At 42.5% G+C, this 144179-nt stretch overlaps 1 protein-coding gene and 2 pseudogenes across 15 annotated transcripts; 1 reads left to right on the forward strand and 2 right to left on the reverse strand.

The window, feature by feature from the left end:
• Positions 1-8707: 8707 nt before the first annotated feature.
• SPIN1 (spindlin 1) lies at positions 8708-98800 on the reverse strand. Of its 15 annotated transcripts, XM_054658220.1 has the most exons (9): positions 98412-98498; positions 74123-74263; positions 70473-70634; positions 68037-68210; positions 60402-60611; positions 38389-38437; positions 24645-24898; positions 18804-19037; positions 8708-12325 (listed from the first exon to the last, which is right to left on the reverse strand). In XM_054658220.1, the coding sequence occupies exons 5-9, from the start codon at positions 60451-60453 to the stop codon at positions 12126-12128; spliced, it is 789 nt and encodes a 262-aa protein (XP_054514195.1). In that variant the 5' UTR covers positions 60454-60611; positions 68037-68210; positions 70473-70634; positions 74123-74263; positions 98412-98498; the 3' UTR covers positions 8708-12125. The 15 variants fall into 15 exon arrangements, with proteins under 15 accessions (XP_054514195.1, XP_054514194.1, XP_054514196.1 ...); XM_054658219.2 differs by lacking the exon at positions 74123-74263 and having other exon boundaries at positions 98412-98512; XM_054658221.2 differs by lacking the exons at positions 74123-74263; positions 98412-98498 and adding an exon at positions 97836-97924.
• LOC101058239 (heterogeneous nuclear ribonucleoprotein A1-like) lies at positions 75458-76460 on the forward strand (annotated as a pseudogene).
• A 13547-nt stretch (positions 98801-112347) lies between the features above and the next one.
• On the reverse strand, positions 112348-112432 carry LOC112204506 (small nucleolar RNA U3; annotated as a pseudogene).
• Positions 112433-144179: the final 31747 nt, after the last annotated feature.

Raw genomic sequence — 144179 nt, forward strand, 5'->3', positions numbered from 1 at the left:
ACTGTAACTACAGCTATTTTTATAGAAAAAAAAATAAAAATGATCTTAGGAAATTTTATAGTATAAAGACATAGAAACTAGGAAAGTTTCTGGATATTTTTCTGTAGAATGGGAAGGAACTTGAAACTTAACCTTTCAATTCATGATAAAACTATAGAATACTGTGCACATAAAACATAAGAAGTAACAGATACAATGCCTGACCAGCCAAAGGTCTTGACTGTAGCTAAATGAATCACGCTGGAACAAAAATCCTGTGCATTTGTGTTGTTCTGGGGCAGATGCAGAAATAGCCTTGGTGGATTCCAAAGTATTAACATTCTGTCCGCTAATGCTCAGCTAGAATTATGACTGTAAACTGAGAACATACTTCAATTTGTATTTTACTTTTTATTTTCTCTTCCTGAAAGCTATAGCAAAATGGCAATCTTTAGACCTAAGCTCCTCCATGGATCATCACAGAAGCACACAAGAACAAATGACTTCATCAGCTTGACGTTTCTAGTCCAAAGCCCAGATGTCATCGTTAGTTTTAAGACATAAACAGTGGAAAGTACCTAAACTAAGTGAGCAGCCGCGTGCGATGGCTCACGCCTGTAATCCCAGCACTTTTGGGGGCTGAGACAGGTGTATCACTTGAGGTCAGTAGTTCGAGACCAGCCTGACCAACATGGTGAAACCCCGTCCCTACTAAAAATACAAAATTAGCCGGGCATGGGGGTGCATGCCTGTAATCCCAGCTACTCAGGAGGCTGAGAGTCAGGAGAATCGCTTAAACCTGGGAGGCGGAGACTGCAGTGAGCTGAGATTGCGCCACTGCACTCCAGTCTGGGCAACAAGAGTGAAACTCCGTCTCAAAAAAAAAACAAACCCCCAAAAAAACTGAGCAATGGAAAGCTTATGACTAGTCACACTTAGAATAGACACAAATGATTTATAGACAACATGTTAGTGGCTGGGCGCAGTGGCTCACACTTGTAATCCCAGCACTTTGGGAGGCCAAGGCGGGGCGGATCACTTGAGGTTGGGAGTTTGAGACCAGCCTGACCAACATGGAGAAACCCCGTCTCTAATAAAAATACAAAATTAGCCGGGCGTGGTGGTGCATGCCTGTAATCCCAGCTACTCGGGAGGCTGAGGCAGGAGAATCACTTGAACCCAGGACGCAGAGGTTGCAGTGAGCCATGATCCTGCTATTGCACTCCAGCCTGGGCAACAAGAGCGAAACTCTGTCTCAAAAAAAAGAAAAAAACATGTTAGTGATTCAAATTATGTTGCTAGTTTTATAGGCAATGTACTGTCACTGAATGTGACACTTCGCAAAACCAAATTAATCTTCCCAGAGTGTTTTAAAAAAATAGGAAACCATACTGTTATTCTAGATAAATCAGAAGTTCAAACATGTTAAGAAAATCATGCAAGAAAAGAAACTAAGGCACAGAGACATTTTAAAATAGAGAACAGAACAGACTCCAAAATCTCTGCCTAAGGCTGATTCTTACCAGAATCTAAGTCCAACTGCCACCTGGCACAGTACTCCCTAAATCCCCCAAATCATAACCACCATATAAGTTCATTTACAGGCTTTTTTTTTTTTTTTTTTTTGAGACAGCTTCTCACTCCGTTGCAATGGTGCCACCTCGGCTCACTGCAACTTCCACCTCCCAGGTTCAAGCGATTCTCCTGCCTCAGCCTCCTAAGTAGCTGGGATTACAGGCACCTGCCACCATGCCTGGCTAATTTTTTTTGTACCTATAGTAGACACAGGGTTTCACCATGTTGCCCAGGTTGGTCTCCAAGTCCTGACTTCAAGTGATCCACCCGCCTTGGACTCCCAAAGTGCTGGGATTACAGGCGTGAGCCGCCGTGCCTGGCCTGACAAATTTTTATAATGTAACAGTGACCACTAATTTTAGGGGCCATTTCTGCTAACTGCATCTCTGAGGATAGGTGGTGGAACACCATGTCAATTTACATTTATCTAGGAAGAAAGAATTCTTCAACATGACAGTTTAAAAATTTGTAATTATTCCTTTTGGCCCAAACCACCATCTTCCAGTAATTTGCCAAAATTATGAACAAAAGGAAAGAAGAGAGGCACCTGATATATTTCCTCTAAACCTTTTAGAAAACCTGGAGTTGTTCCTTTGCCCATATATATGCGTATCTGTAAAGAAAAGTGACATTGTAGACATTAAGGGAATGGGTACTGTTCAAGAAGGAATGCCCACAGATGTTACCATGGCAAAACTGGAGCAGTCTATAATGTTACCCAGCATGCTGTTGGTATTGTTGTAAACAAGGTAAGGGCAAGATTCTTAAGACAATTAATGTGTGTTATGTATAGAGTATACTGAGCACTCTTAAGAGCCAGGACAGCTTCCTGAAATTCGTGAAGGAAAATGATTGGAAAAAAGGAGGAAGCCAGAGAAAGGTGCCTGGGTTCCACTAAACGCCAGCCTGCTCTACCCAGAGAAGCGCACTTTGTGAGAACCAATGGAAAGGAGCCTGGGCTGCTGGAACCTAGTCCCTATGAATTTATGGAATAATAGATGTTAAAAAATGATAATTAGATGGCAAAGAACTTTCTAAGGACAAAATTATTTATATCCACTTTATCCCATAAAATATTTTAGGTGGGTTATGAAGTTATTTATATATACCCACATTTCAAAAATATACTAGAAGAAAATACATACTTTAGCTACTATCTAAATAGCATTGAAACCAATTTAAGTTGGAACTGACTTGCTTATAAGTTACAATAAAAACTTGAAGACCGAGTGTGGGTGTCTCAGGCCTCAAATCCCAGCACTTTGGGAGGCCGAGGTGGGAGGATGGCTCGAGGCCAGGAGTTCAAGACCAGCATGGGCAACATAGAGAGATCCTGTCTCTGAAAAATCAGCTGGCTGTGGCGGCACCTGTCTGTAGTCTAGCTACTTGGGAGGATCACTTGAGCCCAGGAGTTCAAGGTTACAGTAAGCTGTTAACTGTACCACTGCACTCCAGCCTGGGACAAAAAGAGATCCTACCTCTTAATAAAAGTTGATAGATAAAACGTGAAAATTCCAGTCTAAAGAAGTTTAATTAAACCTTCACCTGCAGTTACATTTTCTTTTTTTGTTTTATTTTTGAGACAGGGTCTCCCTCTGTTGCTCAGGCTGGAGTGCAGTGGCGTGATCTCGGCTCACTGCAACCTCTGCCTCCCCGGGTTCAAGCAATTCTTGTGCCTCCGCCTCCTGAGTAGCTGGGACTAAAGGTACGTGCCACCACACCGAGATAATTTTTGTATTTTTAGTAGAGACGGGGGTTTCACCATGTTGGCTAGGCTGGTTTCGAACTCTTGACCTCAGGTGATCTGCCCACCTCGGCCTCCCAAAGTGTGGGATTACAGGTGTCAGCCATGGCGCCCAGCCAACAGTTACATTTTCTAGACTAGAGGTCTAGAATGTCCCTTAAATTGCTAATCCTTTAGGAAGGCAGCCTACTACCTTCACTTTCTCAGGACCAAAATATGCAAGTTTTCTTGCCATACTATTGACACCACTCACACTCTCTGCTACGTCACAAAGCTCCACATGGAAGAACATAAAATGACCCACTTGCCTTTAGAAATCACTCCTGCAATCTTGATAGTTATTTCTTTTGAGCACACATTAAGAGAATGAGATTCTGTTGGAATTGATAAAGCAGCTAGCTTTACTTAGATTGTGAGGACCAATGTTATAAATCCATACCACAAACTGAATTAGTGATGCAATGTCAAAAAAATCTTTTTTTTTTTTTTTTTTTTTTTTTTTTGAGACAGAGCCTTGCTCTGTTGGCCAGGCTGGAGTGCAGTGGTGTGATCTCAGCTCACTGCAACCTCCATCTCCCGGGCTCAAGCAATTCTCCTGCCTCGGCCTCCCGAGTAGCTGGGATTACAGGTGTGTGCCACCACATCTGGCTATTTTTTTTGTATATTTAGTAGAGACGGGGTTTCACCATGTTGGCCAGGCTGGTCTCAAACTCCTGACCTCAGTAATCTGCCCGCCTGGGACTCCCAAAGTGCTGGGATTACAGGTGTGAGCCACCGCACCAGGCCGGAATGTCCAAAAATTCAAGGTGATTTTTAACATCTGCAAATTTCTCCCTTTAGAAACACAATCAACTTTTAAAACTTTTCCAAAGACCAACTATTTCAGATATTTGAAAGAAAAAGACTGATTAAATACATCACGCATCTAAGGCCTAAAGGTAGAAACAAATATAATGATAGTTACTTTTCTGTAGTATTCAACAGATAAACTTTACTGGGCACAACTGTCCGTTTTAAAAGAATGCAGCTTACCTCTCTGCAGGAATACATTCTGAAAGCAGACCTGCTGTTTAAGTCACTACTCATCTAGCCATGAGCTTAGACTGCAAACTCCAGCACCATGTTTCACAAATGAACTAAGACAATTTAGTGTTCATGAACACTAAGACAATGCAAAAGCAAACTTAAAACACAGATTTGTCCCTTTGAACTGGGCGCAGTGGCTCATGCCCACTGCACTTTGGGAGGCCAAGGCGGGTGGATCACCTGAGGTCAGGAATTTGAGACCAGCCTGGCCAACATGGTGAAACCCTGTTTCTATTAAAAATACAAAAATTCGCTGGGTGTGATGGCAAGCACTTGTAATCCCAGCTACTCGAGAGGCTGAAGCAGGAAAATAGCTTGAACCGAGGAGGTGGAGACTGCACTGAGCCGAGATCACACCACTGCACTCCAGCATGGGTGACAGAGCGAGACTCCATCTCAAGAAAAAACACACACACACAGATGTGTCACTTTATTCATAAAAGTTAGATGTATAGTCTTCTCAATCACAATAAAGTAGAAAATGTGAAACTTAACACTGCTTATTACAATTTTTATATACGCTGGAAGATGCTAGTGTTCTTAAAAAAATGTAACAACTAAAATCTTCCTAAAAACGAACATTATATAACAAGCAAAATCGACTGTGTGGAACTGAAAGCGTAATCTCAAACATCAAAAATAAAGCCAGCCGGGCGTGGTTACTCACACCTGTAATCCCAGCACTTTGGGAGGCTGAGGCGGGAGGAATACTTGAGTCCAGAAGTTTAGGATGAGTCTGAGCAACACAGTGAGACGCCTTCTATGGAAAAAAAAAAGAAAGAAAGAAAAAAACAAAGCAAAACATTGTAAGGCCTTAAGTGACACCCAATGATGACAGGCCGGCAGAACAGCGGCAAGCCCTGTGCCAGGCATAGGCCTGCACTGTGCTTACTTGTCTTTGACACAACTGCTCTCCCCTACAGGACTGCTCTGAAAATGACCAGTTTTGTCCTTAGTAGCATCCATCAGATTTAGATTAAATTAAAGAATCTAGTGGCTACTTTAATCTAGTGGTTAAAGCTACTTTACCATAGTATTACAGAAAAACTGGAAGTAACATTTTGTTAAAACCAGGTCCCCAATAAATAAAACAGAGAGTAAACACACTACAGGATAAAGACTGACTTTAGGAAAAAGAGCTACTGCTGATGTCATTTCTCTAACAGTCATCAGACTTTTCTATGAGAAGACCAGAGGCTTACACTTGTATACACAGTATGCAGGTGCAGGGAAGACCAAGGAAAGCAGCTATCCAATTTTTTACAAAGCCACAGAAAGACAAGTTCGAGGAAAAGGCTTTAGAGTTATTTTCACGATCTGTATCTGAAGACAATTCACAATGCTGCCACTCAACCCTGGGTTGTTAACAACTGTTACTTACGTTAACATCAAGGTTTTTTTTTGTTTGTTTGTTTTTGAGACAGAGTCTTGTACAGACTCTGTCGTCCAGGCTGGAGTGCAGTGGCACGATGTCGACTCATTGCAACCTCTGCCTCCGGGGTTCAAGCTATTCTTCTGCCTCAGCCTCCTGAGTAGCTGGGATTACAGGCGTGCGCCACCATATCCGGCTAATTTTTTTGTATTTTTAGTAGAGACGGGGGTTTCACAATATTGGCCAGGCTGGTCTCGAACTCCTGACCTTGTGATCCATCCACCTTGGCCTCCCAAAGTCCTGGGATTACAATAGGCATGAGCCACCGTGCCCAGCCCAACATAAAGGTTTTTAAAAGGCTTTCTGTCCTTTCACATTATAATCTGCTTCTATGTAATTCCAACATAGAAACAGACAATTTTAAAGTTATGTATAATCTGCTTACCCTATTAAGGATTTTAGGTAGTTTGTGTGGTACATAAAGCTCTTAACTTTCCCTCCAGAAAGCATACATTGAAAATAATGAGAAAGAGGATGGTAAAAGCAGAGCCAGGAGTAAGCCTCCTCACTCACTGAACAGTCAACGTAAAAAAACAAATGCACAGCAAGGCCCCGCACTTGTGTGTCACCTCAGAGCTGACAGGGGCCGACGCACCACTTGGTCCAGGGACCTCACTTGAAAATTAAGCAGAAAGAATGCCAATGTCATGTTTAGGCAAACTTATGTGCCATGACATTATTAAAAAACCGTCTGCTACTTGGTTTCCCAAAACTAATCATAAGGGCAGACGAAGACTCTAGGAATGGCTGGAGAAGTAACTTAAAGATTCAATGAATTCTCTCAACTCCGCATGCTGCCTAAAACTTACCAGTATATGACACAGAACAAACTCATTACTATAAAAATTAAACATAAGATTGTAGGTTATGAGCAAAAGAAATCTAGGCTTTTTAAGTCTCCTGTATGGTTAAAAAAATTAGGTTTATGAAGATATTACTTTCATGATATATTGAAAGTGTCTTTAAAATATAGTTACCTGGCTGGGTGCCGTGACTCACGCCTATAATCTCAGCACTTTGGGAGGCTGAGGAGGGTGGATGGCTTGAGCCCAGGAGTTCGAGACCAGCCTTGGCAACATGGTTGAAACCCTGTCTCTACCAAAAATACAAAAATTAGCCAGTCTCATAACCCAGTCTCAAAATAAATAAGCAAATGAATAGATTTAAAAATTAAAATAAAGTATCTATATTCTTGTGATGAAAAGTTATTAAAATTTCTTCAGCATACTTTCTCTCCAAAAAAGACATCATTATTTTTATTTTTTTAGTTATGGAAAAAAAATTTTTTTAAGTTCCGGGATACATGTGCAGAACGTGCAGGTTTGTTACATAAGTATATGCGTGCCATCGTGGAGACATCATTTATTTTTTAAGCACAAAAATAATTTTGGGTTATAATTCTTAGCATACAGAGACACAGATGCCTACATTCTAATGACTAATATAAAACCTTTTATTTGGCAATTTGGAAATAAACACTTTTTAGATATTAACTTATGAAATAAGGTTACAGAAAATTATTCACAGAAAATATTTACACTATAGATAGATTACTCAAATCACTCCAATGAAGTAATTTAATTGAGGTGTTCATAAAGCAGCTCAGAGTCTGGGCACAAAATAGAGATCTGAGTCTTCATTCCTCTATAATCCTGCGTGAGATACTCAATCTCTGCCTCTTCCTCAAAAGACCATTAAGAACTAAACAAAATAGTGTGGAAAGTGCTTGGCAAGGTACTTATTAAGCATTTATGAATGCTTTATTAGTACCAAATGCTTTTGTCATCACAGAGTTTAATTGTATCAAGAAAAAAAACAAAAATTCTCCAACAGAGTGATGACTGCTTTAAATAGGGGAGTTGATTCATTAGTTTACAACAAATACTAGTTATCAAGTTTCAAACTTCAGACTAAACTTGCTTTGTTATAGTTTTGGGGCAATATTTACAGAGCTGTACCCATGACAGATAACACAGACAACGAATAATCTACCTTCAGCAAGGAAGGTCAGAAAACCCAGACTCAAGAGGGGCACCTGTGCTTCCCAATGGCTCATTTCCTCCTTGAACTGCAGCCTTCTTCCACCAAAGCTGGAGTAGACCCTGCCTTCAGTCCACCTCAGTAACCTCCATGGACTTGGAGCACAGGCACTGCACTGACACAAACCTAGAAGCCCAGCGTCCCAAAGCCCAAGTTTGCATTCATCCCTCACCAAATACTCCCAAAGGCAGGTAAATATCCCAGACTTAAGCATGAGATCCTTAGGCCAAAATGAACTGGGAAACATTAAAAAAAAAAATCTTATTAAAGCATGCCATAAATTCCACTTTTTACCTCATTGATTAAAATAATCAAGAAAGATAAAACATACATAGGTGTTAATATTAGGTTGGTGCAAAAGTAATTGCATTTTTTGCCATAAAAGCAATGGCAAAACTGCTATTACTTTGCACCAGCCTATATTACTTTCATTTTTTTGTATCCTAGCATTGAGAAATAGTGATTTTTCACTATAGAATCCCATTGTTTATTATTTAAGTATGAGTAAAAGCATTATAAGAAATATTCAAAGCAAGAATACATGTGAAAAGTATAAAATACCCATTATTTAATTATATTTAAAAGAATTTTTTTAAGTTTAAGATCTTGTAAGTTAAACTTTCTCAATGTCAAATTGCAAACTTCAATATTTAATATATGTGTGATATTGATGACTGCCTCCTCTTCTTTCAGGTATTATTGAATGTTATCAATCAAATAAAAATTCTATTTCTTTCTATGCATATCTGACATTTACATGTGGTGAAAAGGTTACTTGGCCCAAAAAACTTTTCAGAATCAAGTTTAACACATCACATGTTGCTCATCAGCACAAACTTTACAGTCAGGAGTTGCACATAAAGGGTTTATTTTAAATGTTTTAAGGATAAGATAGAGTTACATCATAATTATAAAAATTACTTACAGAATTAACAGATTTATATTGTGTATACTTCTAAATGCAGAGAACAGGGAACTGTCTACACATTGTATAAAATAAAATTAAAATTAAAAATGAATTCAAGCTTGAAAGATGAGGTCATTTACCTAATTTTAAAATGTGAACACGAAGACCTCTGACCTATACACATTCATTCCAACTGCACTAATGATGGAAAAACACAAAGAGCGCAGCATTTCCAAGGAACCACAGACATTTCAACCATAATTATTTTGTTATAATAATTGTTCCTGTTTTGTCTTTGGAGAACTTTCATTTTGTTAAGACAATCAGCTTAAGAGTGTTTTCAGGCACTACAATTTGTGACAATCGGAACAGTCTTCTAATGGGTCTACAGTGTTCAGAGATTGAAGCCCAATGCACTTCGTGGTTTGGCACATAAAACAATAAAAGAAATGAAATCTGGTTTAGAAGTAACTGTGATTTTTTTTTAAGAAAACACAGTCCCTTCAAATGCTGCATGACATTTACAACTGGAAAATCACCTTCTGTTGGCACTACATTTGCTTCACCAGTGCATTTTTATCCTAAAACCACTAAAACGGCACAGTAAGCAAATATACAGGAAACTGAAAACAAATAAAAATAAAGAAAACAAAAAAACCTAAATATCTTTAACATGCAATTTTAGTCAGTTACATTGAACATTCTACTTAGAATAGAGCATGCAAAAAAGGATGGTCTGCTTTTAAGATTTTTCGCTGAAGTTTTACGTGGCAGCCTGACATCACACACGCACGCACACACAATACAATAATACTAGAGCAGGTAAATGAGAAAGGCCGATAAATTTTATACATAGATTCATGTCTTGTGTTGTCACAAGTCCCATGATACTTTTGGAAATTAATGTTGAATTCCTGGAACAAGGAACCAACATTCAGATACCAGAAAAATGCAAGCAATGCATGCAGATCTGACACATGAGCCTAAAATGAAGCCCAAGATACAAGGGCTTGGGAGCAGAATTAGTCATAGCGTCATTACATGTGGTGTAAGTCACCAAAAGAAAGACAGAATGGGGGAAAATGGGGAGAAAAAAAAACAAACCTTCCCTTTCCCTCAGCCCTAAAGGCAATAAATGAACAATGATTAAACTCATCGTCATCATCACCATCATCATGTTGCATTCATCTAGAAACTGGGAGACCATGTGGTATAAAAAAAGTCATTAAAGTTGCTTGCAGAAAAACCACAATGCAAGTCATTAATGCTAGAAATGTCTCAATTGACCCAACCCTCAAGATACTTCAAAATGTACTTTATTTTTCCACCCAAAGTTACCGAGCCAAGTTCTGCACAGTTGGTGCATGCTGGACACACTTGCAAACTCTTGCGCTGTAATGTCAGCCTGGACTCTGGGAGCCAGGCTCAGCTTTGAGATTTACATGCAGGGACTCTTAAGAGTCAACAGGAAAACACATAACAGATCTGCAGAATGACACCTGTTCACACACGAGAAGCACCTATGACTTGGGTATCACACTGCTTTCAGAAGCTTGTCCCTGGCTGCCCACAGTGAAGCACGAGGGACAGAGCGACTGCAGCTGTGGACAGAAAACTGAGGTACTGTGTTTACATGGTGAGTGGTCGTTACCATCCAACAGCACAAGGCACAAAAAATGGGCATCAAGCAAACCATGCATAACGAGGCCTGGAAACCATCAAGAACAGCCACGAAAGAGGTCACTCAGACCTCTGATTCAAACTTCTGGTGTTTGAGTGACAAGCATGCACGTTTAGGCTCTGCCCAAATATCAGGGAGGATTTCCAATCTCCACAAGAGACTGGTTTCACATATGGCCTTTCTCCTGGCTGTCAAACCACCAGGGTTCCTCCAAAACAAAATGAGAGCAGCTGTTTTGCTGATCAACCAATCACACTAGCAGTTCTATTTCAGTTTAAAACAACCTTGCAGGAATAAACCACATAAAGACTCCGTGGCTAAGGGCTGCTATTACTTACACCCACCAAGCGAACACAAACGGCTGGCTCTTCTATGGTAACACTTCACTGGCATGCAAACCCCAAGGGGCCACTGAATGGAATGAATCCACATGAACAGCATACCTGGAGCAGGAACATGCACCCCACAAGAGGTGTCAGGAGACTAAGCTGCTATTTGTCTAGACACTCTTTGTGAGGAAAAGCCAGGGGTAGGCAGGAAGGGGTGGGTTGAAAGTCTCTGACCATAATCATACATTAGCAATAATAGTAATAAAACTTTAAAAGTCCCAGAGAGCTTGTTAGAAGGCAACAATGCCACTCAAAACTTATACTTCCAATATAAAAGCATTGTATTCTTCCAGAAACTTACCAAAAACACACAAACCAGTGATGGATTGTTGCCTTTTAAATCCATGTACTGAAATCCAGATTACTGACTTGTACACAATGGACCATATGTGCTGTCCAAAATACACCTACATTACACTGTGTGGAACAAGAACCTGGGCTTTGCAAAAAAGAATTTATGATTAAAATGTAACCCCCCAAAAAAAAAAAACAAAACGAAGCTTAGAATTAAAGGTAGCCTTTTACCCAGATTGTTCACCAGATTATAAAATTCTAATATGGGTCATTAACTGTTCACAAATAATTCATATTTGGACTTATGGTTTAAGGACTCCAGATTGAAAAGGTGCTCTGAACTTCTGATTTTTTTTTTTAAAACAAGCTGAATGTTCCCATATGGTTCCTGTGCCCAAAGTTTACTTTTAAATAAAGAGCAGTGATATCATAACCATGACTGACTTGGGTAAAGCACTCCTGTTAAACTCAAGAAAATTATGTCACCCCCATCCTAATCCACAAAGACTGCCAGTGGGGTGTGTGTGGTGTGTGGTGTGTGTGTGTACACTTGTATCTGTGTGTATATATTATATATGTATACACACATATAGATATAGGTAGATACAGATACATATATCTCAAAAAAGGCAATAACGAAAACATCAAACTATGCTTGCATTGTGGCGGCAGAATAAGAGAGTTAGGGTGAGGGGGAAAATGGTTAAGATCTATTACAATTTTAAATGACTATGATACTAGCTTAACTTTTACCAAACTTGCCTGTAACTCCCCTCGAAATAGACAGACTTCTTTTAAAAGAAAGGGGTTCTCCTTACACAAAATGCTTTGTGTTCACATCAATCTGTACTATTCAGAACAAAACCAGTTCTGCTGGCAGAGATTGTGGGTTCGCAGGGACATTTAAGCTTTCATTAAACTGGAAAGCAATCAAGTCTTTATGTCTACAAATAATACATTTCATAGTTCCACAAATTTGGCAGAGTTTGTGATGACATCTAGGATGTTTTCACCAAATCGTAGACATAAATATGGAAATCATCATCAAACTTGATGAAATAGACGGAGGGCTTGGCTTCTACTTGATGAATGACCATGCCAGTCCTTTTCGAGCCATCTTCTTTGGCATATTCCACTTGTTTGCCTACCAGGCTGTCCACAACTTCTCCTGGTTCCCTTTCTGCTGGAGGTGAATCATCTATATTAAAAGAAAAAAAAAAAAGAGAGAGAGAGAGAGAAAATTTCTAAGTCAATTTTTAGATATAAATCAACTCACATATTTATTTTCATAACTTAAAAAAAACTTTAATAGCCTGAATTCATGATTATCTAGACCAGGAGTCAGCAAACGTTTTCGTAAAAGACAGTAAATATTTCAGGTTTAGGGGCATATGGTCTCTGTCCCAACTGCTGAACTCTGCCACTGTAGCACAAAAGCAGCCACTGATGATATGTATATAAACAGATGTGGCTGTGTTCCAATAATAAAACTTTTTTTCATAGTTTGCCGACCCCCATCTAGATATATGAACAATTTTGAAAATCATAACCAAAAATTTCTTTGGCCCATGTTTAATCTGTAGCTGTACTTAAATGAAAATAAGTTTGAGTGGCTTTGAAATATAATTTGAAAGCAGACAATTCCTACAGGGATTACTGAGAATATGGCACACATTTAAAATGCCTAAGTACCATTGGTTTTACTCTATGAATCCTTAAAGCTTCTTCCCCCTCAACTTCACTGCATTTCACATCATCTTCCTAACTCAGTTCCAAAATTTAAGCTTTCCATGCTTTAAAAATTGGTGCTGAATGAACTTCAGCCCAGGACAACTACAAGGGAATCTCTGAGGATGGCACAGGCATCTGTACTGTTTAAAAGGTCCCCAAGATTAATGTACTGCCTCTAGCCTCTAAGAAAACACACAGAAACAGCAAACCATCACCACCAACAACAAAAAAACAAAGTAAAAGAAAAAAAAGAGAGGGGGTTTGCTAGGCAATTATAATTCTATTTTAAGAAACTCTGCATGGGTTCTGAAAAACTCGAAGCTCTTTTCCTCGTAGTAGCAGGTGGCCTTCAGGTAGGGCAACCAGAGGATCCAGCTACATAAGACAGTCCATGTTATCCTAGCACAATTGGTAGTAATGTCATTTTACTCTCACAGGTATCCTGGTGTGGACCATATAATGTAAATGTATTAATAGTAGTCTGCCTCTTCGGTTACAATAAATTCTCTCACTGAATGACAATCCAAAAACTGCTACTGTGATCCCTGGTACTAAGAGTCACAAGAAATAAAAATAAAATATCTGAGCATAATCAATTCTTTTAAAAGAAATAAAGAAATATAAGCTGAACTCTTTTCTTTAAAAATTCTCTTCCCTTAAGCAGTATCATCATACTGCCATATTTTTGTGGCACGTTTACAAAGGAATTACAAATACACAATCGCACGTGAATTTTATAGTAACTCAGCTAACCAAGGGAGTCATGTAGAGGCCTGTTTTAGCATCAGAGCGGGTACGCGACCAGGACCCTTTCAGAAATCATTAGATCAGAGCATCACCACTGTTTCTAAAGGTAATAAGCTTCCATAGCGCGCGCGCACACACACACACACACACACAAATATAAGTTTGGAGAATTAAAGGAGAGGGAAGATCAAAAAATGGCTAGGAAAAGCGATGCAGAATTGCAGACGCCCTTGCATTTCCTATGATTAGGTTAACAGGACTTGCTCTATTTATCTATAAAAAAATGTTCAAGTCACCTCATACAGGTTGGAGAAATGCTTTTTAAAGAAATGTTCTCATGACAAATTCCTGAGTATGTAAGTTGCATTATCCCTTTATAACAAATGTACACAATTTTTTTTTTCTTTTTGAGACGGAGTCTTGCTCTTCTCGCCCAAGCTGGAGTGCAGTGGTGCGATCTCGACTCGCTGCAACTTCTGCCTCCTGGGTTCAAGCGATTCTTCTGCCTCAGCCTCCCGAGTAGCTGGGACTACAGGCGCCCTCCACCACACTTGGCTAATTTTTTTATTTTTAGTAGAGACGGGGTTTCACCATATTGACCAGGCTGACCTCGAACTCCTGACCTCAGGTGATCCGCCCGCCTCGGCCTCCCAAAGTGCTGGGATTACAGGTGTGAGCCACCATGCCCAGCCCAAAAATTTTAAAAATATGTATCGAAGAAGTAGAAATTCAAGGCCAGATGAGCAAATTAGTATGTTAACTAACTTATTCATAGGAAGAATTTTTTTAAAAAAAGAAATAGAGATCACTGACGCATGGCTAATGTATGGAGAGGGCCTACCAGTTACATCTGTCCAAGGCCAGAGATTCATGTGTTTGAAGAAAGGCCACTGAGTAGTTTTTAAAGGAACAAGCTTATCCAAAAGTGAAATTAAGAAAACAATTCAATTCATATGCACAATGGCATCAAAAAGAATAAAATCCTTAGAAGTAAATAAATTTAATAAAAGAAATGTGGAGCCGGGCGCTCCACTGTTCACGCCTTTAATCCCAGCACTTTGCGAGGCCAAGGCGAGAGAAACAAGGTCAGGAGATCGAGACCATCCTGGCCAACACAGTGAAACTCTCTCTACTAAAAATACAAAAATTAGATGGGCGTGGTGGCGTGTGCCTGTAATCCCAGCTACTCGGGAGGCTGAGGCAGGCGAATTGCCTGAACCTGGGAGTTGGAGGTTGTAGTGAGCCAAGATCGTGCCACTGCTCACCAGCCTGGCGACAGAGCAAGACTCCATCTCAAAAAATAAATAAATAAAAAGTGGCCAGGCGCGGCGGCTCACCTGAGGTCAGGAGATCGAGACCAGCCTGGTCAACATGGTGAAACCTCGTCTCTACTAAAAATACAAAAATGAGCTAGGCGAGGTGGCATGTGCCTGTAACCCCAGCTACCCGGGAGGCTGAGGCAGGAGAATCGCTGGAACCTGAGAGGCAGAGGCTGCAGTGAGCTGAGATCAAGCCATGGATTAGAAGACTTATAAAGTCTTGTTAACATTGTTAAGAGGGCAATACTCTTCAAAACTGATCTACAAATTCAACATAGTCCCTGTCAGAATCCCAGGTGACTTCTTTGTTCTGACAAGTTGATTCTAAAATTTATATGAAATTGCAAGGGACCCAGAATAGTCAAAACACTCCTGAAAAAGAAAGGAGGGGCCGGGGCGCAGTGGCTTACACCTGTAATCCCAGCACTTTGGGAGACTGAGGTGGGCAGATCACTTCACCCCAGGAGTTTGAGACCAGCCTGGCCAATATGGCAAAACCCCATCTCTACTAAAAATACGAAAGTTAGCCCAATGTGGTGGCGTATGCCTGTAATCCCAGTTCCTTGGGAGGCGGAGGTTGCAATGAGCCGAGATCGTGCCACTATACTCCAGCCTGAGCAAGAGTGCGACTGTCTCAAAAAAAGGAGGAAAAAAAAAAAAGCGGGACTCAAACTTCTTGATCTCAAAATTTACCACAAAGCAATGTAATCAAGACAATGCAGCACTGGCACAGCAACAGACATACAAACTAATGCAACAGAATTGAGAGTTCAGAAACACACCCACATATCTGTGGTCAACTGATTTTCTTTTTTTTTTTTTTTTTTGGGACGGAGTCTCGCTCTGTTGCCCAGGCTGGAGTGCAATGGTGTGGTCTCGGCTCACTGCAACCTCCGCTTCCCAGGTTCAAGCGATTCTCCTGCCTCAGCCTCCCGAGTAGCTGGGATTACAGGTGCCTGCCACCACGCCTGGCTAATTTTTAGTAGAGACAGGGTTTCCCCGTGCTGCCCAGGCTGGTCTCGAACTCCTGACCTCGTGATCCACCCGCCTTGGCCTCCCAAAGTACTGGGATTACAGGTGTGAGCCACCGTGCAACAAGGATGCCAAAACCATTCAATGGGGGAAAGAATAGTCTTTTCAAAATATGGTGCTTGGACAACTAGATAGGCAGTCACAAGCAAAAAAAAAAAATGAAGTTGGACCCTTAACTTGAACCACAAACAAAAATTAACTTGAAAATGCATCAAAGATCTCTAAGTAAGAGCTATAATTATAAAACTCTTAGAAGAAAACAAGGGTAAATCTTTATGACCTCAGATTTGGCAAAAGATTCTTAGGACACAAAAAGCATACTCAGCAAGAGAAAACATAACTCGGACTTCAGAGTTTAAAACTTTTGTGGAAAGATCATCATCAAGAAAGTAAATCAGCCCATGGAATAGGAGAAAACATTTGCAACATATATCTGATAAAGGTCTTGTATTTAAAAAATTGTCACAATGCAATAATGAAAGACAGATAATTCAATTTAAAAATAGGCAGGGGATATGAATAGACATTTCACCACAGATGATATTAAAAGGGCCAATAGGCCGGGCATGGTGGCTCACGTCTGTAATCCCGGCCCTTTGGGAGGCCAAGGCAGGTGGATCCTTTGAGGTCAGGAGTTCAAGAGGAGCCCGGCCAATATGGTGAAACCCCATCTCCACTAAAAATACAAAAATTAGCCGGCATGGTGGCACGCGCCTGTAGTCCCAGCTACTGGGGAGGTTGAGGCAGGAGAATGGCTTGAACCCAGTAGGCGGAGGCTGCAGTAAGCTGAGATCACGCCAGTGCACTCCAGCCTGGGCGACAGAGCAAGACTGTGTCTCAAAAAAAAAAGGGGGAGGCCAGTAAGCATATGAAAGATGCTTAACATCATTACTCATCAGGGAAATGCAAATCAAAGCCACAATGAGATACCACTTCACATCCACTAGGATGGCCAGAATCAAAGTAACAGTAACAGTTGGTGAGAATGTGGAGAAATCAGAAGTCTCATACACTGCTGTTGGAAATGTAAAGTGGTATTTCCGTTTTTAAAATTAGCCTGGCAGTTCCCCCAAACAATTAAACATAGAGTTACCATTATGACCCAGCAACTCCACTCCTAGGTATATACCCAAAGGAAATAAAACATGTCCACACAGAAACTTGTACACAAATGTTTACAGCAGCATTATTCATAATAACCAAGAGGTGGGGAAACAACTCAGATGTGCTTTACTGGATGAATGGCTAATCAAAATGTAGTATATCCATACAATGGAATCGTATTTGGCCATTAAAAGGAATGAAGTACTGATATATGCTACAGCGTGAATGAAATCTCAAAATATGCTAAGGGAAAGAAGCTAGCACAAAGGACCTCACACCATATAGTCCATTCATATGAACGTCCACAACAGGGAAATTTACACAGCAAGTATTACTGGTTGCTTAAGGCCAGGGGGTTCGAGGAATAAAGGACTGACAGCTAATAGATACAAAGTTTTCTTTTGAGGTGATGACAATGTTCTAAAATCGACTGTGGTGAGGACTGTACATATCTGTGCGTATATTAAAAAGTACAGAAATGCACATTTTAAATGGACTAACCATATGGACTAACATGGCCGTAATGGCTCACACCTGTAATCCTAACACTTGTGGGAGGCCAAGGCTGGTGGACTACCTGAGCTCAGGAGTTTGAGACCACCCTGGCCAACATGGTGAAACCCCATCTCTAAAATATAAAACAAAACAAACAAACAAACAAAAATTAGCCAGGCGTGGCGGTGGGTGCCTGCAGTCCCAGCCACTTGGGAGGCTGGGGCAGGAGACTCGCTTGAGCCTGGGAGGCGGAGGTTGCAGTGAGCCAAGACCACACCATTACACTCCAGCCCAGCCTGAGCAACAGAGCAAGACTCCGTCCAAAAACAAAAACCACAATAAAGCTTTTCTAGGCCTAATGAAATTAGCCCAGGTCACATCCTCTTCTACCTTACCTGTGTGAACAGACTAGTTGTGGAAATAGCTAAATCATCTGTCTAAACACTGACTCTGTACTCCACTTGCTACTGAAAAGTTAGCAGTCAACCGTTTTCTGAAATTGATGTTCTCTAAATCAGGAGTCCCAGACACCTGGGGCCATGCCGCACAGCAGGAGGTGAGCAGCAGCAAAGAGAGCACTGCCGTCTGAGCTCTGCCTCCTGTCAGATCAGCAGAGGCATCAGATTCTCACAGGAGCACAAACCTTATTGTGAACTACGCATGTGAAGAATCTAGGTTGTGTGTTCCTTATGGGAATCTAATGCCTCCAAAACCACCATATCCACACCCAACCCCCAATCCACAGAAAACTGTCTTCCATGAAACTGGTCCCCGGTGACAAAAAGGCTGAAGATCGCTGCTCTGAAGTTCAAGTATTTACAGATGAAATAATCAATGTCTTGGGATTAGATTCAAAATAATTGCACTGGGGGGACTAACAGATAAAACTAGACAGGCGATGAGATAACTGTTAAAGCTGAGCAGGGTACACGGGGACGTATTTTACTGATCCCTATTCCATCATGTTTTTAAATAAAAGCAAGAAGTAATATGTAGTAGTGTTAATAATTATAAAACAACTTGTATCTTATTACAGAAGCCAAGCAGAACTGATTATCAAATACTTTCTTATCTAACATTCCTAACAACTGGATGAAAAATTTCAAAGGCTGTGTTTGTGCATGACTAAAAGAATAATCATATATCCAAAAATAAAAATGTATCTGCAAAAGAGCCAATCAAATATCTTGTACTGAAGTCCAAATCCCTTCTAATTATCAAATATAAAAGTTGCCAATATATACTTACTGGAATCAGGCATAATGCGAAGGTCGCCTTCTTTGTAATCATCTAAGAGTTGGTACATGTACAAGACAGGGTCTTTCTCATAGGTAATGTAAAACCATGTGTTCATGACAGGTGCACGTGCTAAGACCATTCCCCTCCACTCATCTTTAGAACCATCCTCTGTCTCAAACATATGTTCCACTGCTTTGCCAATCATTGTGTCTGCCAAGTGTGCATCGCTGATTCGAGATGTTGCTGGGGATTAAAAAAAAAAAAAAAAGTTGACAAAGTGTTTCACTGATTACCGACTACGAAGACTGAATTTACTAAAGAAGGCTACACCTGAAATTTTGTCCATGCAACGTATTAGCAAGCATCAGAATCTGGGAAAGCTTTAAAAAGTACAAAAACCAAAGACAAACTACTGGGCCCCAGCTCAGAGATGGATTCAACAGAATAGAAGTATTTTGTCCCAAGTCAGTTAATTGAAAAAAATATGATTTTTTATTTTTCTGGACTCATCTGCTCTTGGTTCTGTACCCAAATCAAAAGTTTTAATTGCTCATTCAAGGTATAAAATATTGTTTGTTATTGTTTACTTAACAGTTAAATTTTGAGATAATTTCAGACTTACAGAAGAACTGGAAAAATAGTAGAGTTCCTGTATACGGTTCACTTTGCTTCTCCTGTATTAGCATCTTACATAACCACAGAATGTTTATTTAAAACTTAGAAAACCTATTCAAGGCACAGAGGGCTTTTTTTGTGTTTTTTTTTTTAAAGAAATTGGTGTTTGTTTTCCTTCAGTCTTATTTCCATTTTTTTATTAAGGCATAGGTTTTTACTCTCTTGCTCCTACAATCTTATTCTTCACTGCAACCAAAGTAATCGCTGTGTCACTGATACCACATTGTGTGATCTAAAATGTTCCCATGCCTTCCCTTTATAATTTGAAAAACAACCAAACTGCTCACCATGGCCCCCAAGCCCTAAGCCTTCACGCCTCTGCCCTCAGGTTTCCCATCTTCCTCCTTGTTGTTCATGCGTTCTCTATTCTGCTTTTCTTCCTCTCCCATTAGGACATACTCTCCTCTGCCTGATAAGCTCTTCCCCATACCTTCAGAAGGCCGGCTCCTTTTGGAGTTCTCCTGACCAACAAGGTAGCCCCACAAATCCCAGTCACATTACCCAATTTTACCTCTTAATAACATTCACCATGATCTAAAGTTATCCCACTTTATGTTATTTGTGTACTTGTTAGTTGCTTGTACATCCCCATGAAAGCAGAGACCTTCCCTTTCTTGTTTTATACCTAGATCATAGCAGGTCAGTATTTGTATGATTTAATCAGATACCCCATGTGGTTGGGAGCTCAGGTCTCTGAAATGATAGATTAACGGTCCTAGCCCTTAATATTTTTCAAAAGTGGTGAAAATTATCACCTTCATCTTTTTAATACTGGAAAAACTATGAAGGATCCCATTGGTTTTAAGACTTCTCCAGTCCACAATTTTAGATAACTGTCTTTATACCAAATTTAAACAATTATCTTTAAAAAACAAACAAACAAACAAACAATTAGAGACAAGCACGGTGGCTCACGCCTGTAATCCTAGCACTTTGGGAGTCCAAGGCGGGCGAATCACTTGAGCCCAGAAGTTTGAGGCCAGCCTGGGCAACATGACAAAACCCCATCTCTACTAAAAATACAAAAAATTAGCCAGGTGTGGCAGTGCAGGCCTGTAGTCCCAGCTACTGAGAAGGCTCAGGTGGTGAATCACCTAAACCCAGAGGTCGAGGCTGCAGTGAGACAAGATGGCGCCACTGCACTCCAGCCTGGGCTACAGGAGTGAGGCCCTGTCTTAACAACAAAAACAACAACAAACAATTAGCTCTCCTATTTTCCTCATTCAACAAACTTCTATTTCTGTTACATCAAAAGAAACAAAAAAGTTAGATTTTCTTGATAAATGTATTGCTATTTAATTTTATCAGCAAACCCTAAACATATATGGCTGGTTTTAAGTACGCAGTAATAATAAAAAATTACATAGAATTCCCCCCGTGTATGACAGTAAAAAAACCCCACTAGTTTCTTAAAGCCAGTAGATCTCAGACTTAGATCTCAGAACTCCATGTGCATTCTTAAAAATTACTGGCTGGGCACAGTGACTCACGTCTATAATCCTAGCACTTTGAGCCCCAGGCAGGAGGATTGCTTGAGGCCAGGAGTTTGAGACCAGCCTGGGCAACATAATGAGATCTCATCTCTACAAAAAGTTAAAAATTAGCAGGGTACTGTGGTGAGTGCCTGTAGTCCCAGCAACTCAGGAGACTGAGGCAGGAGGACTGTTTGAGCCCAACGTGTTGAGACAGCAGTGAGCCCTGATCACACCACTATACTCCAGCCTGGGTGACAAAGCGAGATCCTGTCTCTAAAAAAAAATTTAAAACATAAATGGAAATTACTACAGACCTAAAAAAGCATCTGTTTACATAGATAATGCCTACCAATATTTACTACTTCAGAAAATGAAAAACAAATCTAGAAACATTTATTTAAAAATACCTATATATCAATGTATTTTAAATTAAAAATAACTATTTCCTATCAAAATACATTAAGAGTGGCTTAATTTTACATTTTTGCAAATCTCCGAATGTCTAGGTTTTAAAAAGAACAAGTAGATTCTCATATCTGCTTCAGCACTCAATCTGTTATGATCTGCTCCTTCAGTTCAAGTATAAAATCCAGCCTCTCAAAGATATGATACTGAAAAGAATATTCTAATCGTCTTTCAGATAATTCTAGATATACTTATATGAAACCACAGAATTCAACAGTTAGCTCCTTAAAGGTTAGTTACAATGCAGAATCTGAAACCATTAATAAATCTGTCATACTGTTACATTAAAACTCATGTCTCCAGAACATATAAAGAACTCTCACAACTCAACAAAAATCAAAATAACCTAATTAGAAAATGGTCAAACGATGTGAGTAGATATTTCCCCAAAGATGATTTACAAGTGGCCAACAAGCACATAAAAAGATGCTCAATATCACTAATCATCAGAGAAATGCAAATCAAAACAAAATGAGGTATCGTATCACACCCATCAGGATGACCACTATGACAAAAACAGTAAATAGCAACTGCTGACTAAGGGATGGAGAACTGGAACCCTTGTATACTGTAGGTAGGACTGGAAAATGGTACAACTGCTGTGGAAAACAGTATGGTAGTTCTACCTAAGAAATTAGAATTACGATACTAAAATTAAAATTATAATTACCATATGATCCAGCAATCCCACTCCTGTGCCTATATCCAAAACAACTGAAAGCAGGATCTCAAAGAAATATCTGCATATCCATGTTTACAGGAGCGCTATTCACAATTTTACATGGTACAATTTTACATTCTACCAAGAGGTAGAAGCAATCCAAATGTCCATTAATGGGTGAACAGATAAACAAACTGTGGTATATAGATACAATGGAATGTTCTTTTCAGCCTTAAAGGAAATCCTGTCACACGTTACAACATGAACGAACTTTGAGGACATTATGCTAAGTGAAATAAGTTACTCACAAAACAAATACTGTGTGATTCCACTTCTATGAGATATCTAGAATAGTCAAATTCATAGAGACAGAGTGTAGAATGGTGGTTGCCAGGGGCTGGGAATGGGAGGAAAGGTAGGTTGTTTTGTTTAATAGGTAGAGAGTTTCAGATTTGTAAGATGAAGAAGTTCTGGAGATCTGTTTCAACAATGCGAATGTACTTAACACACTACTGAACTGTATGCTTAAAAATGGTTAGGACAGTAAATTTTATGCTATGTGTTTTTTTACAATTAAAAAAAAGTAGTTAGTCTTGCACTTTGAATAGCTCTTTCACCAATGCATGATGTGGTACCATGCACTGCTCATAAAGAAAATATTGTGTTCACTAAGTTATGCAAATCTTCCAAATAGATAGTGGGAAACTCCACTGTGTAATTGAGAAAAAAAGAGAGTGAAAAGCGCGAATTACAGCTTAACAAAATGAAAATATTTCTGACTTTGCAAATCTCCTAAATGGGCTTCAGAGAACCCAAGGGTCCCCAGGCCTTGCTTTGGGAACCACTGCTCTGTGACATCACATGCATTCTGGCTGACTGACTTTTTTCTCTAACTTTAGCTTAAGAAAAACATAATTTTAATTATACTCTAATGTACTGCCTGAAGCAATTGCTTCCAACGTAAAACGTAAGTGAAGAGCAAGTAATTTTTTAGACAAAAGTAGGTTGATGCCAAAGTAACTGCTGTTTTGGCCATTACTTTCAATTTCAATGTCAAAAACCGCAATTACTTTTGCACCAACCTAATACCACGAATACTGAAATTAATAACAACTATTAGCTGAATTGGCATATATATTGCTGATTTACAGAAAAGCTCTTGGGTTTCTTTTTATATTGCTTGAATGTTTACAAAATTACTATTGTTGGAAACAGAGATAATACCAAACTACAAACAACATGGAACCCTTAGTCCCATCACCAGAGATACTTGTACAGTTTCTATCCTTCGATGACAAAAGGACCAACAACCACAGGTCATGCAGCAATATGCAGGAACCTTCAAGTGAGCTAGCTGTCATCTCAGAAGGGGCAGAGACTAAAATTCTGCTGTTAAGATTTTTAATATGTTAAAGTTTCTTATATGGGAAATGGATTAATGCCATGATCAAGAAGAAATGTAGGATGTGCATCAAGAGGAAGAGCAGGTGATCAGTCACACTTAAGAATAGATGAGAATGTTGAAAATAACAAAGACTTAATATTACTTTTAGGAGTAATAATAAAGATTTAAATTTAAAGAAAGATTTCTTTGAAAACTGAACCATATTTATACAGATGAGCAAAGATTTAGCACTTGATATCTAAAGAGAAGAGTAAAACAAAATAACTTGCTACTAAGGCAGAATTAACTTCCTAAGGAAACTCGTTATATCCCAGGGACACAATGGCACAGTCTGAAGAAAAACAAAGCGAGGAGACTGAACTAATTTCTTCCTGTGACAATTTGATCCCAAAATTCCTACCTCCCAAGTCTAGATCTGCTGAAACTTTATTATTTAATGGTATAGACTTATAAAAACAATTCTAAAAGTATAAACCAATATTTTAAACAAGAGCAGCATCACTGTAATAAGAAAATATTTCAAAATAAATACTTCAAAAAAAGTAATATTAGTTTGGGTGTATCCCACCCTACTAATAAAATCAGTAATTATTATTTACCTTAGACCTTATGCCTTAAGGAACACTTGCAAGGCAAAACTGGCACTGTATGACATTTAAAAAGAGCCATTCATTTCCACAAACATTGTTCAATCAAGCTCTGTGTATAATAAAGACCACGTTTTGGTTGTTTAAATTTTGGCTCAAAGTACAATTATCATTTACGTTGTACACAAAGATACACTTTCACAAAAAGATTCTAAAGGCACAGCATTCTCTTATCTTTTGTATCTGATGAGATGAGATTAACACATAGGATATTTCAGCTACTGATAACCTTACCCATCAGAGTCCAGAAAACAGTGAGCAAAAATGTTAGAAATAACCGTATTATAAATTAGTACGTGGCAAACTTCTTGGGGGGAAAATACACATCTTTATATCCCTCACACAGTTCCTTGAACTGCTTAGGATCCATTTTTGTGGTTTTCGGTGATTTAATATAATGTTTATCAAGAAGGGTGCTTGTGTTCCAATAAAAGTGAAGTATTAATAATGTAAAATAAAAAAAGCATCCATTTCAATATCATTTTTAAAGTATATAATGCACAAATTATAAAAAGAACTTACCAACTCTATCAGGGAGGACTTCAAGCGCAGAAACTCTTTCATCTTTATTAAGTTCTAGTCCATAAACACAGTCAAATCCATCGTATTTTATAAGATACAAAGAAGGATTTACAGGCACCTGGTCCAGAACGGTTCCTTTCCACTGGGTAACAGGGCCATTCCCCTCTTTCCACCCATGCTGAATCCTGCAGCCTACGATGTTCCGCCGGGGCTGGGAAACAGGTTTGCTCGGACCCACACTGCTCCGATGTTTTCTGTATTCACACATACACACACATAAGGTATTATCTCAAAAGTATGCATGCCTAGATCTAACATAACCACTGGCTAGCATGATCTCATTACAGATGGTCCCAAAATATGTACAAACTCATGTTTGCCACATTCCTGCTTCAGGTGACTCAAAGTGGTTGTCCTCTACCCCTGTACCAGTGGTGGTGACTGTGTAACATGGTATGTTAGCAATAGGAGCTTGTTGTGCACCTCAACTGTGTATAGGCAGAAAAAACTACTCGTCAATAGCAACTTAAGCCCTACTATTAAGCATCAGGTTATCAGCTTTCTGAGTTTATTTTAATTCAATCAACTCAAAATTTTCCAAGTTAATTAAAGAAGGACTGATCCGGAATACATGTTATCAATAATCACACAGGTATATAGTTTTATATAATATCTACTTCAAGTTAAAAAGAAATGTGTAACTATTCAATTTCACCCATTCCCGTGCCCAAATAATTCTGCCTGTACAAGCCTAACTAATAAAAATAAACTAGACAATTTTCTCTTAAACTGAAGTCCAGACTAGCTTATATCAATGCACTATAGAAACATTACTTGTTTAGAAAACATATAATCTTAAAACTGAAGTTTATAACAATGTAATATTAAAAATTATTGAAACATCAAACTACTTTTTTTCTGGTTTATTATTAGCAATTGAAAAATCTACACAGAATGTTTATAAATAATACACCTGGCTCTTGATATCAGGAAAAAACCTTCATTTCACCTTAAAACCCTGGCTTCTTGGATGCAAGCTGAAGGCCAAAACCAAGATAACAGATGCTGATATACGCCAAGAACAAAAAGAGCTGAAAGGAATTCCCTTCCCACAGTTTTATGGGTATAAAGCTCTCATTTCGTACACCATGAATAAAAGTGATTAATATCTGACATATAACACAAATAAGTTTTAAAGAAACAATTTAGTGTAGGTTGTAACAGTTAAAACTAAAATTATGTATTTTCTAAATAGAAATAATTTACTCTAGACTGGTAACATATATTTAGCTAAGTCAGACGGGAACAGGCCATAAGAGACAACAAGGAGTACTCGCCGCAGAAGGGAAGCTTCTCCCCTGGGGGTGAAAAACTAAGCAAGGGGGTCTGAACCTAACCAAGGAGACTGGGAGGAGATTCACAGGGTTAAGTGCAAGACTGTAAGGCCAGAAAACCCAGGTCTGCCTAAGCCCCTTGGGACTGTGCAAAAACCCAGCAAACCTTCCTTCCAGAAAGACAAAGCCCTTCTGAGTACACAATCCTTACTGACCAGGACAGGACCACAGGGTGAGGAAAGCAGGATTCAGGCAGAAATGAGGGTGGCAGGTCTCAGAAAGTATGACAGAGGTGGCTACCCAGAGAGGTCTTAAGCTAGGAAAGCATTCTTGGAATCCTCTCATTTACATGGGTCTGGAAGCATCATGGTTGGACAACATACGAAAGTTATCTTGAGGAGGAAAAAGACTAACAATGTGACAGATGTTCTGACAGGCAGGAGCAGGCCTCAAAAACAGGCTCATTAAGTAGATGAAAACTACTATCTAACACTGAGCAAATGACAGAAGCCATGAAATAGAAACTGTGATGATTAATTTTATGTGTCAACTTAACTGTGCCACAGAGTGCCTAGATTAAACACTGTTCGTGGGTGTGTCTGTGCATCTGAATCAGCAGACTGAACAAAGAAGATGCCATCACCAATGTGGGTGGCCATAATCCATTCTGTCAAGGGCTTGAATAGAACAAAAGGTAGAGGAGGGAGGAATTTACCCCTTTTTCTTCCTGCTGGCCTGCCTGAGCTGGAACATCTGTCTTCTCCTGCCCTTGGACTGGAACTGACACCACTGGGTCCCCTGGTTCTAGACCTGCAGAATGAATTCCACTTCCAGCTTTCCCGAGGCTTGGCTTACAGACAGCACTCCACGGGACTTCTCAGTCTTCAAAATAGCATAAACCAATTTCCTCATAATAAATCTCCTTCATATTTTATCTATTTCCCAACGCTTCTATTTCCCTGGAGAACCCTAACGTAAGAACATATATCAGGAACAGAAAAGATGAGAAATGAGATCGCTAGACAAGAGAAGATGTGAGAACTACCAAACAAAGTAAAGAATCAATAATTTGAAATTTTTTTTCAGAAATTAAGACTAGAAGAACATGAGAAGAAACAGACACCACGGAAGCATGTGAGGAAAGTGGATGATGAAAAGGGGACAGACGGGGACAAAAGTAAAAAGAATTAAGAGATGGTAACAAATATTCCAACTTCTGTGTAACAGAAGAACCTAAAAACTAAAATCAAAGTTCACAGAAGAGAGTACTAAAAATCGTAATTGAAGAAAACGTTCCTGAAACAAAACACTTGAATGTACTAATGCACCCCACAGGAAAACCCAGAATGACTGGCGCTAAGGCATATCCAAGTCAAATAAACGAATTTTAAAGAAAATAACACCCTTTGGGCATTTACACAAAAGGACCAAATCATGTGTAAGGGATAGACTCAGAATTTGACAGCAACACTCTATGCCAGAAGGCAACAGAGTAATAAACTTAAGGTTCTCAAGGAAAAGAAAATGTGAGCCAAGGATTTGTTCATCAGCCAAGAAGGTACACTGACCTTCAAGTATAAAGGCCGCAAACAAAACTGTAACGAACATGTCAGAAGGCAGGGGATACTGTTCTTATAAAGTTACATGACAATGAGCTTCAGATAATCAAGGAACTCACAGAGAAGGTTCAGTACAGCACTGAGAGAAAGCAATGAATACATTTAACTGTAGAACAAATGGCAGCAAGGAGAGACAATAGTGTGTAACCGTTATCTGTTCTGATATTTCAGATTTCACACAACTCTCAAAAACAGGAGAAAAGAATATGCAAAGCAGAATAAGTATAGTGAGTGTCTTATAAACTTAGATCAAAAAAGAATTAAAATTAGGATTGTAGAGAGAAAGGAGATGACAAAGAGCTAAATTCAGTATTGTTCACAGTAAGGAACCAATATATATATAACATAAAAATAAACAAAAAGTCTGTAACTTTACTACTCAGAGGTAGAAGAAAGTTGACTTCTAGACATCTGCATAATCTCTAGGAATATACAGTAACATCCAATTGGCCTCTACGGGAAAACAGCTGGTGAAGGAGATTACATTTCCACTTTAGAATACAAGAATCCTTTGTAGCAGTACTTTTTTTCTTAAACTGACAACCAGTTACGTATCTTCTTTTGATTTCTAAGCCAAAGATCCAATGAGTTACTCCCCGTACAGGATCAGGCTTTCTTCATATTTAGTGCAAAGGCTAAGGTTAGTTCCCAAACCTCACTAAGGATAGAATTCAGTCATGTGTCCCATTTTGTAATTTACACAGACATTCCATGATTACTAACAAAATTATAAGCAAATACAGCATCTTCACCCATATGGTGGTTAACTTTGTGTGTCAATTTGGTTACACCACAGTAGTCAGATATGTGGTCAAACACTACTCTAGATGTCTCTGTGAAAGCATTTTTTAGCTGGAATGAACATTTGGATCGCAGACTATGAGCACAGCAGACTGCCCTCATAATGTTGGTGGACCTCATCCAAGAAAAAAACTGGCCTCCTCGGAGGAGGAAGGAATTCTGCCTCCAGACTGGCTGTTTGTGCTGCAGCTTCAACTCTTCCCTGGCTCTCTAGATGGCTGGCCTACCCTACAGATTTTGAACTTGTTCAGTCCCAACTGCATTAGCCAATTCCTTAATATAAATCTTCCCCGCTTCCCTCCCCATGTGTTTTTCTCTCTCTCTCTAGAGGCATGAAATTTTCTACCCTTGATTTTCAAGAAAACCAACATAAACGTGACCTATGACAGCAGAATTTTTCGTTGTCGCTGCTCTCTCCTACACCTGTTAGCAGCATTCCTCTGTAAATGGGAATTATCTGCAGTTGCTCCTGATAATGGCTAGAATCACATTTCAAAATAAGCAGTTTTCATACTAGACACCTCCAAGGAGCAAATAAGGTCTCCTCCCTCTTGAGCATTATACAAGGGGCTTGTATCTGGCCAAGAGTCCTCCTCAAACTGGACCCGGGGTCCTTTAATTCTGAGAATGCATATTCCTCCCTTTTGAACTGATTTTATTTCATCTTCTTCTTATTAAGAGTTAGCTTTTGCTGTGGTAAATGATACTATGAGTCTCATACTTAACATTTTGTTCTGTGTTGTCTGTCTTCTGTTTTCATTTCCTCACTTTCCTCTCTTCCTTCATCTGTGCCACTAGAATGAAGTTTCTTTTCACTAAATAAAGCTTCTAACGCAAATGATGTACCTTGCTTCTAGTCTTCCAACAATTATCTTTAACTTTCCATATATTATACCTAAACTTTCATTTTTCTATTAAAATCTGTGATTAATCAAAACCTATACTTTTCATCCCCCAGCCAAAGCAACACTAAAACCAAACAAGAAAAAATCCTTAGTAAAAGAAAAACTTAAAACCTTACCTGGCTAATTCTACTGCATTGCTGAAATGTAGACTTTTGTTACAAATTGGTATTTTCATTTTGCTACTATCTTAGTAACTTTTTAATTTAGAAACAAGAAAGGTTTTTTGGTTGCTTTTTGCGTAGTATTTTCACATTTTTTTCTCATGTATATTCTGTCTTTCTAGATACATCCTCTGGTAATTCTTTCAGGTAAACTTCAGGAATACAAACTTGCTAGATTTTTGCAAGCCTCAAATTATTATTTTGCCCTTATCCCTGAATTGCCTGAGTATACAAATCAGGTTCAAAGTCTTTTTCCCCTCAGTACTTTGAGAGAAAAAAAAAACTTTCATTTTACCATCTAAAATTACAGACAATAGAAGCCAATCTGATCCTTGTTCCTCTGAGGGGCAATTTTCTCTTCAAGGTGTTTTATTTTATTTATTATTATTTTTTGAGGGAGTCTCACTCAGTCACCCAGGCTGGAGTATAGTGGTGCGATCTCAGCTCACTGCAACCTCCACCTCCCAGGTTCACGTGATTCTCGTGCCTCAGCCTCCCTAGTAGCTGGGATTACAGGTGTGCACCACCACACCCAGCTAATTTTTCCATTTTTAGTAGAGACAGGGTTTCGCCATGTTGGTCAGGCTGGCTCAAACTCCTGGCCTCAAGTGATCCGCCCCACCTCAGTCTCCCAAAGTGCTGGGTCTTCAAGGTGTTTTAGAATTTTCTTTGTTCCTAGACTCTAAAATGTCACAAAGACTTGTGACATGTGTTTTTAATTATCCCTCATAAGAAGTTGGTCGACCTAGAGAGAGCAAAGCAAAATTATCACCCATTTGTAGTCTGGATTATTCTCCTCCTCCACCCGCTTTTGAAATGTCATCAGACAAATGCTAGCACTTCTAGATCAATTCTCCATGATTCAACTGCCCTGTCATACTTTTCATCTTGAAGAAATTTTTAGCTCAATTGTTAGTGAATTAAGTAAACTCTACTTTCAGCCTATTGAATATCTTGCATAATATTTTTAATGTCTTTGTCATATCTCGAATGGTTTTTCTTTTTAATGAACATGCTTTCTGATATCTGAAGATAAGTTTCATTTTTTCCTGATTCTTCTAGGAACTCTTTAGGATCAAGTCTCCTCTGTTTTCTACACATACGGTAATTCCTGGCTTATTCTTCTGTTTTGACTAGTGACTGTCTTTTATGCGTTTAGTGCTCTAAGATGCCTCATATTTGTAGATGCAAGTCAAGATGAAATGGCATTTGTAGATACAATGTATGTCTTCAGCTCAAGTCAGACTCTCTGGCCTCTGAGCAGCAAATGCAGGTTCTGATGACAGAAGCCACAACCCTGGTAGCTGCACAGAGGCTAAGAAGTGACAGGTATCTTTAAATCAAGAGGAGGTAAGCTAAGCATCTTCTGTTCCAATGCCAATTCTGTACAATCAATTTTCTTACCCTTCTAATATTTGGTAACTGTACTCAAGCCATTCTATTGTCCAGCCCTTACTATCTCTGATCCTGGCAGTATTCTAAATCTAGTTTATTTACTTGTTGGCACCAGAGTTCCTCAGTGGAGTCTTGATATAAACTTGTTCCTATCTGCTTGAGATCTAGAAATTTCTTAGTGTTCTGGTCTGCCAGCAGGATGACCTTTTTATATTAACAGTAACAAAAACTTAGAATTTTGATAATTTCATCATAATTTTAGTACAAATTATGATGAAGTACTATTTTCTATCTGTGTATAAAATGAATAAAACCTTTCTAGTGATTAGTTTGGCAATATCTGTCCAAAGCCTTACCATTTGGAGTTTCCATTGTTCTGTGAGTCCACATCTAGAAATTTATCAAAACAAAATAATAATGGATGTGCACAAAGATATTGCTAACACGGGAAACTAAACAAAATGTTTAACAATAGGCCCCATTAATTTAAAAGCTCAGAGCGTTATCTCTATGATGAACTATATACGTATTAAAAATCATGAAAAAGAATTTAAAGAACTGGGGTCTTGCTTTGTTGCCCAAATTGTCCTCAAACTCCTGGGCTCAAGCAATCCTCTTGCTTTATAGCCTCCCAAGTAGCTGGAACTACGTAGGGGTGCCTGCCACCATGCCCAGCTAATGTTTAATTTTTTTGTACAGACAGGGTCTCACTATGTTGCCCAGCCTGGTCTCAAACTCCTGGGCTCAAGCAATCCTCCCACTTTGGCCTCCCAAAGTGCTGGGATTAGAAGTATGAACCACTGTACCCAGTCTTAAAAACTTTTTATTTTAAAAACCCACAAGTGTAAAAAATATGACATGAAAAATTTTTATACACAATCCTTACAGGTACGTAGGAAAAAGTTTTTTAAAATATACATTAAATTATTAACAATCTCTGGGTGATGGCATTATAAATAAGTTTTCTTCCTCTCTGTCTACCTATGTTTTCAAAATTTTCTACAACTTAAGTATTTCACTTTTGCAGCCACATAAAACACAACTGTTTTTTCTGACATGGAGTTTCACTCTTGCTGCACAGGCTGAAGTGCAATGGCGTGATCTCAGCTCACCGTAACCTCTGTCTCCCGGGTTCAAGCGATTCTCCTGCCTCAGCCTCCCGAGTAGCTGGGATTACAGGCATGTGCCACCACGCCTGGCTAGTTTTGTATTTTTAGTAGAGATATCATGTTGATCAGGCTGGTCTCAAACTCCCGACCTCAGGTCATCTGCCAGCCTTGGCCTCCTGAAGTGTTGGGATTACAGGTGTGAGCCACTGCGCCCGGCAGAACACAATTTTTAATTACTGCTACATTAATGCAATGCGTATACTAATTCGGCAAGAAATTATATATAAAAACAGATTTGCATATTTTAAGGATGGCAATTCCTACATTTATTTCTATTGCCTTTTTGTGATTCAAGAGCAATTCTTCTTTCAGAATGTAATTTTATTGTTTCCAGAAGAAGGATTAAAGAATATCTGTTATAGATACTATTTCTGTCCAATTTCTTTAAAGGCAAAGGAAACAACGGTAATTTTCCCCTCAAGGCTGAAGGCAAAAAACGAGTAATTAGAATAATATACTAATTGTTAAAATCATGAGTCCAGCTTTCCAGTTGTGGGGCTTGAATGCACAAGCTGCTCAGCAGCCAAAGTTCATAAGGAAGAGTATTTAAACAAACCTAGACTGTGCTCACTACTAAGAGCACTGAAATATGGAAGCTGTTAATAAATTTCAGTTCTTCCAACTAGTACCTACTTAAGACAGGTTTAGATACACTAAAAATATCTGATGTTTGATATAGGTTATTGAAGCTAGGTGAAGAATGCCAAGATTTATGATACACTACTCTATATTTTTATGTATATTTAAAATTTCCCACAGTAAAAAGTTATTTATATATTGAACAAGTTCCTAAAAGAAATTTTAATTTCTAATCACCTATTTGGAGTTCTAAAAAATAAAATAAAAAAACACTATTAATAACAAAAGTTAAAGCTTACTTACATAAGTGGAAATAAGTGTATATAAAAGCAAACTATTAGGAATTACTAGAAAGGGAATAAAATGATCAAACACCCTTTGGTCATATCTGGATCATTCAGTCTAAGAATATCCCAAATAGAGAAAAGTGATTAGCAACTTAAATGTGATTTAAAATGAAGGTTCTTTGAATATAGTGATTTTTATTTAAATACTCTCTCGATATATGTATTCTTAAAAGCCCTTCAATCTCTTATATTTTCTTGGGAAAGAGTCTAAAATATTCTTACTCTCATTTACCAGTTAGTAACATCCCCTCACAGAGCAATACTGTAAAACAAATACCAAGATACTTCATTCAACCTAGGACATCTTGAAATGCAGCCAGAATTAAACATCTATAACCTCTTTTCTTGTTTCGTAACTCCAGAAGCTATTTCTTGAAACAATTCCAGAAAAAAAATAAAATAATCGAAAGGTATTTAGCATCATTAGGGATAAACCGGTATCTGTGTAATGGCTAAAAAAAACTTTTCTTGTAGTTTGAATTTGAGTATATGGTGAACAATTACACAGCACTGCCATGACCTTTCATTGCCATAATTTAGTGTACTAATTTCCAGCCACAATTTAACTTAGTTCTCCGATGTGCTTAAGATACCGCGGGCGCGGTGGCTCCCGCCTGTAATCCCCGGCACTTTGAGAGGCCAAGGCGGATGGATCACCTGAGGTCGGGAGTTTGAGACCAGCCTGACCAACATGGAGAAACCCCGTCTCTACCAAAAATACAAAATCAGTCGGGCGTGGTGGCGCATGCCTGCAATCCCAGCTACTCAGAAGGCTGAGGCGGGGAAAGAATCGCTTGAACCCAGGAGGCAGAGGTTGTGGTGAGCCGACTGCACTCCAGTCTGGGCAACAAGAGCAAAACTCCATCTCGAAAAAAAAAAAAAAAGATACCATTCCAACAATGATTTAAGGTCAGTGCTTCTCAAACTTCAGCATGCATGTGAATCCTCTGAAGATCCTCTAATGAGATTCCCCAGACCAGCCCCCAAATCCTCTTGGATTCAGCAGCATGAAGAGGAACAAAAGAATTCCTATAAGCTCCCAAGTGCCGAATTGATGCTGCAGCCAATCCACGAACCATACCTTGGGTGGCACTGATATAGAACAAACACTAAGTGTTCATGTTCCCAAAAAAGTAAACTGAGATTGTAGGAAACATTATGTACTCTTCTCAATACTTCAAAGAAGTTCTGAAAGTACCATCACTTTGTGCTGAAGTCATGTGTTGAAAAACCTTTTTAGGAGTGCAAAAGGCTTACTGGGAAAATAAAAAATTTAAAAAAAAGGAAAGGAAAGGGAAAGGGAAAGGAAAGGAAAGGAAAACGACCTTTCATCTTTTTACCTAGACTCCCTTAATGGCTTGAATTAACTCCTATTCCTAACCAGCATTTAAATATCTAATCTTGGTAGCCAACATTTACAGACATCATACATGTTAAATTTTCAACAATCACAATTCTACCACATACCAGTAAATGCCTGTCATACACTGTATACTAGGTTGTAAGGATTAATTACTGATACTCTTGGTCTATTTGGTATTGTAATAAAGCAATTCTCCTACTCTGGGCTACAGTAGATTTTAGAAGAAAAGACTGGTTAAATCAAAATAACTGTCTTTTTGCAAGATGCAAACCAGAAAGAGAGAAAAAAACCTGCTTTGCAGGTAATTGTTATTCAATAAAAGTTCCATGCCAAGTACTGTCACTTCCCAGATTAAAATGTCAACAATAAAACAAGATAGACCCTAAAAAAGTCAGTTCTCCATCCACATTAGCATGTTTCCTTTCACTACTTTGTCTACACACTGCGCACTTTGGGAATACCAGAGATGTCCACGGCAAACATTCAAACAGCTTTAGGGTCTCCAAGTGCTATTCTCATTGCTGGCATGAATGACTTACTGCAAGATGATTAAAAAGCATTCAATGTTCTGACCAACTTAAGACTGTATACACCATGGTGCACATAGATGCCCGCACCAAGAGTTACCCAGTCTTCATGTCCACGACTGAAATAACCAATTTCTGAGAAGAGAAAACAAAACCTGCAGTTCAGTAAATATGGGGTGGTACTTAATAACACGGGCTCTGGAATCAGACTGTCCTATTTGAGTCCTAGCTCAATCACCTACTAGCTGGATGACCTTGGACAAGTTACTTAATCCCTCCATGCATCAGTTTCCTCATCTGCAGTAAGGGGTCACAGTTCCTGCTTGACAGGGCTATCATGAAAACTACATGAGAACACACCAGGGACAAGGAGGAGTACAACGACACTTTTGTCAGTGACTAATATTTGTGTCTTATAAAATGGGAGGAAAGAAATCCCTGGAAATACCTCTATTTAGTGTTTAGTAGATTCTAGTCCACTTTCTAAGTTAGTGAAAAATATACCAAAACCCAATCACCCCTTTCAACAGTAGCAGGGAATGGAAATCTATTCCCTATTCAAATTGCAGGAGGGGGGAGGGAATTTACATTTGAAAACTGAAACGAAGAACCACTAGAAATAAATTTGTCTTAGACACTCCCCCAACTATATTTTCCCTCCAAGATGTACTTTTAGGCCGGGCACGGTGGCTCACGCCTATAATCCCAGCACTTTGGGAGGCTGAGGTAGGTGGATCACTTGAAGTCAGGAGTTCGAGACCAGCCTGGCCAACACAGTGAAACCCTGTCTATACTAAAAATACAAAAATTAGCTGGGCGTGCTGCGGCACGCCTGTGGTCTCAGCTACTTAGGAAGCTGAGGCAGGAGAACCAGTTGAACCCAGGAGGTGGAGGTTGCAGTGAACCAAGATTGCACCACTGCACTCCAACCTGAGCAACAGAGCAAGACTCCATTTCAAAAACAAACAAACAAACAAAAAAACAGACGTACTTTTAATGCAAATGTTTGTCCCAAATCATGGACAGCCCAGAAAGGTGTATCCACCAGTTTCACCCAAAACACCACAAGGTGCTCAGCCTATAGGAAAAAAACAGCTTGCTTCTATTTTCTTAAAAAACAAAAACCCAGCTATATAATGTTTCCTGTGTGGTCTCAGTACTTCACACCAGACTCCTTGAACCTTCCTAACACCTTCGGGGACAGGTGCTATTGCTCACTCAGTGCAGTTCTGTGACTTTTCCCTCAAGCAACCAGAGGTTCTTTCTCGGGCACCCCATACTGACTTGGGAAGAGACAGAAGGAGGGCCACCGTCATTGAGCCCCAGTGTCAAGCCAGGTGGCCCTTATTCCTTGCAACTCCGGTTGAGTCAGAAGTGGAAAAAGTGAAGGGGAGAGGGATGCTATAGTTCTGTTTTTTTTTTATATTTGGTTTCCATAAAAATTGCATTTTAGAAAGGAATCTATGCTAAAAAGCTGCAAACCTCATTGTTCTAGTCCAATACCTTGATTTTAGACAGGATTAAGCCAACCTTAGATACATTAAGGAACTTCCACAGGCCTAACAGCCAAGCTCCATCAGGCTTCCTAACTCCAAAACCAGCACCTGGGAGAGCCTGCCTCCCCACCAGGCAGCCTCTTCAAAGCTCCATGCAGCCATCCCTGCTCACTCCATGTGAAAAACATTAATAATCAACATTCGTGAATGTGGAAACTTCTGTTTCAGCCTTTCCTTCTACCCATCTTCAGATTCACATTGAGAATAGGAAAATGGGACTCACAACTTTTCCTTTCCATTTCTCCCTTTTGCTAGATAGTAATATGCTCAAGGCTTCCAGTCTTCAAGACAACTATGTATGCTTGTGAAAGCACTAAATTAAGGTCCCCAAATGTGGAACATATAGGATGAGAGATTTTTTCAGTTACTATGTATACGAACTTTAGGTGTTTCGTTTCTTATGCTTTAGGGAATCAAACCTATGAATTAATGAACAGTATGGCTTATTAGGATGAGGCAGATGGAATCTTATTGCACAAAACGCATAATAATAACATGCCCAAGAGCTCAAACCTATTAATATCTGAAATCCTAAGTAAATGAACTTTTAATCATAGATGATTAGAAAATACAGAAAAATGATTAGAACGCACATTAATATTCTATAAGCCTTTAACTTAACTTGCAAAATCTATTTTGAATGAACTGTTCTGGTCTTGCAAAGTTAAGGTTTAACTTGCCTTTGTCCCCACTGTATTTAAGTTTTTCATCATTACCTAATATTTATGGCTTACATTTGTTTTTATTGTTATGTTTTATTTGTGGCAAGACACAGCTTACCATTTACAGTAATGACATGATAATGAGCAGAAACTCACTGGGTATGGCAAAACCATGAAGATGATGAGCACATGGATAAAATTTGAGAAACTATTAAACCTCAGAGAAATAAGAACTTATGTAGCTTACCTTCACATTTTTACTTTCCAGGTAGTTTCTTAAGCTAAATATTACAAATATTTGTATTATGTATCACGTACACATTTTGGAGACTTTTGTTTCGCCCAATCACTAACAATTACTGAAGGGCATTCATCCAGCCCTTCCTTGAGAGCCAAGAGGCCTCACATCCTCTTCAGCTATTACAGTGTGGTGGCTAAGGGGCATACACTTTCAATATAAATATTTTGGGGGGAAAATGTTTTTTAAGAGTGCCTCACGATCGTCAAGGAGTGTCTTCTCCATATTTAATAATCTATGACTAAGAAGAGTCTCACAATCAGAACAGATTGTTCAAGTGACATTTCCAGTTTGAAGTGGCATAGTTATCAGTATAGGATAGATAGTTGTGAAATCTATTAGATATAATAAAGTAAAAGTGAATATTATAATTGAAAACAATAGAATCTTAATTTTCTTTTTTGGATGTAACTATGTCACACACAAAAAAAAATTAGGGAAAAAAGTGGCTTCTGTAAGCTGGTATCTACAGAATTTAGGATTGAGAACAAACTGTCGGTTTACGTACATGGCTATTGCATTATCTTTTAACATGGATATGCTTTCCCTAAATTCATAAGCTTTTCCTTCATTTAAAAATGCTATAAAACAGTGAGCATGTGACACCAAGCTAGGCAGGCCCTCCCAGCTTAAGACATGGCGTCTGCCCAAAAGGAGCTCCTTGTCAAACAGTGGACCAAGACCAGGAGAGGAAGCCTGCACGCAAGGCTCACACAGGCATTCCAAGGAGAGAAGAGGGAGAGGTTCACCATGCACCTGCCACACTTATCGTAACAGTTTTCCTTCCATTGGCCCAGTTCCCAAAGGCTTTTAAAGGCTGAAGGGTAGACCTGGCACACTTCAGTCAGGCCAAGGGGAAGGAAAGAGACAGAGAAGATGACTACGTACTATTCCTCATCACACACTACATCTCCTATGAGCTAGGAAGCCCTCGATCACAGGGGAGGAGGCCTTACCTAGGTGATCTTGTATGCTGCGTAACAAAAGGTCACAAAACACTATCTAGAACCAGTTTCAGAACTGCTTACTTGTGGGATGTCCTCTTCTTCATCATGTTGGCAGATACTCCAGCATGGCCTGTAAGAGAGATGAGTATATGGTCAATGAAAACCAGATAAAAGAATACCTCAGAATGCAGGAAATCTTAACTTCTGAAAAACTGCTATACAGAATATGAAAAGAAAATACACCACTACCAGCAAAAATGTTAAGAAAGCCATTTGTTTACTGAACTTTTAAAAAAGAGATACACACAAGAGATTCTTGAAAGACAAAGCAGCAGAGGCAACAGTTCTCTATCCCCTCAAATCAGCCGTAAAAGCACAAAACCAGAATTGCATGGACAAGAACTACAAGAAAAACTATGTGTCAGCCTGGTGTGGAGGCTCATCCCTGTAATCCCAGCACTCTGGGAGGCTAAGGCAGGAGGGTGGCTGAGGCCAGGAGTTCGAGACCAGCCTGGGTAACATAGCAAGACCTTTTCTCTACAAAAAAATAACAAGCCAGGTGTAGTGGTATGCACCTGTGGTCTCAGCCACTCAGGAGGCTGAGGTGGGGGGAGTGCTTGAGCCCAGGAAGTCGAGGTTGCAGTGAGCTGTGTTTGTGCCACTGCAGTCCAGTCTGGGTGACAGAGCAAGACCTTGTCTCAAAAAAACAAAAACAAACAAACAAAAAAACTTAACTGGGTACAGTGGCTCACGCCTGTAATCCCGATACTTTGGGAGGCCAAGTCGGGTGGATTCCTTGAAGTCAGGAGTTCGAGACCAGCCCGGCCAAGATGGTGAAACCCTGTCTCTCCTAAAAATACAAAAATTAGCCAGGCGTGGTGGCGTATGCCTGTAATCCCAGCTACTTGGGAGGCTGAGGTGGGAAGATCGCTTAAACCCAGGAGGTGGAGGTTGCAGTGAGCCAAGACTGCACTACTGCACTCCAGCCTGGGCAACAGAGTGAGACACTGTCTCAAAAAAAAAAAAAAAAAAAAAGACCAAAACAAGACTAAGTGACAATCCTAGCCATAAAATCCTAAAAGGTACAGAACTGTCTTACTGTCATAAACAACTGAAAAACAGGATGAAATATATGAAACACCTGGTTTCAGATGCTGGCTGATAGGCAGCACAGGTGTGTGGGACCTGGGAGCAGAAAACACACACGAGAACCCTGCATAGGCCCTGACCTCATTCCTGGAAGCAATTTTTGGGCAATGGTGTATGAAGGGGGAACCAAGAACACCACCCTTTTACCATGTTGTGACTCAGTGTGGCGTTGGGAAGGGTGGGCTGGCTGGAATTTGTGGACTACATGTACATGTGGGCAAGAAGGGATCTACTCAGAAGGGAAGCTTGAAAAGTCTGCATTTGGGGGAGGATGTCTTAAGTCTTTGGCTAACACAAATCTGCACATAATTCTGAGAAGTCACAAAGGGACAGCTGTTCAGATTCCATCGCCACCTCTTAACACTTGGAGCAATCAATAAAAATGGCAAAAGATGGCCCTAACTAGGAAATGTGAGGAAGCCTGGAACAAAAGCTCAGCACGTGCTTGCCAAAATAGACTCCAACAGTCTCGAAAGGGCATCAACAAAGTCCTAACACTCAACAACACAAGGTTTCAAATGTTCAACACCAACAAAAATTATTAGACACAAAAAAAAGTAGCAGATTGTAACTCCATAAGCAAGTAGACTATGAATGACATAAAGTATTTAGCAGGTAAGGACATTGATAACATTAATAAATATGTTAAAATATTTAAAGGAAAATAAAAATACTTAAAATACAAAATGGAAAATATAAAGAAAAATGAAATTAGTGAAAAATACATAATCTGAAATTAAAAATTCACTCAATGTGAGATACAAAGAGCAGTGACCTTGACACACAGCAATACAAACTACTCAAAATAGCACACAAAGAAAAACCTGGAAGAAAACAATGAGCACAACCTCAGTGACCTTTAGGACAATATCAACTGGCCTAACACGTAGGAAAGCGGAATCAAAGACAAAGAGCAGAGAGAGGAATGAGGGAAAATATAATGATACAAAGTTGTCCAGATGTGATAAAAAGCATATAACCACAGAGCTAACAAGCTCAACAAAGCCAAAGTAAGATCAAAAACAAAGGAAACCACACCAAGGCACTTCTTCATCAAATTTCTAAAAACCATTGATACAAATAAGTTTTTTTAAATAGCTAAAGAACAGAGGATACATTAAATATAGGAAAACAAAAATAAAACTGGCTCCAAAATTGATGTCAGAAACAACGTAAGCCTGAAGACAGTGGAATAAATCTTTAAGGTGCTAAAAAATAAGCAAGCCGGGCTGGCGCAGTGGCTCACGCCTGTAATCCCAGCACTTTGGGAGACGGAGGAGGGTGGATCACATGAGGTCAGGAGTTCAAGACCAGCCTGGCTAACATGGTGAAACCCTGTTTCTACTAAAAATACAAAAAATTAGCCAGGTGTGGTGGCGCACACCTGTAATCCCAGCTACTTGGGAGGCTGAGGCAGGAGAATCGCTTGAACCCAGGAGGCGGAGGCTGCAGTAAGCCGAGATTGTGTTACTACACTCCAGCTTGGGCAACAAGAGCAAACCTCCGTCAAAAAAAAAAAAAAACAGCAAACCAACTAACCTATGGACTTAAAATACTATATCCAGCAAAAAATACCTTCCACTTGCAACACATTGATAATTAAACTAAATAGAAACAGTCTAATTGTACCAATTAAGACTGTAAAGGGAAAAGCCAAACAAATTAGCTTCAAGACAAACAATATTACCACAAATCAAAGGACAATTCCAAATTCTAAAAGAGTGAATTAATTAAAAAGCTATAATAATCTTAAATGCATATGAACCCAATTACAGAGTAATGAAACACATGAAGCAAAACTGACAGAATTAAAGACAAAGACACATCCATAATTATACTTAATTATACAACTCTCTTCTCTCAGCAGTTGATATAACAAGTAGACAGGAAAATCAGAAAGATACATCATGAATATGCCAATCAAAATAATAGAAAAATTAAAAAAAGAAAATCAAAAGGAATACAGAAGACCCGAACAACCAACCTTACTTAGTTGACATTTAAAGAATACTAAAAGAATGCCAAAATAGTTTTCCAAGTTCACATGGAAATATTCACTCAGATACATATTTCTGAATTATACAGGTCTCAGGCGGAGCATGGTGGCTCACACCTGTAATCCCAGCACTTTGGGAGAGGCCAAGGCTGGGGGATGATTTGAGGTCAGGATTTTAAGACCAGCCTGGCCAACATGGCGAAACATTGTCTCTGCCAAAAATACGGGGGGGGGGGGGGGGGAAGCTGGGCATAGTGGTGGGCGTCTGTAATTCTGGCTAAGGCAAGAGAATCGCTTGAACCCAAGAGGCAGAGGTTGCAGTGAGCCAAGATCACGCCACTGCACTCCAGCCCAGAGCAAGACTCCATCTCAAAATAATAATAATAATAATAATAATAAAAGTCTCAATACATTTAAGACAATCTGAAATCAAACAAAAGCTTACTGTACTACCTTGGAGACTAAAACTGGGAGATAGGCCTGACTGCCAAGAACCACTCTACCCACTTCACCCAGCATGTTCATACGCACTGAGACGTGGACAGAGGCTTGATAATGGCTAATGGGTGAAGAATTAAGTATGTGATGGCCTCAAATAGTGAAGACAAGACACAGACAGGAAGCAGGAGCAAGTCTACCTGAAGCATCCCTGGAGCATGACTGGGCTTAGAGTAGACAAGGATGGAAGGAGGTGAGAAATGAAAAAAAAAAAAGAAAAGTAAAAAGTCTTTCAAGATCTACTGGAATTGCACCCTTGTCAAGAACCCTTTTCAATCCCCAACCTACACACAACCCCACAATGGATGTACTCAGTGCTGAGTTCCAGGAAAGGGTGCCTCAAATGCCAAACATCCCCCTATGTCCCCAGAGTCAACATTCCCATTTAGAAGAAACAGAATCTTGCTATTTATCACTCAAGAAAAGGGGCCGGGCACAGTGGCTCACGCCTGTAATCCCAGCACTTTGGGAGGCCGAGGCGGGCGGATCACGAGGTCAGGAGATCGAGACCATCCTGGCTAATAACACAGTGAAACCCCGTCTCTACTAAAAATACAAAAAAATTAGCCGGGCGTGGTGGTGGTCACCTGTAGTCCCAGCTACTCGGGAGGCTGAGGCAGGAGAATGGTGTGAATCCGGGAGGTGGAGCTTGCAGTGAGCCAAGATCATGCCACTGCACTCCAGCCTGGGCGACAGAGCAAGACTCCATCTCAAAAAAAAAAAAAAAAAGAAAAGAAAAGGTAAACCATTCATCATCAAAGAATTGAGAAAAATGAAAGTGACCACCACCACTATCCCTGAAATGATCTGAGATCTAAAATGATTATAAAGAATTGGCATCTCCAAGGAAACTGAAGATATTATAAAAACAGAATGGGGGCCGGGCGCGGTGGCTCACGCCTGTGATCCCAGCACTTTGGGAGGCTGAGGCGGGTGGATCACGGGGTCAGGAGATCGAGACTGTCCTGGCTAACAAGGTGAAACCTCGTCTCTACCAGAAAATACAAAAAAAATTAGCCGGGCGTGGTGGCGGGCGCCTGTAGTCCCAGCTACTTGGGAGGCTGAGGCAGGAGAATGGCATGAACCCGGGAGGCAGAGCTTGCAGTGAGCCGAGATCGCGCCACTGCACTCCAGCCTAAGCGACAGAGCGAGACTCCGTCTCAAAAAAAAAAAAAAACAATGGGAACAAGAGGCTATGAAAAGGGAAAGCAGCTCCTGAAAATTAAAAAATAAATGAAGAGAATCTGGTATTTAAAAAGCTTCCAAGTTAACTAATTTGTCCATAAAAAGCTAAACAAACTTAAAAAATCAACAACTTCTTAGACTAGTCAGAGAATTGAGGTCACAAGACAAACTGTCCCCAAAACTGGAGAGGCAGGCGGAGATAAAGAATCACAACTTACTAGATCAGAAACCTCTACACAGGAACCAGGGCCATGGTAAGAAAACCTACACTGCAACCGACATTGCTAGAGGATCAGCATGGGCAGGTCTGACAAAAACTCCAGGGATTGGGGGCTCTCTTAAGAGGACCCCTACACTTTCCTGAATTTTTCCTCTACAAGCTGGAGAAGTTGATCAAGCCATCCTGTCCCACAAGGGGTAGGGGTGGGGAAACTGAGAAGTACAAGCAAAGGTCACAACCCAGGGGTGCAAGCCTCATGAAAAGATTGACCGGCAATCATAGGACTACAGACTGCTTCCCCTCCCCAGCATACGTTACCACTACCTTGCTAAAGACCTATTACCACAGCTCCTGTTACCCAGACATCATCTGCACCTTTCAACAAGAAATCACAGGCTTATTGAAATGCAAAAAGCAGTATTAACAGAGAAAACAAGCATCAGAACCAGACTCAACTAGGCAGGGAATTACCAACTACATCTGTTAATTTCACCCAGACCAGGAATTTAAATGAACTATGATTAATATGCTAAATCTCTAAAGAGTAATACAGACAACATTAAAGAATAGATGGACAATATATACAAAGATGGAACTTCTAACAATCAAAAAAAGCTACAGATAAACACTTTAACAGAAGCAAAGAGTGCCTTTCAGAGACAGGCTTATTAGTAGACTGGACAGGACTAACCAAAGAACCTCTGAGTTTAATGGCATGTTAATAAAACTTCCAAAACTGAAAAGCAGAGAGAAAAACCCCGGAATACCCAAGAACTATGGGACAAGTACAAAAGGCATAACTTACACATTATGGAAATGCAAGTAGGTAAAGGAAGAAAGGAATAGAATCAATGTAAAGCAAAGACTGAGTTTTTTTTGTTTTTTGTGTTTTTTTTTGAGATGGAGTCTCGTTCTGTCACCCAGGCTGGAGGGCAGTGGTGCCATCTTGGCTCACTGCAACCTCTGCCTCCCAGGTTCAAGCGATTCACCTGCCTCAGCCTCCCAAGTAGCTGGGACGACAGGCGTGTGCCACCACGCCCAGCTAATTCTTGTATTTTTAGTAGAGACAGGGTTTCACCACGTTGGTCAGGCTGGTCTTGAACTCCTGACCTCGTGATTCGCCCGCCTCAGCCTCCCAAAGTGCTGGGATTACAGGCGTGCACCACCATACCCGGCCAAGACTGAGATTTCCCAGAAATTAATGCCAGACACCAAACCACAAATCCAGGAAGCTCAGAGAATGCCAAGCCAAATAAATGCCAGAAAAAAACTACACCAAAGAGTATCATATTCAAACTGTAGAAAATCAAAGGTAAAGAAAAAAAAATCTTCACCAGGCATGGTGGCTCACACCTGTAATCCCAGCACTCTGGGAGGCCGAGGTGGGTGGATCACTTGAGGTCAGGAGTTTGAGACCAACCTGGCCAACAAGGTGAAACCCCATCTCTACTAAAAATACAAAAATTAACCAGTAATCCCAGCTACTCGGGAGGCTGAGGCAGGAGAACTGCTTGAACCAGGGAGGCAGAGGTTGCAGTGAGCTGAAATCAGGCCACTGCATTCCAGCCAGGTGACAGAGCAAGACTGTCTTCAAAAAAAAAAAAAAAAGGAAAAAAAAAGAAAAACATCTTGAAAGAAACCACCTTACCACAGAGGAATAAAGAATTACATGAGGTTTCTCCTCAGAAACCATGCAAAAAAGGAAGATAGTAGAGGGAACTATTTAAAGTGTTGAGAGGAAAAAAACTACTAACTTACAGTTTTATATCCTGCAGAATTACTTCAAAGGGAAGGAGAAATAAAAGCCTTTCTCACACAAACAAAAAGTGATGAAATTTGTCACCAACAGACCTGCCTTGTAAGAAATGTTAAAAAGAAAATCTTCAGAAAGAAGGAAAATTTAGCTGGGTGTGGTGGCAAGCGCCTGTAATCCTAGCTACTTGGGAGACTGAGGCAGGAGAACTGCTTGAACCCAGGAGGCACAGGTTGCCGTGAGCCGACATCACATCACTGCACTCCAGGCTGGAAGACAGAGCAAAACTCCATCTCAAAAAAAAGGAAAATATAGGTCAGAAGCTGAGATCTATATAAAGGAAAAACATTAAAGAAGAAATAAGTGAAAATAATATAACAACATATAATATACAATTATAATAAATATATAACATATTTTTATTTTATATTATTTTATATTTTATAATACAAAAATATAATAAAAATATAATATAAAAACTTTTATTTATTTATTTATTTTTTAGACAGGGTCTCACTCTGTGGCCCAGGCTGGACTGCGGTGGTGCGATTATGGCTCACTGCAACCTCAACGTCCCAAGACTCAAGCGGTCCTCCCGCCTCAACCTCTGAAGTAGCTGGGACTACAGGAATGCACCATCATGCCTAGCCATTTTTATTTTTCATAGAGATGGGGTCTCACTACATTGCCCAGACTGGTCTCGAACTCCTGGGCTCAAGTGATCCTCCCACTTAGGCCTACCAAAATGCTGGGATGATAGGCATGAGCCACAGCATACTGGCCTGGCCTATTTTTCTTAATTGAGCAACAATGTATGTACACACACATGGGCGTGTGCACGCGTGCGCGCACACACACACACACACACACACACTAATGGCAGCAATGATGATACAACCAGACTGGAGAGAGAATCAGGAATACAGCCGTCCCTCCATATCTACGGGGGACTGGTTCCAGGACCCCCTTCAACACCAAACTCCATGGATGCCCAAGTCCCTTATATAAAATGGTGTAGTATTTGCATCTAACCTAGGCACATCCCGTCCCATATACTTTAAATCATCTCCAGATTACTAATAATGCCAAATACAAAAGTTATGTAAATCATTGTTATAATGCATCATTTAGAAAAAAATGACAATAATGTACATGTTTATAGTATAGGCACAATGATGTTTTTCTGGATATTTTCAATCTGTGTTTGGTTGAATCCACAGATGTAAAACCCACGGATACAGAGGGCCAACTAAATTTTATTGTCATAAAGTACGTGGCACTACCCCTAAAGCAATATATTATTATTTCGAAGTAGGCTTGGGGAGGGGGAGTTTTTTGTTTTTTGTAAGAACACACAAAGGGGAGGGGAGGGGAGGGAAAAGGGAAGAAAGAAAGAGGCCAGGCGCGGTGTCATGCCTGTAATCCCAGCACTTTGGGAGGCCAAGGCAGGTGGATCACCTGAGGTTGAGAGTCCAAGACCAGCCTGGCCAACATGGTGAAACCCCATCTCTACAAAAATACAAGAAATAGCTGGGCGTGGTGGCGTGCATCGTGTAGTCCCAGCTACTGGGGAGGCTGAGGTGGGAGAACTGCTTGAACCTGGGTGGCGGAGGTTGCAGTGCGCTGAGACCACACCACTGCACTCCAGCCTGGGCAACAGAGCGAGACTCCATCTCAGAGAAAAAAAAATAGGGTAGAAAGGAAGCGAGAGAGAGACAGAGAAAGAAAAGAAAGAAAGTAGACTTCGATTACTTGTAAATATATATCGCAAACTACAGGGCAATCACTAAAAAAGTTTAAAAACTTAACTGGCTGGGCACGGTGGCTCACGCCCGTAATCCCAGCACTTTGGGAGACTAAGGTGGACGGATTGCTTGAGCTCAGGAGTCCGAGACCAGCCTTTGTAACATGGTGAAACTCTGTCTCTATTTTTAAAAATTAAAAACAAAATTAAAAACAAAAAATATCCTTGATATGCTAAGGAAGGGAAAAAGGTGGAATCATATAAAATGCTCAATTAAAACCAGAGAAGGCAGAAAAGAGTGGAAAGCAAAAACTGGAAAAAAGAACAAGGGCAAAGAACAGATAATAGTAACATAAATATGACACGGTATTACTCCACCTACATAATCATTTTCTGTGTACTGATCTAAATATACCAATTAAGACAGACTCAGAGTGGATCAAAAACAACATGCAACTTCATGCTAGATACAAGAAATCCACTTTAACTATAAAGATACACAGATTTAAAGTAAATGGATGAAGAAAAGATACAGCTTGCTACCAATAATCAAAAGAAAGTGGGAAGCTATATGAATTTTAGAAAAAGCAGAGTTTGGAGGAAGAAAAGTTATCAAAGATAAAGGGGGGCATTACATAAAATAAAGGTGTCAACTCTCCAAGAAAACAAAACAATCCTTAATGTGTATGTGCCTAAAAATGGAGCATCAAAATATGTGAGGAAAAAAGCTGATGGAACTATAGGAAGAGACAGGTTAACTCCACCGAAGGTCGAGTATCTCTTATTCAAAATGCTTGGGACCAGAAGTCTTTCACATTTCAGAATATCTGCGTATAAAATGAGGTATCTTGGGAATGGGACCCAAGTTTAAACACAAAATTTATTTATGTTTCATATAAACCTTCTATATACCCCCTGAAAGTAATTTTATGTAATATTTTAAATAATTTTGTGCATGAAACAAAGTTTATACTCACTGAAGTATCAGAAAGCAAAGGTGTCACTAGCTCAACCCATGTGGACAATCTGTGTTTGTTATCATCATCATTCCTGACACTGAATTTATATGCTACCAACAGCAACCATTCTCTTACACGAATTCACACATAAGTTCTTAACAGTAAAAAATATAGCATACCATTAATACGCTGAAAAAATAATGTGTTCAGGATATCTAAGCAGCACAGTAGCAGCGCCAGAATATCTGTATCAGCTATTAACAGCAACAACAAACAACAGCTTGCCTTTACTCTCCACCTACAATTCTGTGTTTTGTGTGTTTTATTTTTTTAGGTGAGAAAAAAATATCAGAAGCAGTTGAGGGGCCAGGAAGTGGGTCCTTAGGAATGAGCAAGCATTCTACTGGATGGTTTTTTAAAGTGTTTCCTCTAGTCAACTGCCTCATGAACAAGTTTTTGTCTTAAAAGTCTCTCTTCGATCGTATAAATTGACATGGTTTCTTGTTGTGTTACAAATGCACCCTGCTCTGGTCCTCCAATAAGCCCATCACACATTTTCCCCATGTCATCAACAGGCACTTTTTCTTTAGTATTAATGTCATCTTCATCACCCAATTGTGGAATCACGTGAGTTACTCAAAAAGTTTCAGATGTTGAAGTATTTTGGATATTAGGTTTTTGGATTAGGGATGCTCAACCTATATTATGGTTATGGATTTCAACATCCTTCTAACAATAATGGACAGATCCAGAAGGCATAAAATCAGTAAGGATACAGATGAACTCAACAAGCACCATCAAATCTAGTTGACTATAGATCAAATCTAATCTATATATTTGATCTATAGTCAAATCTAAAGACTACTTCGCCCAACAGGAGCAGAATACAAACTTTTCTCAAGTTCACACGGAAAATACACCAAAACAGATGACATTATGAACTGTAAAACAGTTTCACAAATTTAAAAGAATACAAATCATACAGTGTATGCTGTCATACAACAACGTAATTAAACTAGAAATCGGTAACAGAGAGATGGCTGAAAAATCTCAAAATACATGGAGATTGAACAACATACTTCTAAGCACATGGGTCAAAGAAGAAACTGCAAGAGAAATTTAAATATATTTTGAACTAAGTGAAAATGAAAACATAACTTACCAACACTGAGCAAAAGCAGTGCTTACAGAGAAATTTACAGCAATTAATGAATTAATTTATAGCAATTAAAAATCTTTTTTTTTTTTGAGACAGGGTCTTGCTCTGTGGCCCAGGCTGGAGTGCAGCGGCATGATCTCGATGCACTGCAAATTCTGCCTCCCAGATTCAAGTGATTCTCCTTCCTCAGCCTCCCGAGTAGCTGGGATTACAGGCGCGCATCACCACGCCAGCTAATCTTTCTATTTTTAGTAGAGACAAAGTTTCACCATGTTGGCCAGGCTGGTCTTGAACTCCTGGCCTCTGCCCCCCTTCAGCCTCCCAAAGTGCTGGGATTGCAGGCTTGAGCCACCACGCCCAGACAAAGAAAGATCTAAAGTCAATAATCTAAGCTTCTGTCTTAGGAAACTAGAAAGAGAAGAGAATATTAAATCCAAGATGAGGAGAGGAAAATAAACTTCTAAAAATTACAGCAGAAATCACTACAATTGAAAATCAAAATCAATAGAGAAAAATCAATGAAACCAAAAGCTAGTTGCTTGTGGAAATGCAGAACGGTACAGCCGCTTTGGAAGACAGTTTGGCAATTTCTTGCAAAGTAAACATACGTTTAACCATAAACCAGGAGTTGTGCTCAATATTTATCCAAGAGTTGAAAATATCCCTGCACAAAAATCTGCACACAGATATATATAGCAGCTTCATTCATTTTGTTGTGTTGTTTCTTTCTTTCTTTCTTTTCTTGAGACAGGGTCTTACTCTGTTGCCCAGGCTGGAGTGTGGTAGCATGGTCAGTGCTCACTGAAGCTTCTCCCTCCTTGGCTCAAGCCATCCTCCCGCCTCAACCTCCCGAGTGGCTAGGACCACAGGTGTGAGCCACCACGCTCCACTACTTTTTGAATTTTTTGTAGAGATAGGGTTTTGCCATGTTGCCCAGGCTGATCTAGAATTCCCAGGCTCAAGAGATCGGCCTACCTTGACCTCCCAAAATACTGGGATTACAGGTGTGAGCCACCACCCCCGGCCTATAGCAGCTTTATTCAAAACTGCCAAAATTTGGAAGCAACCAAGATGTTTCTTCAATAGGTGACTGGATAAATAAACTGGTGCATCCAAACAGTAGATTATTTGGTGATAAAAAGAAATGAACTATCAAGCCATAAAAAGACACAGAGGAAATGTATGTGCATATTAATTACTAAGTGAACGAATCCAATCTGAAAAGACTCCACACTGTATGATTCCGACTTTATGACGTTATTCTGGAAAAGACAAAACTAGGGAGACAATAAAAAATCAGCACTTGCCAGGGGTTAAGGGTGAGAGAGAGAAGAACAATGGGAAAACAAGGGATTTTCAGGGTGGTGAAACATCAAGAATGAACCTTAATGTAAACTATGGACTTTGGGTGATAATGACATGTCAAAGAAGGTTCATCAACTTCCAGCAAATGTACCACACTGTGAGATGCTGGGACAGGAATGGGGCAGGGTGTGCTGCACATTTGTGAGGGAAAGGAATATATGGGAACTCTGTTATTTTCCACTCCATTTTCCTGAGTACCTAAAACTGCTCTAAAAAAATAGAGCCCGTTATCTCTTTGCAACTCTAAAACTGTAGAAAGATTGTAAGTTTAAAAACTGTTAGTCTAAAATTATTCTTCTGTCATCAACATTGAGCTAGAAAGTCAGGCGCTGTGGAGCACACCTGTAGTCCCAGCTACTCAGGTGGCTGAGGCAGGAGGATCACTTGAACCAAGGAGCTGAAGTCCAGCCTGGGCAACACAGTTAGACCCCATCTCTTTAAAACAAACAAAACTGGGCTAGAAAACAGTAAGACAAGAGAGTAATATTGTCAATATTGAAGCAAAATGATTTTGAACTCTGAACTTCGTACCTGGGTAAATTATTAACTGACAGTATATACATTTCCACACATATATGGGCTAAAATTTATATTTCATACACATCTTCTTTGGAAGTTACTGAAGGATACCCTTCAGGAAATAAGAAAAGCAACATAAACACATAGGATCTGAGAAACCATAGATATAACCTAGAAGAGCAGAAGGTTCCAAAGCAAGACTTATGTGATATAGGCTGACAGACCCATACAGGTGGGAGTGAGAGACCAGGGACTCAAGAAAGGCTGTTTCCAAGAAACTGACTCCACACAACAGAAGTGTAAGAAGGTAAATGACCCCTATCACAGATTAAAGGTTAATAACTCTGATGTAAAAAAACCTTATGCAAGTAATAGAGAAAAATAGATGTAATATCAGAGAAAGGAAGGCCAAGTAGGCCCTTACAAGCCAAGATCACAAATAAAACTGCACAGAAACACCATTTCTCACCCACAAGACAGACAAAACCACATATTTGACAACATATGTCACTGGCAAGACTGTGAGAAGAGAGAAACTCTTTACGTATTTTATTGCTGGTAAGAATGCAAAATGGGGCTGGCACCATGGCCCACAAAGCTCAGGAGTTCAAGAACAGCCTGGTCAACATGGTAAAACCCTAAAAAATTCAAAAATTAGCCGGGTGTGGTGGTGCATGCCTGTAGTCCCAGCGACTTGGAGGCTGAGGTAGGAGAATCGCTTGAGTCCAGGAGGTCGAGGCTGCAGTGAACCATGATTGTGCCACTGCTCTCCAGCCTGGGTGACGGAGTGAGATCCCATCTCCAAAAAAGAAAAAAGAAAAAAAAAAAAAAAAAAGAATGCAAAATAATACAGAGTTGATGGAGGGCAATCTGGTGAGATCTCACAAAACTATACATGAATTGAAGATCTGACTCAATTCTATTTCCAGAAATTTATCCAGTGACACAACAGCAAGACATACTGACAAAGATAAGCTTTTTTTTTTTTTTTGAGCTGGAGTCTCACACTTTCAGCCAGGCTGGGGTGCAGTGGTGCAATCTTGGCTCACTGCAACCTCCGCCTCCTGGGTTCAGATAATTCTCCCGCCTCAGCCTCCCAAGTAGTGGGGATTACAGGCACCCACCACCATGCCCAGCTAATTTTTGCATTTTCAGTAGATGTGAGGTTTCGCCATGTTGGCCAGGCTGGTCTCAAACTCCTCAAGTGACCCACCCGCTTCGGCCTCCCAGAGTGTTGGGATTACAGGCATGCGCAACCGCGCCCAGCTCATTGTAGCTATTATCTGTAAGAGCAGAAGAGTAGAAACAACTCACATGTCCAGTAATAATGGATACCAAATGAATATGGTAGAGCCACACAATGGAGTACTATTCATCTGTAAAAAAACAATGAGGAAGAGCTCTACATACTGCTAGAGCTCTATATACTGCTTAACACACATTGTTAAGCAGAAAAAGTAAAGAAAAGTTAATGGGTACACATTAACTGGATACTGTTATCAGTTTGTCACCAAATGGGGAGTTATATCACCCATCACTGACTTTCCAGTGGAAAACAGAAGTTTCTTTAATATATAGCTTTATTATATCTATTTGTTGAAGAAAACAGAACCGTAATCTATAAAATAAACTAATTTATAAAATGAATTTATAAAATAAACTATTTTATAAATTATAAAATAAACTATTTTATAAATTATAAAATAAACTATTTTATAAATTATAAAATAAACTATTTTATAAATTATAAAATAAACTATTTTATAATTTATAAAATAAACTATTTTATAATTTATAAAATAAACTATTTTATAAATTATAAAATAAACTATTCTATTTGACTCTAAAACAGTTAAACTATACTAAACCATAATATGCAAGAGAAACAAAATACAACCAAAACTGTCTCACAGAGGCTTACTCAGGCACATGTTCCAAAGTAAGACCAACTATTTTAAGTGAACTTTGTGTAGACTCAGATGCTCCAATGATAAAGACCAATGTCTGATCCAGCAGCTCATTTGGATTAGAAATTCTAAACCAATCCTCATCTACATCATACTTCCTGACTTCCAACCCTATGACTCACTCCTCCCCTTGAGTTCTCACTTAACTATCGATAGGTTCTTGGAAACTGAGACTTTACACAAAACAACGTAAAGGAGGTCCTCAAATGCTGTCAGTTCAAGGTTCAAAGTTGTTTCCTTATAACGTTGATGAGAAAAAAAAAAAAAAAAACTGGTTTTGTTTTCCTTGAAGTCACAGTTTCCAAGAACTTATGGATGACATTAAGTGAGGACTTTACCGTATCTTTCTTTCTTTGAAAATTTCACTGAGAGTCCACCAAGGTGATACTCTCCTTGTTGCTCTGCAGATTTTATAAGCTCAGCTTGGTATGACAGACAGTCGTGTCTGGGGATGCAGCAGGTAAGGAAATATGACTATGTAAACTTAAAAGAGAAATAAGAAAATATGAGAGATGAGTGATCATCATCTATGGAGGACACCTGACAATCCATCTCCAAAGAAAACATTTCACAGACTCCCCAATAAGGCAGGAGAAGTCCAGGCAACAAGAGCCATTTCCTCACAGACAGCTTGCCATCATCTTGATGTCTTCCTAGAGGATCATCCTAGGATCAAGAGACTCAAGGAAAGCCTCCAAATGAAACAGAGACTAATAGCAGAGACACAAAGAAACTCGTCAGCAACAAGGCTAACACTAGAAAGGCTGTTTAAAAAGCAATTTATAAGCAGGCACAGTGGTGCATGCCTGTAGTCCCAGCACTTAGGGAGACGAAGGCCAGTGCATCACTTGAGCTCATGAGTTCAAGACCAGCCTGGGCAACATGGCGAAACCCCATCTCTACAAAAAAATACAAAAATTAGCAGGGCGTGGTGGCACTCACGCCTGTAGTCCCAGCTACTCAGGAGGCTGAGGTGGGAGGATCTCTTGAGCCTGGGAGTTTGAGGCTGCAGTGAGCCAAGATCATGCTACTGTGCTCCAGACTGGGTGACACAGCGAGACCCTATCTCAAAACAAACAAAAAGTAATTTATATCCCCAGAAACATAAGCTACTTGTATCTATGAAATAAACAAGTATGAGAATAAAAAAGCTGGATGCAGTGGTACATGTGCCTGTATTCCCAGCTACCTGAAAGGCTGAGGTGGGAGGATCTCTTGAGCCCAACAGTTTGAAACCAGCCTGTGTAAAAGAAAATGGGGGAGGAAGAGGGAAGGCACTTAGACATTAAGTTGCTGACTGAAATTAAAAAAACAAAAAACAAAACAGAAAAGGTGGGAAAATATAAAGTCAATAAGCTCCCCCAGAGAATGGGAAAATGGGCCAGGCGCAGTGGCTCATGCCTGTAATCCCAACACTTTGGAAGGTCGAGGCAGGCGGATCACAAGATCAGGAGTTCGAGACCAGCCTGGACAACATGGTGAAACCCCATCTCTACTGAAAGAAAAAAGAAAAAATTAGCTGGGCATGGTGGCATGCGCCTGTAATCCCAGTTACTCCAGAGGCTGAGGCAGAACAGCTTAACAGGGGAAGCAGAGGTTACAGTGAGCCGAGATCGCGCCACTGCACTCCAGCCTGGGTGACAGAGCAAGACTCTGTCTCAAAGAAAAAAAAAAAAGGAGCCAGGGTGGTTCACACCTGTAATCCCAGCACTTTGGGAGGCAGAAGCGGATGGATCACCTGAGGTCAGGAGTTCGAGACCAGCCTGGGCAACATGGTGAAACCCTGTCTCTACTAAAAATACAAAAATTAGCCGGGGCAGTAGCGCATGCCTGTAATTCCACTACTTGGGAGGCTGAGACAGGACAATTGCTTGAGCCTGGGAGGTGGAGGTTGCAGTGAGCTGAGATCATGCCATTGCACTTAGCCTGGGCAACAGAGCAAGACTCTATCTCAAAAAAAAAAACTGGGGGTGGGGAGGCGGGGCGGGCGCAGGGGAGGGTGATGGAGATCAATCTAAGAGGCCAAATATCCAAGTAGCATGCATTTCAGAGAGAAGAAGAAAAACAGGAGACGGTTAAAGAAGAAACATAAAATTCCACACTGTTACAGAATAAATCTATTTTTTTTTTCTGGACAGTCTGTCACCCAGGCAGGAATGCAGTGACACAATCACAGCTCACAGCAGCAACACCTGAGCTCAAAGTGATCCTCCCACCTCAGCTTCCTGAGTAGCTAAAACTACAGGTACACACCATCACACCCAGCTAATTTTTTGTAGAGAAGGGGTCTCACCATGTTGCCCAGGCAGTCTCACACTCCTGGCCTCAAATGATCCTCCTACCTCAGCTTCCCAAAGCACTGGGATTATAGTTTATGAGCCACTGTACCTGACCTAAAGGATTAATCTGAAGATTGAAAGCCTAGAACAATAAATGAAAAAGATATACGCTAACAGGCATTATCATAAAAGTTTCAGAAGACATAAAAAGCCAATTCTAAAAGTTTCCAAAGAATGGGGAATAAAACCCACTGGACACACACAAAGAATGAGAAATAAAAATGCCATTCAAAGTTGGGCACAATGGCCTACTTCTGTAATCCCAGCACTCTGGGAGGCCGAGGCGGGTGGATCACCTGAGGTTGGGAGTTCAAGACCAGCCTGACCAACATGGAGAAACCCCGTCTCTACTAAAAATACAAAATTGGCCGGGCGTGGTGGCGGATGCCTGTAATCCCAGCTACTAGGGAGGCTAAGGCAGGAGAATCACTTGAACCCAGGAGGCGGAGGTTGCAATGAGCCGAGATCATGCCACTGCATTCCAGCCCAGGCCGACAGAGCTCTTGAGACTCCATCTCAAAAAAAAAAAAAAAAAAAAAGAGAGAGAGAGAAATATTTGTTAAATTTGAGTAGTAGGTACATGAGCATCTATGACTAACATTCCTTGTACCATCAATATGATTAAAATATATCATAAAAAGGGACAGGCATGGTGGCTCACGCCTATAATCCCAGCACTCTGGGAGGCCGAGGCGGGCAGATCACCTGAGGTCAGGAGTTCGAGATCAGCCTGACCAACATGGAAAAACCCCATCTCTACTAAAAATGCAAAAAAGTTAGCCGAGTGTGGTGGTGCATGCCTGTAATCCCAGCCACTTGGGAGGCTGAGGCAGCAGAATCACTTGAACCTGGGAGGCAGAGGTTGCAGTAAGCCAAGATCGTGCCACTGCACTCCAGTCTGGGCAACAAGAGCAAAACTCCATCTCAAAAAAAAAAAAAAAAAAAAGAAAAAATATATCATAAAAGGAAAATACTGCAACCTTTGCTAAAATACTAAAAATGGAGGCTAACACCAGGGGAGAATGTGAAAAAAAATTTACCATATACCCTAATAGTACTTGTTACCCAATGTCATTAGGCATAAACTGCTACTTGGCAACCAGTTAAATTTCAACATAATCACAGAAAAACGTAAGTTATTTTCAAAACAGAAATTCCTGATATGTGAATGAGATAAAGAAAATATAAAATTATTACTTTCAAATATTTCCTCAATCATTCACCCTCTATGTTAAAGACAGGTACTGGGGGTCATGGCAGATGTTGGAAGTTGTCTACCCAATGTATTTACCACTGTAGCAGTTTTAAAACATAGCCACAAATTCTTTGCTACTTCTCCCATCAAGTATAGTGTCTATGCTCCCTCCCTGGAAACTTGGTGAGCCTCTGTGACTGCCTCAATGAATAGAATGCAGTAGAAGTGAACCTGTATAAGTTCCAAGGCTAGATAAAGGCCACACAGCTGTGACAGTTTCTCTTAGGGATACTATCTGGAAGCCTCCATATAAAGGTCCCCATAAGAAAAGAGATGCCCCAGGAGGCCGGGTGGCTAAAGCTCCAGGCTATTTAAGTCCTATCAGCCCATGTGAGTGAAGAAGCCTTTGAGATGACATCTGCCTGAGGGCATAGCTGAACTACCTAACCAACTCTGAAATGCCTACCTGGGCTTCTTGCTGCCTGAGACAAAACCCTTTTTTGGTGATTTTTCTTTCATTTGCAAATAGACACATTGGTAACTGATACAGGGACTTAGAAGCAGCAGAGCATTTGTCTATGCTAACAGGAAGAATGATTAAGACTCTATTTTATAAACAATACTGATCCTGGGGTCAGCAATCTTTCCAAAATAGGGTATACTTCTGTAATACTGTGAAATATATATATTTGGCCTTCCTCCTCCTCTTGACTTACAGCTTCCAATACCCTTGGAAACTCTGGAGTGGTAAGTGTCTTCTGTATGCTAATGGGATAACCAGAGACAGCTTCAGGATGGGGACTGGTCTCCAGTAGGACCAAGGCATGACTAAAGGATCAGGACTTTCAACCACCCACTGTTACGGGACAGGGGCTGAAGGTTGAGCTGATCATCAATGGCCACTGATGTAATCAATCATGCCTACACAATGAAGCTTCCATAAAAACCACAAAAGACAGGGTTTAGAAGAGCTTCCAGATAGCGCAACACTATCTGAAGGTTCCTGGAGGTGGGTAGATGCGCCAATGCCCCTTCCTGCATGCCTTGCCCTATGCATCTCTCCTTCTTCCATCTGGCTGTTCATCTGTATCCTTTGTAATACCCTTTATAATAAACTGGTAAAAGTTAAGTGTTTCACTGAGTTTTGTGAGTTGCTCTAGCAAACTAATTGAGCCCAGGGACAGGGCTGTGGAAACTCCAATTTATGGCTGTTCAGACCAGAAGTTCCAGAGGCCCAGATATGCATCTGAACTGGCATCAGAAGCAAGCAGCGGTCTTGTGGGACTGAGCCCTCAACCTATGAGATTTGATGCTGTCTCCAGGTGGAGAGTATCAGAATTGGATTGAAGTGAAATGCTGTCTGCTGCAGAACTGCTTGATTGCTGGTGGGAAGCAACTCCTCCCCTTCCCACATTTGGGTGACCAGAGGTGCTGTGTTGTATTGAATTACATAAGAGAATAGGTGGAGGCCAGGCACACTGGCTCATTAAGTGTAATCCCAACACTATGGGAGGCTGAGGCAGGAGGACTGCTTGAGCTCAGGAGTTGAAGACCAGCCTGGGCAACACTGTGAAACCCTGTCTCTACAAAAAAATTAGCCAGGCTTGATGGCACACACCTGTGGTCCCAGCTAGTCGGAAGGCTGATGCAGAGACCACCTAAGCTCAGGAGTTCAAGGCTGCAGTGAACTATAATCATACTACCACACTCCAGCCTATGTGAGAGAGAGGAACTCTGTCTCTTTAAAAAAGAGAGAGAGAATAGGCAAGAAAAAACACTTTGGTTTGTTTTTCTTGTATCTTCTTACACAACATTAAAAAATAACCTCACGGACTCTTATGCTAAAATATCTAACACGCCAACTAGGATTTACACAGAACCTATTTTGTCTTTAAGCCTATGCCATATGCCATAAAAAAATCAAAGAATAAGAAAATGTAAGATCGAAGTACTTGCTAGGATTAACAATCTCACCCTTAAAAAAAATAAAATCTTTTGGTTTAGTTCCTTCAGTTACTTATACCATATTACACATCACTTTACTCAGCCTGCTAGGTTCCTCACAAGATGATTTCAAAATCGATAAAAAAAATAGCAATGTTCACAGCCATGAAAAAGAATGAAATCAAGTCCTTTGCAGCAACAAGGATGCAGCTAGAGGCCATTATCCTAAGTGAACTAATGCAGAAAGAGAAAACCAAATATTGCATATTCTCACTCATAAGTTGGAGCTAAATCTTGGGTTCATGTGGACATAAATATGGAAACTATCAACACCGGGGACTCCAAAGGGAAGGAGGGACGTAGCAAGGGCTGAAAAACTTCCTGCTGGAACTAGTATGTTCACTATCTGGGTGACAGCATCAATAGAAACCCAAACCTCAGCACCATACAATATACCCTTGTAACAAACCTGAACACGTACCTCTGAATCTAAAATAAAAATAGAAATTTAAAAGAAGAATGCATGTTGAATTTGGAATGCTGTATGCTGTACATATATGAACTTTAGAAAAGGAATTACTATTTCAAATGACAGAGACCTGGGAGGTTTCACCAGTCAATAAACACCTGGCAGCAATTTTTTCAATTAATGAGAAGAAATAAAAATATCTTATTCTAAACATTATGATCAATAATAACACTATTAAAAGTGCCAGGCAACTACCTAAACATTTGACTCACATCTCATTTAGTCCTTAACCCCAATAGGTATATTAATAGTCCCATTTTTTGGCCAGGCGCAGTGGCTCACACCTGTAATCCCAGCACTTTGGGAGGCTGACGCGGGAGGATCACTTGAGGTCAGGAGTTCAAGACCGGCCTGGCCAACATGGCAAAACCCCATCTCTACTAAAAATACAAAAAAACTGGCCGGGCATGGTGGCTCATGCCTGTAATCCCAGCTACTGGGGAGACCAAGGCAGGAGAATCGCTTGAACCCAGGAGGCAGAGGTTGCAGATCACCTGGAGCCAAGATCGCCTGGGTGACAGAGCGAGACTCCGTCTCAAAAAAAAAAAGAAAAAAGAAAAAAAGAGAGAAAAAGAAAAAAAAAGTCCCATTTTTTTAGATGAGAAAAACTAAGGCTCAAGAGGACTAAGAAATGTGCCCATCTTTATACAGCTAATAATGGCTAGGATTCTGAGTAAGCTCTCATATACCTTAAACTTCAGTCATCACCAACCCAAATTAATCTGACTGACAAATATTAAATATTTAAATGAATATTATCTTTATAAAAGAGAAGCTAAAATAAAGATAAAGGGTACTTAGAAATCTTAATTCTTGTGGTTTTTCTACAACGGAACTCCAAATACTACAGTAAATAAATAGAAGAAATTGTTCTAAATCACTTAAGTTTGTACTAATAATTTTTATAGAATAATTCTGATTCATTTGTCAAAGAACCCTAAAATGTTCTTTTTCAACATTCAAATATATGTCTGAAATGGAGAAGAATGCTTTTCAAGTCCCAAAGAAAGTATGACTTACCTATTTTATAGGGTATTCTATAAGATTTTGTTTATCTTTATTGGGGCAGGCACGCTAAAAATCAGGCAAAGACTAACTTCTATTCAAGTTATACTAGCTATGTGCCACAAAAATAAGAATGAATGTAATTTTTATTAAAATTTCCACACCAGTAAACTTCTTTCAAGTAAACACAAGAAATTCCAAGTTTATCTTTCTTCCTAAAAGCTGCTCTCAGTACACTAAATTTCACTAAATCCAACTCATGTCACCTCACTTTAACTCTTCTGAAAAAAACTCCTTTTACTATAATCCTATTAACAGATATTTACAATTCACTTGCTAAATTTACTAGACATTTCTAACCTGCTAAAGGATTATACAGAAATTTCATGTGACTACTTCCCTTTCAAGAAACTTAAATCTGCTTCTTAATATATGCATATGTGTATAACATACTAGAAATGACAAAGTTTTTCACTAGATATTATATGAAAGTACCCAATTTTACACTTGTTTGAAATGAATTATATTAAAGTATATATTTAAATATGTGTAGAACCGCAATGCCTACCTGCATCAGCTCTGGACCGCTGGCCAGGTGTCTTTCCGAATGGGGTCTTCATTCATCTGTATTTAAGTGAGCAGCGGAGCTGCTGGACTAGGGTGAAAATTCAATATTCTCCAATTTGAAACTTTTCAAAGAATGTTAGTGTTCTGGTTAATCCACCATCCAAGTGTCTCTTTTACGAGTTCAGCAAAAATACGTGAAATCACAAGCACTCTGTAAAATAGTGAAACAGTTCATTACTAGAGCATCAAGAGAGCAAAATTATGCCTAGTGAGCCATTAAACATAAAATTTTAAGCAAAAGTATTAGCTAAAGTGCATTTTGTCCCAAAGCAATTAACTTTATTTCCTAAGACCTGGGTTCTTAGGACATGACAAAGTAGAAAGGAGAAAAAGAGGTGATAGACTCTTTAAAAAACGAAGCCTGGGACATGTGCAAGACCCAAAAGTGAAGCTCTTCCAAGATCAACTGGAACACAATACAGCTGCTGTCTGGCATCCCCATTATTATCCTAAAGCATCCTGCTGCTAGAAACCAGAAAAGGGTGGATGCTGGGATTTCACAGAAGATTTAGACAGCATGGCCCATCTCTCTAATGGGACACAAAGAAACAGAGTATGGGGGTGGGAGACAGGGGTGTGAGGTTACTGGGGAGGCAGAGTGGAAGGACAGCACGGGGGCAGCACAGGAAATCATGTTCAAGACAGAGTAACAGCAAGGCTGAAGATCAGCAGGCCAGGGTCTTGGGCAAGAGAAAGAATTATAGCCAAACACGTCTCTGAGTTTCCCTTTCTGCTCACAAGCTTCCAGAAACTAAAGAAAAAGGTCGAGAAATTTCAGCGGAGCCTCAAAGAAAGTTCCTCACCCATGCAAATGCCAAAGTCATTTTATGGAAGCAGTGTATCTTTTTTTTTTTTTTTTTGAGACAGAGTCTCGCTGTGTCGCCAGACTGGAATGCAGTGGCGCAACCTTGGCTCACTGTAACCTCCGCCTCCCGGGTTCAAGCAATTCTGCCTCAGCCTCCGGAGTAGCTGGAACTACAGGTGTGCGCCACCATGCCCAGCTAATTTTTGTATTTTTAGTAAAGATGGGGTTTCACCATGTTGGTCAGGATGGTCTCAATCTCCTGACCTTGTGATCCACCTGCCTCGGCCTCCCAAAGTGCTGGGATTACAGACGTGAGCCACTGCACCCTGCCAGAAGCAGTGTCATCTTTTAAACCAAATTTAGTTCCTAGAGATATAGCAGGTCTGTTTCACCACTCAATGATGTAGAGAGACTAGGCCTAAGATGAAGGCTATCAGGACAACTGGTTGCTTACTCACCTTTCCCTGAGAGCCTATCCAGCTGCCACATCAAATCTCATATCCCTCTTTTCCCTCATTAAACTCTCTTCCCACTCAGACCTATCTAATGGGCCCCTATTACTCTCTTCCCCCAGCCTGCCCAAACCTCTCCAGAAGGTAGAGTCGTTCTTCAGCAAAGTGCAGTCTACTTTGACCACATGACCCTACCACCAATAGCTCCCCCAAAAAGATGGTTTGCATTTGTCACCACACACCCTGACACAATCTCTCCTACCCCAATCCTCACCCTAGAAGCACATGCCATAACACTAGTCGTAACAGCTATCCCTTTTTGTTACTTTTCTACCTGTGAATCTTCCGTCATCGGCACACGTTTGTTGAAGATTATGGTATCGGCTTTACTTCTTTTCCTCCATGATCCCATCAACATTCTTGACATCCTCAACATCCACACATATGATCCATTCAACCTCCCGCCTGGCTCTCAGACACCCTCCCTTCAAACCACTTACCCTACACTTCATCTATTCTCACAGTCTCAACACAGACCTTTTTATCAACAATAACTGCAATAATCCCAAAACCTTTATTTCAAGTATCTCATACTCAAAACCATCTCTGATCATTCTAGTTTTCTTACACTGACACTCCCATTCCAACAATTCTTTGATGCAACCAGTACCAATGTACAGCTTTATTGTTTTTCCAATATCTCATTATCTCCCTCAGGGACTAACTTCCCTTATCATTCTACTTAGATTTTCATGGATGGTCAATCACATCACGATGATTATTATTCCACTGCTTTTCTCAATTTTCTTCCCTTCTCTTCTTGTCACTGTTGTATGGCAAAACCCTAACCCAAATCCCTTCCTAGAGTGCTTACAACATAAAGTGGTTAAACATGGATGAAAAACATACAAAAATTTCACTTCAAAATTGTAATCTCATATCTCAAGTGTGCATTCAACAATACTACCCACAGCCTCAGCAGATAGGCTAGGAAAACAGAAGCAAAGAGAACTACTCAACTACTCATCACTTTACCACCAAATTGACTAACTGATCAGTACCCTTTGTCTCCATAATAAAAGATGCAATATCTCTGAGCCACATTCAACCCTGTCACTTGCCTAATCAATCCCATCCTTTTTCTCTGTATACATTTACCACTAGCATAGTCCCATCAGCATACAACACACGATGTAAAGGCCAGGCGCAGTGGTTCACACCTGCAAACCCCAACACCTTGGGAGGCCAAAGTAGGCAGATCACTTGAGCTCAAAAGTTCGAGACCAGCCTGGCCAACATGGCGAAACCATCTCTACAAAAAACACACAAAAAAATTAGCCGAACATGGTGGCGTATGCCCTTGGTCCCAGCTACTCGCGATGCTGAGGCAGGAGAATCACTTGAACCCAGGAGGCAGAGGTTGTAGTGAGCCAAGATCACACCACTGCACTCCAGCCTGGATGACAGAGTGAGACCCCATCTCAAAAAAGTACAATAAATAAAGAAGATCAAGAGCTTTTTATTTAAAAAAAAAAAAAATACATGATGTAGGCTGGGCACAGTGGTTCACACCTGTAATCCCAGCACTTTGGGGGACCGAGGTGGGCAGATCACCTGAGGCCAGGAGTTCGAGACCCGGTCTCTACTAAAAATACAAAAATTAGCCAGGTGTGGTGGTGCATACCTGTAATCCCAGCTACTTAGGAGGCTGAGGTAGGAGAACTGCTTGAACTCGGGAGGCAGAGGTTAGAGTGAGCCGAGATCGCACCACTGCACTACAGCCTGGGTGACAGAGCAAGACTGTCACAAAACAAACAAACAAACAAAAAACCCACAAACCATAATGTAGTATTTCCCAATTTTAAAAAACATCCCATGACTCCACTCCCTTTCTGTGCTCTTTACAGAATGACTTCAAAGATCAAGAAAAAAAATTCTGCCTGAGCCACTGCACCCAGCCAGATTAAAGAAATTTTAAAACTACATAAAATCAATTTATCCTAACAAATTCATTCAATGAAATGAAAATTTTAACTTACTGATATTCTGATGTACCCTCCTATCAGATTTAAGCTTATCTTAGCAGTATTTTCTGCTGTTTTCCACTTCATTAAAATTTTAAGTTGAACTTGTTAATAAACTAAAAATTTAAGACAGGAATAGAAGGAAGAGTCGCAGTGGGGGAAGGATACATGGTGGCTATTTGAATAATATTAGAACGCAAAACTCCAGTTAAGAGTCCTTCCCTCGGCTGGGTGTGGTGGCTCACGCCTGTAATCCCAGCATTTTGGGAGGCCGAGGTGGACGATCACCTGAGGTCAGGAGTTCAAGACCAGCCTGGCCAACATAGTGAAACTCGGTCTCCTCTAAAAATACAAAAATTAGCCAGGCATGGTGGTGGGCAGCTGTAATCCCAGCCACTCCGGAGGCTGAGGCAGGAGAATCACCTGAACCCAGGAGGCAGAGGTTGCAGTAAGCTGAGATAGTGCCACTGCACTCCAGCCTGGGCGACAAGAGCAAGACTTCATTTCAAAAAAAAAAGAAAAAAGAGTCCTTCCCTCATGTTGAGATGTAATCTAAAAAATAAAATAAAATTTTAGAGTCCTTTCTCTTTTTTGAGTTGCAAGTAATAAATAGTTCAACCACCTGATCTTATCCTAACTCCTGTTAAGACCAGAAAGAAATGCAGAGACAGATCAAAAGGAAAACACTAATGAGTGCTAACTAATGAAACCCTGGTTTTAACAGCTGCCACGTAAGGCTTTCAAAATTCAGATGAACTAGAGCTTTTCTAAAACAAATCCCACTCTTCTTTGACTGGAAAAGGCTAAACTTAATTTGCTCCGGTTTTTTTAAAGATATACCATCTTCACCTTAAGTTATTCTACTAAGTGATTAACTTTGTAAATGAAAACTGAAGGAAAAAACTGAAGGAAACAAAAAAATTTTAGATTCAGAGTTAGCATTATTTCTAGGTTAGCAGAACCTTCAAGTGTTACGGAAAATATTGTCAAATGGAGCTTAATTATAAGGCCATTAAGAAGAAGGTCCTGCATTCAGAGAGACCCATCAATAGTTGCTAAAACTATCAAGAGAAAGGTTGCTGGAGAACAATAATTGTATGGTATCTAAACAAGTAACTCCACAGGTTACTCATTAATTATAAAGGGGAAAATGTTACTGCTTTACAATGGAGCAATCTTGATCCTTCACTACAACGGAATTGAAAGATAAAACAATTTGGCATCATTAAAAGGGAATCAACCTTGCTTTATTCACTTCTTAATGTGATATGACGCAAAGCAGGCTATATCACTTATAAAATACTCGTCAAAAATGTTTTACCTCCAGGTGAAATGTGGCAATATAAAATATATTTTAAAAAAATCTAGTCAAGCTTTTAGATCGAATTTCTAGTTTACAGAAATACAGGTGATGCAGAAGCAACTTAGACAACACCATGAGGAAACAGACAAATTAGAAAGGTGGACTTTGTACATGAAAAGTGGGCCATACTCTTCAAAAAGTCAGTGTCAAAAAAGAAAAATGGTAGACATACTGCTCTAGACTAAAAGAGACTAAAGACTCAACAATAAGACACAATGAATAAACCCTAAACACACGGTTTGTTGGGGCGGGGGGAGGGGGCTGGCGAAAGCTACAAAAGACACTTAAGGCCAGGCACAATGGCTCATGCCTGTAATCCTAATCCTTTGGAAGGCTGAGGAGTGGATCACTTGAGCCCAGGAGTTCAAGTGATCAACACAGTAAGGATAGCTGTGGGTGGTGGTGCACATCTGTAGTACCAGCTACCAGCTACTCAGGAGGCTGAGGTAGGAGGATCACATGAGACCAGGAGGTTAAGACTGCAGTGAGCCATGATCGAGCCACTGCACTTCGGCTTGGGCAACTGAGTGAGACCCTGTATCAAAAGAAAAAACACACGGACACACACACACACACACACACACACACACACATTTAAGACAACTGGGAAAATTTAAATGCAGACTAAACATTAGATATTGTAAGATTATCATTAAATTTTAAAAGCACAACAAAGACATTGTGGTTATGCCTGAGAATATATTCTTTGGAAACATGTTGAAATGCTTAAAGAGGTAGACTCACAATTTCTGTAAGTTAACTTCAAATAATTCAGGGAAAGAAAACAATATATACATGAGGGTTAACATAAATATCAAAAGACAAAATTACAATAATGTGGTTTAAGGATCTTAAACAGCTTTATTTACGATTCTAGAATCAAGCAACACTTTGTTCCATAAAATAGAATGAGCATCCAATGAGCAGAGCAGAGGCTACGTGTACAGACAGAACAGGCCTGAAGAAAGCAGAAACAAAGAACTGTGAAAATAATTCAAAATCAAATCTGCTGGAAGTTTTTAAATTATTTTCAGCCTTAAAGAAATGTGATAATGGGATCTGAGTCACATGACAGGCAGCTTTAGTCCTCTGATAATGAATTAGCCTCTTTACCTACACTGTTTTGTAAAATGTTGGAAAAGACTAAAGGGCTCCAGAGAAGACCCCCATCCCTCTAAACTTAATCTTCATTGTAGATTAACTTCCTTCTTTTACACAAAGACCTCAAGACTACCACACTAAGATGGAATGTTAAATAAACTCTTTTAAATTGGAAAAGGAAAAGAACTGTAACTAATCAAATTGCTATAACTCATAAACCAACCTTGTATGGAAAATGTGGCAATCCTGTTAAATTTGTTTTCTGCCTACATAAGCAAGACCTTAAACTTTTCAGCTTCAGAGGACTGGCTGGCTCCATTCCTCTGGATTCTGCACTACCCAGTTGGCTACTCTCAGTTTTGCCCTTGAGTAAAACTCTTTTGTTTTTGTTTCTGTTTCGTTTAGTTGAGACGGAGTCTCGCTCTGTTGCTCAGGCTGGAAGTGCAATGGCGCAATCTCGGCTCACTGCAACCTCCGCCTCCCAGGTTCAAGTTATTCTCCTGCCTCAGCCTTCCGAGGAGCTGGGATTACAGGCATGCGCCACCACATCCAGATAATTTTGTAATTTTAGTAGAGACGAGGTTTCTCCATGTTGGTCAGGCTGGTCTCGAACTCCCAACCTCAGGTGATCCACCCGCCTCGGCCTCCCAAAGTGCTGGGATTACAGGCATGAGCCACCGCACCTGGCCTGAATAAAACTCTTTTAAACTTGACTGTGATCCTTTTGATTATTTCAGGATGGCAGAACAAAAAGCGGATTGGTCATTTCAAAGTTACTTTCCTTGTAAGGAAGGAAGGAAAAAACAGGACAATAGAGAAATCACTGATTGGGAACTGCATTATCATGCCAACTGGAACTGCCTGGTTTGAGAAATTAAGGCTATTCCTCTCTCCTGATTTCTGGAAAGGTCCGATAACACCTCAGTTTGGTAGTCTGGAACCTCAGCATGAGTGGCTCCATTTAGATTTTAGTCTGGTCTATCGTGGCCCAGTGCAGAAGATTAGCTCAAAACAATGGCACCACCTACAATTTCCATTCAACATGAACATGGCAAAATATTTTTTAACATAGGTGAAGAGAATATTAGTGTTCACTAATGTTATTCTTTGAACTTTTATTTCAGTTCAAATTTTTCATAAGAAATTAACAGAAAAAAAGATGCTGGATTTTCCTTTGCTAAGTCCATCTTTATTAAATATAGTTAAGTATTGTTATAAAGTTTCAGTGCCACAAAATAAATAGCACTCGAATACAAAATTTTCTTTTTCTTCTTCTCAGCAAGGCAATTTACTTCTATAGAAGGGTGTGCCCTCACAGATGGAGCAGTGGTGAGCACACTACCTGCACAAGGGAGAGCAAGGGATTCTTATTCCTGACGCATGTGGCCCCTGCTGCTTTGTCATTCCCCTACTGGCTAGGGTTAGACCGCACAGGCTAAACTATTTCCAATTGGCTAATTTAAAAAGAGTGACGGGGTGAGTGGTTTGTCGGGAAAAATGGTTATGACAGAACAGGAAATCAGAATGAGTCAGGGTGGAGAATGAGTCAGGGTGGAGCAGGTAATCAGAATGAGCCAGGGTGGAGCACGTAATAGGAATGAGGGTGGGAAAGGCTGCTTTAAGAGGAAGTTAATTTTAAAAGTAGAAGGCAAAGAAGTGAACATACTGACATACTGATTCTTTGAAGAGAAATTTAGAACTCTTATCTAACAGTATCCAGGCTTGCAATTTTACTAATCTTAAAAATGTGTCATGAACTTAAATTCTGAAACTCAAAATTCTCATTCTATTGCAATCTCAAAGGAGATCAAAAGATTCTCCAACTACTTACCAGAAAAATGACCGTTCACTGAGCACTCGCTATGTGTCATGCACTCCTCACAACCATGAGGAAGATATGCACTATAACTATTCCATCTTGGAAACTGAAAAACTGCAGCACAGACATTAAAATAACTTGGTCAGGGTCACACAGACTGCAACTAGCATTGTCGAGATAAACTTCCTATTTAAAAATAAACACATAGATTGTTTCAATAAAGGAATAGGGTATCACGAAATCAATGACAACGTATTGTCTCTAAAAAGGCTAAAACATGAATATTTCAACATTTCAGATATAAAAGCAGTAATTCTCAGGAAACAGAGTCATATCAAAGTATTTGTTGCCTGCTGCTACCACTGAACAGTGCTATTTATAAAAAGAAAATTGACTCCTAAAACTGTTTAAGCAAAAATACTAAGTTCCCATATCTTAACACCAGGACCACTAATGAAAAAGTATACAGGAGCACTAATAGTGAAACATGTCAAGTGTAAACTGAAGCTTGGGCTGTCAACAAGTTGTCTTAAAACTGTTACCTTGGTATGCAACAAGACCTAAACAAAAAAGAAAAAAAAATTGTTGTCACACAAGGTTAAACATGTGAAGAAATATATACTTTGTTCTTCCATTTCCTGGTACCCAAATTCCTAACACTCTAGGAATACCAGTGTCTTTTTTATGCTAATGAGATGAATGATGTCTGATGGCTTCTGGATAGCCTCAGGAAGTGGTTTGATTTCCAGGGGAACCCACCAGTGGTTAGAGGGTTGGAACTTTCAGCCCTACCCTGGGAAGGGAGGCGGGTAGAGGAGAGGGCTAAAAGCTAAGCTGATCACCAGTGGGCAATGACATAATCAATCATGCCAGCTTACTGAAGATCACAGAAAAACCCAAAAGGACAGCTGCAGAGAAACTTAAGGTTCGTGAACGCATGTAAGTACTGTAAGGGTGATGAGCCCAGAGTAGGCAGGGGAGTTCCACACTCCTTCTTTGCCTTATCCATCTCTCTTCCTGAGTTGTATTCTTTATTATAAAATGGTAATCTAGCAAATACACTGTTTCCCTGAGTTCTGTGAGTGATTCTAGCAAATTACAAAACCTCTTTGAAAGAGGAATCACAGGAGTCTCCAATTTATAGCTAGTGTGTCAGAAGCACATAACATAACCTGGACTTGGCTGGGGTGTGGTGGCTCATGCCTGTAATCCCAGCACTTTGCAGGCCAAAGCCAGCGGATCACTTGAGGTCAGGAGTTCGAGCCTAGCCTGGCCAACATGGTGAAACCCCATCTCTACTAAAAATACAAAAATTAGCTGGGCATGGTGGCACGCGCCTGTAGTCCCAGCTACAGGGGAGGCTGAGAAAGGAAAATTGCTTGAACACGAGAGGCGGAGGTTGCAGTGGGCGGAGATCACACCACTGCATTCCAGCCTGGGTGGCAGAGTGAGAACTCCATCTCACAAAAAATAAATAAGTAAATAAATAAAATAAATAACCTGGACTTGCAATTGGTATGAGAAATGGGGGCAGTCTTGTGGGATGTGATGCTATTTCCAGGTGGATACTCTGAGAAGTTAAACTGTAGGACAACCAACTGGAGTCATCAGAGAAAATGAGACACAGATAATGTAGGGAAAACCCACACACATTTGATCACAGAAGTGTTGTGCTGAGTATGAGCATAGAGAATAAGAATTTGTTTCTCCTTTATAACTTAGTGGGGATTACATAAATTATCACAGACATTTATACGAAAAAAACATATAGCTAAAATCTAAATACAGAGCATAGATATTAGATATGAAGGGCTAATTAGCTTTCTTAAATATGGCATGTAGTTACAAAGAATAACAACCTTACTTTAAGAAGTGTCATGATGTCTGCAATTTAATGCAACTTTCAAATGGTTCAATAATAAAAAACAGTAGAGCAAAACGTAAGCAAATTAAAATCTTGATATCAGGTAGACAGGTTAGGTCACTCTGCTATAGTTTCAACTCTTCTATGTGTAGAAAATTTCATTCAAGGCTGGGCGCGATGGCTCACGCCTGTAATCCCAGCACTTTGGGAGGCTGAGGTGGGCAGATCACCTGAAGTTGGGAGTTCGACACTAGCCTGACCAACATGGAAAAACCCCGTCTCTATTAAAAATACAAAATTAGCTAGGCGTGGTGGCACATGCCTGTAATCCCAGATACTCGGGAGGCTGAGGCAGGAGAATCGCTTGAACTCAGGAGGCGGAGGTTGCAGTGAGCCGAGATCATGCTACTACACTCCAGCCTGGGCAACAAGAGCGAAACTCCATCTTAAAAAATAAAGAAAGAAAAAGAAAATTTCATTTAAAAAGTTTAGGGAAAAAACAGCAGGGGAAAGGAGTAACTAAGTTTAGAACTAGCAGCAGCATCACAAGAGTTTACCAGTTAAGTTTGTAACTAAGACATTACTATTAAAAGTAGAGAAATGCCAGATGTGGTGGTATACATCTGTAGTTCCAGTTCAGGAGGCTGAGGTGGGAGGATCCCATGAGCCCAAGAATTTGATGCTGCAGAGAGCTATGATCAAGTCACACTGCACTCCAGCCTAGGTGACAGAATGAGACCCCATCTCTAAAAATAAACAAATAAAACAAAAATAGGGTAAGAAAGGATGGTTTAGCAGAAAAGAAATTTAAAAACAAAAAAGAGGAAAAGACAGCAAAATATCTGCAATTCCTGAATGTACATGTTGAGTACAGATATTAACTGCCTGTTTCAACTTTTCTATGTTAGAAATGTTTCACAACAAAAATTTAGGGTCAATGGTTTTAGGTTTTATAGTTCTGGAAAGAAAAAATACTCAGAGTACAACTCAAAACCTTCCTAGGTAACTACAAGAATTTATTAGACATTCTTGGGCCAGGCGCGGTGGCTCATGCCTGTAATGGCAGCACTTTGGAAGGCCAAGGCGGGCAGATCACGAGGTCAGGAGATCGAGACCATCCTGGCTAACACAGTGAAACCCGATCTCTACTAAAAATACAAAAAAAAAAAATTAGCCGAGCATGGTGGCGGGCGCCTGTAGTCCCAGGTACTCAGGAGGCTGAGACAGGAGACTGGCATGAACCCGGGAGGCAGAGCTTTCAGTGAGCCGAGGTTGCACCACTGCACTCCAGCCTGAGCGACAGAGCTAGACTCCATCTCAAAAAAAAAATTATTAGATATTCTTATTTAAAATGTTACAATGGGCAGGGTGGGGCTCACACCTGTAATCCCAACACTTTGGAAGACCAAGGTAGGAAGATCACTTGAGTCCAGGAGTTCCAGACCAGCCTGGGCTACACAGTAAGACCTCATTGCTATAAAAAAATAAAAAATAAAAATTAGCCAAGTGTGGTGGTGCATGCCTGTAGTCCCAGCTAACTGGGAGGCTGGGGTGGGAGGATCACTTAAGCCTGGGAAACAGAGGTTGCAGTGAGCCAGGATGGCATCACTGCACTGGGTGACAGAGCAAGACCTTTCTCAAAAAATAAATGTTACAATGAATGGAACTTAAGGACAATGTTCTAGGGGCCTCTGGTGTAGGCTCTGCCTTTAGCTAAAACTTCAAAGATTAAAATAAAGGGCTCAATCCTTATAAAGTATTGCTAATTACACAATGTTCAGCTACTTAAGGATCCTGGCAAAGCAGCTATCATATATACCAAGTAGATATCTGAAGGCCTTCAGAGCCCAAATTCTCTATCAATATAAAAATTATTAGGCCAGGCGCAGTGGCTCTCACACCTGTAATCCCAGCACTTTGGGAGGCTGAGGCGGGCGGATCACAAGGTCAGGAGATTGAGACCATCCTGGCTAACACGGTGAAACCCCATCTCTACTAAAAATACAAAAAATTAGCCAGGCGTGGTGGCATGCACCTTTAGTCTCAGCTACTCGGGAGGCTAAGGCAGGAAAACTGCTTGAACCCAGGAGGTGGAGGTTGCAGTGAGCCGAGATCATGCCACTGCACTCCACCATGGGTGACACAGCGAGACTCCATCTCAAAAAACAAAAAAAATTATTAAACACCCTAAACCACTAAATATCAAAACACCAAGTTTTAATACAAGTGTAATACCTGGTCAAAATTTATAAGGACCATGGATTTGGACAGGAGAAAAAATTTTATCTTCATCTTTCCTAACCTCTACCTGAAGTACAGCACTTCCTTCTATCATGAATGCATGCAACAAACCACAGTATTAGTAGTAGTACTTCCAACTTCTCAACAATAGAAATCACATATATTTCCATCCCATTGCATTTGTTGTAGCTCAAAATACCACTTAAACTCATCAACTGACACTTGACTAGATTTGCCACCAGGACAGAGCACATAGTCTTCTCATGCAGGCGCTCAGGCACAGCTCAGGTCAGCCACGTGGTATCACTAGGCCTGGTCCTTAGGCATCAAACTGAAAACAGAATTGCTGACTGTGGTATAACAAAGAGATTGGATGGCCTTTGTCCCAGCTCCAGTTGGTGCCCTTTAAATCCCTGAAATGTCCTGAGAGGGACAGGGCATCTCTGTGATTCACGGTGAGCACCTAGTTTATGTTAACAAGATCTCAGGATGTGGAGGTGGGGGGCTGGCCAAACCAGAAAGACCAACCATGGCATTAGAAGGTTGGGGCTCTGAGCCCCAGGATAACAGCCCAAAGTTCAGAGAGGGGAGCAAGAAATTGAATTCAAGCTCAAGGCCAATGATTCAATGGATCATGCTGATGTAATTAAGCACCAATAAAAACTCTGGACACAGAGGCTCACATGAGCTTTCCTGGTTAATACCCTGTCTCCACAGGAGGGCATGAACACTTCGTATCTGAGACCTTCCCAGACACTGCCCTATATGTCACTTCTTATGGTTGGTCCTAATTTGTATTTTTTTTTTTTTGCTATAATAAACTATAAGTACTGGACTTTCTTGAGTTTTGTGAGTCATCCTAACTGAATTATCAAACTTGAGTGTGATGGAAACCTCCACATTTGTACTTGGTCAGAAATAAAAGTAACATGGGAGCCCCCGAAGTTTGCAGCTGGTATCCAAAGTGAGGGCAGTCTTGTGAAAACCTATTAACTTTGATCTAAGTCGAACTGTATCGAAATCATACATCCACAATGCTCACTAAAATTCCCCATCAACAATTATTTGTTGATGAATATATAAAAGGAGGTAAGCCAAAGACCACCCCACAACTGATTTTTATTAAACATCAAAACCTTAATTTTGGCCCGGCACAGTGGCTCACACCTGTAGAGTGTGAGGCCTTGGGAGGCCAACACGTTAGGAAGCCAAGGCAGGCTGATTGCTTGAGGTCAGGAGTTTGAGACCAGCCTGGCCAAAATGGTGAAACCCTGTCTCTACTAAAAAAATTAGCCAGGTGTGGTGGTGCGCACCTGTAGTCCCAGCTACTCAGGAGGCTGAGGTAGAAGAATCACTTGAACCTGGGAGGCTGAGCGATTTTGCAGTAAGCCAAAATCGCACCACTGCACTCCAGCCTGGGCGATACAGGGAGACTGCCTTAAAAATAAAAATAATAAAAAAAAAAAAAAAACAGAAAAACACCTTGGCCAGGGAAGTGGCTCACACCTGTAATCCCAACACTTTAGGAGGCCAAGGCAGGCAGATCACCTGATGTCAGGAGTTTGAGACCAGCCTGGCCAACATAGTGAAATCCCATCTCTACAAAAATTAGCCAGATGTGGTGGCACGCACCTGTGGTGCGAGCTACTCAGGAGGCTGAGGCAGGAGAATCACTCGAACCTGGGAGGCAGAGGCTGCAGTGAGCCAAGATCGCACTACTGCACTCTAGCCTGAGCAACAGAGCAAAACTCCATCTCAAAAAAAAAAAAAAAAACTTAATTTTAATATCTTAAAAAACAAAATCTGAATTATCTATATACCAACAATATTGTCTTGTCACTTAAATTACTGACAAAGAGGCCAGGCGCGGTGGCTCACGCCTGTAATCCCAGCATTTTGGGAGGCCAAGGCGGGCGGATCACGAGGTTAGGAGTTCGAGACCAGCCTGGCCAACATAGTGAAACCCTGTCTCTACTAAAAATACAAAAATTACCCGGGTGTGGTGGCATGCGCCTGTAGTCCCAGCTACTAAGGAGGCTGAAGTGGGAGAATCACTTGAACCCGGGAGGTGGAAGTTGCAGTGAGCTGAGACCACGCCATCTGCACTCTAGCCTGGGTGACTGAGTGAGACTGTCTAAAAAAAAAAAAAAAAATTACTGACAAAGAAAGACACCATGGTCTTCTGTTTAACAGGGTAGTAATATTTGTATAACTTAAATATAATTGGTTTCTGTTGTGATCCTATGTATTTCATTCACTGTGTTCAGAAGATTCTGAAAAGGCATCCATAGGTTTCATAAAACTGGCAAACGGTCCATGGCACAACCCCCTCTGCCCAAAACTATGGACAACAAGCAGTCTCTCTGGGTCTTTGATGGGTTTCTGAAGGCCACCCGCAAGGATCAATATAAATGGCCAACTCTTGGGAACAATGGACTGGTAATTTAAACAATCCTCCCAACAGCTACAAAATTAAAGTAAAATTTACAAGGATATCCCTAGTAAAAACTATCAGAAACCAGAGTTTCTTAGAGAAATAACCAATTCCAGATAAGGAGAAGGATATTAGAGGAGCTTGGAATATCTTGTCATATCAGAAGCAAGGACGCTCTATCAACGACTACTGGAATTGTGTTAAGGAAACAAACGGTTTTTGTTTTTTTTTGAGATGCAGTCTCGCTCAGTCACCCAGGCTGGAGTGCAGTGGCATGATCTCGGCTCACTGCAAGCTCTGCCTCCTGGGTTCACGCCATTCTCCTGCCTCAGCCTCCTGAGTAGCTGGGACTACAGGTGCCCCCCACAAGGCCCAGCTATTTTTTTTTGTATTTTTAGTAGAGACGGGGTTTCACCGCATTAGCCAGGATGGTCTCAATCTCCTGACCTCGTGATCTGCCCGTCTCGGCCTCCCATAGTGCTGATTACAGGCGTGAGCCACCGCACCCGGCCTCAAACGGGGTTGTTCTGAACTATTTTCTTGACTTCTGTATATAACTGAAAACTACCATAAGAAAAAGTTGAAAATAGGCCAGGCACAGTGGTTCACGCCTGTAATCCCAGCACTTTGGAAGGCAAGGGAGGGAGGATTGCTTGAGCCCAGGCGTTCAAGACCAGCCTGAGCAACACAGGGTGATCTCATCTCTACTAAAAATTTAAAAAATTAGTCAGGCATGCCGATGCATACCTGTAGTCCCGGCTACTAGGGAGGCTGACACAGAAGGACAGCTTGAGCCCAGGAGGCCAAGGCTATAGTAAGCCAAGATCATGCCACTGCACTCTAGCCTGGGTGACAAAGTGAGATTCTGTCTCCAAAAAAAAAAGCTTTCTGCCCATGGATGACGCCGAAGCATCATTAAAGTCTCTCTTCTCCATGCCATCATGTCTAAGTCACAAGTCTCCTAAAGAGCCCGAACAGCTGAGGAAGCTCTTCATTGGAGGGTTGAGCTTTGAAACAACCGATGAGAGCCTGAGGAGCCATTTTGAGCAATGGGGGACACTCACGGACTGTGTGGTAATGAGAGATCCAAACACCAAGTGCTCCAGGGGCTTTGAGTTTGTCACATATGCCACTGTGGAGGTGGAGGATGCAGCCATGAATGCAAGGCCACAAAAGGTGAACAGAAGACTTGTGGAACCAAAGAGAGCTGTCTCAACAGAAGATTCTTAAAGACCAGGTGCCCACTTAACTGTGAAAAAGATATTTGTTGGTGGCATTAAAGAAGACACTAAAGAACATCACCTAAGAGATTATTTTAAACAGTTCTGAAAAACTGAAGTGATTGAAATCATGACTGACCGAGGCAGTGGCAAGAAAAGGGGCTTTGCCTTTGTAACCTTTGACGACCACGACTCCATGGATAAGACTGTCATTCAGAAATATCATACTGTGAATGGCGACAATTGTGAAGTTAGGAAAGCCCTGTCAAAGCAAGAGATGGCTAGTGCTTCATCCAGCCAAAGAAGCTAAGTGATTCTGGAAACGTGGTGGTCGTGGAGGTGGTTTCAGTGGGAATGACAACTCTGGTAGTGGAGGAAACTTCAGTGGTCATGGTGGCTTTGGTGGCAGTGGGGATGGCTATAATGGATTTGGTAATGGTGGAAGCAATTTTGGAGGTGGTGGAAGCTACAATGATTTTGGCAATTACAACAATCAGTCTTCAAATTTTGGACCCACGAAGGAAGGAAACTTTGGAGGCAGAAGCTCTGGCCCCTATGGTGGTGGAGGCCAATACTATGCCAAACCATGAAACCACAGTGGCTACTATGGTGGTTCCAGTAGCAGCAGTAGCTATGGCAGTAGCAGAAGATTTTAATTAGGTAACAAAGCTTAGCAGGAGAGGAGAACCAGAGAAGTGACAGGGAAGCTACAGGTTAAAACAGATTTGTGAATTCAGCCAAGCACAGTGGTGGCAGGGCCTAGATGCTACAAAGAAGACATGTTTTAGACAAATACTCATGTATATGGGCAAAAAACTCGAGGACTGTATTTGTGACTAATTGTATAACAGGTTATTTTAGTTTCTGTTCTTTTGTTTAAAGCATTCCAACAAAAGGTTTTAATGTAGATTTTTTTTGCACCCATGCTGTTGATTGCTAAATGTAATAGTCTGATCATGATGCTGAATAAATGTCTTTAAAAAAAAAAAAGTTGCACACACACACACACACACACAAAATATATGCATGAAAGCATCAAATAACTTGAAAGATAGTAAGGTATCAGAGAGACAGGATCTAAAGAGGGAAACCCTACATTTATAACCACTCTGGTCCCTGAGAGCAATTGCCAAGTGTTAAGGACCAGCTGAGAACTTGACAGCTTGGTAAGATTAGGAGAAAAGAACTAAAATTCGGAAAATACCAAAGGGGGTTACAGGGGGACTGGTAAACTCACCTCCCTTCGAGTTGGAATCCTGAATTGCTGAACTTAAGAAGCGAGGGAAAAGGGAAGCTGCCAGGCTCTAAGACATGTAGCTCAATTTCTTTTTTTTTTTTTTTTGAGATGCAGTCTCGCTCAGTCACCCAGGCTGGAGTGCAGTGGCATGATCTCGGCTCACTGCAAGCTCCGCCTCCTGGGTTCACACCATTCTCCTGCCTCAGCCTCCTGAGTAGCTGGGACTACAGGTGCCCGCCACCATGCCCAGCTAATTTTTTTTTGTATTTTAGTAGAGACAGGGTTTCACCATGTTAGCCAGGACAGTCTTCATCTCCTGACCTCGTGATCCGCCCGCCTCGGCCTCCCAAAGTGCTGGGATTACAGGAATGAGCCACCGCATCTGGCCGTCGTGTAGCTCAATTTCAACTCATCTTTATCCCTAAAACTGAACCAAGGTGATCCCAGACTGCCTATTCCCTAAGATGCCTGAGATAGAAACAAGCATAAATCCTCTCTGGATATATCATCCTAGACCCGAAATTATTCAAACGATGTTTATAATGTGATCTACTAGATGTGCACGTGTATATACACACACACACACACAGAGCCAACAAGGAGACAAAATGAATAAAAACCAGCAGAAAAAAAAACAAGAAAAAAGAAAAGCAGGCCGGGCGCAGTGGCTCATGCCTGTAATCCCAGCACTTTCGGAGGCCGAGGCGGGCAGATCACCTGAGGTCAGGAGTTCGAGACCAGCCTGATCAACATGCAAAAACCCCATCTCTACTAAAAATACAAAATTAGCCGGGCATGGTGGCGCATGCCTGTAATCCCAGCTACTCCCGAGGCTAAGTCAAGAGAATCTCTTGAACCCAGGAGGTGGAGGTTGCAGTGAGCTGAGATCATGCCACTGCACTCCAGCCTGGGCAACAAGAGCAAAAATTCATCTCAAACACACACACACACACACACACACACACACACACACACACACACAAAAGGGCCGGGCGCTGTGGCTCACGCCTGTAATCCCAACACTTTGGGAGGTCCAGGCGGGCGGATCACGAGGTCAAGATCGAGACCACCCTGGCCAACATGGTGAAACCCCGTCTCTACTAAAAATTAGCCAGGCATGGTGGCAGGCGCCTGTAATCCCAGCTACTTGGGAGGCTGAGGCAGGAGAATCGCTTGAACCCGGGAGGCAGAGGTTGCAGTGAGCCGAGATTGCGCCATTGCACTCCAGCCTGAGCAAAAAGAGTGAAACTCTGTCTCAAAAAAAAAAAAAAAAAAAAAGGGCCAGGCATGGTGGCTCACACCTGTAATCCCAGCCCCTTGGGAGGCCAAAGCGGGTGGATCACAAGGTCAGGAGTTCAAGACCAGCCTGCCCAACATGGTGAAACCCTGTCTCTCCTAAAAATACAAAAATGAATGAGGTCTGGCGGCGGGCACCTGTAGTCCCAGCTACTTGGCAGGTTGTGGCAGAGAACTGCTTAAACTCAGGAGGCGGAGGTTGCAGTTAGCCAAGATAGCACCACTGCACTGCAGCCTGGGTGACAGAGCAACACTCCGTCTCGAAAAAAAAGAAAAGAAACCAAACCAAAACAAAAATATCCAGGATGAAGCATGACAAGGGTAAGGGACTGAGAAGATCTGAAGTGCTTAAATGGGCTCTCAGAAGGTGGGGGGAGGGGGTAAAGGGGGAAGAGCAGAAATTGCCTGTCAACTTTTCGAAACTAATGAAAGACATCCCACCATGGGTTCAATAAAACCTAAGAATTCCAAGCAGGATGAATAAAGAAATATATAACCAAACACATCACAGTAAAACTGTTGAAAACTAAAGGCAGAAAAAAAAAACATAAAGCCTGCAGTACCAAGAGATTCCAGGCTGGGCACAGTGGCTTGCACCTGTAATCCCAGCACTTTGAGAGACTGAGACAGGCAGATCCCTTGAGCCCAGGAGTTCAAGACCAGCCTGGACAACATGGCGAAACCCTACCTGTCTGTACAAAAACTACAAAAAATAGCCAAGCATGGGGTGGCTCAGGCCTGTGGTCTCAGCTGCTCAAGAGGCTGAGGTAGGAGGATCATTTGAGCCTGGGAGGTGGAGGGTGCAGTGAGTCGAGATCGTACAACTGCACTCCAGCCTGGGTGACAGAGCAAGACTCTGGCTCAAAAAAAAAAAAAAGAGAGAGATTCCAGTCATAGGAGTGATTTTTAAAACTTGACAGTTTACTTCTTACAAAAAAAAAAAAAAATGAAAACTGAAGATACAATTCAATAGCATTTTTTTAATTTAAAAAAAAATTAGAGATGAGGTCTCACTATGTTGCCCAGGCTGGTCTCGAACTCTTGAGCTCAAGTAATCCTCTTGCCTTGGCCTCCCAAAGTGCTGGGATTACAGATGTGAGCCACTGCTCCTGACCACAATTCAATAGCTTATTTTAACACCTTAGAAGAAAACTGACAACTTAGAATTCTGTACACATCAGAAGTATCCTTCAAAAAGGAAGATGAGGCCGGTGGCTCACACCTGTAATCTCAGGACTTTGGGAGGCCGAGCAGATGGATCACTAGGGATCAGCAGTTCAAGACCAGCCTGGGCAATATGGCAAAACCCTGTCTCTACTGAAAATAACAAAAAAATTAGCCAAGCATGGTGGCGCACACCTGTATGTAGTCCCAGCTATTCGGGAGGCTGAGGCAGGAGAATGGCTTGAACTGGGAGGCAGAGGTTGCAGTGAGCCGAGATCACGCCACTGCACTCAAGCCTGGGCAACAGAGTGAGACTCCATCTTTTTTTTTTTTCTTTTTTTAAAAAGGAAGATCAATTTGAGGCATGTCTAGACTAACATAGGAAATTCACTACTAGAAGTTACACAAAAGGTGGGAAGCATAAAGGGTGTTCTTCGGGCAGAAGAAAATGTTACAAGATGGAGGATCTAGTTAGCAAATGAAAAGGATAAATTTTGTGGGTAAATCTAAATGGCTATTGAAAATACAAATTAATCCTGTCTTAAGATAAAATACAGACAGAATTAAAACAATGCAATAATGACAATGTGAATAAAAATGAGCTCAACAGAGTATCCAGGAGAGGAGGAAAGTATCAAATAATATTAGATTTTGATAGTAAAAGATTCATGTTTAAGTAACTTCCAAGTTAGAACGGCAGAACAAACATAAAAAATAAGCATCTAAAAGAAGGCAAGAAAGGACAGGAAAAGGTAAAAAACAGGTTTGATAGGCAGAAAGTACTTATTAACAGATTGAAACTAAACGTGTTACTTTGTCAAATGCCAATAGACAGATGCTCTAATCATAAGAAACACACAAGATTTTTTAAAATTCTAGTATATACTGGCTGGGCACAGTGGCTCAAGCCTGTAATCCCAGCACTTTGGGAGGCCGAGGTGGGTGGATTACAAGGTCAGAAGATGGAGACCATGCTGGCTAACACGGTGAAACCCTGTCTCTACTAAAAATACAAAAAAATTAGCTGAGCGTGGTGGCAGGCGCCTGTAGTCCCAGCTACTGGGGAGGCTGAGGCAGGAGAATGGTGTGAACCCGGGAGGCGGAGCTTGCAGTGAACCGAGTCTGCGCCACGGCAACTCAGCCTGGGTGACAGAGCGAGACTCCAACTCAAAAAAAAAAAATTCTAGTATATACTGTTGGCAAGAAAATCTTTCAAAACTTAAGTACAGTCATGCCCCACACAGAGACATTTCAGTCAATAATGGATCACATATACAATGGTAGTCCCATAATATTATAATAGAGCCAGACACAGTGGCTCACATCTGTAACCCCAGCACTCTGGGAGGCCAAGGTGGGCAGATTACTTGAGTCCAAGGGTTGGAGACCAGACTAGGCAAGCGGCAAAACCCTATCTCTACATGTACACACACACACACACACACACACACACACACACACACACGCCAGGCATGGTGGCATGCGCCTGTAGTCACAATTACTAGGGAGATTGTGTGAGGATCACTTGAACCCAGGAGGCAGAGGTTGCAGTGAGCCAAGATGGCACCACTGCACTCCAGCCTTGGCCAGAGCGAGACCCTGTCTCAAAAACAAACAAACAAAAATTATATTGGAGCTAAAAAATTCCTATTGTCTAGTGATTTCATAGCCGTCTTTGTGGTGATGCTGGTGTAAACAAACCCACTGCGCTGCAAACAAAACTACTGTGTTCAAAGTCATACAAAAGTATAGTACAGGCTGGGCAGTGGCTCACACTTGTAATCCCAGCTACTCAGGAGGCTGAAGCAGAAGAATCGCTTGAACCCGGGAGGTGGAGGCTGCAGTGAGATGAGGTCGCGCCACTGCACTCCAGCCTGGGTAACGAGAGCGAAACTCTGTCTCAGGGGAAAAAAAAAAGGATAGTACAGGCCAGGCACTGTGGCTTACGACTGTAATCCCAGCACTTTGGGAGGGCGAGGTGGACGGATCACAAGGTCAGGAGTACTGGACCAGCCTGACCAACATGGTGAAACCCCGTCTCTACTAAAAATACAAGAATTACCCGGGCATGGTGGCGCATGCCAGTAATCCCAGCTACTCGGGAGGCTGAGGCAGGAGAATCGCTTGAACCCGGGAGGTGGAGGTTGCAGTGAGCCGAGATCCTGCCACTGCACTCCAGCCTGGGAGACAGAGCGAAACCCTGTCTCAAAAAACAAACAAAAAAAAGTATAGTACAATTACGTACAGTACATTGTACTTGATAATAAACAACTATGTTACTGGTTTATGTATTAACTATATGTTTAATCATTATTTTAGTCTGTACTCGTACTCATTTATAAAAAAAGTTAACTGTAAAACAGCCTCAGGCAGGTCCTTCAGGAGGTACTCCAGAAGAAAGCACTGTTATCATAGATGACAACTCCATATGTGTTATTGCACCTGAACAAGATGCCGAGGTGGAAGACAGTGATACAGATGATCCTGAGTATCTTAGTTGTTTTTTTTTTTTTTTTTTGAGACGAAATCTCACTCTTGCCCCCAGGCTGGAGTGCAATGGCACGATCTCGGCTCACTGCAACCTCTGCCTCCGGGGTTCAAGCGATTCTCCTGCCTCAGCCTCCCGAGTAGCTGGGATTACAGGCGCCTGCCACTACGCCCGGCTACTTTTTGTATTTTTAGTAGAGACAGGGTTTCACCATGTTGGCCAGGATGGTCTTGAACTCCTGACCTCAGGTGATCTGCCTGCCTCGGCCTCTCAAAGTGCTGGGATTACAGGCATGAACCACTGCGCCTGGCCAAGTATCTTAGTTTTTAACAAAAAGTTTAAAAAGTAAAAACAAAAGTAATAAATTTTTAAAATAGAAAAGGCTTACAAAATAACAGGAAGAAAGTATTTCTATACATCTGTACAATGTGTTTGTGTTTTAAGCTAAGTACTATAAGAGTCAAGAAATTTAAAAATTATGAACTTCATAAAGTAAAAAAGCTATACGGTTTCTAATATAGATGCAAGAAAAAAGTGTCTTCGCTGTCTGACTGTAGCAGCCAAGACTGGATTGAAGAACTGGGGGTTAGGGGAGAGTAAGCTAAGGTTAAGTTATTATTGAAGAAAAATTTTTCTATAAATTTAGTGTAGCCTAACTGTACAGTGTTTATACACAGTCTACAATAGTGCACAATAATGTCCTAGGCCTTCACATTCACTCACCACTCACTCACCCAGAGCAACTTCCAATCCTGCAAGCTCCATTCATGGTAAGTGCCCTAATACAGGTGGACCATTTCTGTATCTTTTATACCAGGTTTTCACTGTACTTTCTCTGTGTTTACATACATAATTACTTACCATTGTGTTCCAACTGTCTACAGTATTCAGTTCAGTCACATACTATACAGGTTTGCAGCCTAGGAGCAAATAGGCTTACCATTTAGCCTAAGCGTGTCAAAGGCTACACCATCTAAGTTTTGTGCAAGTATGCTCTATAATGCTCACCTAACAACGCAGTTCTCAGAACATATTCTCATCATTAAGCAACACATGCTGGAAAAATAAGTAAGACTGAAATTAAAGGGTAAAAAAGGATATACCCTACACATACTAACCAAAGGAAAACACTGCAGCAACATTAATATCAAGCTAAATAAACTTTACCTCTAATAATACTGGCCCCTTAAAAAGAACACTTAGTAGTGGTTTTTTTTTTCCCCCGCTTTGAAGACAGGATCTTACTCTGTCACCCAGGCTAAGTGCAACGGTATGATCAGGGTTCCTGAGTGCAGCCTTCACCTCTCAGGCTCAGGTGATCCACCCACATCACCCTCCCGAGTAGCTGGGACTACAGGTGTGTGCCACCACACACAGCTAATTTTTTTTAATTTTCTGTAGAGATGGGGTCTTGCTATGTTGCCCAGGCTGGTCTCAAACTCTAGACTCAAGTGATCCTCCCACCTCAAGCCTCCCAAACTGCTGGGATTACAGTGATTTTAAAAGACCTGGTTGATACATAGCTCTAAATACCAATGCATCTAAGAACACACCCTCATAAGATAATGTATAAAGCAAAAAGTATTGGAACTAAGGAAAAACTGACAAATGCAAAATCAAAGTATTAATACATCTCTTTCAATAACCAACAGAACAAGCTGAAAAGTTTCTGCACAGCAAAGGAAACAAATGACAGAGTGAAGAGACAACCTGTTGAATGGGAAATGATGTGTGCAAACCATTCATGACAAAGGACTAAAATCCAGAATATGCAACAAGCTCAAATAACCAACAATTAAAAAATAATAATAATAATAATCCCACTAAAAAGTGGGCAAAGGACATCAAAAAACATACAAATGGCCAAATGATATATGAAAAAATGCTCACATCAGTAATCATCAGGTAAATACAAATCAAAACTACAATGAGATAGCACCTTACCACAGTTAGGATAACTATTATTAAAAACACAAACAACAGAAGATGGCAAGGATGCGGAGAAAAGGGAACTCTTATACACTGGGAATGGAAATTAGTAAAGCCATTATGAAAAACAGTACGGAGATTTCTCAAAACACTAAAAATAGAACTACTACATACTTCAGCAATCCCACTACTGGCTATTTATCCAAAGCAAAAGAATTCAGTATTATCAAAGGGATACATACACTCACCTGTTTACCACAGCACTATTTACAAAAGCAAAGATATAGAATCAACCTAAGTATCCATCAATGAGCAGAGAGATAAAGAAAACGTGGCATATATACACAATGGAATGCTATTCAGCCAGAAAGAAGAATAAAATGTTTGCAGCAACATGGATGAAGCTGGAGGTCATTATGTTAAGTGAAATAAGCCATGCCAGGCATAGAAGGACAAATAACACATGTTCTAACAAATACATGGGAGCTATAAAAAAAAAAAAAAAAAGTTGATCTCATGGAAATAGAAAATACAATGACAGGTATCAGAGGCTGGGAAGGGTGAGGAAGAGAGGTTGGTTAATGGGTACAAACATACAGTTAGAAAGTTCTAATGTTCTCTAGCAGAGTAGGGTCACCATAGTTAGCAAATATATACTGTATATCTCAAAGTAGCTAAAAGAGAAGGCTTGAAATGTTACCAGCACACAGCAATGACAAATACTCAACGAGGCGCAGTAGTTCACACCTGCAATCCCAGCACTTTGGGAGGCTGAGGCAGGCGGATCACCTGAGGTCAGGGGACCCAGACCAGAATGGCCAACATGGTGAAACCCTGTCTCTACTAAAATTACAAAAATTAGCCCAGCATGGTGGCGCACACCTGTAATCCCAGCTTACTCAGGAGGCTGAGGCGGGAGAATTGCTTGAACCCAGGAGGCAAGAGGTTCCAGCAAGCCAAGATCGCACCACCGCACTCCAGCCTGAGCAACAGAGCGAGACTCCATCTCAAAAACAAAAAGATAAAATACTCAAGGCGATGGATGCTCCAGGTACCCTGACTTGATCATTATACATTCTATGCATGTAACAAGTATTCATATGCATCCCATAAAGATGTAAAATATTATGTATTAATAAAAGGAAAAGATTGTTAGGAATTTAGCAAAGTATTTTTAGGCAAAGGCTTAAAACAGACACATAACATCTCAACATAAGCAAGAACATACAGTTCCACAACTTGCTTCTCTTATTAAATGTTACATTTTTTTGTGTAATACAGTTGGCCCTTGGCCTCTTATGCCTTCAGCTCCACATCTATGGATTCAACTAACCTCAGATTTTCAACATTTGGGGAAAAAATGATGGTTTCATCTGTACCAAACACATAAAGTTTTTTCCTTGTAGTTATTCCCTCAACAATACAGTATAACTATTTGTATAGCGTTTACACTGTATTACATACTAGGAGTAATTTAGAGATTAAAGTATACAGAAAGATATGCATAGATTATATGCAAATACTACGCCATTTTATATAAGAAACTTGAGCATCCATGGATTTTGGTATCCATGGGGTGGGGTGCAGGGGGGGAGGCAGGCGGAGTGTGGGTCCTGGAACCAATTCCCTGATATGGAGGGATGGCTGTATGAATTTTTTTTCCTATCAACCTCTTATTATTAACAGTGGCACAATATTCCAGTGTATGGGTATAATGGTCATTTACTCTACCTTAACTCCATTATTGGACAGTTGTTTCTAATTCTTCTCGATCACAAACACTGATATAATGAAAAACCTTAAACATAACGTACTTGTATACTGTCCATATTCATCTATACAATAAAATCCTAGCAGTGAAACTGCTGGATCAACAGAGCACATGCATTTTAAATTGTTTTAGTGCAGCCATCCTCCAAAAAGGTCCTAGCAAAGTACAGTTCCACCAACAATGCAAGTTATTTAAGGGCTATGCATTTAGGTGAACCTTTCCTTATGAACTAATATTTTATTAGAATCTCACTCTGTTGCCCAGGCTGGAGTGCAGTTGCACGATCATGGCTCACCGCAGCCTCGACTTCCCCAGCTCAACTGATCCTCCCACCTCAGCCTCCCGAGTAACTAAAACTACAGGCACAAGCCACCACACCCGGCTAATTTTTTTTTTTTTTTTTGAGGCGGAGTCTCGCTCTGTCACCCCAGCTAGAGTGCAGTGGCATGATCTTGGCTCACTGCAACCTCTGCCTCCTGGGCTCAAGCGATTCTCCTGCCTCAGTCTGCCGAGTAGCTGGGATTAAGGCATGGGCCATGATATCCGCTTAATTTTTGTATTTTTAGTAGAGATGAGGTATCGCCATGTTGGCCAGGCTGGTCTCAAACTCCTTACCTCAGGTGATCCTCCTGCCTTGGCCTCCCAAAGTGCTGGGATTACAGGTATTAGCCATCATGCCAGGCCAAATATAGACTCTCATAGAAGGTGAGTGAATGGTCAGTGGAGTTCCTTGTTAGGCCAGAAAAAATCTGAGGCATCAGGCCTTGTGGATGGGCCTCAGTCAATTAACCCAACTGTTAAGAGTCCTTTCTATCTCCTTGAACTATAACACTGAACCCAGAATCTCTGCTTAGTGAGCCCAGATCAATAAATTCTGCCTGATTCAACTTTATGTTCCTTCCACTGTTATACTATACCCCTAAGATCCATTGCCACAAATCAAATACTCCTCCAGGCTCCTGACTATACAGTGGCAAAACTATACAATCTTTTAGAGTGCAGCATACCTTTCTCATGGGTCACCTCACTCTCTAGGGCCTGCTGCAACTACAGTCCAGCCACAGATCTACAAGAAAGAAGGATTACAGGGCAGATTCTGAGGAAGACAGTACCGTGCTGGGCAACTACCCAAAGGGAGGCCAATTACAGGTTTTTCAGGCAAACGGAGATTAAGTTCCTCTGGGAAGGGTTGGAAAGGCTGCTTCTCCGGGAAAGGCAGCAGAGCAGCATTTAAGGATTTAAGGTCTCCAGCTTAAACAGAATCTGACCATATGCCTCCAATCCAATTTTCAGGATTCCATTCCTACCAATCAATGATCTCACCCACAAATTAGGAATTACATTTGCATTTTTAGAGCAGTCACAGAAACCTTCGGGTCCCTTACGTGTAACCTGAGCTAAAAATTTAAAAGCCTGAGCTGATCATTCTGCTTTGTATGGTTTGAACTTGGCTGAGCTGAACTACATTCCCCAGAATTTCCTTTCCTTTATGTTTCCAACTTGCATGGCTCACAAGAGATTCTTGTGCAGCAACCGAAGGGTGCAGAAGATAAAGCAACCACCCTGCAGCTTGCACACACTGTTGCTGCTCATCTTCTGACTCACCCCATTCGTGTGAGGCAGTGGTTGGCCTAGAATTGCAGCTGCATCCACTCCACCTTCCTCTGGGCTCTCCTTAAGCTTCTCTGCCTCCTGGGCTACATTTGCCAAGGATCCAACTCTTACAGGCCACCCACACAAGCAGGAACAAAGGCAACTAGAACTAGCATGGTTTCCATGTACCTTGCCTGTGGCTTCCTGTGTCCTCTTCTTCCCCACTTTACATCCATCTTCCTTTCTCAAATGACTGCCCTGTGGACTTCAAACTCCAGCATCAATCACAAAGACAACAGCCTGACACAAACTGCTTAACGGCTGGGCACGGTGGCTCACGCCTGTAATCCCAGTACTTTGGGAGGCCGAGGCGGGTGGATCACGAGGTCAGGAGTTCAAGACCAGCCTGGCCAACATGGTGAAACCCCATCTCCACTAAAAATACAAAAAAACTAGCCGGGCATGGTGGCGCACGCCTGTAGTCCCAGCTACTTGGGAGGCTGAGGCAGGAGAATCGCTTGAACCCAGGAGGCGGAGGTTGCAGTGAGCCAAGATTGTGCCACTGCACTCCAGCCTGGGCAAGAGAGGGAGACTCCGTCTCAAAAAAAAAAAAAAAAAAAAAAACTGCTTAAGCCAGCTCCTCCTACACTGTGTGAACTCAAATCACTGTAACAAATGCCTTAATACATACACACACATATCCCATATACGTTTTTCTTTATCCATCCTAGGGGTTTCATTTTTCTAAACCTTATGTGATCCTGAAAAAAATATTACAATTAAAAGTCAACAAGGCCGGGCACGGCGGCTCACGCCTGTAATCCCAGGGAGGCCAAGGCAGGCGGATGACCTGAGGTGGGGAGTTCGAGACCAGCCTGACCAACATGGAGAAACCCGTTTCTACTGAAAATACAAAATTAGCTGGGTGTGGTGGTGCATGCCTGTAATCCCAGCTACTCAGGAGGCTGAGGCAGGAAAATTGCTTGATCCCACGAGGCGGAGGTTGCGATGAGCCAACATCGTGCCATTGCACTCCAGCCTGGGCAACAAGAGCAAAACTCTGTCTCAAAATAAATAAATAAAAGTCAACAAATTGTTACTTAATAATCACTGTATGACAAACACCTGTGCAGACAAGACATTTAACCAACCGGACACCCTCAATTTCCTTATTATTTAATTCTCGCTACTGCACAGGGTAGCTTGAGCCCTCACAATTCAGACACCGAGCTAGATACCAGAAAAGTAATTACAGGCAAAAACAGGAATGGTTCTGCTTTCATGAAACTCAGCCTTTGTGGGAAAACTAAAATTAATTAAATCACATAAACTAATATAACACTGTAATTCTGATAAGCACCAAGAGGACTTGACTGCAGAAAAGTCAAAAAAATTCAAGAACTTCAGACAGCCGGGCACGGTGACTCATGCCTGTAGTGCAGTGGCACAGGTGGGAGGCTGAGGCAGCACTTTGGGAGGCTGAGGCAGGTAGACTGCTTGAGTTCAGGACCTCGAGACCAGCCTGGGCAACAAGGCAAAATCCCGTCTCTACTAAAAATACAAAAATAAACTAGCCAGGCATGGTGGCACATGCCTGTAGTCTCAGCTACGCGGGAGGCTGAGATGGGAAGATCACCTGAGTCCGGGAAGGTCGAGGCTGCAATGAGCCAAAACTGTGCCACTGCACTACAGCCTAGGCAACTGGAGTGAGACCTTGTCTCAAAAAAACAACTTCAGGCTGGGCACGGTGGCTCACACCTGTAATCTCAGCACTTTGGGAGGCAGAGGAGGGCAGATCACTTGAGGTCAGGAGATGGCGACCAGTCTGGCCAACAAGGTGAAACCCTGTCTCTACTAAAAATACAAAAAAATTAGCCAGGCATGGTGGCACGCACCTGTACTCCCAGCTACTTGGGAGACTGAGGAATGAGAATTGCTAGATCCTGGGAAGTGGAGACTGCAGTGAGCTGAGACCGCACCACTGCACTCCAGCCTGGGAGACAGAGCAAGACTGGGGGAAAAAAAACACTTCAGACAACTGATGCTTGTTGGAGTCGGTGATGAATATCAGTACAGTCCAATCTCTTTATCTTATGAAAATGTGCAAGCATGCACACAGAAAATTTCATTAAAAGTGATGCTTGAGCCAAACTCTAAAGACCAGGAATAACTGTTAACAAAGAAAGGCATTCCAGGCAGAGGAAAAGAACAAGTGCCAAGATTCCTGGTGGAGAAGATGGTGAGCACAGGAGAATGAAGGAGGCCCCACACAGCTGGAGCAAAGAAAGCAAGGGGAAAAACAGTACAAGATGAGGCTGAGGCCCAAAAGTAATTAGTCATGCACCACCTAATGACGTTTCTGTCAACACAACAGACCACACATACCACAGTGGATCCATATTATGAGGCTGTTTTAAGCTACGTGTTATTTAAAAAGACAGAAAGTTAAAAAAAAAAGTTAAAAAGCTTATTAAGTTAAAAAATTACAGTAAGCTGAAGTTAATTACTGAAGAAACTTTTTATGAATTTAGTGTAGCCTAACTGTAGTGTTTACATACAGTCTACGGTAGTGTACAGTAATGTTCTAGGCCTTCACATTCACTCACCACTCACTCACAGACTCAACCCAGAGCAACTTCCAGTCCTGACAGCTCCATTCATGGTTCAGTGCCCTACACAGGCATGCCATTTCTCTTTTATACCACATTTCTACTGTACTTTCTCTGTCCTTAGATATGTTTAGATACATAAATACCTACACAGCACTGTGTTCCAATAGTCTACAGTATTCAGTTCAGTCATATGCTGTACAGGTTTGTAGCCTAGGAGCATTAAGCCATATTACATAGCCTAGGTGCCTAGTAGGTTGTCCCATATAGGTTTGTGTAAGTATACTCTATGAGGTACACAACGAGGTTCTCTGAATGTATCCCATTGTTAAGGGATGTAAAGCTATATGTACACCAACTATATGTGTACCCTTGAGACTACGTTATAAACTTTTGTCCTTAAGGCACTGGAAAGCCATTTAGAGTTTTTCTGTTTTCTTTTCTGAGACGGAGTCTCACTCTGTTGCCCAGTCTGGAGTGCAGGGGTGTGATCTCGGCTCACTGCAGCCTCCGCCTCCCAGGTTCAAGCAATTCTCCTGCCTCAGCCTCCTGAGTAGCTGGGATTACAGGCATGCGCCACCACACCCGGCTAATTTTTGTATTTTTAGTAGAGACGGGGTTTCACCATGTTGGCCAGGCTGGCCTCAAACTCCTAGCTTCAGGTAATCCGCCCACCTCGGCCTCCCAAAGTGCTGGGAGTACAGTACAGGTGTGAGCCACCGCACCCACCTGGCCACCATTTAGAGTTTTAAGTAAAAAGCTGACATGGTCAGATCTGCCTTTTAAAAATGTAATTTTTTTTTTTTGAGATGGAGTCTCACTCTGTCACCCAGGCTGAAGTGCAATGGCGCGATCTCAGCTCACTGCAACCTCCACCTCCCAAGTTCAAGTGACTCTCATGAGGAGTAGCTGGGATTACAGGCGCAGGCCACCATGCCTGGCCAATTTTTGTATTCTTAGTAGAGACGGGTTTTTTTGTTGTTGTTGCTGTTGTTTTTGAGACGGAGTCTCCCTCTGTCACCCAGGCTGGAGTGCAGTGGCGCAATCTCAGCTCACTGCAGTCTCTGCCTCCCAGGTTCAAATGATTCTCTTGCCTCAGCCTCCCGAGTAGCTGGGATTACAGGCACGCGCCACCACGCCAGGCTAATTTTTGTATTTTTAGCAGAGATGGGGTTTCACCATGTTGGTCAGGCTGTTCTTGAACTCCTGACCTCGTGATCGGCCCACCTCAGCCTCCCAAAGTGCTGGGATTACAGGTGTGAGCCACCACACTCAGCCTGAAAATGTAATTTTTTTAGGCTGCATTGATGCCTGACGCCTGTAATCCCAAGTTTTTTGGGAAGCCCAGGTAAAAGAACTGCTTGGGGTCAGGAGTTCAAGATCATCCTGGGCAACACTGTGAGACCTCATCTCTACAAAAAATCAAAAAGTTTTAAAAAGAAAATGTAACATTTTGACACTAACAAAACTACAAATGTGTTTACCTTTCACCCCACATCTATCTTAAAGCTGTATCTGCACAAATAAAAAACAATATACCCACAAGGTTATTCATTGCCGCAATATTTATAACAGCCAAGAGAATATAAAAAACCCAAATGTTCATCATTAGATGAGTTGCAAGCATGCACTTCAATGAAGCGCTCTCCAGAATAAATTAAGTAAAAGGGAGCAGTGTGCATAGAACGGCAGAGCAGTGTGCATAGAACGCTGCCTATTGTGTAGGAAAGGGAAACAAAAATATACACATATGCTTACATTTGCAAAAATGAAATATCAGAAAAATAAAGCAGAAACAACTGGGGCAAGAGAGAAATTCGTGGAGGAACAGAATTAAAGTGAAGCTGTGAACATAACTTTTTAACACAGATCAGATTTTTTAACTACATAAATGTTCTACATGTTAAAAAATACATTAAATAGGCCAGGCGCAGTGGCTCACGCCTGTAATCCCAGCACTTTGGCAGGCCGAGGCGGACAGATCACGAGGTCAGGAGATCGAAACCATCCTGGCTAACATGGTGAAACCCCGTCTCTACTAAAAATACAAAAATTAGCCGGGCGTGGTGGCGGGCGCCTGTAGTCCCAGCTACTCAGGAGGCTGAGGCAGGAGAATGGCGTGAACCCGGGAGGCGGAGCTTGCAGTGAGCCGAGATCGCACCACTGGACTCCAGCCTGGGCGACAGAGCAAGACTCTGTCTCAAAAAAAAAAAAAAAAAAAAATACATTAAATAAAAAACTAAAGCAATTCTTAAAGTAAGAATTTCAGGCAAACAAACCAAATTAATTATCAAACATATAACATAATCAGAGAAAATCTTTTCAAATGGCCTTCCAAATTAGAATGTCAACTGTACATGCTTATGTGGATATATTTTAAGGAAAAAACCATAACCAAACATAAAGCTACAGTTGCTTATTAGTGTTATTTTCAAACTACATTTATACTGTAAGATAATGCAATTATATTAATGTTGCTAAGAATGTAAATTTTCAACGTTAGAGAAAAAAGGATAAGCTCATAGTAAAAACTCTGTGATGTTAAATTCGAACTGGAAATACCAATATAAAAATCAAAATCTGTATGCTTCCCATGGCTGTCCAATAAAAGCATGGGCATTCTAACAGTAAGAACATATAACACCCAGATTTCTGTATCTAAATTCTACTCCTCAATAAAGCAAGCTGAAAGACTCAGTTGATAGGTATTTGGCAAGAAAAGCACAAAGTGAACCTTAGACATCTTGTGTCAGAAAGCAAGAAAAGCTTCAGAGATTACGTGTCATGTCAAAGGAAAGAGAACCAGGTTGAAAGGACCTCAACATGTCCAAGTTGTGAAAAGCTAAGGAAAAACAGTGAGTATTTGATTAAAACACACTGGATAAAGCCACACATGGTGGCTCACACCTGTAATCCCAGCACTTTGGGAGGCTGAGGTAAGAGGATCACTTGAGCTCGGGAGTTTGAGACCAGCTGGACCAACAAGGTAAAACCCCATCTCTACTAAAAATACAAAAAATTTGCCAGGCATGGTGGTGCACGCCTGTAATCCCAGCTGCTTGGGAGGCTGAGCCAGGAGAATAGCTTGAACCCGGGAGGCGGAGGTTGTAGTAAGCCAAGGTCACACCACTGCACTCCAGCCTGGGTGACAGAGCAAGACTGTCTCAAAATTTAAAAAACCAAAAACACACATTGGATACATAAAAATCCATGGGTCTACAATGATGCTAAAGAGAGAAAGAAAAAAGTAATTCGAACCCCTCCCTCCAAAAAAAATCAGGTCTGGAGAGATGGCTGACGCCTGTAATCCCAACACTCTGGGAGGCCGAGGTGGGCAGATCACAATGTCAAGAGATCGAGACCATCCTGGCCAACATGATGAAACCCCCGTCTCTACTAAAAATACAAAAATTAGCTAGGTGTGGTGGCACATGCCTGTAGACCCAGCTATTCGGGAGGCTGAGGCAGGAGAATCGCTTGACTCCCGGGAGGTGGAGGGTGCAGTCAGCTGAGACTGCGCCACTGCACTCCAGCCTGGTGACAGAGGGAGACTCCGTCTCAAAAAAAAAAAAACAAACCCAAAAGCAAGAAAAAGGACATTCTTTTCTCTCCTTATTGCCTGTGTCAGGTTAAGTAACAGTAATTCAAATATATGATATGATTTGTTAAATCATTTGCAGACAGGCCCAAGCATAAACAACTACAAAGAAATATAACCTAGTTTTAAAAAAAAAAATTTGCCTATTTTGTTAACACACTACTATAACATCTCAAATGGTATAAAGATGCCTTACTAGTCTTTTCATGTATTCTCTCACCATTTGGATAAAATAATATTTACATTGAGTAAATTCTTCCTCCTCCCCTCCCTTCAGGAAAAAAAAAAAGCACATTTAACATAACATTAAATATTCTGAGTTCAGACCAATACCCCATGCTTTAAATGACTTCACCAGCTTCTCTAACAGGCTAGACTCTGGAGATTAAAGATCCTACATGGGCAGGTTCCTCCAACTCACCTTTCATACTGTTCTAAAACACAGGTCCAATCCTGCCCCTGCTTTCAATGGTTTCCCTCTACCTACAAATTCAACACCAACCACCTTAATGTTACATGCAGAATTTAAAAGGTGGCCCCCAAATTCATCCCTAGACAGATCAGCCATAGGAAAGAAACTACAGGTGGTGTAGGCAGTGGTGACATCATCATCAATATCAACTGGGCATTTACTGTATACCAGGAGCCTATGAATCATTTTACTTTATTTAAGCTCACCCCTGATGAGGTAGGTGTTCTCGTCCCCTGCTATACATAAACACACTCACAAAGGAGGATAGATAGAAGATAGTAGCTAGGTAGGTAGGTAGAAAAAGAGGGAGGGAGGGAGGGAGGGAGGAAGGAAGGGAGGGAGGGAGGGAGGAAGGAAGGAAGGAAGGAAGGAAGGAAGGAAGGAAGGAAGGAGGGAAGGAAGGAAGGAGGGAAGGAAGGAGAAGAGAGGAGAGGAGAGGAGACAGGTAACAAGGGGCTAACTTTTGGCTGGGATTGAAATCCCCGATGGCCTCTTTAACTCCTCTCATGCCTCTGTTCCTGCTTTCCCCTCCATCCAGATGTCTTTCTTCTCCCATTCTGATAATCTATAGAATCACCTTCTCTTCCCAGATACCCTTCAGCACAGAATTCCCTCATTATATGCATGTGTATCTCCTCTATCAGCCTATAAAGTCTGTAAGGATACATCTGTTTTTATATTTAGCCAAACACGACTTGTTCTATAAAGGGTTTACGGCAATTTTAAGGTCATGATCAGGCTCCCAGTAAAAACATAATTTAACATTAAATTGGACTGAATACTGATGCACAACTAAGCCAACTGTTTACCTCAACATTAAAAAAATGCTAATAACTACAGCTAAGTTCAAAAGTAGAAAGGAGAAGGAAATCAACATCTACTGGCGTCAGCTGCTGTATTTCAGGAACTGTACTGAGAACTCTATAAATCCATTTCATGTAATTCTCAGAACAGACTTACACCATAGGTTTTATCCCAGTTTATAGCTAAGGAATTCAAGGTTTTAAAAGGCTTTGTGGGTTGGCTCTTTCACCAATATTTGCTGGAGTTTGGGTTTTCAGGCTCTTTCTGGGTCATAGATTTCTTTCCAGGATACCTTGTAGCAATTTGAGAGCTGGCATCACTTTCCGCTGGGTCCCAAAGATGCAGGAAGAGCTTAGTACTGTTGACTAGACCGCGGATGGACCCACCACAAAAGTTTAACCCAACCTTGACCCCAGAATCTTCACAAATGCTCAGTGAAGAAAATCCCCAGGACGACTCGGGCCTCCCTTCTGCTCAGAGATGTCAATAAAGAACTTCAGTAGCATGACTTTCAATCCTAGTACCAAATTCCCTTCCCTTCTACCAGAAGATTCATCCCAACAACTGGATAGAAGAGAAACGACCTTCCAGGACATCAGAGATGGCTTGCCTCAGGAGTAGAAGAAAGAACGCTGCTACCTATGCAGAAAGGAAGTATGGCAAAATTGAGATACCTGTTACTCAACAGATGTTCTTGGCTTGAAAAACTAGTAGATACTGGGCCAAAGGGAGAGTTCAGAATGAATCAAGAAGGGAACCATTCAAATGTGGCTGCAGTTTCTGTTATCATAGCCTGAGAATGCTACAACAGGGAATCATGACACCAAGCCAATTCAACCATAAACTGTCATTCTTGTACTTTTTTTTTCTTGCTGGTAATTTTATGTATTAGGTTGAGAAAGCTAATCTATGTTAGAAGAGCCTGTATACCAATAATTTTAATAAACAGTTCTGTGATTTTTTGGGGTATATTTTCATTTCTACCATACCACCAATAATTTATCAGAGATCTATGTAGCTTGAATGTATTTGAGTAACTTCAACATACTTCAGCTCTCCTCCCTGATGTGACCCAAAGAGCCAGTAGGTCCTAAGTGTCCTATGTGTGTTAGAAGCCTGAAGTCAGTGAGATGAAGCCCAACCCAAGAATTCAAGTAAAGTAACTTGTGGGGCAAGAATATAAAGACAACAATGGGTAGTTTGGCAAGAGCATAATTATTAAATTTTCTGGTTTTCAAAAATGTGAACTCCAATAAGAGGACCTTCAATGTGCTGTTTTTGCAATTTTCAGTAACAAATGTGTGTATAGAGAAAATAAAACTGACATATTTGAGTAGCTTTAAAAAAAAACTTTTTTAAAAAAAAGGCTGCATGATGAATCAGTTATGTGGCTTTGGACCAGTAAGGAGTCAATTTCAACCCAGACTGTTCTGACTTGGAAGGCCATTGTGATTCCATGTCTAACTCCAGAATATTGTTTTCACAATACCATAATATCTTCTAAACTAAACAAAATACTTGCACGAAATAGTTGATTCTCTTCTTCCAATTTCTTTTCATTCATGGAAAGGGAAAGAAGACACATTGAATTAAGCATCCAACAAATATAAATACAGCATTAACATTTAAATGCTATCTCAGCAAATATTTTAAAGGATAAACCAAAAGAATGTATATCGAATATACTAGAAAAAAGATGTTAGCAATTAAGGAGTGCAACCAGTAACGTTGTAACTATGTGCAATCAGGTAAGTCACTGGAAGTGAAAACCACCTAAACCTCTGGCAGTTAAAACCAAATTAATAACTCTCATCAATATGATAGCCAAATTTGAGACACTACCCACGAAATGCAGAGGGGCACACATCAGGCACATCAATATTGTGACCCCTCAGTTCACAAGTAAGGGAGACACACAATTATCTGAGATACACTGTAAGGACACCAATGACCAACATATGGCATCGCAATGGCTGTTCCAGGGAACATCCATTTTCACTGTTTCCTGGATTTCAGGCATAGAAAGATGACTGAAGACATATACTGGCCCTTTTGCCTTGACCCAATTCATAACCATTGCAAAAGTAACCATTTCGCTACTCAAAAGATTATAAAGAAACTCTATTTTTCCTAAGAATCTAGGATCTACTACCTATAATTCTGGCATACACATTCTTTACAACCTTAATATATAATTATCAAATCTGATAACGAACGTTCTGTAAATTACCAGGTACTACAATATTTTGGTGTTTGCCTTTTAACTAAAGCTGAGGGGGGAGAGTGGGGAGGTTGGAAGAAGCCTCATTTCACCTGCCCTTTCCAAAATTTCACTTCAAAAGAGTGTTAAAAAAACTCAGTGTATCTAGGTATAAATCTCCAAGTTTAATTTTCACTGCTTAACAAAAGCGATGTAGAAAGCAATTACTGTACCCTCCATTAATCCTTTCGGATTGCATGGAATTCCTTCCAGAAAATTCCAACAGAAAAAAAGTTAAGACAGGTAATCGCGTTTTGGTACGTGTGTCGTCTCTGGCACAAGTCATGTAGAGTGAAATCCTTTAAGACATTTAAATGTTCCTGGTATTGTTTTGTGATTAACGTGATAAAATTGCCAAACAATCCATATTTACCATGAGTGAAAACACTTCCACCACGTACGGAAAATCTCTCCAAAACACAAAATCTGATTCAAAAATTATAAGTAAAAAGAGAATAAATGTAAAAACAATTGCGTAAACAAACTTTGAAATGCGTATACGATGACATTACTGAAGCCATTACTCAAAACGAACCTCTGTAAAATCGAGAACGCACAATCAATGCAATAAGATGCTCGAGAAAGCCAAACCCGAGGCGCTGCGCAGTTCCCGCATCGCACAATTCGTTTCAACACATTCCTTGACGAATACACCCAAGGTCACTCACGATGGAGAGGAAAAGTGCCTGTCTCTCTCCAGAGCACGCAACCCGTTCGCCGCGCCCCCACGGAGGGCGGCGAAGAGACGGCGCATCAGGAAAGGGGCTGCGCGGGCGCGAGGACTGGCCGGTGGGCGTTCCGGCGCCGCGAACCGCGGAGCCTGCAACTTACAAGGTCCGCGGCCATCCCCCGGGCCTGGGAGAGGTGGCCCCAGGGCAGGCCCGCGTCCCCGGGGTGACCCGACCCGCCGCGCCGGGGTCCCGCCCCTCCCCCCGCCCCGCCCCCGTCGCCAGCCCGGGATTATGCAACGTTCCCCCTCCCCGCCTGCATTCTGGCGCAGCGCCCCCTCCCCGCGCCCGACTGCGCAGCGCCGCCGCCCCCTGCCCGCCGGCCTCCCCGCCCGGCTCCAAACAAAGCGCGCGCTAAGGGGCCGGCGGCGGCCGGGGAACTGGGGACGGGAGGGTGGCGGCCATGTTGGCGGGGGGCGGCGGGGATGGGGGGACGGAGGAGTGGGGGCCGGCGAACAAAGGAGCGCGCGCCCGCCCCGAGGCCCAGGCCCGCCCAGCCCGGGTCCCCGCCGCGGCCCGGCCGGCAGGGGGCGCTATGCGGGCGCCGCCCGCTGGACAATGCTCCGCCGGGCCCCGCGCTGGCCGCGCTCACCTGCGCCCCCGGGCAGACCGCCGCACCGCTGGCCCGCCCGCAGCCCGCACCCCCTCACGACCCACGCCCGCCCTGCGCGAGCCTCACCTGGTGACCGCCGAGGCTGCAGTCCACAGGCCCACGGGTACCGCCGTCGCTCGTTCGCGCTCCCGCTGGCCCCAGCCTGAGCCAGACGGCGCCTCCCCGCCCCCGCTCCCTCGCCGCGGACGCCGCCCGCCCCCCAACAGTCAGAGCGCACGCGCACTGCGCCCGCCGAACTGCGACGGCCGCGCCGCCCCGGCGCCTGGCGCCGACGGCCGACTGCGCAGGCGCAGTGGGGCGGGGCGGGGCCGGCGGGGGCGGGGCCTGGCCCCTCTCACCTGGCTGGCGGCAGGGCGGGGCTCGAGCCGGGGACTGCCAGGTGCGCGCCGGGAATGGGCGGCGGCAGGCGCGCGGGGCACAGGTTCCTGACGGGGCGCAGCTTTTCCCGGAAGGCAGGCAGCCTGAGAAGGGCTTCGTTTTTGCGCAGTAGGACGTTGAAGAAAGGACAAGCCCCCTTTGTCCTGGACGTAAGCCGCAAGTCGTCCAGAGTGGTGCACACCGCGAAGACTGAGGAAACTGGATCACAGGGCTGGGCCGTGAGCCTTGAACCTCGGAGAACGTCGCATTACTGCTCCAGCGCGCCGGTTCAGGGCCGCGGGACGCGAGCCCTTTAAAAGGATGGATTTGCTTCCTGTGACTCCCTGGAAGAGACGTCTTCACCACCGCACTACGTAGAGGCCGGCGTCGTCGCCCGCTCACCCCGCTTGCTGCCTCCCCGCACAAAGCCCAGCCCAGGTAGCTCAGGTTAGCTGGAGCCCCGGAGCCTCACCTGGCCTGGCCTAGGTTGTGTGGGGACGGGATGTGGCTTCTGCAAGCCCAGAAACCTGTTTCCACTCCCCCACCACAAATGGAACTCACCCAGCTCTACTCGCAAGGTTAGGAGCCAAAAATTCCCATGATCGCACGCGAATTCATTTGACTTCCGTTTCAGTTAAGATGCCTTTTCAGCATTTTGTTGCTTGTTTGCAGAAGGGAGAGAGGTAGGATCAAGAATAGTTTTTACTCCTGCAGAGTCGAGTGCGGGACTTGGAGGCTGAGTCCAGGCGCTCTCCCCTCCCCGCCAGTCCCGTGTCCTGGAGCAGGTCACTGACCCGGTTCCTCGAGTGCGACAGCGCAGCCTCATCATAATAAACCGCCTCCCAAAGCGTTGTCAGATCAAATTTCAGAACATGTTACTGGAAACCACCTTGAACACTCTAAACTGCAGCACAGTTATTAGTTAGCAATACTCTTTGGGGTTTCACTGGCACCTTTTCTAACAAATAAGAATGATAGATGCCTGCTCAAACAAATTGAAGTGCTTGTCTCAGATGACACACTTGGCAGGCATGGGACGTTCACAGGCCAACTAGAGGGCTAATTTCAAAACTGAGATATAAAAGTGTATCGCTGTACTTACAAGTTACCAAGTGTTGAGAAATTACTCACTTTCATTTGTGTATTTAATGTCTTTTTTGTTTTTTTAGACGGAGTCTCACTCTGTTCCCCAGGCTGCAGTGCAGTGGCATGATCTCGGCCCACTGCAACCTCCGCTTCCTGGGTTCAAGCAATCCTCACATTTCAGCCTCCCGAGTAGCTGGGATTACAGGCGCGCACCACCATGTCCAGCTAATTTTTAAAAATATTTTTAGTAGAGACGGGGTTTCGCCATGTTGGCCAGGCCGGTCTCAAACTCCTGGCCTCCAGCAATCCGCTGGCCTCGGCCTCCTGAAGTGCTAGGATTACAGGCGTGAGCCACCGCGCCTGGCCTGTTTAATGTCTTATAGTGGGGTCATCTCCGAAACAAAGAGGGATGGGAAGAAGGTAGGTGCCAAGAAGTCTGCTGGTTGGAAAATTTCATCTCATTGGTGAGATCCCTGGGTTTCTCCACCTCAGCAGTGTTGGCTTTTGGGATGGGATAATCCTTTCATGTGAGGTCTGTTCCATACTTTGTAGGATGTTTGACAGCATCCCTGGCCTCCACCCACTAGATGCCAGTAGCACACACACTCCTCCAAAATTCACGGAAAACGTCTTCAAAGTCAAATATGTAGCCCCACCTCCATCTCCGTCCCCAACCCCTGACTTAAAATTTGCCACTAGTGATGATCACATTGGGAGCTATTGAGAATACACAGGACTGTGGTTTACACCTGTAATCCCAACACTTTGGGAGGCTGAGGCTGGAGGATGGCTTGAGCCCAGGAGTTCGAGACCAGCCTGGGCAACATAGCAAGACCCCAACTCTAAAATAAATAAAATTTTTAAAAATTTTTAAAAGGCCAAGAACAGTGGCTCTCACCTGTAATCCCAGCACTTTGGGAGGCCGAGGCAAGTGGTTCACTTGAGGTCAGGAGTTTGAGACCAGCCTGGCCAACACAGTGAAACCCCATCTCTGCTAAAAATACAAAAATTAGCGAGGCGTGGTGGTGCACGCCTGTAATCCCAGCTGCTCCAGAGACTGAGGCAGGAGAATCGCTTGAACCCAGGAGGCAGGGTTTGCAGTGAGTCGAGAACTGTGCCACTGCACTCCAGCCTGGGTGACGGAGTCAAACTCCATCTCAAAAAAAAAATACACAGGATTGTGGCTCATGCCTGTAATACCGGCACTTTGGGAGGCCAAGGTGGGAGGATGGCTTGAGCCCAGGAGTTCAGGACCAGCCTGGACAACATAGCAAGACCCCAACTGTACAATAAATAAATAAAATTTTTTAAAATGAAACAAAGGCTGGCCAGCTGCAATGGCTCACGCCTGTAATCCCAGCACTTTGGGAGGCCGAGGCAGGCAGATCACTTGAGGTCAGGAGTTCTAGACCAGCCTGGCCAACATGGTGAAACCCCATTTCTACTAAAAATATAAAAATTAGCCAGCCATGGTGGCAGGCACCAGTAATCCGAGCTATTTAGGAGGCTGAGGCAGGAGAATCGCTTGAACCCAGGAGGCAGGGGTTACAGTGAGCCGAGATTGCACCACTGCACTCCAGCCTGGACAACAAGAGTGAGACTCCATCTCAAAAAAAAAAAATTAAAAATAAAAGAATGCACAGTCCAGTAATGCCACCCAGCCCTGTATCAGTAAAGGTCACACTCTAGAGTGGTACATATCTCAGCTGCATCTAAGGCCTTGCTAATTAGCTCATTAGAATGTCACAAATGGGTTTTTATATTACCCATGTATAGCTGCCAAAAATGTTTAAGTGAATCTAATCAAAGTTGGAAAAAAAAATAAGAAAAATCCAGGTTGGAAGACATTCAGCAAAACAATTTCCCTGCACTACACTCTAAAAAAAGTCAAGCTAGGGAATTGGTCCAGACAGATAACACAACTGGGTCGGTCCATTAAGTGACCCCTGATGCAGCACTGCATTGAAGGCAAAAAAGCTGTGAGAGAGATTTGAGGGACAACTGGGGAACTTTGTAGTTATATATGGACTATATATTAGACAGTATTATTGTATCATCATTAGATTTTTCAGTGTGACAGTGGCTATTTACAAGAATGCCCTAGTTCTTAGGATGTTAGTGCTGAATCATTAGACAAGAGACCTGATGGCTACAACTGACATATAAATGCCCCAGAGACTGATGTATTTTATATGGAGGTAAAGCAAATGTAACAAACTGTTAATAGTTGGTGGATCTAAGTGATGAGTCTAGGTGTGTTACTGTGCAGTTTTTTCAACTTTTCTGGAAAACGAACTTTTCAAAATAAAAAATTGGAAAAATAGAATTCAAGTTAATTTTTGAATTTCTAGGATACTAAGACACATTGATTCAACTTGCCAGGCAGCTCCTGCTGTCCTCCAACTTGCTAATGAAATGTTTTGAGAAACTTACCTATATAGCAAATTTCTTTTATTTTGCTTTTGTTATATTTTGGAGAAGGAGTCTTGCTATTTCGCCCAGGCCTGGCTTGAACTGTCCGTCCTTCACCTTGGCTTCCTGAATAGCTGGGGCTACAAGCATGCACCACCAACTGTGGCATATAGTTAATTTCTCTGCAGTTTCTCCACCATACTCAACTTCTAGAGATTGGATCAAAGGTTCTACATATATTTTTCCTCCTATAGCAAGCTTATTAAATACAAATTGGCATGTTAAAAACCTTGGCCGGCTGGGCGCGGTGGCTCGTGCCTATAATCCCAACACTTTGGGAGGCAGAGGTGGGCAGATCACCTGAGGTCAGGAGTTCGAGACCAGCCTGACCAACATGGTGAAACCCCTTCTCTACTAAAAATACAAAAAAATTAGCCGGGCTTGGTGGCAGGCGCCTGTAATCCCAGCTACTCGAGAGGCTGAGACAGAAGAATCGCTTGAACCTGGGAGGCAGAGGTTGCAGTGAGCCGAGATCGCGCCGTTGCACTCCAGCCTGGGCAATAAGAGCGAAACTCCGTCTCAAAAATAAATAAATAAATAAAAGCCTTGGCCTATACTAGATGTATATGTCTTTTACCTCTGGATTCCTGGGCTCCTACTTGGGAGGATTTCTGCCCCGAGGATGAATATGCTTGTGATTTGGAGTGGAAGAAGGAAGAGATACCAAAGGCATGAGGGGTGGTTATATCTACGGTGAACCTTGATATGTTCACCCCACTGGCATTGATGTAATAATTGGAAACTGACCCTAGGGATCCTTTTCAAATTAGTATATTTATTATAGAATTATTCAACACAGCGAAAAGTGTTCAGTATCCAATATATACCCCAAGTACATGGATAATTATTTGATTGGCTTAACCTCTAGGTGGGTGAGCTTGAAGATCCACCTTTAGGAAAGGATGCTGTCTCCCCAGTGGTTGCCTGTGTCATATGCAGATGGGTCAGGCAGCGGTCATCCAGCTAGGACTGCTCAGGTTCTCCCGTTGAGTGAATATTAACATGTTGGCCCTTAATATGATTGAGGTTCATGCTGGTTCTCCCACTCACACTCATGGCTATAGATTTATGGATGTGCTGATTAGGCAGCTCTAAATGCTATGGTTTGAATGTTTATCTCCTCCAAACTCATGTTGAAATATAGTCCCCAGTGTGGCAATATTGAGAGGTGGGGCTTTTAAGAGGTATAGTCCATACATGGATTAGTGGATTAATGGGTTATTATGAAAGTGGAACTGATGGTTTTATAAGAGGAAGAGAGACCTGAGCTAGCAGGTGAGCTCACTCAGCCCCCTCTCCATGTGATGCCCTGCACAGCCTCAGGACTCTGCAGAGAGTCCCCACTAGCAAGAAGGCCCTCTTGAGCTTGGACTTCCCAGCCTCCATAACTGTAAGAAATAAATTTCCCGTGGCCGGGCATGCTGGCTCATGCCTATAATCCCAGCACTTTGGGAGGCGAAGGAGGGCAGATCACCTGAGGTCAGGAGTTCGAGACTAGCCTGGCCAACATGGTGAAACCCCGTCTCTACTAAAAATACAAAAATTATCTGGGCATGGTGGCACATGCTTGTAGTCCCAGCTATTTGGGAGTCTGAGGCACGAGAATCGCTTGAACCCGGGAGATGGAGGTTGCAGTGAGTCGAGATCATGCCACTGCACTCCAGCCTAGGCAACAAAGTGAAACTCCATCTCAAAAAAAAAGAAAAAAGGAAACTTCCTTTCTTTATAAATTACCCAGTTTCAAGCAACAGAAAATAGACTAAGACACCTAACATGTGAATCCTGATAAGATGGTGGCCTCACTGAGACAGAGGCAGCTCTTCTGTGTTGGATGTGATGAGGCACTGGGGCCAGATCTCTGACTGAGAGCCACAACTGATACAGGCTCCACGTGAGGAAGTGTGGTGTCCATCCAGGCTGTCGGTCAGAACCGAAGTCACCAGCACCTGCCTGGATGGTCAGCATTAGGACCAGAGGAGGGGAACAAATAAGGAAAGCACAAACAGAGACAGGGTCAGAAACAAACTGAGCACACACAGCCCTGCTGGGAGCCTCTCTGGGTGTTGTCTGCTCACCTGGGTTCCAGGAGGCTGGCAAGGGTGGGAGCATGCTCCATCCCTCCTCTAGCCCTCTGTCACATTATCATAGTCTTGTAAGCTCCCAGAGCATACATCCTTTGCTCTATTCTTTGCCATATCTCCACTGCCTAGACAAAAGTCTGGTGAGAGTAGGGGGTCAATAAAGACACTATAAGGGTGGGCACTGTGGCTCTCACGCCTGTAATCCCAGCACTTTGGGAGGCCTGGGCAGGAGTATTGTTTGAACCCAGGAGTTCCATACCAGCTTGGGCAAGTTCCATACCGGCTCAGGGCTTATTGATGGTTTAGAGTCTCTGTGGATGGCTTCCCCATGTCCACGCTACAACTTCAATACAGAAGTTATTCTTCCATGGGAAGTAATTGGTTTAAAAAAAACAAACCCAGGTGGTCTGTGGAGGAGCCACACCCAGTCTTAGACCCAGCCCCCATCCTCTGACCCTTTCTCCCACTATCCCATCACCTTGCTAGAGTGTGAGTCTTGAATGGTGGGGGCCTGTTTAGTTTACTTCTCAGGAAGCCTCAGACTACTGGACTCAACACCAAAGCTTCTTCGTGATAAAGAAGAATATCAGACAAGATAAGTTTAACAGAGTTTATTTGACCAAAGAACAATTCACCAATCATGCAACCCTCAGAACAAGAAGGGGTTTCGAGAGCTCATCTCCGCAATGTGGGCAATGAGTATTTTGGATGGATATGTTGAGAATAAACCTTTAACAGATTTATTCTGAGCCACATATGAGTGACCATGGCCAGTGACACAGCCCTCAGGTGGTCTTGATGTTAGATATGAGTTCTAAATTTCTTTTCAAACAGTCAATATGTCAGTATGTTCAATTCTTTGCCTTCTACTTTTAAAATTAACTTCCTCATAAATCAACCTTTTGATTCCAGCGATTCTTCTGCCTCAGCCTCCCGAGTAGCTGGGATTACAGGCATGCACCACCACACCCGGCGAATTGTGTATTTTTACAAAATTAAACTTCCTCATAAATCAACCTTTTTCGATTACCTACTCCACCCTGACTCATTCCGATTATCTACTCCACTCTGACTCATTCCAATTACCTGCTCCACCCTGACTCATTCCGATTACCTGCTCTGTGATAACATTTTTCCCGCCAAACCACTCACCCTGTCACTCTCTTTAAATTAGCCAGTCGGAATTAGTTTAGCCTATGCGGTCTAACCCTAGCCAATAGGGGAACGACACAGCAGCAGGTGTCAGGAATAAGAACCCCTTCCCCTCCCTTGTCCAAGTGTGTGCTCACCATTGCTCCATCTGTGAGGGCACACCCTTCTATAGAAGTACCTTGCCTTGCTGATAATTAAAAGAAAATTTAATATTCGAGTGCTATTTATTTTGTGGCACTGAAACTTTATAACACTGAGAACATGTGCCCAAGATGGTCGGGGCACAGCTTGATTTTATATATTTTAGGGAGGCACGAGACATCAATCAAATACATTTAAGAAATACATTGGTTTGGTTCTGAGAGACGGGACAACTCAAAGAGGGGGCTTCCAGGCTATAGGTAAATTTAAACATTTTCTGGTTGACAATTGGTTGAGTTTATCTGAAGACCTGGGATCAATAGAAAGGAAATGTTCAGGTTAAGATAAAGGATTGTGGAGACCAAGTTTTATCGTGCAGAAGAAGCTCTCAGATAGTAGAATTCAGAGAGAGCAGGTTGTAAAATGTTTCTTACTGGACCTAAAAGGGTGCCTGGCTCTTAGTTGATTATCTCCTGGATCTGGAAAGGAAGGAAGGTAAAAAATAAATAAATAAAGAAAGAAAGAAAAGGGGGAAAGGGGATTCTCTGTAGAATGTGGATGTTTCCCATAAGACATGGCTTGGCAGGGCCATTTCAAGATATGGCAGAGAAACATGATTTGGGGTAAAATATTTTGATTTTCTTCCTTGTTATGCCAGAGTCAGATTGGAAAGTATGTCACGATATACAGGGTTAAATAAAACCCATCTGATATGATTTGTAGGGCACGATTCTGCAGACCCCTTAGATAGGAATTTGGGCAAGATAAAAAAAATCAGAGCTTAATCCTTAGGTAAAAGGATGAAGAAAGCAGAAACAAAGAACAAAAAGCAAATTGGTACGTTCAAAGTTGCTTTCCTTGTAAGGATTGAAGCAGAGGAGACTCCCTTATCAAGCCAGCTAAAACTGGCCTGTTTGGGAATGACTTTTATCTCTCTCTCTCCTGATTTCTCAGGTCAGTTAACTTAGTTTGGTGGCATCAAACTTTAGCAGGAGGGACTCCATCTTGCTTTGGTCTCTTGGAGCTGGTGCAGGAGCTCAGTGGAAATCAATGGCCTCCTATAAATGTTATTTACATTTCTATTAAAGGGAGAGGGAGCCAATGGTGGAGTTCAGCACACACCACCCCAAAACATGTCTGTAGGAGACCAGTATATTGCCATTCCAAATAAGCCTCTTTGACAAAGGATTACTTTCAACTGGTGATTTTGGGAAACAGCAGACACAGGAGAAGCTCTGAAAATGGTCAACAGTTATCCTTTTGCAAGAGAAACTTATTCTATAAAGAAAATCTGCATTTGTAATCGTGTTTTCCTCTCCATGCCAGGAAGAAAAGGATGACTAAATCACTGCAAATTCTTATTTTATTTTATTTTATTTTATTTAGACAGAGTTTCGCTCTTTTTGCCCAGGCTGGAGTGTAATGGCACGATCTCGGCTCACTGCAACCTCCGCCTCCTGGGTTCAAGTAATTCTCCTGCCTCAGCCTCCCGAGTAGCTGGGATTACAGGCATGCACCACCACGCCCGGTTAATTTTGTGTTGTTTTTTTTTTTAAGTAGAGACAGGGTTTCTTCATGTTGGTCAGGCTGATCTCAAACTCCGGACCTCAGGTGATCCGCCTGCCTTGGCCTCCCAATGTACTGAGATTACAGGCATGAGCCACCATTCTCGGCCTTGGAAACTCTTACTAATGCAAAAAGCACAAGCTCAATCTGCATCACAAACCTGGCTTTTGTTTACCCTGCACCTCTTGGCCAGGTAGTCCTAGCAGAGGATGAGGGTGGTCTGGCCCACACATTTCATTATTTGTATCAGGGAATGATGGTACATAAGTCTGAAGCTACCTCATTGGGATCTACTCTTGAGATTGTCTCATTTCTCTGAGTTATCTCCCTTGTATTTATCAGATAGTCATGTTAATAAACTTGTTTGCTTTTCTCTTGTTAATCTGTATTTTGTTCTAGCAGTCCATCTCAATGAAGAACTCAGAGAGGGTTGAGGGAAAATATTTTTTTCTTCCCCGAACTAGCCTGCCACTGTCTGCTGGAAGCCAGGCAGCTGTGGGACTACAAGGGGCAAACAGAACCCAGGAACTGTGTCTCTCGGAAGGCACCCCCTCTCCACACTCATTTATACTGTGGCTTAATGCCATGCTCCTGGAGCCTCAGCAAAATCACAAATTGTAGTGCCATGCCCTTCCAGGCTTTTCTCAAACAACTGTCCATGTCTGTATAAAAATAAACAGAGGCCAGGCACGGTGGCTCACATCTGTAATCCCAGCACTTTGGGAGGCTGAGGCGGGCGGATCACCTGAGGTCGGGAGTTCGAGACCAGCCCGACCAACATGGAGAAACCCCATCTCTACTAAAAATACAAAATTCGCTGGGTGTGGTGGTGCATGCCTGTAATCCCAGCTACTCGGGAGGCTGAGGCAGAAGAATCGCTTGAACCTAGGAGGCGGAGGTTGCGGTGAGCTAAGATCGCGCCATTGCACTCCAGCCTGGGTGACAAGAGCGAAACTCCGTTCAAAAAAAAAACAAGAAAGAAAGAAAAGAAAACCAGAACAGCCCTTCCATTCCCTGGTTCAGCAGATATCATTATTCATTAGCCTCTGGAGGGGGCACAAAGTGTATATCCACAAGAACATTTACACATCACAGGGTCGGGGAGCGGGGAGACATCACATGGTGCTCAGGAAATGTTTACTGAATGAAGAACTTGAAGAGAGAAACAGCAGGAGCAGAGTTCAGCCATCTGGTCAACTTACCAGGCTTCTTTCCATTTCCCTTGGCTGACTCCCCACCTCCCTACAGGTCATTTTCTACACAGCAGGCAAATAAATGCTTTTAAATGTCACCTCCTCAGGGAAGCCTCCCCTGACCACCCGCACAAGTAGATTGCCCACTATTATTTCCTTTTACTTACACCCTTATTGTTTCTACTTGTAGCATAGATCCTTTTTGTAACTGCATAGGTATCAGTTTGTTTACTTGTGTATCCTCTGTTCTCGTACCCCATTATCAAGTCCAGAGGGCAAAACAAACTCTTGTTTTCATTATCAGTATACTCCTAGAGCACGGTAAGGGTTCAACAACTGTTTATTATGAATAAACGCATGACATGGTCAGGGAATACTGGGTCATGTGGATTTATTAGGACACTGGGGTTATGAAGCGCCAGGATATTGGGGGAATTTAAACTCTCCTTGCCCATTCTTACAGAGTTATGTCAAGGATCAAAATAAGTTCTATACAGAACTACACTTTTATAAAGGAGTTTCACCATACAGTTGGAAACCATTTAAGTTGTTCGGTCAGGTTTGTGGGGTAAACTTTGCTGAGTCAATCTGGTGCTGTCTAGAGGAAAATGTAGAGGAGGAATTTTGAGATATAGGAGACCATGTAGAAGACTCTTGTAATAAACTTTTGTAGACAGGATTTGACCTGATGGAGTGCTCATGAAAAAGATAGCATAATAATAATTGTCAGGCTGGGTGCAGTGGCTCACACCTGTAATCCCAGCACTTTCGGAAGCCTAGGTGGGTGGATCACCCTGAGGTCAGGAGTTCAAGATCAACCTGGCTAACATGGTGAAACCCCGCCTCTACTACAAATACAAAAATTAGCTGGGCGTGGTGGCGGGCGCCTGCAATTCCAGCTACTCAGGAGGCTGAGGCAGGAGAATCCCTTGAACCCAGGAGGTGGAGGTTGCAGTAAGCCGAGATAGCATCCACTGCACGCCACCTGGGTGACAACAGTGAAACTCCGTCTCAAAAATAATTGTCAAACAGCAAGTAAACTGGGTACTTCACGATCACAGATAATTATTTTACTGGGGAGTGGGATGATGGTTATGTTGAGAAGGAGGATATTTTATAAATGTTTATAAAATGTGTATGTTTATAAATGTATAACCACCTAAAATGTTTACCTTGACTGCTGACTAGACAGAGCCAATTTATCAAGACAGGGGAATTGCAATAGAGAAAGAGTATTTCCCACAGAGCCATACGGAGATGGGAATTTTATTATTACTCAAATCGGTCTCCCCAGGCATTCGGGGATCAGAATTGATTTTTTTTTTTTGGTATAGAGTCTCGCTCTGTCTCCCAGGCTGGAGTGCAGTGGCGCGATCTCAGCTCACTGCAAGCTCCGCCTTCTGGATTCCCGCCATTCTCCTGCCTCAGCCTCCTGAGTAGCTGGGACTACAGGCGCCCGCCACTGCACCTGGCTAATTTTTTTGTATTTTTTTAGTAGAGACGAGGTTTCACCGTGTTAGCCAGGATGGCCTCGATCTCCCGACCTCGTGATCTGCCAGCCTCAGCCTCCCAAGTAGCTGGGAATACAGGCGTGTGCCACCATGCCCAGCTAATTTTTGTATTTTTAGTAGAGACCGGGTTTCACCATCTTGGCCAGGCTGATCTCGAACTGCTGACCTCGTGATCCACCCGCCTCGGCCTCCCAAAGTGCTGGGATTACAGGCGTGAGCCACCGCACCCAGCCGGGGATCAGAGTTTTTAAGAATAATTTGATGAGTGAGGGGTGGCACCAGTGATTCGGGAGTGCCGATTGGGTCAGAGATGAAATCATAGGGAGTTGAAGCTGTAGTCTTGTGCTGAGTCAGTTCCTGAATGGAGGCCACAAAATCAGATGAGCCAGTTGATCAATCTGGGTGGTGCCGGCTGGTCCATCAAGTGCAGGATATGCAAAATATCTCAAGCAGTGATCTTAGGTTTTACAATAGTGTTGTTATCCCCAGGAGCAATCTGGGGAGGGTCAGAATCTTGTAGACTCCAGCTGCATGACTCCTAAACCATAATTTCTAATCTTTTAACTAATTCGTTAGTCCTACAAAGACAGTCTAGTTCCCAGGCAAGAAGGGAGTTTGTTTTGGGAAAGGGCTGTTAACAACTTTGCTTCAAACTATAAACTAAGTTATTCCCAAAGTTAGTTCAGCCTACCCCCAGGAATGAACAAGGACAGCTTGGAGGTTAGAAGCAAGATGGAGCTAGTTAGGTTAGATCTCTCTCTCTCTCTCTCTCTCTTTCTCTCTCTCTCTCTCTCTCTCTCTCTCTATATATATTATTATACTTTAAGTTCTAGGGTACATGTGCACAACGTGCAGGTTTGTTACATATGGATACATGTGCCATGTTGGTGTGCTGCACCCATTAACTCGTCATTTACATTAAGTGTATCTCCTAATGCTATCCCTCCCCACTCCCCACACCCCACGACAGGCCCTGGTGTGCGATGTTCCCCTTCCTGTGTCCAAGTGTTCTCATTGTTCAGTTCCCACCTATGAGTGAGAACATGTGGTGTTTGGTTTTTTGTCCTTGCAATAGTTTGCTGAGAATGATGGTTTCCAGCTTCATCCATGTCCCTACAAGGACATGAACTCGTCATTTTTTATGGCTGCATAGTATTCCATGGTGTATATGTGCCACATTTTCTTAATTTAATCTATCATTGTTGGACATTTGGGTTGGTTCCAAGTCTTTGCTACTGTGAATAGTGCTGCAATAAACATACGTGTTCATGTGTCTTTATAGCAGCATGATTTATAATCCTTTGGGTATATACCCAGTAATGGGATGGCTGGGTCAAATGGTATTTCTAGTTCTAGATCCCTAAGGAATCGCCACACTGACTTCCACAATGGTTGAACTAGTTTACAGTCCCACCAACAGTGTAAAAGTGTTCCTATTTCTCCACATCCTCTCCAGCACCTGTAGTTTCCTGACTTTTTAATGATCGCCATTCTAACTGGTGTGAGATGGTATCTCATTGTGGTTTTGATTTGCATTTCTCTGATGGCCAGTGATGATGAGCATTTTTTCATGTGTCTTTTGGCTGCATAAATATCTTCTTTTGAGAAGTGTCTGTCATATTCTTTGCCCACTTTTTGATGGGGTGGTTTTTTCCTTGTAAGTTTGTTTGAGTTCTTTGTAGATTCTGTATATTAGCCCTTTGTCAGATGAGTAGATTGCAAAAATTTTCTCCCATTCTGTAGGTTGCCTGTTCACTCTGATGGTAGTTTCTTTTGCTGTGCAGAAGCTCTTTAGTTTAATTAGATCCCATTTGTCAGTTTTGGCTTTTGTTGCCATTGCTTTTGGTGTTTTAGACATGAAGTCCTTGCACATGCCTATGTCCTGAATGGTATTGCCTAGGTTTTCTTCTAGGGTTTTTATGGTTTTAGGTCTAACATTTAAGTCTTTAATCCATCTAGAATTAATTTTTGTATAAGGTGTAAGGAAGGGATCCAGTTTCAGCTTTCTACATATGGCTAGCCAGTTTTCCCAGCACCATTTATTAAATAGGGAATCCTTTCCCCATTGCTTGTTTTTGTCAGGTTTGTCAAAGATCAGATAGTTGTAGATGTGTGGTATTACTTCTGAGGGCTCTGTTCTGTTCCATTGGTCTATATCTCTGTTTTGGTACCAGTACCATTCTGTTTTGATTACTGTGGCCTTGTAGTATAGTTTGAAGTCAGGTAGTGTGATGCCTCTGGCTTTGTTCTTTTGGCTTAGGATTGACTTGGCAATGTGGGGTCTTTTTTGGTTCCATATGAACTTTAAAGTAGTTTTTTCCAATTCTGTGAAGAAAGTCATTGGTAGCTTGATGGGGATGGCATTGAATCTATAAATTACTTTGGGCAGTATGGCCATTTTCACGATATTGATTCTTCCTATCCATGAGCATGGAATGTTCTCCCATTTGTTTGTACTGGTGCACTACACGTTCAGAGAAACTTCTTTAGTAACGAACTATAGAAATGATCCCTGAAAGTATAGTCTTAGGTTAGATCTCTTTTACTGTCTCGGTTATACTTTTGCAATGGCGGTTTCAGAATTCTGAAGACAAAGTATGAGTATTTGTCTTAATAGATACAACACCTACACAATGATATCATCTACACAATGATATCAAAATTTTAGATCTGCCAATTTAGTAGGTGAATTTATCATATCCTGTGGTAATCTGGATTTGCATTTATCTTATTAGTATAGGAGAAGTTGATCTCTTTTCATATATTTAAAAGTAATTTGTTCCTAAGGAATCCTCTAAAAAACTCTTAGAACTAACAGGCCAGATGCGGTGGCTCATGCCTGTAATCCCAGCACTTTGGGAGGCTGAGGCAGGCGGATCACCTGAGGTCAGGAGTTCGAGACCAGCCTGACCAACACGGAGAAACCCTGTCTCTACTAAAAATACAAAATTAGCCGTGTGTGGTGGCACATGCCTGTAATCACAGCTACTCAGGAGATAGTGCCATTGCACTCCAGCCTGGGCAACAAGAGCGAAACTCTGTCTCAAAAAAAAAAAAAAAAAAAACTCTTAGAACTAATAAATGAGTGCAGCAAGGTTTTAGGATGTATGATCAATATATAAAAATCAGTTGTATTTCTATACAGTAGCAATGAACAAACTGAAAATGAAGTTAAGAAAACAATTCTACTTATAACAGATTCCAAAAGAATAAAATAATATTGAAGGTAATTAAAGTCCAAAATAAGTTAAAAAGCATCCTATATTCATGAATTGAAAGACAAATTCATAGAGACAAATTATATTGATGCCTAGGACTGGGGGGAATGGGGAATTGAGGGGTACTGGCTAAGGAGTACATGGTTTCTGAAACTGCCTTTGCAAAATTACTTAAATGGCTACCAGACATTATTCCAGAGGTCACAAGATTAGCAACTTCCCCAATTATTCCTGTAAATAACATCACTACGTAGACCCTAAGATTGGCGTTTTGAAATGTCTTTCCAGACTTTGCATTTTTTACTACTAGATAGCCCCACCCAGGCCCATGACTCAGCCAGTCCTGGGGCACCCACCAAGAAGCCGACACAGACATAAGGATCATTTTCCATACCCCTATGATTGAATCCTCAACCAATCATCAGCACCTATACCCTCACTCCCTGCCCACCGAACTATCTTTAAAACTCCTAACCTTTAAGCCTTTGGTAATATTGATTTGAGTAGTAACTCCGTCTCTCATGTGACGTGACCAGCCTCACATCAATTAAAGTCTTCCTTTACTGCAATTTCGTGGTCTCAGTGAATTATTATAATTTTGTCTTTGCAATTGAAACCATCTTTGTAAAATTATGACTGAGACAGTGAAAGAGATCTAACCTAACCAACTCCATCTTGCTTCTAATCTCCAAGCTGTCCTTGGTTCATTCCTGGGGGTAGGCTGAACTAACTTTGGGAGAAACTTAGTTTATAGTTTATAGTTTATAGTTTAAAACAAAGACCCTAATAGTCCTTTTCCCAAAGCAGACCTCCTTCTTGCCTGGGGACTAGACTGCCTTTGTAGGACTAACGTTAGCCATAAGATTAGAAATTATGGTTTAGGAGTCATGCAGCTGGAGGCTACAAGATTCTGACCCTCTCTAAGTTGCTCCTAAGATCAGTGCTTGAGATATTTTGCAGACCGTACATTTGATGGATCAGCTGGCTCCACCCAGATCAATAAACTGGCTCATCTGATCTTATTTTCCCCAACCAGGAACTGACTCAGTCCAAGAAGACAGCTCTCACTCCCAGTGATTTCATCCCCTACCAATCAGCACTCCCAGCTCACCGGCTTTTCCCAACCCACAAAATTGTCCTTAAAAACTCTGCTCCCTGAATGCTCAGGGAGACTGATTTGAGTAACAATAACACTCTAGTCTCCTGGACAGCTGGCTCTGAGTGAATTACTCTTTCTGTATTGCCATTCCCCTGTCTTAATAAATCAGCTCTGTCTAGGCAGAGGGCAAGGTGAACCCGCTGGGCAGTTACACAATGGGCAGGAAGAACTTGTCAAGTGCTTACATTTCTTTCTGGAGTAATAAAAATATTCCAAAATTGATTATGATAATAGATGCATAAGTATGAATATATTAAAAGCTGAATTGTATGATTTAAATGAGTAAAGTATATAGTACATGAAATGTATCTCAAAAAAGCTGTTAAGAGAATAAAACAAAAAAAATTGGAAATTTATTTCTTGTAAATTGTCCATGTTGTGGTCTAATCTATTTGGATTTTTGTCTTTTTTCCTTGATTTACAGGAACTCCTTACATGTTGAAGAATATTAGTCTGTTGTCACATATGTAGCAAAATTTTTAACCAATTTTTTATTTCGGTTTTTATTTTGTTTATGGTATTTATTTTCCTGCAGTGGTGCAATCATCAGCCCACTGTGTCCTCAACCTCTAGGGCTCAAGCGATCTACCCACCTCAGCGTTCCAAGTAAATGAGGTCTCAGGCACATACCATCATGCCCTAGCCAATTTGCTATTTTTTGTAGAGAGGAGGTCTTGCAGTCTCAAACTCCTGGGCTCAAGTTATCCTCGTGCCTTCGCCTCCTGAAGTGCTGGGATTACAGGCATGAGCCACCATACCTGGCCTAAAATTTGTGTATAATCAAATTTGGCACTATTTTCTTACACTGCTTCTTTAGTTTTTACAATGTTTAGAAACATCTTTCCCATACTAAGATAATGCATTTTTCTACTCTCATGTTCAGAAGCACTTGTTTATGTTTAAAAACTTCAAAGTATAGAATAAAACCTTAAGCACTGGAGAGGATTAATTTTGATTTTGTCTTTATTTATTTATTTCTGAGACAGAGTCTCTGTCGCCCAGGCTGGAGTGCAGTGGCACACGATCTCAGCTCACTGCAACCTCTGCCTCCCTGGTAAAAGTGGTTCTCATGCCTCAGCCTCCCAAACAGCTGGGAATACAGGCGCACGCCACGATGCCTGGCTAATTTTTGTATTTTTAGTAGATACGGAGTTTTGCCGTGTTGGCCAGGCTAGTCTCCAACTCCTAACCTCAGGTGATCTGCCTACCCTAGCCTCCCAAAGTACTGGGATTACAGGGGCAAGCCACCAAGCCCAGCCTATTTTGTCTTTTTTTTTTTTTTTTTGAGATGGAGTTTTGCTCTTGTCACCCAGGCTGGAGTGTAATGGCACAATCTTGGCTCACTGCAACCTCCGCCTACTGGGTTCAAGCCATTCTCCTGCCTCAGCCTCCCGAGTAGCTGGGATTACAGGCATGAGCCACCACGCCCAGCTAACTTCTGTATTTTTTAGTAGAGATGGGGTTTCACCATGTTGGCCAGGCTAGTCTCGAACTCCTGACCTGAGGTGATCCACCCTCCTCGGCCTCCCAAAGTGCTGGGATTACAGGCGTGAGCCACCACACCCAGCCCGCCTATTTTGTCTTTAAACATGTTTTTCATATGGCTCACAATGTCAAATAATCAAAATATTCCACTTTCATTCTCTATCAGGTATAAATGTTAGTTTATATAGCCAGCCCACAGATAATTTCCTTACAACAAAAGACAAGCTTTCCAAAGGATTACTAGTTCTCCATGTGCATCTGTGTTTGAGACTGTCTGTTCCTGTGTGTGAGAGACCAACCAATCCCCTCCTCCCCTGGCCAGATTTGCCCTGAGGGTATAAAGTGTAAGTGCTCACTTCTTTGATGTGAAAACCATAAATCACCAGCATGTAATAGAATAGATTAAATCTAAGAAACCACAGTGCTTTCAAACAGTGACCTTGGTGGGTGGTTACTTTCACAGTTTTCCTCCAAGACTAGGTCATCTACTGACTATAGTCAGAGTGTACATGGTAAGTGCCCAGCTTCAGTGGGGATGCTAGGCCTGCCCACAACCTCTCTCGGTGTCACGATGAGTCTGAGGGCTGCACAAAGGCTGGGGCACAGACAGGGGAGCCTTGGCATTCCAGCAGATAATACACATCCCAGATAATACTTAACTAGTGTTCCATTATTGGAACTCTAAGCTTGTGGGAGTTATTTATATCCTACTGCTCAAGATCATTGCCAAGATCTGACTTTTCACACAAAAAATTGCAACCTCCGGCATAAATGAGTTAAGGTGTAGCCAGGCCAGGACAGAAGGGACACCCCAAGACTCAGCCAACACACTAACTCCTAGAGAACAAACACTCTCATGCCCTGATCCAAAGCCCTCCACCTTTCATGGCATCACCAACTTTCTCCTGCCCAGGCAGAGGAAGGGATCTTTATCACGGGACAGGAGAGCGCTGATCTCATCCAATCTTTCCATATTCCTAAAGTAAATATATCTTTAGAGATTTGACATTTAAGAGAAAAAAAAAGAAAAGAAAAAAGAAATTTGGCATTTGAGTCTCAAACAGACCTTGCAGACTTCAAAACTTTGTTGTCTCAAACTAAAATCTCTGCCTTGAAATCTCAGAAGCCTATTTTGCAAACCAAAGGCCAAGAACTGTGTTCGTTATCTTCAGTCTTCTGATCATCCTTTGAGGCAGGAGTGTTGGAATGTTCTACACAGATGAATTCCAAGTGTGTTTGGGCAGTTAAAAACCTGTTGAGCATGCCCATATGTGAATGTACCATGTGCGCACGTGTGTGTGTGTAGCTGTTACCTACATATGAAAAAATGGCCCAAGTTTAGCTGATTTTTCTATGCCTTAGTTATCAATTAAATATGTCAACATTGTCATCACCTCTCCCCCTCAAACTACACGATTTAGAAATTATTGCTTCAGATTCCTGGGTTGAGAGTGAACCACTGCAGAACAAGGAAATCTGGGTGTTCGTGGTGGGAATACATCAGTGGGTACTTCCCAGATCATCTGCACAGAAGGAATCATGCCTGGCCAGAGGACTTGGGGTGATGTTGTGCTAATGATGATGTCGTGTTAATAGGAGTTGAAGACTTAGAGGCCTCCCAAAGTTCTGGGATTACAGGCATGAGCCACCGCCCAGCCTGCTGTTTTTTTTCTTTTTTTTTTGAGACAGTTTCGCTCTGTCGCCCAGGCTGGAGTGCAATGGTGCGATCTCCTGCCTCAGCCTCCCAAATAGCTGCAATTACAGGTGCTTGCCACCACACCCAGCTAATTTTTGTATTTTTAGTAGAGACCGGGTTTCACCATGTTTGCCAGGCTGGTCTCAAACTCCTGACTTCAGGTGATCGCCCGCCTCAGCCTCCCAAAGTGCTGGGAATACAGGCGTGAGCCACTGCGCCCAGCCTTGCTGTTTTTACAGTTAAATGCAAAGGCTTTTATAAGAAACCTATGAGGTCTGGGCATCTCATTTGCATAAGGTGCAAATTTCTGGTAGCTCCACCCCATCTTCCTAAGGTGCACACGGGCCCTTCCTTAGCTTGAGTTACTCCGTATTGCTTTGTTCCCCTTACTGCCTATGTGTCAGGGGACAGAATTTTCCATTGTGGGCATGTCACCTATATATCCTTTCTTTTTTTTTTTTTTTTTTTGAGATGGAGTCTTGCTCTGTCGCCCAGGCTGGAGTGCAGTGGCACAATCTGGGCTCACTGCAAGCTCCACCTCCTGGGTTCACGCCATTCTCCTGCCTCAGCCTCCCAAGTAGCTGGGACTACGGGCACCCGCCACCATGCCCGGCTAATTTTTTGTATTTTCAGTAGAGACGGGGTTTCACTGTGTTAGCCAGGATGGTCTTATCTCCTGACCTCAGGTGATCCATCCGTCTTGGCCTCCCAAAGTGCTGGGATTACAGGCGTGAACCACTGCGTCCGGCCTATCCTTTCTTATCTGTGCAGCCATGGGCATGTCTTAGGCAAACCCTCTATGCAAGTTCCCTTATCTGTGCCTGAAGCTTGATTTTTCAGGCTGTTCTTTTGTATGAAAGAATTCAACCAAGGACCCACCCTAACTGCCTGCCTCACTGATTTCTACCTTTCTCCTGTCTCACTGAGTTTACAAGTGTGAGCCACCATGCCCAGCCTTATATCTCACTTTAAACAATTGTATTTGTTTGTTTGTTTGTTTGTTTTGGAGATGAGGTCTCACTCTGTCACCCAGGCTGGAGTGCAGTGGCAAGATCTCAGCTCACTGCAACCTCTGCCTCTGAGACTCAAGCCATCCTTCCACCTCAGCCTCCCCCTGAGTAGCTGGGACTACAGGTGTGTGCCACCATGACTGGCTAATTTTTTTTTTTTTTTTTTTTTTTTTTGTAGAGATAGTGTTTTGCCATGTTGCCCAAGCTGGTCTCAAACTCATGGACTCAAGCGATTCATCCACCTTGGCTTCCCAAAGTGCTGGGATTATAGGCGTGAGCCACCACATCTGGACTGCAATTTTATTATATTGTGCTTTGGTGTAATTTTCTTCATTCTCCTTCTGCTTGTGGTTGTTGGGTTTTCTTGTTGGTTGGAACTGTGGGTTTATAGTTTCATCAAATTTGAAAACACAGGCCATTATTTCTTCAAATATTTTTGGCCAGGCCATTATTTCTTCAAATATTTTTGGCCGTCCCTCCTTCCACCCCATGTCCATGCATCTGGACCTCAAATTACAAATATATTAGGCCATTTGATGTTATCCCACAGCTCACCAATTCATTTTTCAGTTTATTTTTCTTTTGAGTCTTTCCCTCAAAGACTATTTTTGGGTCTCTATGTTATGGTCTGTTTCATTTTGCCTGGATTCTGTTGCTACATCTTCCAATTCACTCATCTTTTCTTCTGCCTTGTCTAAGATGCTGTTAATCTTGTCCAGTGTTTTTCTTTTTTCTTTTTTTTTTTTAATCTCAGACATTGTATTGTTCATTTATTTTTTTTGTTTATTTTATTTTATTTTTTTTTTTTTGAGACAGAGCCTTGCTCTGTTGCCCAGGCTGGAGTGAAGTGGTGTGATCTCAGCTCACCGCAAGCTTCACCTCCCCGGTTCAAGTGATTCTCATGCCTCAGCCACCAGAGTAGCTGGGATTACAGGCAGCTGCCACCATGCCAGACTAATTTTTGTATTTTTAGTAGAGACAGGGTTTTACCAATATGTATTCCTCCCTGAACATTGGGAGGACCTTTCTTTTCTTTTCTTTCTTTCTCTTTCTTTCCTTCCTTCCTTCGTTTTCTTTCTTTCTTTCATTTTTTTTTCTTTTTCTTTCTTTCTTTTTATTTTTTGAGACCGTCTCGCTTTGTCACCCAGACTAGAGTGCAATGGCATAATCTCAGCTCACTGCAACTTCTGCCTCCCGGGATCAAGCAAGTCTCTGCCTCAGCCTCCCAAGTAGCTGAGATTATAGGCGCCCACAGCCACACCAGGCTAATTTTTTGTATTTTTAGTAGAGACGGGGTTTCACCATCTTGTCCAGGCTGGTCTTGATCCTGACCTCATGATCCACCCACCTCGGCCTTCCAAAGTGTTGGGATTACAGGCATGAACCACCACTCCAGGCCCTTGAGTTTTTCTATAAGGTATGAGACTTGGCTGAGATTTATTTTTTTGCTTTTTAATGTCCAATTGCTCCAGTACCATCTTTTGAAGAGGTTATCTTTCCTCTGTTGAATTGCTTTTGCCCAGTCGGTTGGGCATATTTATGTGGGTCTATTCCTAGGTCTAAGTTACGTTATGTTATGTTATGTTATGTTATGTTATGTTATGTTATGTTATGTTAATCTATGTCTCTATCCCTCTACCAATACCAAACAACTTGATTACTGTAGCTATATTATGAGTCTTGAAATCAAGTAAACTGATTGCTCCTATTTTATTCTTTTTCAAAATTGCTTTAGCTATTCTAGTTCCTTTGTCTTTCCACACACATTTTAGAATAATCTTGCCTATATCTACAGATAATCTTGCTGCGATTTTGATAGGAATTGCATTATACCTGTATATCAACTTGGAAAGAATTGCCATTTTTACTATGTTCAGTCTTTTAATCCATCAGGATAGTATGTCTCCTCATTTCTTTAGAGCTTCTTTGATGTCTTTCCTGAAATTTGTGTAGTTTTTAGCAGGTAAGTCATGTACATATTTTGCTATATTTATACCTGAGTACTTTTTGAGTGATTTTAAATGGAAGTATTCCATTGTTAATTTTGATGCCTTCATGTTCATGCTTGTATGTAGAAATACAATTGACTTCTACATTAATTCTAGGAAGTTTTTTTTTTTAATTACCTTGAGATTTTCTACACAGAAAATTGTGCTATCTGGCCAGGCACAGTGGCTCACTCCTATCATCACACTGTGGAAGTGTGAGGCGGGTGGATCGACTGAGCTCAGGAGTTCGAGACCAGCCTGGGCAGCACCATAAAACTCCATCTCCAATAAAATGTTAAAAATATAAATGTTAGGCCAGGCGCGGTGGCCCACGCCTGTAATCCCAGCACTTGAGGCTGAGGCAGGCGGATCACGAGGTCAGGAGATCGAGACCATCCTGGCTAACACAGTGAAACCCCGTATCTACTAAAAATACAAAAAAATTAGCCAGGCGTGGTGACAGGCACCTGTAGTCCCAGCTAGTCGGAGGCTGAGGCAGGAGAATGGCGTGAACCCGGGAGGCGGAGCTTCAGTGAGCCGAGATTGCGCCACTGCCCTCCAGCCTGGGCGACAGAGCGAGACTCCATCTCAAAAAAAAGAAAAGAAAAGAAAAAAAAAAAAAAAATATATATATATATATATATATATATATATATATGCTATCTGCAATTTTGTTATTGCTGTTGTTGTTTTGAAATGGAGTCCTGCTCCGTTGCCCAGGCTGGAGTGCAATGGTGCGATCTTGGCTCACTGCAACCTCTGCCTCCTGGGTTCAAGTGACTCTTGTGCCTCAGCCTCCTGAACTGCTGGATTACAGGCACATGCCACCACTTCCAGCTAATTTTTGTATTTTTAGTAGAGACGGGGTTTCCCTATGTTCCTCAGTCTGGTCTTGAATTCCTGACCTCAGGTGATCCACCCGCCTGAGCCTCCCAAAGTGCAGGGATTACAGGGGTGAGCCACCATACCCGGCAATTTTTGTTGTTGTTCAGATGGAGTCTGGCTCTGTTGCCCAGGCTGGGGTGCAGTGGCACCATCTGGGTTTACCGTCACCTCTGCCTCCAGGTTCACGTGATTTTCATGCCCCAGCCTCCCGAATATCTGGGACTACAGGTGTGCGCCACCACGCCCAGCTAAGTTTTTGTATTTTTAGTAGAGATGGGTTTTACCATGTTGGCCAGGCTGGACTCAAACTCCTGAACTCAAGTGATCCTTCCACCTTGGCTTCCCAAAGTGCTGGGATTATAGGGGTGAGCCACTGCGCCCAGCTATGGACAAGTTTATTTCTTCCTTTCAGATCCATATGGTTTGTATGCCTTTCATTTCCTTTTATTGCTTTATACGCTGCATAGAACTTTCAGCATTATGTTGAATAAGACTGATAAGAGCTGATATCCTTTCCTTGTTCCTGATCTTATTTTTTTTCCTTGTCCCTGGTCTTAAAGGGAAAACATGACGTCTTCCACTATCAAGTATGTTAGCTGTAGGTTTGTTTGTTTGTTTGTTTGTTTGTTTGTTTTGGAGGCAGGGTCTCACTCACTCTATCACCCAGGCTGGAGTGCAGTGGTATGATCACAGCTCACCACAGCCTTGCCTCCCAGGCTCAAGTGATCCTTATGCCTTGCAAGAGCCACCATGCCCAGCTAATTTTTTTATTTTGTTTTTTTGTAGAAACAGGGACTCTGTATGTTTCCCAGGCTGGTCTTGAGCCCCTGGGCTCAAGAGATCCTCTTGCCTCAGCTTCGCAAATGAGCCATCATGCCTGGCAGCTGTAGGTTTTTTGTAGATGGAAGAAGTGTTTTTTTCTATTCCTTTTTTTCTGAAAGTTTTTATCATTAATGGGTGTTGAATTTTGTCAAAAGATTTTTCTGCATCTATTGACATGATCATGTGATTTGCTTCTCTTTAACCTGTTAATATGATAGATTACACTGATTTTCAAATATTAAACCATGCTTGCATCCTTGGAATCAACTCTACTCAGATATGTTGTATAGTTTCTAAAAATATATTGTTGAATTCTATTTACTAATATTTTATTAAGGAGTTTTGCATCTCTACTCATGAGGGATATAGGTTTGTAGTTTTTTGTTTTAATTAATTCATTAATTTCTAAATAGAGATGGGATCTCACCAGGTTACACACGTTAGTCTCTGGAACTCCTGGGCTCAAGCAACCCTTCCACCTCAGCCTCCCGAAATGCTGGGATTACAGATGTGAGCCACTATGCCTGCCCTATTTTTAAATATTTTCTTTGATTTTGGCATTAGGCGGATATTAACTTCATAAAATGCGTTGGGAAATATTCCCTTCTCCTCTGTTTTCTAAAAGAGATTGTGTACAACTGGTGTTAACTTTTTAAGCATTTGGCAGGAGTCTCCAATGAAACCATCTGGCCCTGAATTTTTCCTTTTTGGAGTTTTAAAATTATGAATTCAATTTAATAGTTATGCAGCTATTCAAATTATCTATTTCATATGTGTGAGTTGTGGTAGTTTCCTTATTCCTCATACTAAGTACAACTGACAGTTCTGGGTACTATATATGAAACAAACATCAAGACTTGAAGGACAGAGAACAGCAGACTGACCAGGAACCTCAGGACCACAGGGATGACTGCGTGGTGAGTTCCCTGGATTTTCTTTTTGCCTCATAGTCAACAAACTATTATTTAATATTTAAATTTATCCAAACTTTCTTAATTTTTTTGATACAATGTTATATCCAAGAAATGTATGTGTTTGTCTTTAGTTTAACCACATTTAAATAACTCTTCTGGGCTCATGTACCATGCCAGGTATCCACACTACACAAAGGTCTTGAAACTACATTTGCAAAATTATCACTGAGACAGTGAAAAAGATCTAACTTAACTGACTCCATCATGCTTCTAACCTGTAAGCTGTCCTTGTTCATTCCTGACTGTAGGCTGAGCTAACTTTGGGAGAAATTCAGTTTATAGTTTAAAACAAAGATGAAAACAACCCTTTCCCAAAACAAACCTCCTTCTTGCCTGGAGACTAGATTGCCTTTTAGGACTAACATTAGCCACAAGATTGGAAATTACCATTTAGGAGTCAGGTAGCTGGTGGCTACAAGATTCTGACCCTCCCTAAACTGCTCCTGAGATCAGTGCTTGAGATATTTTGCAGGCCCTGTACTTGATGGATCAGCTGGCACCACCCAGATCAATAAACTGGCTCATCTGACCTTGTGGCCCCCAACCAGGAACAGACTCAGTCCAAGAAGACAGCTCAGATTCCCTAAGATTTCACCCCTGACCAATCAGCACTCCCAGCTCACTGGCTTTCCCCCACCCACCAAGTTGTCCTTAAAAACTCTGATCCCTAAATACTCTGGAAGACTGAATTGAGTAACAATACAGCTCTGGTCTCCCTCACTGCCAGCTCTGCGTGAATTACTCTGTTTTGCAATTCCCCTGTCTTGATATATTGGCTTTGTCTAGGCAGCGGGCAAGGTGAACCCCACTGGGCAGTTCCAGTCTCCCTCTCTCCCTTTTTTTTTTTTTTTTGAGACAAAGTTTCACTCTTGTCACGCAGGCTGGAATGCAGTGGCATGACTTGGCTTACTGCAACCTCCTCCTCCTAGGTTCAAGCGATTCTCTTGCCTCAGCCTCCTGAGTAGCTGGGATTACAGGCGTGTGCCACCACACCCAGCTAATTTTTGCATTTTTAGTAGAGACAGGGTTTCATCATGTTGGCCAGGCTGGTCTCAACTCCTGACCTCAGGTAATCCGCCCACCTCGGCCTCCCGAAGTGCTGGGATTACAGGTGTGAGCCATGAGCCACTGCGCCCAGCCTTTTTTTTGCAGGGGGGTGGGGTGGGGTGGAGTCTCGCTCTGTCGCCCAGGCTGGAATGCAATGGTGCAGTCTGGGTTCACTGCAACCTCTGCCTCCTGGGTTCCAGCGATGTTCCTGCCCTCAGCCTTCCAAGCAGCTGGAACTACAGGCACCTGCCATCGTGCCCGACTAATTTTTGTATTTTTGTAGAGACAGGGTTTCACCATGTTGGCCAGGCTGGTCTCAACTCCTTACCTCAGGTGATCCACCCACCTCAGCCTCCCAAAGTGCTGGGATTACAGGCGTGAGCCACCGCGCCCGGCTGGTCCAAGATTTTGAGACAAAGTCTCACTCTTGTCCCCCAGGCTGGAGTGCAATGGCATGATCTCGGCTCACTGCCACCTCCGCCTCCTGAGTTCAAGCAGTTCTCCTGCCTCAGCCCCCCGAGTAACTGGGATTACAGGTGCCTGCCACCACACCCAGCTAATTTTTGGGTTTTTAGTAGAGACAGGGTTTTACCATGTTGGCCAGGCTGGTCTCGAACTCCTGATTTCAGGTGAACCACCCGCCTTGGACTCCCAAAGTGCTGGGATTACAGGCGTGAGCCACCGTGCCCGGCCCTGTTGAAGAGTTTTTATAGCACTTAATCTTCAGCTCATCCTCTTCCTAGAGGTGGGAATGTGGGGCCGATAGTTCCCACCCTTTAATCACATTTTTGGTCTTTCTGGTGACCAATCCCATCCGGAGGCTAGCATAGCAGCCCCACTGTGAGTCACCTCATTAGCATAAATTCCGGTGTGAACAAAGGCTTATTATGAACAGCAAAAGATAAAAGTGTCTCCTAAGAAATTCTAAGGCATTTAGGTGCTCTGTGTTAGGAACCAGGGACAAAGACCAGGTATATTTCATTTATAACATAATTATAAGGCCGGGCACGGTGGCTCACGCCTGTAATCCCAGCACTTTGGGAGGCTGAGGTGGGCGGATCACAAGGTCAGGAGATTGAGACCATCCTGGCTAACACGGTGAAACCCCGTCTCTACTAAAAATACAAAAATTAGCCGGGCATGGTGGTGTGCGCCTGTAGTCCCAGCTGCTGGGGAGGCTGAGGCAGGAGAATGGCGTGAACCCGGGAGGCGGAGCTTGCAGTGAGCTGACATCGCGCCACTGCACTCCAGCCTGAGTGACAGAGCGAGACTCCATCTCAAAAAAAAAAAAAAAAAAAAAAAAACCACAATTATAGTTTCCAAGAGGAGACATCATGCCATGGGGATGGGGTGGGTAGGTGGGAAGATTATGGATGGGGAAGCATCAGGCTCAGTTAGGAGGAAGAAAGAGGAGGGTAAAACTGTGAGTAAGTTTATTTATCGAAGTTTGCATAGTAAGGAATGGGAGAGACAGCAAAAGCAGGTTTAAGATTAGCTAGATTGCATAATGTCAGTGGCCCCTGGGGCTTAGGGGCTGTCTCTTAGTTGTCTGATACCTGTCTCTGGGGTGGTTAGGGCAGGTGTATGGTAGCCCAGAGTGTGGAATCCCCATAGAGGAGGTGATTGGGGCTCTGAATTGGCTGGTTTTGTCTACTAAAATTGAGGCTGTTGAGACAGAAATAATTTTACAAGAGATTATTGAAAGCTGAACATGAGGATTGGCCCAGGAAGACCCACCAACAAACTTGCAGTTGTTCTGGAGTCTGTCACTAGGTGAAAGGTTTTGTTTGTTTTTGTTTTGCCTTTTTAATTTTTTTTAATAGAGACGGAGTCTCGCTTTGTAGCCCAGGCAGGTCTCAAACTCCTGGCCTCAAGTGATCCTCCTGCCTCAGCCTCTCAAAGTGCCGGGATTAACAGGTAGAGCTGCCACACCCCACCGTGGTGAAAAGTGTTTTTTTTTTTTTCCTGAGACAGAGGCTTGCTCTGTCACCCAGGCTAGAGTGCAATGGCACGATCTTGGCTCACTGCAACCTCTGCCTCCCGGGTTCAAGTGATTCTCCTGCCTCAGCCTCCGGAGTAGCTGGGATTACAGGTGCCCACCACCACGCCCAGCTAATTTCTGTATTTTTAGTAGAGACGGGGTTTCACCAGGTTGGCCAGGCTGGTCTCAAACTCCTGAAAAGTTTTTTATAGGAAAGTTTAAAAGAGGGGAGGAGGACTTCTCATACTGGAGTTGTTCTCTTTTCATAGGTGGGTACAATGCAGAAATCGTGATCATTAGCTACAGATTACATCATGCGGGCTAAAAAATGCCTACATGCAAGACAATCAGTAGAACTTCATGCTTCAGCTAATCTTAAAATAAATCAGCATCCTATTCAGTGTCAGCAGGCTATGCATTCATCAGTACATCAATAATTTGCAGTACTTTCAATAAGATTCTTTACTCAGAGACAGAATGTCACCATCAAGTCACAAGATCTTCCCAAGAGTGATTAATTTGTAAGCCTGCTTACTTCTAAGGTAAACTGTCAAATGTGACCAGAAGGTTATCAGTTTTTATTTGAAAAGTGTGATCGGCCTGGTGCGGGGTGGCTCATACCTGTAATCCCAATACTTTGGGAGGCCAAGGTAGATGGATCACTTGATGTCAGGAGTTTGAGACCAGCCTAGCCAATATGGTGAAACCCAGTCTCTACTAAAAATACAAAAAATTAGCCAGGCATGGTGGTGCATGCCTGTAATCCCAGCTACTCAGGAGGCTGATGCAGGAGAATCGCTTGAACCTGGGAGGCAGAGGTTGCAGTGAGCTGAGATCATGCCATTGCACTCCAGCTTGGCCTGGGCAACAGAGTGAGACTTCGTCTCAAAAAAAAAAAAAAAAAAAAAAAAGCCGGGTGCAGTGGCTCCTGCCTGTAAACCCAGCACTTTGGGAGGCCGAGGTGGGCGGATCACCTGAGGTCGGGAGTTCGAGACCAGCCTGACCAACATGGAGAAACCCCGTCTCTACTAAAAATACAAAAATTAGCCAGGCGTGGTGACACATGCCTGTAATCCCAGATACTCGGGAGGCTAAGGCAGGAGAATTGCTTGAACCCAGGACGGGGAGGTTGCGGTGAGCTGAGATTGCGCCATTGCACTCCAGCTTGGGCAACAAGAGCGAAACTCTGTCTCAAAAAAAGAAAAAAGAAAAGTGTGGTCACAGGAGGATAGGAGGTAGACTCCTCCTGTAAGGGGCTTGGGGACAACAAGAGAGGTAGGAGGCCAAGGCGAGGTGACTCATACATAATATCTGGTTGTCTAGAACAATGCATGTCTGACATATGCAGATGTTCAACACAGGTTTACAGACACTAGAAAATGGGTGATACATGTAAACATATATTATCACTACAAATGATAAGTGCTGTATTAGTCTGTTTTCATTCTGCTGATAAAAACATACCTGATACTGAGAAGAAAAAGAGGTTTGGCCGGGCGCGGTGGCTCACGCCTGTAATCCCAGCACTTTGGGAGGCCGAGGCGGGCGGATCACGAGGTCAGGAGATCGAGACCATCCTGGCTAACACGGTGAAAACCCGTCTCTACTAAAAATACAAAAAATTAGCCGGGCGTGGTAGCGGGCGCCTGTAGTCCCAGCTACTCGGGAGGCTGAGGCAGGAGAATGACGTGAACCCGGGAGGCGGAGCTTGCAGTGAGCCGAGATCGCGCCACTGCACTCCAGCCTGGGCAACAGAGCGAGACTCCGTCTCAAAAAAAAAAAAAAAAAAAAAAAAGAGGTTTAATTGGACTTATAGTTCCACGTGGCTGCGAGGCCTCAGAATCATAGTGGAAGACAAAAGGTACTTCTTACACAGTGGCGGCAAGAGAAAATGAGGAAGAAGCAAAAGCGGAAACCCCTGATAAACCCGTCAGATCTTGTGAGATTTATTCACTATCATGAGACTAACACAGGAAAGACCAGACCCCATGATTCAATTACCTCTCCCAGGTCCCTCCCACAACACGTGAGAATTCTGAGAGATACAATCCAAGTTGAGATTTGGGTGGGGACACAGACACACCATATCATTCCACCCTTGGCCCCTCCAAATCTCATGTCCTCACGTTTCAAAACCAAGCATGGCTTTCCAACAGTCCCCCAAAGTCTTAACTCACTTCAGCATTAACCCAAAAGTCCACAGTCCAAAATCTCATCTGAGACAAGGCAAGTCCCTTCTACCTATGAGGTGTAAAATCAAAAGCAAGCTAGTTACTTTCTACATACAATGGGGGTACAGGTATTGGGTAAATACAGCCATTCCAAATGGGAGAAATTGGCCAAAACAAAGGGGTTATAGGGCCATGCAAGTCCAAAAATCCAGCAGGGCAGTCAAATTTTAAAGCTCCAAAATGATCTCCTTTAATAACAGGTCTCACATCCAGGTCACCCTGATGCAAAAGGTGGGTTCCCAAGGCCAGGCACGGTGGCTCACGCCTGTAATCCCAGCACTTTGGGAGGCCGAGGCAGGCAGATCACGAGGTCAGGAGATCAAGACCATCCTGGCTAACACGGTGAAACCCCGTCTCTACTAAAAAAAAAAAATACAAAAAATATTAGCTGAGTGTGGTGGCGGGCACATGTAGACCCAGCTACTCGGGAGGCTGAGGCAGGAGAATGGCGTGAACCTGGGAGGCAGAGCTTGCAGTGAGCCAAGATCGCGCCACTGCACTCCAGCCTGGGCGACAGAGCAAGACTCTGTCTCAAAAAAACAAAAAACAAAACAAAAAAAAGCTGGGTTCCCATGGTTTTGGGCAGCTCTGCCGCTGTGGCTTTGCAGGGTATAGCCTCCTTCCTGGCTGCTTTCACAGGCTGACATTGAGTGTCTGTGGCTTTTCCAGGCACATGGTGCAAGCTGTCAGTGAATCTACCACTGTGGGGTCTGGAGGATGATGGCCCTCTTCTGACAACTCCACTAGGCAGTGCCCCACTAGGGACTCTGTGCTGGGGCTCCGACTCCACATTTCCCTTCCGCACTGCCCTAGCAGAGGTTCTCCATGAGGGCCCCACACCTGTAGCAAACTTTTGCCTGGGCATCCAGACATTTCCATACATCTTCTGAAATCTAGGCAGAGGTTCCCAAACCTCAATTCTTGACTTCTGTGCACCCACAGGCTCAAAACCATGTGGAAGCTGCCAAGGTTTGGGGCTTCCACCCTGAGAAGCCACAGCCTGAGCTCTATGTTGGCCTCTTTTCTGCCATGTTTGGAGCAGCTGGGACCCAGGACACCAAGTCCATAGGCTGCACACAGCACGGGTACCCTGGGCTTGGCTCACGAAACCACTTTTTCCTTCTGGGCCTCTGGGTCTGTGATGGGAGGGACTTCCATGAATGTGTCTGACATGGCCTGGAGACATTTTCCCAGTGGTCTTGGGGATTAACATTAGGATCCTTGCTACTTATGCAAATTTCTGCAGCTGGCTTGAATTTCTCCTCAAAAAATGGATTTTTCTTTTCTACCGCATCATCAGGCTGCACATTTTCTGAACTTGTATGCTCTGTTTTCCTTTTAAAACAGAATGCTTTTGCTGGCCGTGGTGGCTCACACCTGTAATCCCAGCACTTTGGGAGGCCAAGGTGGGGGATCACAAGGTCAAGAGATCGAGACCATCCTGGCCAACATGGTGAAACCCCGTCTTACTAAAAATACAAAAATTAGCCAGGTGTGGTGGTGCGTGCCTGTAATCTCAGCTACTCAGGAAGGCTGAGGCAGGAGAATCGCTTGAACCCGGGAGGCAGAGGTTGCAGTGAGCCGGGATTACGTCACTGCTTTCCAGCCTGGCAACAGAGTGAGATTCCATCTCAAAAAAAAAAAAAAAAAAAAAAAGAATGTTTTTAACAGCACTCAAGTCACCCTTTGAATGTTTTGTTGCTTAGAAATTTCTTCCATCAGATACCCTAAGTCATCTCTCACACGTTCAAACTTCTGCAGATCTCTAGTGCAGGGTAAAATCCCACCAGTCTCTGTTCTAAAACATAACAAGAGTCACCTTTGCTCCAGTTCCCAACAAGTTTCTCAACTCCATCTGAGACCACCTCAGCCTGGACCTTATTGTTCATATCACTATCAGCATTTTTGTCAAAGCCATTCAACAACTCTCTAGGAGGTTCCAAACTTTCCAACATTTTCTTGTCTGCTTCTGAGCCCTCCAAACTGTTCCAACCTCTGCCTGTTACCCAGTTCTAAAGTCGCTTCCACATGTTTGGGTATCTTTTCAGCAATGCCCCACTCCCAGTAACAATTTACTGTAGTAGTCCATTTTCAGGCTGCTGATAAAGACATATCCGAGACTGAGAAGAACAAGAGGTTTAAATAGACTTACATTTCCACATGGCTGGGAGGCCTCAGAATCATGGCAGGAGGTGAAAGGCACTTCTTACATGGTGCCAGCAAGAGAAAACGAGGAAGAAGCAAAAGCGGAAACCGCCGATAAACCCATCAGATCTCATGAGACTTATTCACTATCACGGGAATAGCATGGGAAAGACCAGCCCCCATGGCTCAATTACCTCCCCGTGGGTTCCTCCCACAGCACGTGGGAATTCTGAGAGATACAATTCAGGTTGAGATTTTGGTGGGAACACAGACAAACCATATCAAGTGCTAAGTTAACTGTAGATATGGCAGCCAGGTATTGGCACTGAGCCCAAACTGGTAGTGTCTGAGTTAGCTTTTCTCTTTTTTTTGCAGATGGTATTTATCAAGTTGAGGATGATCCCCTCTATTCCTAGTTTGCTGAGATTTTTATCCTGAATGGGTGTTTAATTCTGTCAAAAGATTTTTATACATTAACTGAAATGATGACGTTTTTCTTCTTTTTTCAATATAAAGAATTATAATAATTGACTTTTGAATGCTAAACCTTATTTCTAGGATAAGCCCACTTGGCCATGATAAACCCAATCCTATAAACGTATTGCCAAAGTAGATCTGCTAATATTTTATCAGAGTTTTGCATCTATATTTGTGAGGTCTTAATTTTCTTGTAATGTAATGTCCTTTTTTTGTTTGGTTGGTTGGGTTTTTGTTTAGTTTTGTTTTGAGATGGAGTCTTGCTCTGTCACCCAAGCTGGAGTGCAGTGGCGCTATCTCAGCTCACTGCAGCTTTTACTTCCTGGGTTCAAGCAGTTCTCCTGCCTCAGCCTCCTGAGTAGCTGGGATTACAGATGCCACCACAACTGGCTAATTTTTGAATTCTTAGGGGAGATGGGGTTTTGCCATGTTGGCCAGGCTGGTCTTGAACTCCTGACCTCAAGTTTTCCACCTGCCTTGGCCTCCCAAAGTGCTAGGATTACAGGCATGAGCTGCCGCTCCTGGACTTAAAATATATATATATATATTCTCTGCTTTGTCACCCAGCTGGAGTATAGTTGCATGGCATGATCATGACTCACTGTAACCTCAAACTTCTGCTCTCATGTGGCCCACCTGCCTCAGCCTCCTGAGTTGATGGGACTACAGGAGTGCAGCACCACACCCAGCTTTTCTTGTCTTAATCAAGTTTTGTTCCAGAATCACAGAGGCCTCCTAAATAAAGCTGTGAAGCATTTCCTTCTCCTGTATTTTCAGAAAGAGCTTGTCTAGTATTAAGATTATTTCTTCATTATTTGACAAAATTAACTAGTAAAGTCCTTTCTATAGGGGGAAGATTTTTTATTGTGAATTAAGCTTCTTTATAGATATAGGACTCTTTACATATTCTATTTCATTGTGTCAGCTTTGCTAATTGCATGTTTCAAGGAATCTAAGTTTAGTAAGTTTTGAAAGTGAGTTGCAGGCCAGGCATGGTGGCTCATGCCTGTAATCCCAGCATTTTGGGAGGCTGAGGTGGGCAGATCACCTGAGGTCAGGAGTTCAAGACCAGCCTGGCCAACATGGTGAAACCCTGTCTCTACTAAAAATACAAAATTTAGCCGGGCATGGTGGTGGGTGCCTGTAATTCCAGCTACTCAGGAGACTTGAACCTGGGAGGTGGAGGTTGCAGTGAGCTGGGATCGCACCACTGCACTCCAGCCTGGGCAACAAGAGTGAAACTGCGTCTCAAAAGAAAAAGAAAAGAAAGTGAGTTGTAGACCAAAAGACAGAAAAATAGCTTAAGCATAGAAAACCACATGGTCAAAGATATGGCGTGTAGTTGTGTGTATACACACAAGCTGTTTGTTGCAAGAGCGTAAAGGGTGAAAAGTGGTGGAAACAGAGATTGGACGCTAAACCTGAGTCAGGCACCTCTGAATCCTCTTTTTGTCTAGGCCTCATTCTGGGTCCTGTCTTTAGCCTGACAACTCCAGTGGAAGCTGTTGAAGCCAAGGGAAAACTTCCCCTTCACTCTCTGAATGTAACTGCCCCATGGGTTCACCTTGCCCACTGCCTAGACAGAGCCAATTTATCAAGACGGGGGAATTGCAATAGAGAAAGACTAATTCACACAGAGCCGGCTGTGTGGGAGACCAGAGTTTTATTATTACTCAAATAAGTCTTCCTGAGCATTCGGAGAGCAGAGTTTTTAAAGACAATTTGGTGGGTGGGGGGAAACCAGTGAGCCAGGAGTGCTGATTGGTCAGGGATGAAATCACAGGGAGTCGAAGCTGTCTTCTTGGGCTGAGTCTGTTCCTGGGTGGGGGCCACAAGATCAGATGAGCCAGTTCATTAATCTGGGTAGTGCCAGCTGATCCATCAAGTGCAGGGTCTGCAAAATATCTCAGCCACTGATCTGAGGAGCAGTTTAAGGCATGTAGAATCTTGTAGCCTCCAGCTGCATGACTCCTAAACCATAATTTCTAATCTCGTGGCTAATTTGTTAGTCCCACAAAGGCAGTCTAGTCCCCAGTCGAGAAGGAGGTTTGTTTTGGGAAAGGGCTGTTATCATCTTTGTTTAAAACTATAAACTATAGGCCAGCCGCGGTGGCTCAAGCCTGTAATCCCAGCACTTGGGGAGGCCGAGGTGGGCAGATCATGAGGTCAGAAGATCGAGACCATCCTGGCTAACATGGTGAAACCCTGTCTCTACTAAAAATACAAAAAATTAGCCGGGCATGGTGGCGGGTGCTTGTAGTCCCAGCTACTCGGGAGGCTGAGGCAGGAGAATGGCGTGAACCCGGGAGGTGGAGCTTGCAGTGAGCTGAGATTACGGCACTGCGCTCCAGCCTGGGCAATAGAGAGAGACTCTGTCTCAAAAACAAACAAACAAACAAACAAACAAGCAAAATCTACCTCTCTCCAAAATGCAAACACACAGCAGCTTATCTCAGTTGAATGTTCACAGAAAAAAATAAAATAAAATAAAAAATTTAAAAAAACAATAAAACTATAAACTATAAACTAAGTTATTCCCAAAGTTAGTTCAGCCTATGCCCAGGAATAAACAAGGGCAGCTTGGAGATTAAAAGAAAGATGGAGTTAGCTAAGTTAGATCTCCTTCACTGTCTCAGTTATAATTTTTGCAAAGGCGGTGTCATGAAGGTTTGCTGAAAATCACTGACAAGATGCAGATTAATAGGAGAATAGGCATACAAATTTATTCGATCATAGCTTTATGTGAGACGTGAGTCTTCAGAATGAGGACCCAAGGATACAGAGGAAAGTATCCATTTTTATGCTTAAGTTCCTCACAATGCACAGCCATGCAGAAATATGATAGGACAGAAGGAGTATGGTCTATTGCAATTAGACTGAGTGGGGAAACCCAGCAAGCCTGTCTATCTAGATTCTTCTTGCCCTCTCTGAGCAGCCTTCCTTCCTTCTGCATGTGGGGCAGGACCCTTTCTGGAATGGGGGTCTTATGACATACAGTCAAATAAGATAGGTCAGATAATTTATTTTTTAAATATCTTTTTAATTAAAATAAATATTTTAAAGAGACAGGGTCTCACTATGTTGCCCAGGTTTGATTGGAACTCCTGGGCTCAACCAGTCCTCCTGCCTCAGCTTCCCAAAGTGCTAGGATTACAGGCATGAGCCACCACCCCAGGCCCAGATAATTTCCTTCTGACCAGTTTTTACACAGAAAGGTGGGTTGGTGGTGGGAGAGTTAGAGTAATATTTTTAGGTTTTTTGACTGACTTTGGAGAAACAGCGTTCAGGTTTCTACGACCCCCTTGGGGAAGAGGGATTGTTTTCTATGGCTAGCCTTGGGGGAGAGGGAAAATGAGAAAAAGAGGGAAGGAAAAGGTCAGAGAAAAACTTTTGCTTCTGAGGCCTTCATTTTGGGGAATTGATTTCTGAGTCTCAACATAGCAAAAATACTACCACACCAGTTTGGAGAGAATTAACCCTCCGCCCTAGATATCTGATTCTCTGGCCTCCCTTCAGCAAAAATCTTACTAAATCAGTTTAGCAAGAATCCCTGCCCCCAACACCCACTCCAGTTCCCCTCTTAAGTAATTTTCCATCCTCTGACCCCTCACTCTGCTCCTTAGCTTTCCTTGTTTTTGTTGTATTGAGAGTTTTTTTGTTGTTGTTTATTTTTACTTTTTTTTGAGACGGAGTCTTGCTCTGTCGCCCAGGCTGGAGTGCAGTGGCACAATCTCGGCTCACTGCAACCTCCACCTCCCAGGTTCAAGCAATTCTCCTGCCTCAGCCTCCGTATGAGTAGCTGGGACTACAGGCACATGCCACCATGCCCAGCTAATTTTTGTATTTTTATTAGAAGTAGGGTTTCACCATATTGGCCAGGCTGGTCTCGAACTCCTGACCTCGTGATCCACCTGCCTCGGCCTCCCAAAGTGCTGGGATTACAGGCATGAGCCACCACGCCCGGCCAGAGTTAGTTTAATTTTTATTATTATTATTTTTGAGACGGAGTTTCGCTCTTGTTGCCCAGGCTGGAGTGCAGTGGCGCAATCTGAGCTCACAGCAACCTTCGCCTCCCAGGTTCAAGCGATTCTCCTGCCTCAGCCTCCTGAGTAGCTGGGGTTACAGGCATGCACCACCACGCCCAGCTAATTTTGTGTATTTTTAGTAGAGACAGGGTTTCTCCATGTTGGTCAGGCTGATCTCGAACTCCCGACCTCAGGTGATCCGCCTGCCTTGGCCTCCCAAAGTGCTGAGATTACAGGTGTGAGCCACTGCGCCCGGCTGGTTATTTTTACTTATTTATTTTGAGACGTAGTTTCACTCTTGTTGCCCAGGCTGGAGTGCAGTGGCACGATCTCGACTCACTGCAACCTCCCCTTCCGGGTTCAAGTGATTCTCCTGCATCAGCCTGCCAAGTAGCTGGGATTACAGGCATCTGCCACCACACCCCACTAATTTTTGTATTTTTATTAGAGACAGGGTTTCTCCATGTTGACCAGGCTGGTCTTGAACTCCTGACCTCAGGTTATCCACCCACCTCAGCCTCCCATAGTGCTGAAATTACAGGTGTATTCAGAGTTAAATTTAATCTCTCTCCCTGATTGTGGCTGTCTTGACACCAATATCAATAGTCCTGAATAGTCTTTCTTCCTGTTTTAACAAGTGTCTGAATAATTTTTCCCTTAATGAGGCTGCAGTCCTAAGAAGTTTGGATTGGATTTTCTATGCCTTCAGAGCTTAGAAAAAAATCTAAGCCATGATTAGATTTTTCAGTATGAGACTTAACTTAATGATGACTTTCTGAAGATAAATATATTGGGTTTTTAAACTGTAGTCTAACTTACACAAATGGAATTTTTTTTTTTTTTTTTTTTTGAGACAGGGTCTTGCTGTTTCACCCAGGCTGGAGTGCAGTAGTGCCATCCTAGCTCACTGCATCCTCCACCTCTGGAGCTCTAGTGATCCTCTCACCTCAGCCTCCTGAGTAGCTGGGACTATAGGCACGTGCCACCACAGTTGGCTAATTTTTGTATTTTTGGTAGAGATGGCATCTCACCATGTTGCCCAGGCTGGTCTTGAACTCCTGGGCTCAAGAAATCCTCCCACCTTGGCCTCCCAAAATGCTGGGATTACAAGTGTGATATGGTTTGTCTGTGTCCCCATCGAAATCTCAACTTGAATTGTATCTCCCAGAATTCCCATGTGTTGTGGGAGGGACCCAGGGGGAGGTAATTGAATCATGGGGGCTGGTCTTTCCCATGCTATTCTCGTGATAGTGAATAAGTCTCACGAGATCTGATGGGTTTATCAGGGGTTTCCGCTTTTGCTTCTTCCTCATTTTCTCTTGCCGCCACCATGTAAGAAGTGGCCTTTCACCCTCTGCCATGATTCTGAGGCCTCCCAGGCATGTGGAACTATAAGGCCAATTAAACCCCTTTTTCTTCCCAGTCTCAGATATGTCTTTATCAGCAGCGTGAAAACAAACTAATACAAGGTGTGAGCCACTGTGCCTGGCCACAAAAGGAAATTTAATGGCCACATGTTGTTTCCAAAATGAAAGGACTAGAGAACCAGGCTTAGAAAGGATGAGGAAGCAGGCAAGCCTCAAGGGACGTGGAGCAGGAAGATGGGAAGTCTCTTAAGGGTGAAGTCAGAGGCCATTTTTTTGGTGTCTTTATAGTTCTGTGTAAGGCTCCAGTTCCATCGGCAGTGGGTTTGTCTGTTGGTTTCTTTGGTCCTTCCAGAGTGGCAAACCCCAGCTATGCCTGCACACTGGAATCACCTGGAGAGTTTAAACATTTTTAAATTTCCCAGCCCTACTCCCAGAAATTCTAACTGAGAGTAATTGGCCTGGGGCCCCTCTGGGTCTTGGATTTTTTTTGGAGATGAAGTCTCACTCTGTCACCCAGGCTGGAGGGCAGTGGCACAATCTTGGCTCACTGAAACCTCTGCCTCCCGGGTTCTAGAAATTCTCCTGCCTCAGCCTCCTGAGTAGCTGGGACTACAGGTGCACGCCGCCATGCTCAGCTAATTTTTTTAAATTTAATTTTATTTTAGTAGAGACAGGGTTTCACCGTGTTGCCCAGGCTGGTTTTGAACTCCTGAGCTCAGGCAATCCACCCACCTTGGCCTCCCAAAATGCTGGGATTACAGGCATGAGCCACTGCGCCTGCCCAGTCTTGGTCTTTTCTGGAGCTCCTGGGTGCTTCCAGGACACAAGAGGAAAAACAGCCCTCTCCTGGGGCCCGAGAAAAGTGCACTGGGGGCTGTCCCTGTCCTGTGCTTTGAAAATGGAATTAAAAACAAAATCCCTTCTAAGCTAGAAAACCTGTCCACAAAGTAGAAGAGAAAGAAAACAATTTTATTATCGAATAAGCATGAAATAGAATATATCCATCATAGGCAATCTGCTAAAAGATTGCAAAGACTGAAAGAAATTTCCCTCTTTCGTACAGGCAAGTGGCTGCAACACATTGCAGTAAGTAGGTTTGCAGTGTGGAGTCAGGCGGCAAGTGAGGCCCATCTCCTCTCTGCAAACTGGGAGACAGGGCCATTCTCTTCCTTGATGATTACATTTCAAACTGGGAGACAGGGCCATTCTCTTCCTTGATGATTACATCTCAAGGAGATGTCTCTTGGGTCCTTGAAACATTTCTGGCATTGGGAGGCAGGCAAGAGGCTTGTTTGGCCATTAGAAGATTTACATACATTTGAAAAGGACAGAGAGGCTCGGGGCAGTGGCTCATGCCTGTCATCCCAGCACTTAATGGGAGGCCAAGGCAGGCAGATCACCTGAGGTCGGGAGTTTGAGACCAGCCTGACCAACATGGAGAAACTCTATCTCTACTAAAAATACAAAATTAGCCAGGCGTGGTGGCGCATGCCTGTAATCCCAGCTACTCGGGAGGCTGAGGCAGGAGAATCACTTGAACCTGGGAGGTGGAGGTTGTGGTGAGCTGAGATCGTGCCATTGCAGTCCAGCCTGGGCAACAAGGGCGAAACTCTGTCTCAAAAAAAAAAAAAAAAGAAAGAGAAGGAAAAGGTAGCGGGGGTGTGGTGGCTTCACGTGAGACTGTAATCCCAACCCAGCCCTTTTTTTTTTTTGAGACGAAGTCTCACTCTGTCATGCAGTGGCGCGATCTCAGCTCACTGCAACCTCCGACCTCCACCTCCCAGGTTCAGGCAATCCTCTTGCTCCCTAGTAGCTAGGATAACAGGCATGAGCTACCACGCCTGGCCAATCCCAACACTTTGGGCGGCCGAGGTAGGTGGATTGCTTTGAGCCCAGGAGTTCCAGACCAGCCATGGCCGACATGGCAAAACCCCATCTCGGCTGGGCATGGTGGCTCACGCCTGTAATCCCAGCACTTTGGGAAGCCGAGGTGGGCGAATCACTTGAGGTCGGGAGATTGAGACCAGCCTGGCCAACATGGTGAAACCCTGTCTCTACTAAAAGTACAAAAAAAATTAGCCGGGCGTGGTGGTGCATGCCTGTAGTCTCAGCTATTCAGGAGGCTGAGGTGGGAGGATGGCTTGGGCCCAGGAGGCAGAGGTTGCAGTGAAAAGGTAGAAAGAAAGAAAAGGTGAAAAAAAGAAAATGTGGCTGAATACGGTGGGTGGCTCACACCTGTAATCGCAAAGCTTTGGGAGGCCAAGGTGGGAGTTGGAGAGCAGCCTGGGCAAACATAGTGAGATCCCAGCTGTAATTTTATTTTATTTTTTTGAGACAGGGTCTTACTATATCACCCAGGCTGGAGTGCAGAGGCATGACTACAGCTCACTGCAGCCTTGAACTCCTGGACTCAGGCAATCCTCCCACCTCAGCCTCCCAAGTAGCTAGGACTACAGACGCATGTCACCAAGCCCAGTTAATGTTTTTGCATTTCTTGTAGAGACGAGGTCTCTCTATATCACCCTGGGTGATCTTAAACTCCTGTTCTCAAGTAATCCTCCCACTTTGGCCTCCCAAAGTGCTGGGATTACAGGTGTGAGCCATTGAGCCTAGCAAGACCCCCATCTCCACAAAAGATTTAAAAATTAACCAGTCATGGTGGTGTGTGCCTGTGGTCCCAGTTACTTGGGAGGTCAAGGTGGGAGGATTGCTTTAGCCCAGGAGTTCAAAGTTACAGTAACTTATGATTGCTCCACTGTACTCCAGCCTGGGCCACACAGCAAGATGAAAGAGGAGAGGAGAGGAGGGGAGGGGAGGGGAGGGGAGGGGCGGGGCGGGGAAAGGCTGCAGGAGTCTCTTATTTTCTCGGGGAATATTAAGCCTCCTTATTTCTCCTTTGTATGTGCTTTTGCACTGGAAGCCATGACCCTCATGTGCCTGTCATTGGAGTTGCTCGGTGGGTTCCTGCTATGCAGATTCCTGTCCTGTTGGACACAGGCTCACCAGCCTTCCCTGAAGAGGTTCCATCCTAGAGACGCCAGCAAAGGGCCACAGTGGAATTCTCCACATGTTCCTGCCAGAACCATTGGGTTGATATGTTATTGGAATGCAAGGCTCATCCCTGTCATCAGAGGACTGCTGTCATCCTAGAGTTTGACATAGCAGGACCCTGGAGACACAGCTCTCACTGTGGCCTAACATTGGGATATATGAGGCACCAGTGGCCTATCTGGTGACCTCTGGGACTAAGGGGAGCTTCTGGGTAAGAGCATAGAGAACTTTTTTTTTTTTTAAGACAGGGTCTCATTCTGTTGCCCAAGCTGGAGTACAGTGGCCTGATCCGGGCTCACCGCAGCCTCAACTTTCCTGGCTCAACTGGTCCTCCCACCTCAGCCTCCCTAGTAACTAAAACTACAGGCACAAGCTACCACACCTGGCTATTTATTTTTATTTTTATTTTTTATTTTTGAGATGGAGTCTCACTCTGTCACAGAGGCTGGAGTGCAGTGCCGCAATCTTGGCTCACTGTAACCTTCGCCTCCTGGGTAGAAGCAATTCTCCTGCCTCAGCCACCCCAGTAGCTGGGATTACTGGCATGAGCCACCACGCCAGGTTGATTTTTGTATTTTGAGTAGAGATGGGGTTTCACCATGCTGGCCAGGCTAGTCTGGAACTCCTGACCTCAGGTCATCCGCCTGCCCTCTGCCTGCCTTGGCCTCCCAAAGTGCTAGGATTACAGGTGTGAACCACCATGCCTAGTCTAATTTTTTATTTTTTGAAGAGATGGCATCTCCCTATGGGTTCAAGCCCCAGGCTCATCTTGAGCTCCTGGGCTCAAGCAATCCTCCTGCCTTGGACTCCCAAAGTGTTGGGATTCTAGGCATGAGCCACTGCACTTGGCCAGCTGAGAACTTTGGAAGCCAGCAGTGTGCTTTGTGAACGAAGGCTGTTTTCAATGGCTTATGGCTATACTTCAGGGTTCAGGTGTTGTTATTTCCCTGGCTGCTTGTGAGCAGCTCCCTTGCCCCAGTGGGGGGAAGTCGTGAGAGGCGATGGACAGGCACTGTCTAAGGTTTCCACATTTGACCTTTGATAAGGGCAAACATTATTTTCTCTCCTGGAATGGAAGAAGTTGACAAGGAAGAAAACCCCCAAGTGCTCCTGAGAAACATCGTCCTATCCTTAAGAAAAATATCTTGGCTGGGCACAGTGGCTCACACCTGTAATCCCAACACTTTGGGAGGCTGAGGCGGGCGTATCACAAGGTCAGGAGATCAAGACCATCCTGGCTAACATGGTGAAACCCCATCTCTACTAAAAATACAAAAAATTAGATGGGCGTGGTGGCGGGCGCCTGTAATCCCAGCTACTCGGGAGGCTGAGGCAGGAGAATAGCTTGAACCTGGGAGGCAGAGGTTGCAGTGAGCCGAGATTGCACGACTGCACTCCAGCCTCGGCAACAGAGAGAGACTCCATCTCAAGAAAAAAAAAGAAAAGAAAAATATCTTCACACAAGTAAAGTGGCACCAACTTCTTTCACCTTATAAACCCTTTTCCTTTAAATTTACCCATTCGGTAAGCACCAGACCTGGTTTTCAGAGACCCAGAGAAATTTAGAAGAACATACCAATGGTAGGAGATGTATGGGGAAAGAAATAACCTTTTTTGGCTTGGCTCAGTGGCTCATGCTCATAATCCAAGCACTTTGGAGGCCAAGGTGGGAAGATCATTTGAGCCCACAAGTTCAAGATCAGCCTTGGGAGAATAGTGGGGCCCATCTCTTTGAAAAATTTTAAAATTCACCAGTTGTGGTAGTGTGCACCTGTGGTCCCAGCTACTCAGGAGGCTAAGATGAGAGGATCACTTGAGCCCAGAAGGTGGAGGTTGCAGTGAGCCGAGATTACACCATTGCATTCCAGCCTAGGGGACAGAGCAAGACCCTATCTCAAACAAAAGAAAACCCAACCACCTTTTCTTCCCCATCAGTAGGTTCACATCTGAAGCCCCTATAACAAAAGACAGATTAAGAAGAGAAAAGCATACACATTTATCTTATGTAAGTTTTATGAAACACTAGAGCCTTCAGAAATGAAGATCCAAAGAAACAGGGAAACCTATGTGGTTTTTTTGAGAGGGAGTCTCGCTCTGTTGCCCAAGCTGGAGTGCAGCAGCCCAATCTCGGCTCAATGCAACCTCTGCCTCTCAGGTTCAAGTGATTCTCCTGCCTCAGCCTCCCAAGTTGCTGAGAGTACAGGTGCCCTAACCTATGTTTTTTTCTTTTCCTTTTTTTTTTTTTTTGAGATGGAGTTTCGTTCTTGTCGCCCAGGCTGAAGTGCAATGGTGTGATCTCGGCTCACTGCAACCTCGGCCTCCCGGGTTCAACCGATTCTCCTGCCTCAGCTTCCCGAGTAGCTGGGATTACAGGCATATGCCACCACGCCTGACTAATTTTGTATTTTTTAGTAGAGATGGGGTTTCTCCATGTTGGTCAGGCTGGTCTCGAACTCCCGACTTCAGGTGATCTGCCCACCTCGGCCTCCCAAAGTGCTGGGATTACAGGCGTGAGCCACCGCACCCAGCCTAACCTATGTATTTTAATGCTAAGTTTGATGAAGAGTGGACAGGCGTGCAGAAATGTGATTGAACAAAGGGACATTACCTAATGGTAATAGATCAGGGACTTGCAAGACAAGTTTGTTCAGATTCTTCTCTGTGTGCTTGTGTCTTCAGAGATAAGGACATTCCTTTCCTCCAAGTCCAGAGAGGACACCTCAAAAATGAGGGTTTAATGACCTGCTTCAGGGGAAAAGGGTGAAGGGAGGGTGAGGGTGACCTTCCTGCCTTGGCTGTTTTCTCAAATGTCAAGGGGCCACAATTTGGGGTAGCATGTCCTGACCCCTATGAGAGACTTAAAGGAAGATATTCAGTGTGCTCTTGTTATCACCTCATCTCTTGGGATCTGAATAATCAACAACCAGAAAGGTCTTGCATGCTTATGGTGGATTGCCCAGATGGTCACTGTCCACACAAAGTAGTGTTGACAGGATTCAGGGTCTTCCCAGGAGGGCGTATGGTAAAGCCTTGCTGCATGCCATCCTGATGCTCAAACCAGGGTAGAGGACGATGAAACAGCAGTTTCTTTGTGAGGAGACGGACCCCAAGAGGGTGGTTCTGATCCATACCAATATGGTTTGGTTCTGTGTCCCCACCCAAATTTTGTCTGGAATTGTCATCCTTATGTGTCCAGGGAGGGACCTGTAATCCCCACGTGTGGAGGGAGGGAAGTGATTGGATCATGGGAGCGGTTTCCCTTCTGCTGTTCTCGTGATAGTGAGTGCTCACGAGATCTGATGGTTTTATAAGAATCTGGTATTTCCTCTGCTTGCACTTCTCTTTCCTGCCGCCATGTGAAGGTCCTTGTTTCCCCTTCACCTTCTGCCACGATTGTAAGTTTCCTGAGGCCTCCCCAGCCATGTGGAACTGTGAGTCAATGAAACCTCTTTTCTTTAGAAATTACCCAGTCTCAGGTAGTGTATATATATATATATAAAATATAATATATATTATATTATATATAATATATATAATATATATTATATATATTATATTATATATAATATATATAATATATATTATATATAATATATTATATATTAATTATATAATATACATATATATTTTTATATATTATATATTCTATATATTTATATATAAATATATACAATATATAATATAAATAATATATTTATATATTATATTAAATATAATATATATAATATATAAATATATAATATATATTTATATATTATATATAATATACATTTATATATAATATATATATATATATTTTTTTTTTTTTTGAGATGGAGTCTTGCTCTATCACCCAGGCCGGAGTGCAGTGGCGTGAACTTGGCTCACTGCAACCTCTGCCTGCCAGGTTCAAGCGATCCTCCTGCCTCAGCCCCCCAAGAAGCTGGGATTACAGGCATGGGCCTTCATGCCTGGCTAATTTTGTATTTTTAGTAGAGACAGGGTTTTTCCATGTTGGTCAGGCTGGTCTCAAACTTCTGACCTCAGGTGATCCACCCACCTCGGCCTCCCAAAGTGCTGGGATTATAGGCCTGAGCCATCGTGACGGCCAATTTTTTTTTTTTTTAGTAGAGACTGGGTTTCACTATGTTGTCCAGGCCGGTCTCGAACTCCAGACCTCAGACAATCCACCCGCCTTAGCCCCCAAAGTGTTGGGATTACAGGCATGTGCCACTGCGCCTGGCATGAGTGCCTTGCTAAAAGAGACCTCTGGGAGTCAGTTTAGTGAGAATCCCTCTTCCCTGAAATCTGGTCACCCTTGATATCAAGTTGATCATCCTCCACCTTTGATAAGGTGATGCTTTCTAAGTCTAAGTCCCTGGCTTGCCTTTAGCAAGAGTCCCATTAGTCTGGGTTAGCCAGAATCTCCTGATCCTTGATGCCTCCTCTTAGTAATTTTCCACCTACTGACCCCATCCTGCTCTTTGGCTATCAGTCCCAGCTGTCTCTCCTGCCTTTGGGGTTCAAGCCTGATCTTTCTCCTCTGTTGCAGTAATCTTGGATAAAGCCTTCCCAATCGTTTTAACAAGAGTCAGAATAATTTTTCTTTAACATGGTTGAGAAGGAAATAGAGAAGTAGCCTGGTGGCTGTTTCTGGTTCTGTTCCTACAAGTAACTGGACTATGGCTAGTGTGACTTTGGGGAAAGAGTTGTCAGTTTCTTGATTTGGTGAATG

This window comes from Pan troglodytes, chromosome 11 (genome assembly GCF_028858775.2).
Source record: "Pan troglodytes isolate AG18354 chromosome 11, NHGRI_mPanTro3-v2.0_pri, whole genome shotgun sequence".
NCBI classification, from domain to species: Eukaryota; Metazoa; Chordata; class Mammalia; order Primates; family Hominidae; genus Pan; species Pan troglodytes.

What these genes read in the sequence shown, in the direction of transcription:
- SPIN1 (XM_016961098.4), bottom strand. Translation starts at nt 60,453, where the DNA reads ATGAAGACCCCATTCGGAAAGACACCTGGCCAGCGGTCCAGAGCTGAT. An exon ending in GCGGTCCAGAGCTGATGCAG is followed by an intron (nt 38,438 to 60,401) that starts GTAGGCATTGCG and finishes TCTCTCTTACAG; the next exon opens with GCCATGCTGGAGTATCTGCC. An exon ending in TCGCATTATGCCTGATTCCA is followed by an intron (nt 12,326 to 18,803) that starts GTAAGTATATAT and finishes CTTTTAATATAG; the next exon opens with ATGATTCACCTCCAGCAGAA.